Source organism: Lissotriton vulgaris, chromosome 7, assembly GCF_964263255.1.
Source record: "Lissotriton vulgaris chromosome 7, aLisVul1.2, whole genome shotgun sequence".
NCBI lineage: Eukaryota > Metazoa > Chordata > Amphibia > Caudata > Salamandridae > Lissotriton > Lissotriton vulgaris.
The window spans coordinates 1,238,501,192-1,238,645,370 of NC_141695.1; positions in this window are offsets into that span (position 1 = coordinate 1,238,501,192).

Sequence of the window (144,179 nt, forward strand, 5' to 3'; positions counted from 1 at the left end):
GCATACAATGGAAAACGAAAACCAAGCATGATCAGTTAGAAGAAATGGCTGCTGAATTAGAAATGGATTTGAGTAGGGAGAAGAATTTGCAGAAACATTACAGAGTGGATTTCTCTGAAAAAGATATTGAAAACATGAACACCACAAGAAGGATAATTCATATAAAAGAATTAATAGTGTTTCTAAAAAGATTAGGTAAATTAAGCAAATGGAGAGTGAAATGGACAAAGAAAAGAGAGGCAGACAAAAGAGAAAGAGGGGAAGTAGCAACTGAGTTTCCTATGAGAGAAATAGCTGGCGGAGGGTATGTTCATGTTCATGTTCCTCGGACAAGACAGGAAATTTTGCTGTTTACAAATGATTTTCCCTGACTGAGAGAAAAACCTGTGGCATGGTATCGTCAGGTGAAGAGAGATTTGTTAAGGTTTCAAAAGTTCTGTGGATTGCTCTTGATGGATTCTTTGACATTGTTGTCCCATCGGATCTTTGGACAGAATGTAAAATTTCTATAGATTGGCCCAAAGAAGAACCTCCTCGAGATAAAGTAACAGGTGCACCTTCACCTGATGTAATAAACCTGTATGATAAGGTAATTGTGTGGGTGAAAAACAAGATTCCCCCAAAAGAAGTAGATTAGGTTAAAATTGACAGAACAAATCAGGAACCAAAAGAATCAGTGCATTCCTTCTATGAAAGATTACTGCTGGTATTTAAACAATACAGTGGTTACGAGAAATTGAGTGAGAAGGATATGAGCCATTTCATATACAGATTTGTTTATGGCTTGAGACCTGAAATTGGTGAGATGATTAGATCAGGAATAGTTGGTTCGCAATCACTCACAGTTGATGACATTCTGAGAAAAGCAAAATACTGTGGTGATGAGATAGATGCTAAACAAAAGAAGCTAAAAGAAAAAGCTATATGGGCACAGGTTAAAGTGGCTAAACAACAAATTGCACCTTTGGAAAATAAAAATGTTCACCAGAATCAAGGGAAATTTAAGGGTAATTTTAATAACCCCAAATTGATGGGTAATATTGAAGAATTAAAGCATAAACTCCTAAGTTTTATTTGGGACGAACTGGAAGCGCGAATGTAAGAATCCGCCCAGAAATTTTAAAAATACATCATTAAATCCACAGATGCAGAATGAGATAAATCAGCAGCAAAAGCTACAGCGACAGTTAAATGAGATGTCAGCAGCAACAGCTACAGCGACAGGTAGTGAATCAGCAGAGTCAAATTCCACAACCGCCACTTCCAAATTGTGTAAATGTGCAGAGATACAATACATAAACAGGATTCTGCGAAGGTGAACAGGTAAACAGATCACCAAGAGTGACTGTGTTGAATATTTCTCAACAATATTGGTTGAAAGAAAATGAAGGGAGTGATTCTGAGGATTACTTATGACGGTGCCTGACAGAGGAGGAAGAGTGTGTGCTTGGAGCCACTCTTGAGGTAGATCAATCTGTCCGTTTGTTAGTGGTAAAGTGAATGATGTAGAAATCATTTTTCTTGTGGACACAGGTGCTACCCGTTCTACTGTTAGATCAGTGGAAATAGAAAACCTAACTCTCTCTGGAGAATCCATCCAAGTAGTGCGAGTAGCTAATCCACAGACTAAAACACATTTAACAGAACCAGTGAAAGTTGAAATTGGAAAATTCAAAGACAAACACAGATTGGTAGTCTGTGAAAGCAGTCCTGTAAACTTGTTATGAAGGGACATCCTTTGTAAAATGAATTGTAAAATATATTGCTCACCGAATGGTATTGAGCTTCAAACTCCAGAATAAGATGGCCTTTATAAATTAACAATGTTAATGGTTGAAGCAGAAGAAAATACATTATTTCCTGCTTTTGACAAAAATGATTTACCTGAAGAATTAAAAGAGACAGTCAATACTAAAATTTGGGATTTATATGGAGACAAAATGGGTTTGATGAAACATGTAGACCCAGTTAAAATGACAGTAAAACAAGGAGTAGATTATCCAAACATTCCCCAGTATAAAATGAAAGCAGAGGTTATTGAAGGTGTTATACCTGTAATTGAAAAGTTTATAAAACAAGGTGTTTTAAAAGAAATTGAGAGCAGCCCATGTAATTCACCGATTATGGGAATCAAAAAGCCAAACGGAACTTTCAGGATTGTTCAAGACCTGAGAAAGGTTAATCAAATAGTTGTTCCATGTTGCCCAGTTGTACCAAACCCAGTGGTAATTTTATATCAGATTCCGCATGATGCAGAATGGTTTACAGTTATAGACCTTTGCAATGCATTCTTTACTGTTCCATTGCATCCAGAAAGCCAACAAATTTTTGCGTTCAGATTCCAAGAGCTTATTCTAGCATGGTGTTGTATCCCTCAAGGGTATACAGAGAGTCCATCTATTTTTAATCAGTTGCTAAAGAAATCCTTGGAAAATCTAGATTTACCTGGAAAATCAACATTAGGGCAATACATTGACGATCTCCTTGTTGCTGCAAAAACACCAGACAACTGTGTGACAGTGATACCATTACTCTTTTGAATCATTTGGTAGATGAGGGATATAAAGTGTCTCCTGCAAAATTACAGTCTGCAAACAAGAAGTAAAATATCTTGGTCACAGGATTGCAAAAGGAATTGAAAGGGACAATTGAAAGAATAAAAATGATCCAATCAATGCAACCTCCAAAAACACAGAGACAGGTCAGAATGTTTCTAGGAATGGTAGGTTATTGTCGTCAATGGATTAGTGGATTTTCGGTAATTGAAAAACCATTGCAGAGACTAACAAAAGCAGACATAAAAGACCCGATAACCTTAACAGAAACGGAGTTAGAGGCTTTTGAGCAGTTAAAAAGAAGTTTGTGTGAAGCTCCAGCATTAGGAATGCCGGACTACGAAAAGGAATTTGAGCTGTATTGCAGTGAAAGGGAAGGATGTGCATTATCAGTTTTGATTCAAAGACATGGAAAATTCAGAAAGCCGATTGCATACTTCTCAGCTGTTCTTGATCCTGTTGCAAAAGCATTACCAGGTTGCTTAAAAGCAGTGGCTGCAACAAGTGTGAGTCTGGAACAAAGTGAAGGGATAATTATGGGGTTTCCTGTAAAGGTATATGTGCCCCATTCAGTTGAGATTCTTCTTACCAGAAGTAAAACGCAGCACTTAACAAGCACTAGATTGACAAAATATGAAAAAGTTATTCTGGGATCAGATAACGTTTCTATTGCAAGGTGTGTGAATGTAAATCCTTCCACATTATTGCCTGATGGTATTGTGACAGAAATCAGAAACGAAAATGACATTGATCATGAATGCTTGGATGTTTTAGAATATTGCACCAAACCTAGGCAGGACATTAAAGATGTTCCGCTAACTGAATCGGATTTTGTTTATTTTGTTGATGGTTCATGCTTGAGAACAGATGAAGGCATTCTGAGTGCAGCATATTCTGTCTGTACAGTTGCAGATGTGGTTGAAGCTTCTTGTCTTAAAGGAATTCGCTCAGCTCAAATAGCAGAATTGATTGCTTTGATTCGTGCATGTGAAAGAGCAAAAGGGTTGAAAATTACCATAGTGACTGATAGTCAGTATGGGTATGGCGTAGTCCATGACTATGGCCAGCTTTGGTCTCAAAGAGGTTATTTAACTTCTGCAGGAACCCCTATCAGGAATGCAAAATTGATCAAAAGATTGATTGATGGCATTCAGCTACCAGAGAAAATTGCTGTAGTGAAATGCACAGCACACAAGAAGGGAAACAACTATATGACGAAGGGAAATGCATATGCTGATGAAATCGCAAAGTTTTGTGCGAAGAACAATATGTCCATTAATCGGGAAAAAGACAATGAACATGTTTTGAACTCACTTATGCTAACATCTGTAGTTGAGACATGGCAAGGAGTAAAAGATCTACAAGATGAGGCAGATGATGAGGAAAAAGACACATGGTTAAAAGCAGGTTGCAGACAGCGAGAAGAAGATGAGGTTTGGGTTTACAAAGATGACAGGCCAGTAATGCCAAACTGCAAGATTGCTGACATGGCACAAATGTATCATGGTCCAGGACATTTAGGTATAGTTGCAATGATTAGATTGTTTAGGCAAACATGGTATAATCCAAAATTCAGGATAATTGCAGAATCTTTTTGTCAGAGATGTTTGATCTGCCAACAGATTAATCCGAACAGAAAAACAGTTGTAAGCTTGGGAACTAAACAACGTGAGTGTGGTCCTTTTACCAGGTTACAGATGGATTTCATTGATATGCCTCCTCATAACAGATTAAGATATGTCTTAGTGATAATCTGTCTGTTTTCAAGATGGGTGGAAGCATTCCGAACTCGTCACAATGATTCAGTTACTGTGGCAAAATTGCTTTTGAGAGAGATCATACCTAGGTACGGATTTCCAGTGATGGTCGAGACTGATCGTGGCACACATTTTGAAAACAGACTATTACAAATGATTTGTGAAGCACTTGGTATAAAACAAAAGCTACACTGTGCTTACAGACCAGACGCATCAGGTGTTGTTGAGCAAGTCAATGGTACGATCGAAAATAGGCTTGCGAAAATGTGCCTGGCTACAGGAATGAAGTGGACTGATGCACTTCCACTTGTTTTGATGTCTTTGAGAAGTACTCCAGATAGAAAAACTGGTTTAAGCCCGCACGAAATATTGATGGGCAGAGTCATGAGACAAGCATTTGTTCCAGTTGATAAAGTACTAAGTATAAATGATAGTGCAATTAGGGACTACTGCAAAAATCTTTCTGACGTGGTGACTTCTGTGTTCCATCAGGTGGGAACTCAAGTATTAACCAAAGAAAAAGAACAGGCTCATGATCTATATCCAGGAGACTGGGTGAGGACAAAGGTTCATCGAAGAAGGAATTGTCTGGTACCCAGGTGGCAGAAGGCAAGATAGGTGATTCTTGTCACAACAAATGCAGTAAAGTGTAGAGGTCTGAAGAGATGGATACATGCTGCTAGTCATACCATTCGAGTACCACCACCTGAGAATTCTGACGAAGAAGGTGATACAACAACTGATTCAGATTCTGAAGAAGAACCTGAAAGAAATCCAGATCCTGAAGATCAACAAGAAAGTCGACATCTGGAAGATTCAAATGCAAATGAGGCATTGAATGAAAAAGATTTGGAAATTGTGATACTAGACTCTGAAAATGATGAAGATCGGCTAGAAAAAGAAGCAGAAAAAGAGTCTGAACAAGAAGTGATTCAAGATCAGGAGAGTATTGAAAAGCGGATTGGAAGCTCTGAAAGCAGGAAAGAAAATTCTGAAACTGGTGGATTGGAGGTAATTGAAGAAGAAGAAGAAGACAAATTACCAAGTACCAGCTATAAGGATGAAGGGCCCGATGTAGGTCGCCCAATACCGGTCGGTAACGGCCGAAAATCGGTAATTTTGGCCGTTACCGAGCGGTAACTGGAAAATGAGATGTAGGTGTCAAAAAAATTCCGAATCGGGAAATATGAATCGGAAAAAATCCGATTCTGTATTTACCGATTCCATATTTACCAAATCGGTATTTACCAATTCCGTATTTACCGAATCGGTATTTTCCGATTCCGTATTTACTGAGTCCTTATTTACCGAATCGGTATTCAAGAAACGGTAAAAAAGGCCCATCGAGAGGTAGGAACGCCCAAAAATACAGAATTTCAGGAAATTCGGTATTTAAGAGTCGGTATTTACCATGGACTGAAAGCAGGTGGTAACCAGGTGCAGGCTATAAAAAAGGGCCCAAAATGCAACAGTGTTGCAAGAATGGCGGCATTCTATGTGATCGCGAGGCGACAAATGCTACAGGCAGCAGGAGTGAGGGTCTGGCAAAGGAAGGAGCAGGTCTACAGACAGAGGATCACCATATTTCAACTGACTGAGCCTGAGATACTGCAGACGTACAGGCTACACCCCAGAACCATCCTGGACTTAATTAGGGACCTCCACCCATACCTGGATCATCCAACACCCAGGGCCCACGCCATCCCACCCCACGTGCAGGTGCTAGCAGCCTACACCTTCTTGCCTCTGGGAGCTACCAGAGTGTGATTGCTGCAGTTGGTGGTGTATCCCAGAGCTGCCTGTCCCGTTTCTTCAGGAAGTTCCTGGATGCCATGACGCAGAGAATGGAACATTACATCCGGTTCCCTGACACACCTGCGGAACTTGCAAAAACAAAAACTGACTTCTATGGACGGGCACACTTCCCACATGTGATAGGCTGCATAGATGGCACCCACATCTCACTATGCCCACCTGCAGCCACTGAACACATCTACAGAAATCGGAAGTCGACGCACTCAATCAATGTGCAGGTGATATGCAATGCTGGCAACATCATCACAGACATAGTGGCCAAATATCCAGGGAGCACGCACGACTCCTACATATTCCAAAACAGCGGAATATACACACGTCTTGTTGCTAGAGATTTTGGTGATGGATATCTGCTAGGTAAATAAGTATAACACACCCTGATATGAATGGTAGGTGTGTGTGTCATGTGTTAGCAACTCATGGACCTCTCATTCTCTCCTAGGCGATAGTGCATATGCCCTGCGTTCCTTTGTGCTCACACCATACCTCAATCCAACTAACAGAGCCGAAAGGCGTTACAATGTGGCACACAGGTCAACTCGCAACGTAGTGGAGCGCACATTTGGACTCCTCAAGAGCAGGTTCCGCTGCCTCCACAAGAGTGGAGGAGCATGACAGTACACCCCCATCATGTGTTGCAAGATTATAGTGACCTCTGCCATGTTGCACAATCTTGCCACCAAAGAAGGCACTGAGGTGGAGGTGACACATCACGAGGCCTTTGATGATGACCAAGAACATGTAGACCCCCAAGCAGCAGGAGCAGCAGCGACAGATGGAAGATTGAGACGGACAGAGATTACACGTAGATATTTCTAGGTAATGTATGGCACACAGACAGGAATAATGTTTGACAATTGTATTTTAATATTCACTACATGTGAGTCAAAATAGGGAAGCCATTGTCCTTAAATGTCCATCTGCACGACTGCGTGTGCTCAGTTGCCGTGACTGTGAGCAGTCCTGTGCATTCCTGGCAATGTTCAATGCTTACGGCCACACACTACATTCCGGGATTGACTTGACAGGGATTCCAAATCTTGGCTATGGACTGACTCTGCATTGCTGCGCCTGCCGCTCCTGCGCACCTCTGGTACAGGTATGCTGGAGCCACTCCTGCTGGTGAACCCCTCTGTCTCCTCTACACCCGTGTCACCAGCATTAGTCAAGTCAAAATTTGTATAGCGCACTACTCACCCAGAGGGTCTCAAGGCGCTTGGGGGGGGGGGTCGCTACTTATCAAACTGCCAAGTTTTGAGTTGTTTTCTGAAGGAGAGGTGGTTCTGTGTGAGGCAGAGGTGGGCGGGGAGAGAGTTCCAGGTTTTGGCCGCTAAGTAGGAGAATGATCTTCCATCCATGGTGGCTCTTCTGATGCGTGGAATCACGGCGAGGGCTTGATTAGACAATCATAGTTTGCGGGTGGGGGTGTAAAAGGTCAAGCGCGTGTTGAGGTATTTGGGTGCCAGGTCGTAGAGGGCTTTGTGTGCGTGGGTGAGGAGGCGGAACGTTATTCTCTTGTTGACGGGGAGCCAGTGAAGGTCTCTCAGGTGACCGGAGATGTGATTGTGGCGGGGTATGTCTAGGATGAGTTGGACGGAGGCATTCTGAATGCGTTGGAGTTTTTTCTGTAATTTGGCTGTGGTTCCGGCGTAGAGGGTGTTTCCGTAGTCCAGTCGGCTTGTGACAAGTGCTTGGGTGACCGTCTTTCTTGTTTCAGTGGGGATCCATCTGAAGATCTTTTTGAGCATACGTAAGATGTTAAAGCATGATGATGAGATGGCGTTGATTTGTCTGGTCATCGAGAGGGAGGAGTCTAGAATGAATTCCAGGTTGCGAGCATGGTCCGTTGGTAAGGGTGCGCTGCCCAGGGCCGGTGGCCACCATGAGTCGTCCCATGCAGAGGGGGATGATCCTAGGATGAGGACTTCCGTCTTGTCTGAATTCAGTTTTAAGCGGCTATTCTTCATCCACTCGGCTACGCCTTTCATCCCTTTGTGTAGGTTGGTTTTGGTGGTGTTTGGGTCTTTGGTGAGGGAGAGGATCAGCTGTGTGTCGTCAGCGTAGGAGATGATGTTGAGGTTGTACTGGCGTGCGATGGATGCGAGAGGGCTCATGTAGACATTGAAGAGGGTGGGGCTGAGCGATGATCCTTGTGGTACACCGCAGATGACTTCGGTGGCCTCTGATCTGAAAGGGGGGAGGCGGACTCTCTGGGTTCTTCCGGCGAGGAACGAGATGATCCAATCCAATGCTGTTCCTTGTATCCCAACGTTGCTGAGGCGTTGTACAAGGGTGCTATGACAGACCGTGTCAAACGCTGCGGAGAGGTCCAGGAGGATGAGGGCAGCCGTTTCCCCGTTGTCGAGTAGTGTTCGGATGTCATCTGTGGCTGCGATGAGGGCGGTCTCTGTGCTGTGTTTGGCTCGGAATCCAGACTGTGAGGGGTCGAGGGAGCCGTTAGACTCGAGGAAGGCGGCAAGCTGACTGTTGACGGTCTTCTCTATGACTTTGGCAGTAAAAGGGAGGAGCGAGATGGGGCGGTAGTTCTTAAGTTCAGTGGGGTCTGCTGTAGGTTTCTTCCGGAGGGCACTGAGTTCGACATGTTTCCAGCTTTCCGGGAAGGTAGCGGAGTTGAGGGAGCAGTTGATGATATCCCTGAGATGGGGTGCGATGATGGAGTTGGCCTTGTTGAAGATGTGGTGGGGGCATGGGTCGGTTGGTGATCCAGAGTGAATGGAGTTCATCAAGCGGATGGTGTCTTCGGTGCTGATCGGGTTCCAGGTGCAAAGGGTGGTGGTGGGGGGCTTCAGTTCGGTGGTAAGGGGGGTGGACTGGTTGCCAAAGCTATTATGTATGTCAGCGATTTTGCTGTGGAAGAACGAGGCTAGAGAGTCGCAGAGGTTTTGAGAGGGAGTGATGTCGTTAGTGCCGGCGCTGGGGTTGGTAAGCTCTTTGACGATGTTGAAGAGTTCCTTGCTGTTGTGGGCGTTGTTGTCGAGTCGATTCTTGAATGCTGATTTCTTGGTGGATCGGATCAGCTGGTGATGTTTGCGCGTGGCGTCCTTGAGGGCGGTCATGTTGTCTGTGGTTGGGTTTTTTCGCCAGGCTTTCTCGAGGGTGCGGCAGTTCTTTTTGGAGATCTTGAGGTCGTCATTGAACCAGAAGGCTTTTTTGCTACCTGGCTTGTTGTGATGGTTTTTCAAGGGTGCTAGTTCTTCAGCGCAGTGGGTGATCCATTGTGCAAAATTGATGGCTGCTTGATTTGGGTCCGATGATTCGGCGGGAGGGTTTTGGTTTAGCGATGCGGTGAGCTGGTTGGTGGTAATTTTGTTCCAGTTTCTGCGGGGGACTTGTTGTGGGTGGTGGTGGGTCGGGGTCTTTTTGAAGTTGAAGTGGACACAGCTGTGGTCCGTCCAGTGGAGTCCTGTGGCATGATTGAAGGAGACGTGCTTGCTGGAGGAGAAGACTGGGTCGAGCGTGTGTCCGGCGTAGTGGGTGGGGGTGTTTACCAGTTGTTTGAGTCCGAGATTGGCGAGGTTGTCCAGAAGGGTGGTGGTGTTGCTGTTGTTGTTCTTTTCCAGGTGGAAGTTGAGGTCCCCAAGGAGAATGTAGTTCTCGGAGGGGAGGGCGTGTGGGCTGATAAAGTTAGTGATGTCTTTGCTGAATTGTGTGCGGGGTCCTGGTGGTCTGTAGATGAGGGTGCCTCTAACTGTGGGCTTGGGGTCGGTGTGTATCTGGAAGTGAAGGTGTTCGGCGGCTGTGAGGGTGTCGCCGGAGCTGGTCGTGACACGGATGGTGTTCTTGTGGATGATGGCGATGCCTCCTCCAGATTGGTTGATGCGGTCCTTTCTGATGATCTTGTAACCGTCCGGGATTGCTATGGCGATGTCGAGCGCTGATGAGGTTTCTGTAAGAAAGGCGACGTCCGGCATTGGGGTGTCTAGTAGGTTCCATAGTTCAATGGCGTGTCTGTGGACCGAGCGGGTGTTGAGCAGGATGCACTTCAGGTGGACGTAAGTGACTCATTCATAAGTGGAGAGTGGAGGGGGCAGAGCGAGGGAGGAGCAGCTGGGAGGCGCTAGCGGGGTGTCGAGGGCGGAGGTTCGCTAGAAGCTGGAGGGAGCGGGGGTGGGGCCGTGGGGCTAAGGGCACAACAAGCTGGCTAAATAATGCTGGGCGATATCAGGCACAGAGGAGGTTGCAGTCACCAGAGCAAAACAATGGCACACAATGCAGGTCGTCGGCACAAACCAGACCAATGGCGCGAATAGCTGGCACAATTTATAACCAAAGCAAAGCAGGAGACCAATGGCGCGAATAGCTGGCACAATCCACAACCAAAGCAAAGCAGAAGATAATAACGTTACCAGGCAGCAAAGCAGGGTAACAGCGATACCAGACAGCAAGGCAGGATAACAGCGATACCAGGCAGCAAGGCAGGGAGGGGTGAGCTGCGAGTGGAGCGACCGGTTCTGACCAGGTCGGGACGGTCACAGCTCCTTGACTCGCGGGTTCACTCTAGTGTATGTTTGTGGGAGGGAGGAGCAGCTGGGAGGCGTGAGCGGGGTGTCGCGGGCAGACGTTCGCGAGAAGCTGGAGGGAGCGGGGGTGGGGCCGTGGGGGAGTAGCGGCAGGGAAGGGCTAAGGGCACAACAAGCTGGCTAAATAATGCTGGGCAATATCAGGCACAGAGGAGGTCGCGGTCACCAGTGCAAAACAATGGCACACAATGCAGGTCGTCGGCACAAACCAGACCAATGGCGTGAATAGCTGGCACAATTTATAACCAAAGCAAAGCAGGAGACCAATAGCGCGAAAAGCTGGCACAATCCACAACCAAAGCAAAGCAGGAGATAATAACAATAGCAGGCAGCAAGGCAGGGTAACAGCGATTCCAGGCAGCAAGGCAGGATAACAGCGATACCAGGCAGCAAGGAAGGGAGGGGTGAGCTACGAGTGGAGCTCCATCGCAGAGGTCACTCTTCCCATGCCCCTTGTCAAGTCTGTGCAGCAGTGCAAAATTGCATCCTGCATGGAAATTGAGCGGAGGCACAGTAGGGATGTGGATGTTGCAAATCTGTTTAGTGCCTTGGACTGCTGGCGCATATACTGCCGCTTCCTGCGACGCTCAAGTTGATCCCTGTCCAACTTATCTGACAGTACACCCATGTAGGTGGAGATGTCCGACATCCCTTTGGAAATTGTCTCCAAACTACAGGCAATGTGGCCTATACCCTTATCAATGTTTGTCATTTTGTTGTTCATGCTGGGCACCTGCCTATGCACAGCCATCAGTGCCTTGGCCTGCACGTGCTGTACTTTGACCATTGTGGCCTCCAGGCTACAGAATACGCTCCCACCTTCCTGCCCATCGCCAGCCTCACGTGCCCTCCTGCCAAGGACACTGGTGCGCGCGGCACCAGCAGTGGTCTGTGATCTGGGCTTGTCAGCCACAGGTGCTAATGTCTGATCTGCAACATCCTCATCCTCCTCATCAGAGGTTTGCGGGATCCTCTGTGGGGGCACATCTGCCCTACTCATCCTTCCCTGCATGGTCGACCTGGAAGTTGGTTTGGGTGTCAGGGGTGTGCTTTCCACCTCAGTGGAGTTAAACAACAGAGGTGATAGCAGGACAGGTGTTGAGGCTCGTTCTGGTGTTGAGGCTTCCTGGGTTGTGTTGTTGCCTCCTTCTACAGCGCTGTGACCTGTGCTTTGTTCCTCCTTCTCACTTCTCTTAGTTTCTGGTGCCCTCTCCTCCCTTGGTGTTGCTGAACTGCGTGAGGACTCTCCTGTGGAATGAAATTGACATAGGGTCAATGTTGTTGCTCACCTGTGTGTACTTCTTAAATAAATACTTTACACACCTTTGCCCAGCATACACAGTGTGTTTGGAGATGTGTGTGGCATGCCTAGCTGAGTCTTGTGGTGTATGCATTGCATGTGTGTACTCATGACTACGTCTCCCATGATGCATTGCTGGCCCCAAGTATGAGCTGTTCTGCAGTGTCATGACTCTACACAGTGGGGCACGGGTTCAGGGTAGTGGTTGGGGATTAGGGTACATGCATCTTACCTTGTTTCATTGATGCTCTGGCTGTACTGTCCAGGTCTCCAATCCCATGGATGCATTCTGGCTCCAGGGTAGTTTCAACAAGCTCCTCCATCTCTGTAGGTTTTGGCGCTTTGCTCCTACCACCTCCTGTCACACAAGCATCCTTTTTTTGGGCAGCAATCTTCTTTTTGGTTATGATGCGCAGGTCATACCATCGCTTTTTAATGTCCTCGATCTCCCGGTGAGTCACACCAATGGCATTAATTATGCACTGTGTGCCAAGCCATATGTTCCTCTTCACAGACTCTGCAACATGCAGAGACTGTCTTCCAAATATTTGGTTGTAGTGACTCGCTATTTCTTCAACAGCCACCTGCAGTTCTGCTGGGCTGAACTTCATCTTCCTTTTGCGCTCCCCACCATCCTTTTGCCCTTCTTGGGACTCCATTCTGTAGCACTGCTGGGCTCTGGATGCTCAGCTCCTCTCACCTCAGCTCAATTGTTTGTTCAGTTGCTGTGCACCTGCATGGGTGTGGCCACTCCCAGGTACTGGGGAGGGGTGCTTCAATCTGATTGGTTGGATTCTCTGGGCCTTGGTTGTGGCGTGTGTAGGGTGTTCCCGATTGGTTAGCAGGCTCACATGTCGAATTTCAAACTGCCGTTTCGGTATTTACTGAATCGGTATTTTCCGAATCGGTAAATTCCAAATCTGTAAAATCCGAATCGGTAAAACCCATTCATTCCTATGGGCCTCCTGGCCCATAGGTATGAATGGGTTTTACCGATTCGGATTTTACCGATTCGGAATTAACCGATTCGGAAAATACCGAATTCAGATACTGAGTCATTCCAAATCTGTAACTTTTACCGATTTTTTACCTACATACCATTTTCCGATTCTGAATTACCGATTCGGTATGAGTCAGTATTTAAGAATCGGTAAATACAAATTACCTACATCTGGCCCGATGTTCCTAACAGAGTGAAGCTGCTGAGTAAAGAAGTGCCTGAATCTAAAGCTGATATCACAGAGAGCAAAACAGATGATGAATTCAATGTGAAAAGATCAAGAAAAAGAGCTTGGTGAGTTGAGTGCAATCAAGCTGAGCCAAAGAAGGAACTCTCAAGAAAAGGAGATAATTGGCCAAATGAGAATGAGAGTCTGAAATTCAAATTAGTGAATAAATCAAAAGAACAGGTTGATGAAAATTCAAGTCAGAAAAATGATTCAGATAAGAAAAATCAAGCAGGAAGGAAAATAGAAGTGATTAGCAGTAGAGCAAAGAGGGTGTTAAAGCCTAATCAAAAATATAAATCACCTGAATGGACCTACATTATCGTTCCACCAGTAGTGGAAGTGAGCATTAGTAGCCAAGAAGATATAGATGACACAAGTGATATTGGCTGACTTTGTTTTCATATAAGGTTGAAAATTGTAGGTGACATAAGGTCGAAGAAATTGTGTTAGGTGACACAAGGTTGAAGAAATTGTGTTAGCTGGAAAAACACATTGATGTAAGACGTAAGGTCGAAGAAAAGCTGTTAGAGGATTCTTTAAAAAAAAAAAAAAAAGGGGGGTGTATATTTAGTGATTTTTAAATTTAATTTTTTTTTTTTTTTTTGAAAGGCTCTTGTTTCAAAGTAAAAGATGCCTAATACTAATACCAATTCGAGATGCTCTATTTTAAGAAGATGTTGCAAAATGTCTTCTGTTTGTGTGATATTAATAATTTTGGTTTGGGTAATTTTAGCTGTCATTTTCCCCTTTTGGAATTGACAAAGAAATGTACAAAGCTAATATGACTAGTAAAGTTGAGGCTGAACAAGTTATTCATGATGTAGTAGGCAAGACTAATAGAGTCATTGAGCACAAACCAGAGATCCATCAAGATAGATCTGTTGGTGATTTTTCTAGTAATACCTTTTCTAGACTTTTATCTGAATATGTTAAGGTGATGAATGTGAAAGATTGTTACATCTGTGTGAAACTACCTGCTTCTGTTTCAGAGGGGGTTACGTATAATATGCTTCCTCTTACTTATGGCATCACTTGTAGTGTAATAGCTAGTTTGTTTTATCGAACAGGTCGATTGGAGTATTATTACTCTAATTATGATGAGATTTTAGCAAATTTAAAGATTGACAATAGTCTAAATAAACTGAAACATGCTAAACAGATGAGGGAATTTTTTATAGTGACTAATGAACTCACTTACGAGTATGCTTTTTGAAACAATTTAACATGCGAATTGAGAACGGAAGAAAAGTCTCTCTTAAACATGGTTTAAGAGAGAAGAGCAGTTTATAAGAGAAACAAGATGCTGAAACATCTAAGTTTTGGCAGAGTGAGGATGAAAACTTAATGGTAGAAATGAAAACGTTGCTATACACATAGATAAACCTGTTAGTGGAAAATTGTGCATTAGGAGAGATAATACTCAATTTGATAATTATTTTGTGGGTGCTAGTCAATGTGAGGATACCTATCGTATCTTAAGAGGGTGGGGATTTAAAGGAGGCAAAGACCCAATTTTCCCTGGAATTTATTTTGTTTGTGGGAACAAAGCTTACTTCAATCTCCCAGACCACTGGTATGGGACTTGTTAAATTGGTTTAGTTTTTCCAAAGATTTTTCATATAAACAGAAATTCCGAAGGTTCATTTGAAATTGGCAAACACCTGAATAGGTTCAGGAGGGAAAGTTTTTCAGAAATAATGGGAGATATATTTGGTGCAATTATACCTATGGTGGGAATAACCCTGAATGCAAATAAAATCAGAAAAGTGTCTACAACTGTGGACAGATTATCTTTTTTATTTTTTTATTTATTTTATTGGTTCACGACAAAATACATTAGTCAAATAGTTCATAAAGTATATATCATAAAATACACTATAATAATGAAAAAGGAGCTTAACAAAAAGTTCAAAGTATAACCTTGAGCCAAGAGGAACACAATAATAAATTTAGACATACATTTTTTCAAGCTTCATAAAAATCTGAAACGGTCCCCCAAATTTTCCATCCCATTTTTTCCTCCGCCTTGAGGCAGAGAGCGAGAAAAGACTCCACTCTAATTTATAAAGTTTATACAGTCGTGCTTGCCACTGTTGAAATAGTGGTGTTTTTTCTTGAAGCCACTCTGTGGCGATACATAGCCGTGCTACAAGGAAAATTTAAAAAAATGAAATAACGAAAGCGATAAAGTTCATTAATCCGATTGTCATTGGGAATCTTCCCCAGCACCAACATAGAGGGAGTAATCGTTACATTAACATTAAGCACTGAAGACAAAAAATGTTCAATGTCTTGTATAAATCTTCCTAATGCTGGGCAAGAAAAGAAAATGTGTAAACTATCTGCATTATCAGCTTTACAACGAAAGCATTTGCCATCAAAGCCTCTTCTCCATTTTAACATTTGTGCTGGTGTATAATATAGATCAAATAAAGTTTTAAAAAATTGAGCTATTAAATTAGCTGACATCAAAACCTCTTTAGAAAGCAGAATCAAATTTTCCACATCAATCTCATTATCTCCCAATAAATCCCCCCACTTTGCCCTTCTTTTCTCCAAGTCATCAGATTTCTCCTCCACAAGCATTCGATAAAGAATTCCAATCTTCACTTGTCGTGCAATCCCCTCTATTACTTGATGCTTTTTAAAACATAATTTATGTCTTGTAAGGTAATCCCTTTATTTGTAGGAATTTGAAAAAATAGCTTCTAGATAAAACAAACTCTTCGCTCATTTCAATAAATGATTTACATTTACCTTCACTCGAAAAAAAATCCCCCAAACAAGTCACCTCCTTTTTTTGCCAGTTCCTGGCTGTCCCGTCTGAAAATATCATAGGTAATAATCTAGATGAAAAATAGGGAGTATAATACGACAATTTTCTTATATCAATAGTGCGAGCCAGCCATTTCCAAGTTTTATACGCACTAATGAGGACCTTGAAACGAGTCCTTTTGTAGTAATTACCATCAATTTCATTGAAAAAAATTTGTCTTGCATGTGTTCCTATCAGAATCTCAAATATAGAAGGATGGGTATGTGCATACTCCAAAGATCCTCTTATTGTCAAAACTCTCATTTTTTACAAAAAACAAACTATATAGTATAACAAAAAAAATCAGGTACACCTAGCCCTCCCCTTTCAGTGGGTAAAGTCAGATACTTCATAGACCGCCTAGGTTTCCCAGGACTCCAGATAAATTTACCACAAAGTGATTGTAGAGCCTGTAACTTAGGTTTTGGGAATTCCAAGGGAATAGAACGAAATAAATAAAGAATTTTAGGGAGGACATTCATTTTTATAATATTGGTCCTTCCTATAATGGTCAAATATAAACGATCCCATCTGTCCAAAGAGGTCTTAATTTTCTGATAAACATTGCTCCAATTTACATTAACCAATTCAACCATATTTGTTTTAATCCGTATCCCTAAATACATAACCTCTCCGACCACCCTCTCATCCTCCCATGTTATGGCTTCTGAGCAAAGAATCTGAGTTTTGGATACATTGAGTTTGTACCCCGTTATCATTCCAAATTCTTTAGCCAGCCTTTCGATCTCCAAACTAGCTGTTTCTGGTGTGTCTGTTACTACTGCGATATCATCCGCATATGCGAATACTGAAAAAGAAAAATCAGAAACAGTAAAGGGAGGGATTAAAGGGTTCCGACTTAATTGTTCGATAAACGGGTTAATATATAATTAAAACAATAACGGGGAGCAGGGACAACCTTGACGAGTCCCTCTGGTGATGGTAACCGGTTCAGAGAGTCCTCCCAAGGCAGATATTCTTGCAATAGGTTTAACATAGAGTGTTTTTATAGCTTTAATATATTTCTGTCCAAACCCCATTTTACCCATTAACGTCCAAAGATACTCCCAAGACACTCGGTCAAACGCTTTTTCTGCATCTAACAGAAAAAGCGCTAATTTCTGTTTATTTACAGCTGCCAGATCAAACAGAGTAATAACTTTATTGATATGATCAACAGTGCTTCTTTTAGGGATGAACCCATGTTGATATCTTGAGACTAGGGATGCCACTACTCCGGATAGCCGATTGGCTAAAATCTTTGAATATATCCTGTTATCCACGTTTAATAAAGATATGGGTCTATAAGATCCTACATTATAAGGCGGCTTATCTTTTTTACAAAACACAACTATAGTTGCTTCAGACCATGTAGGGGGAGGATTACCCTCTTGTGCAGCCAGGATTACCCGGTACATCTCATCCTTTAAAATATAAAAAAAACATTTATAGACTTCGGCTGGCAATCTATCTGGTCCAGCGGCTTTGCCTACTGCGAGGCTTTTCACTGCACTCTCCACCTCTACCATAGTTATTGGTAGGTCTAATTCTATCGCCAATTGGGAATCTAGGATTTTCAAGTCTACCAGCATTCTATCATACCATTGGACGTTTGAATCCAAACTATCCTCCCTAGCATAGAGATTTGCATAGAAACTTTTGAATATTCCTAAAATACGTTCTGGATCTGAATGTGAATCGCCTTGGGAGTCTTTCATTGAAATAATATTCTGAGCTGTCTGCTTCATTCGTAACCTTATTGCCAAGGTCTTGCCTATTCTCTCACAAAATTCATAACTCATCATTTTAGATGATAAAAATTTCCTGGCAATTTCCTTATCCCAAAAACCCAAAATATTACTTCTAGCCTTAGCAACCTCGTTTTCTACCTCAAAGAGCCCTGTTTTACCTTGTGCGACTTCTCTAGTTAGGAGGGTCTCTGCTTTAACCAAATGTTCATATAGATTATCAAGTTCTTTTTTTTACTTTTTTCGTTGCCAAACTGAAAAACTAACGCATTCCTCCCTAAACCCTGCTTTAAACGTGTCCCATACTACGGAAATATTAGCTGTACCTCGATTTTCATACAAAAAAAAATTGAATCCAGTTTTGCATATGTGCGATGGATTCTGCATTTAAACCTAACTTCCGATCATATGAAAAGTTGGATTGTATTTTCCTTTTTCCTAAACTATGAATATCTATCACTATAGGGGAATGATCTGAAGATATCCTGGGGTAAATTCTGATATTGGTTCCTTCTAACAAATTTCGAGGTATAAAAAAATAATCTAATCTCACTAATTTTTTATGAGGATGAGAATAAAAAGTAAATCCATTATCCCTCTCTCTCAGAATCCCCCAAGTATCAACCAGCCCTTGATCTTGTAATAGGTTCACAAGTGCTCTAAACACCCTCGGTTTACGGCCTTTATATAATACCTGCGGATCCCCTAAGGCACTGTTGGTCAAGTTTATATTCATATCGCCACAGATCACTATCGGCTGTTGGAAGCCGGCTAACTCCAATTATCAGATTATCAACCGATACTGCAAGTGGATTTCAATTAGTTGATACAGAACTGATTGCTATGAGGTCAATGGTAATGCAGAACCGTCTTGCTCTGGACATTCTGCTTGCAAAAGAGGGAGGAGTTTGTGGAATTTTGCACGTCCAGCATTGCAGTACATATATGCCAGATAAGAGCAAGAACATAGAGATGTTTATCAAAAATATTACTGAATTACGCACTGAGATAGAACCCTTAGAAGATGAAAGTTTTTCAGAACGCTTGAACAAAAGATTTGCAGCAATCAGAAATTGGTTTCAAGAGATTGGTAGTTCAATCATTGGTAAAATACTTTATCCTGTAATAGATATAGTCATAGTGACACTTTTGTTAAAAATTAGTTGCATGATACACAAGAGAAAGAAATATGTGAGGGAAAAGAAAAGGATTTATAAACTCAGACAAGAACGTGAAAAGGAAATAGAACTAGAAGAGTTTCGTATAGCCCAATATGAGGGTTGTAGACAAACTGCTGAATCAAAAGTTTAGAAAAACTAACACAGTGAATGTTCAAAACATGTTCGTAAGATTAACATTTTGCTGAAATTTTTGAGTGTAGTTTGGTGATTATGAAATCACCAGATGAGGGAGTTGATGGAGCGAGATGTTGAATGAAATTTTGTTCAAACTCGCAAAGTTAAACTTCCATAACCAATGTAATAGTACTAATAAGCATGGGTTGAAATACTAATCAACTTAGTTTTAAAATGCATACATACCGAAAAAACACGTGGGACTAATTTTGTGCTCTATGTTGCAAATGCAAGTGTGTGAAAATAATAAACTAACCTTGTCTATTGTCTTTGTCAGTATTAAATGCGGCTGTTTAATTAATGGCATGTGCCTATTTGTGTGCTTATGTTATGTTATGTCTTTTCTGTGGCAAAAGCTTGTGGAGAATCCTTATGGACTAAAGAAGAAGGTTAATATAAATGCTGCTCTGTGTGCTTAGCTAGGTAACATAAATTAATGGGTTAACAATTAGCGAAGGAGGTGGGTAACAGAATGGGTCTCAATTCTCTAATTAATTAATGTTCTATGCTTGTTTAAATATTAGTTTTCGTATGGGCCTAAGATGTGGCTGGCAGTGCTGGAAAAAGCGAAACTTGACCAGAGTGAAGTCTTCACTCACGTGCAGAAAGAAAAAAAAAGAGCTTTTTGCTGAAACAAATAAATGGTAATTCAGAAGCAGTTTTGGTCAAGTTGTACGTGTTCTTGGAGGAAGGTCCAAGGACATGAAGCCCGTAACGCCTGCCAAGATTAGGAAGTAAAGTATTGTGCTCGGACGAAGGTTTTTTTTTTGAGGAAGCTAGAAGGAAGGAGAATCAAAGAACAATAAGGGCTTATGATGTGCCCTGGACTTGGTCAAGAGTGAATGACATAATGGTGTACTGACACGGCTCAGCCAATGACAAGTTTGGATTTGCAAAGGAAATGCAAAATTTAGTTACTTTAGCAAGATAGAAAGGTATAAAACCTGGCCACTGGGGAGGAGTGATTCGCTCCTCGCTTTCCGTTTCCTGAAAGGCGTGACGTGCTGTTGGACTATTTGGCGCACGTAAGGACAGCTGACTTTAATTATAATTCTTTTTAGGTGAAGTTAGTTTTAGACAGAGAGATAGAATTTTAGGGATGGAAACTTTTATTTTGCTTTAAATCATATTAAATGTTTCGCCTTTGAAATGTCAGTCCAATAAGTCTTTTTCTTAAAATGATGCTTTCACTTTGCTAATAAAATAAAAACTCTTGATTAAAAATGCTCTTTCTTTGAATATTAAAGTGAATAAAATTAGATTTGAAATGACAAGCTGGTCTTGTTTATTCATGGTCTAGTTATCATTAGTTGATCCATTTGCCTTTGTGACTTAAGTAAATGTCATATGTTTAAATAACCATGGTAAGAAATGATAAACTGCAGTTGTGAATAGTTCTGATTAATTAGGTCACATGATTCAGTCGCTCAAAAATTGTCTCGTTAGTTTATGGGCCTTGATAGTGTTTCATGATTAATGGTGAATTGTGGAGATAGGTAGCGTTCGTGAGACAGATTTTCATTAGGAGCGCTGGATCAATTGCATTGGTAAAATTTGAAAACTTAGGGCCCGATGTAGGTGGCAAATACTGGTCGGAAACGGCCGAATTCGGTCGTTTCCGACCAGTATTTGGCATCTTGAGATGCAGGGGGCCAGAGTTTACAGATTCTGTAAATTTACCGAATCGGTAAATTTACAGAATCTGTAAAATACCGAATCAGTATTTTTACCGATTCGGTAATACCCAGATGTAGGTGGGACTCTTCTGAGTCCCAAAGGCCATACAAATTCGGTATTTTACCACCCAATCCAATTGGGTGTTAAAACACCGAATTCAGGTGTGCATGCCCATGTGTGCATGCACACCTAGCCATGTGACAGACAGACATGCCCTTAGGGCATGTCTGTGTGCCACATGGCGCACATGCCTATTTTTGGGGTGCCAGAGGGTGTCAAAGTGACACCCCCTGCACCCTTGTGAAATTCGGTATTTACCGATTCGGTAAATACCGAATCGGTAATGCCCATTCATTCCTATGGGCTTCAAAGCCCATAGGAATGAATGGACATTACCGATTCGGTATTTACCGAATCGGTAAATACCGAAATCTTCCGATTCGGTATTCCAGCACATCTGGAATACCTACATACCCACCCCTTAGATTTACCGATTTTTAATTACCGAATCAGTAAAATTCGGTAATTAAAAATCAGTAAATCTATTCTACCTACATCTAGCCCTTAGTTGTAATGGTTGTTGCCAAGGATTTGTAAGTGCAGACCTGTTGTCTTACAGTGTCTTTTTACATTTACTTGCACCAGTCTGATACTCATGGTTTCGACAATCATCAGCCTTGAGTGTCGTTTTTTACTATACATCACCGAAGAAGTGTCTCATTATTGCCAAAACAACATGGGGACGTATGCTCAACACTCACAACCAAACAGATTTCTGCCAATGCCTAAAAAGAAACCTGGTTTTGATCTACTTTTTGCTGCCTTTCCACTGGAGCATTCATGCTTTGATTCATCGAGAGATTGAGCAGGTTGTCAAATTGATTATATTTTGGAACATATGTAAAAACTCGACTCAAAAGTCTGTCCAAGTGGGCACTTGTATCTTCAGGAAGTTGATAAATGTGCATTTCAAGGATACAATTTCTTGAAAAACATCAGAAATTTCTCTTTAAACCACCATAGAGGTAATGTTGCCTTATAAAATATAACATTAAAAAAGAATTACTTCAACACGGTTTGAAAAACAAGTAATTTACTTGTTCAAATAGGGCAATCACTTGAGGCTTAATAGTTGGGTCTCAGAAAAGATAAAACATTTGTAGGAGATATCCTGTGTCTAGAGTATACTTTGCCTAGTATGTTGTTTATTTAATGTTTTTAGCAGAACGTCACAAATTCAATTTATTAGGCAATAGTTCAAGCTTTTTAAAACAGGTAGTAACGCACTATTATATTGTTTTGCACAAATGTAATTACGTGTTGCACTTCACTAAAAGAACTGCATCAACATCAACCTATTTGTAAGCCATTTTTCTATAATTTTATTAAAACCGGCCCTTTTCCCAGTGGGGTTATTTATTGTATTAGAACCATTTGATGGTAAATTTAGAGACCATCTTTTAATTATTTTCAGCAAATGCAGAAACATATGTTAATATTGATAATGAACTATGAAATCAAAAACAAAAAAGCACCTTACATCGTTATATGTAGATTACGACTGATTACCTTCAGTATTGTGATTTGAAATTGACCCCGAAGACGTATACATATAGCATCAGGAAGCAGAGCTACTGATCCTGGAACAAAATAAGCCAGGGTAATACCTGTCTCCAGAACACGTTTTGCTCTTTGGTATTTAGGTAGTCAAGCCTGAATTGAGTAAAATGCGACCGTCACTTTAATTCTCGCCAGTTCCTCGAGCCCCTAACAATGAATATATGGTGTGGGATAGAAACCAGGGGCAGACTTACTAATACTTGGTGCAACGCAGTTAGACAACTTGCTGTGAGAGTGCTTGAATGTGGCATATCTATGAAGATATGGTGCACGCCTCCTCTCCCCCTGTTATGGTGCACTTGTGGCTGCCGAGTGCAAACACAGGCACCCTTGCTCTGTGATGCAATGGTACTCGTTGCAGCTTCACAGGCATCAATTTCTTCAGGATGACATTGCTACCACCAGGGCCGGACTGGCCGTAGTGGGCACCGGGCATTTCCCCAGTGCGCCGCACGGATGGGGTGCTGGTTTGGGGCCTCTGGGGGCCATTTTTGCTACAGGGCCGGCCCCGGCAAAGAGCTCGGCGGCACTCACAATCCCGGGAGGGGGGGGGGAGGGTATAGGGGGCCCGGCCGAGCACTTTGCCAGGGCCGGTTTTGGTTCCCAGTGCGGCCCTGGCTACCACGTGTATCGCCAGTATTGTTTTTGTGACAGCTTCCTGACAAAAGTAATCTTCAGAGGCTTTTTCCTTTTTTCTCTTTCTATGTGTTACGCCACCCCTGGAAAGGAAGTACCATTTTGATGTATTTCCAGGTTTACGAGTGCTAGCAAATCTAGGAAACTCTTTGCAGCATCACAGGCATCAATTTCTTCAGATGACATTGCTACCACGTGTATCGCCAGTATTGTTTTGTGACAGCTTCCTGACAAAAGTAATCTTCAGAGGCTTTTTCCTTTTTTTCTCTTTCTATGTGTTACGCCACCCCTGGAAAGGAAGTACCATTTTGATGAATTTCCAGGTTTACGAGTGCTAGCAAATCTAGGAAAGCACCAAAAACCATGGGTGGATGCGTGGGAACACCTTCGCTCCATCCTTGTAGCTCCATCCCAGGGCAGAGTAACACAAGGCAGAGGCTCGTGCTTCCCTGCGTTACTCCAGATTTACCATGCCACACTTAGCCATGCAAGATGGCTCTGCGCGGCATAGGAAATCTCACTTAAGGGCTCGCATTGCCCTGGCGTCACCTTGCGTGACAAAGGGGCAATCCGAGCCCTTGATAAATCTGGCTCTATGTGCCCAGTCAAACTGCTACGCGTGTTACCTATCTCATATACGCTGTTGCTGTTGTTTGCTGCACTACTGCATGTAGGTGTACAGAACTAACCTGAAGGCACTACTCTTGTTAGTCAGTACGTCCAGAATGGGCAAAAGTAGTGCTATAGCACCAGGGCTTTCTGAGGATCAGCATGCACATCATGTGTCACTTCGTTAAAAGTTGGCTGGTTGTTCTAAGAATCAATAAACAAATAAAAATGTCATATGAGCCATCTGCTGCTAAGTCCAACAAAGAGCAAACACCAATTTAAGTGTTTAAATAGTGGCTCATGACACACCAGACAACATTTGGGAGTGAAATCTCCTTGCTGAATCTGTAGCTTGAATAATTTAAAATAAATACTCATAATTATGCATTTTTGCAGATAATGTGGCAGTCAGCACTTTCAAGTATGCGTGAGAAGTTTGCTTGGGAGATCATTTCTCAGAAAGAATTACAAATTGCGTTTGAAATGGGCCTCAGGGAATAACCACCTTCAACATAACATGATATTGTCTCTCAGAATGAAGTATAGCATCTGTGTTTGGTTTTTCTAGATTGCCAAGAACAAGCCCTGACTCCACAGCACCAGCTCCAATAGGACCTTCTATTCTCTGGATCTACTTGCTGAGGATGCCCTTCCCATCCTGGATACCCACCTTCTACCTCTTGGGAGACAGAAGGTTGCCTATCAATCCCTGCACGTGTGGCCAGATGGGGGCCTACTGCAGCTAGCAGGCGGCCAAATGACACATTTCTGATATTGTGTGGATGCCCTGGTCCCTTGGGAGCACCTGTCTACTGAGAAGCAAATTACCTTTTTAACTTTTGTGCTGTAATACAGTGTGTCCTGAATCTCCTGTAACTACCAGCATATTTTTTCTTGTTTTTTCAGTTGTGATACTTCCCAGTTACCATATAGTCGAGAGTATCTTCACACTCTTACCAGTGTCTCCACACCCTCCAATTGCTCATGACTGGGCAGACGTAAAAACTGTGCATTGCCTCAGAGCCAAGTGACCAGTGACGGGAAACATCCATCACAACGCAAATTTTATGACGCACTACCATTACAACGCAGGATTTACAACGCAAGTAATTACAATGACTTGCGCATGAGGGCGCTGTAGAATAGGGAATAGTTTAATTTACTATCCAAAACCTTCCCTACTATCCACGGGGACTGGAGTTGGAATGATAAATTAAACTATTCCACTATCCAGCGCCCCCCAACACAAGTCGTTGTAAAACCTGCGTTGTAAAGGCATGTGAGGTAAAAGCATGCGTTGTGATGACATACATCCACCAGTGACAGCTCCTTCACTTTGCACGTCACTGTTCACAGTAAGTCTTCCTCTTGCTCTTTTTAACCCTCTCTCAGAATGCTTCATCAGTGAAAGCTTGGGAAGTGGATGATGGCATGTGGCACCTCTGTTACTATGGGGGAGCCTAGCTACAGGGCTATACTACCAAGGCCTTTGGGGCCCCAAGGAGAATTTCGGTTAATCTGACAGATCCCTGTGGGTTGCAGGTTCCTTCCACATGGTCCCCTATCTCTAAAAGGATATAAAAGGTCATATGCTGGATTGATTCATGAACCCAACACAAAAGAACTCACTTAACGTATATAGCAAAATTATGTTAAGATTTTTAAGTTGCCAGGGGAGCCTGGAGCCCTAAATATGTTTCAGCCATGCTCGAGTGGCTACTTCAAGATACATTTGGTTCCTGGTTGTGGGCTCCAGCAAACAGTGCCACTCTAAAGTGGCCTTCTAATCAATTTACAAATAACTCTTGAGCTTCTTGCAGCCTCCTTACAGCATCTGGCACGCCTGCTTCTTCCCCTTTAGTAGCAGCATTGCTGCAAGTTTCTGGAATTGTTCTCCTATCCAGGCCCTACGATATCCTGATTTGTGGTGATCATCAGAAGCACTCTACTCTCAGGAACCACCACTACAGACCACTCACCTTACCTACACTCCCCAGTCACAGTGGGAGGGAGGCATGTAAAAAAAAGAATAAATAAATGTACCTCCTTGCTGCTTCTCTCCACCGTCGTCGCTGCATCTCTCCTCCATCTTCTTTCCACATCTCTCCTAGCCAGGAAGCACTCCGGCTCTCCTGACTAATCACAATGCTGAAATGCTGCACTGTGATTGGTCTGAGCGCCGTGGTTCAGTGCTCAGCCAGAGAATGGGAGCCTGGGCATGTGATGGAGCAAGGATTCACATGTAACGCGACTTGCTTGTTATCAGCCCTCTCGACATGATGTTAAAATATTAATCAACTTGTTTGTTTTTTATTAATATTGCATTACACAACATCTGGGGAAAGCTTGCATATGTGCTTTTACTAATTTTAATCTGCTTGCACTAAAATGGCTGCTGCTACGCGGGATTTTCTACTGTGCATGCATCTGTCATACTCACGTGACATGACGTATCTTTCGATTGGGGGGAATCTTTCACTTCAGCGCACTAGAATTAAAATGGCTTCTTTGTGTAACCGCATGCATGAAGCTTGCACTGCTGCTTTTGCCAAGCTGTTCGTACTGCTTAATCTTAAAGCAATAGTTGAATATGAAGTAATGGGAATAGAGTAGAGATAAGTGGTATACAGTACAATCATTTATTCTGTGTTCTAAAATTGTTTCTTTTCTATTTTCTATGTAACGATAATCTTGGGCCTGGGAGGTGGTATTACTCCATCTTGAAACTCATACTGCGCATGTCAAACTCCAGAAGGAGCTGAAGTCATTTGTCATTGAAATCAAGCCAAGGACAGTCTCAGCCAAGATGTGCCTGGGAAGATCAACTAATGACCCCACGAGAGGAAGACCAACTGTACTAATGTTAAATACATTGTATTCGATATTAAATTCTCCGTTGTTGGGTGGAATAAAGATGTCTTGAGAAAATAAATTGATGGGCGGTAACAATAATTTAATATGATATACAGAAAGTTTCAAAATCGTATGGTGTGATGACCTCTCCTCATTCTTTGTCCAATCAAAATTGGGGATTCTTACACTTGCAACATTGGGGGGTGGTACACTGACCTGGAAAATAGTATAACTAGGGTAGGCTTAGTTAGTTAATTTGTCCGACTTGTCCGAAGAGTTGACCTGTCACTGACCCAACGCACTCAATAGGTGACCGAGAGCAGAGGTGCTGCGAAGCACTCTGTCAGAAGATTCGCTGACCCAATCGGGGCCTGGGAAGCTGAGGTGCTGGCGAAGCACTTTGTCGGTAAATTCGATAACCCAATCGGGGTTCTGGCTATTAGCTGCAGAGAGGGAGAAGGGCAGGAGCGGCAACTGAACTGGGGGTGCTGGCCTTAACCTTTGGTGGTCCTGTCCTGATCCAAATCTGGTTTACCCTGTCCTGATTCTGATCTGCACCTGCTGGCCTACTGGCGACTGCAACGTTTGGGGGTTTTCTGTTCTTTAACTGACCCGTGGCCAGGGTTGGTCTTCACACCATTCTAGGTACATATAAATCTGTGTGGGTTCATCATTTGTATTTGTTTTCCTTCTCTTTACTCTTCCTACTGCTAAAAGCTTGATTACATATGTTCCCTTTTTCTTACCCTCCCTATAGATAAATGCTCCTAATCATTTGATTGCATATTATGTCCTTTTATCACCCTCCCTTTTATGCTTGAAAACACTTTGATTGCATATCATGTTCCTTTTCTTACCCTCCCTTATTTCTAAATGATTGAAATCTGTTTAACATATCTTTTGCATAGTTACATTTTGATTCTGATTTTCATTATTGAGAGTCTTTTAGTGTTTAATCTTTGGATCATGACCATTTAAAGAAATTTAGATAAAAGAGTTTAAAGCTTTCCCGAGTCTGTGGTTATTATATGAGTGCAAAGGTTATTTTTCTCTACTTATCTTTAATCTAACACCTTGATCCAATAGGTTTACAGGTACCACTGACAAGGATTGGCAAGTCAATGTTATAGAACTTAGAAAGTAGAAATAACTGGTAGTAGAGCGAAGGTTACCTGATTAAGTTATGAGTTATTGATTATGGGCCCAGGTGAGTATGGTAACTTTATGGTCAGGTGACCTGCACGCTCTATCACATGTTCTCCAGTCAGGCTGTAATGGAGCCTGCATTGAGAACATGCAAATTGTGCTCACCACTTCCTCTGCTCCTCTGTCATCGGAGGAGTCCCACCCTGCAAAGCTGCGGCAGCTGGAACAAATAAAATAATATTTAACATCAAGTTATTATCATTTTATTTTTCCTTTATTTCACTGCTGCAAAGCAGTGGGGTGACGGTACTCTGCCTTAGCGGAGGCGCTTCCACTGCCCAATCACTCAGGCTTCTTTGACTTGCACAGTAACTGTTTCCATAAAAAGAATGTGCCGTAAATTCTCTTCATTCATCACAAAAGGACCATTCCAACAGAATTCCAGGGGGCCCTTCTTTAGGATCACCAGCAAGACCATCTGAAAGGATTCAGTTAAAGGAATGAAGAGATGTTTTGCCGGTAGGATAACTTTATTTTCCTTTACAAGCGTATAAGTACAACCAGCAGGGCAGCAGGATAACAGCCAACTGACGCTGCCTCACATGAAAACAATTCCACATTCGAATACCGCATTCCAGATCGCTACAATCTGAAGACCCAAACCATCCTTTACTGGACCTGAGAGGAACAAAGGCAGTTGTTGTGAGCACCCCTGGTGAGAGTCTACAAATCCAGGAGTAAACATCTGGAGTGGGATGCATCCTTTCCAGGCACCAGACAAGTGTTCTTTAACCATCCAATAAAGTGGTACCACATCTTCCCTCCCTTCTTTGAAGTTAATAAAAACAACCATCCCACTGATTTTCTCACTTGTGTACTGTTTTCTGGGTAGAATTTAAAATGTCATCCCTGACCATAATTAATAATATAGTACATGAACAATGGTTCCTAGTTGAGTGTGCGAAACATATTTGAGAAAAATACAGTCACCAATGAAAATTAATTTCAGGCTTAAATATAATCATAAGCCATACATCATAAAAAGATGAAAGAAGAAAATAATATGGTTAGTTTCATTGCTTGCAATTGGGAAAAAGAGGAAGATATTCTCAGTGCTCAATGGATCACATGTGAATTAGGTTTGAGACTACCAGAGTATGATTATATGCAGAATTGAACAATGGATCATACAATAATTAAATTATGGTAGAGGATCAATCATAATCCAAATTCTCCACAGAGTTTCAAAGAGATTTAATCAGTCTAATTTCCAATTGCATGGGCAGCGTTTGACCCTGGAGTCTTTACAGGGTCCTCATGGGGACAATAAATTATTGTGCTTGAACAGAGCTTCAAAATAGGTTAGGTTGTCCCACAGTTTCAGAAGGCTCACTAGATACGAAAAATACCAGACTGCAGCACTACCATTTCTCCAACCCAGCTGTCTTGAACAAGTGGGAGAAAACACGCAGGATCCCATTTCCTAACTGAGTGGCATTTCAACCCGCTCACACCAATCCCAGCACTTTACTCAAGGACGAGAGAACAGCATCTGGATTGAGTGGGGAGGAGAGCAGAGGAGCACCAAGGTGGCTGGAGCAGAGAAGCATCGAGGAGGTGTTTGGGAGCGGCAGGTAAGTTCTTTTTTAAATAAATATTATTTCTCCCAGTCCCCCCACTTTGCCTCACCAAGGTTTAGTGGCAGTAGCCACCACTGAACTGCAGTAAATCTTGGAATGTTGTGAGTATTTGACTATGAGTAGATTGAAGTGGCTATATGGTAACCATCTTGTTAAATCCCCAAAGTCAATCTGGATACATTCATCAGAAGGATTCTTCAAAAAACCCAAAATGCAGTGCAGCAATAGTCAGATTACATGTTGCAATCCAAAAGTGAGGCATTTCTCCCTCTGACTCCACATCTGCCCCCCTGGCATGCCTGTGCCCTTGAAAACCTTTCAAAAGGATGCCCTGCAGGGAGGCAGAGACAGACGTCTAAGCTCTGTCATTTGCTATCGCCTGGGAGCATATTTCCTCTAGACGAACAAGCAGCTACAGGATTAAATTAATTAAATCCACATTTGTAAAGTGCGAACAATCACCCGTAAGGGTCTCTAGGCGCTGGGGGTTGTCGGGAAGATTAAGCAAGCTATTGCCCAGAGTCACATGGTGTTGGGCTAATCTGCCGCCAGCGCTGGGGATCGAGCCGTGATCCCCAGATTCCAGCACCTCTCCATCCATTAGCTGTGGATTAATCTCCCTGATTAGCTGTAGAGATGTCAACCCCACCTCTCCCTCCATAACCAAATTGCTATTCTCCATGAAATTTGGACTATAATTATATATAGTTGGGCAGCAGAAGAATTAACTCACTCTACTATGTACTGGTCAGTTGAAAGGAAGAAGAATTAATTTTAAAGACAGGCCAAGAGAAACATGCTAAGAAAAATATGGCAAATTATGAAGTAGGTTAAGGAATCTTGGTATATCAAAAATAGCTTGATATTTGGACTCTAGCCCTAGGGTTACAGTTTTATCTTGCTTTAATATATGAAGTTCACAGTGAAAACATACAAGATGCACTTTCCCTCGGAGGAACGTTGCAGTTATGTTTGGTCCGTTATGTGCACGGAGGCTGCTCCTCCGCCATGGAGCAGCGTAAATGAAAGGAAAATAAAATGATAATAACTTTGAGTTATTATCCGTTTATGTTTCCTTTGCAGGATGGCGGGTAGGCGTGTGTACTCTGCTCACAGAACATTGCAGTGGTAGAGTGGTTTGCCCATTCCTAAGTGCACAATGACTGTTTGCAGCCATGCGCACTTTCCCTGTTCTCCATGCAGGCTGAATTACAGCCTGCGCGGAGCATAAGCTCAGGCCCCAATTCCCGGGTTGAGCGTCGAACCAGGATGCTCAAAACCAATCACAATGCTAAATTGCCTCAATGTGATTGTCTAGGGGAGCCAGGGTGCTTACCAAACACAAAGCTGCATTGCAGTGTTGTGTTTGCTCAAGGGAGCCTGGCTTCCTGTCCCACGAGGAGAGCAGGAGTAAGGAGAAGAGATGCGGGACCCGGCAGCAAGGTAAGTGTGTAACTTTATTTTAATTGTTTTGTTTTACATAGAGCTACCCTCTTCCCCTGCACCGGCCCCTGCCCCGCTACCGTGAGTCATGCCAGCCGCCACTCCATGTGCACAGATGCCAGACTAAGTCAGACAACTAACCATAGACGTAGTACTATGCTATGCTTGCAGAGCGTGCGTAGTTTGCGCAACTACCCGCTATGTGAATTGCAAGTAGCACAGTGCAAAAACGCGTAGCGTAGTGGGCATTTTTTGCTTGTTTGCGGTCCTCAATGTTAAGTTGGTGACCGCGAGTGATCAAAATAACATCCTGTCGAGACTTTTTCCTCGTTCGCAATCAGCAACATCAAGTTGCCGATCGCGAGCGTGGAAAATAAACCTCCTGGCAAGATTCTCAACGCAAGGAGGTCAAGTTTCTAATTGCGAGTGGTAGCATTTGCTCGTGACCGCTCACGATGAGAAACTACCAGTCCGCATTGAGAAAGCTGCCGCTTGAGTAAAAATCTACTCAAGTGACAGAAAACGACCAATTTCACTGTGCAAGATGTGGTTTGCAATGATTGCAGAGTGCGGACAAGCATCCAGCACTGTGCAATCAGTGCGAACAGCATTTTCCCTACCGCACTAAGCAGTTTGCATAGCTATGCGTAGCTTGCGTAGTGCGAAGTGCACTTTGCATAGCTACACGTAGCGCTACTACGTGAACTACACCCAGGGTTACAGACACCAGTGTTTCCTGCTTTGCCTACAGATTTGCACGTGTGCTCTAGTATCAAGCAACTTCTGCTCAGAGCTCTTTACCACAGTCATCCACACCAGCCGCCTTTGTTTTAAAAAGTACCTACTGAAGGTTACAGCTAAAAACGTTTTTATTAGTAACATTAGAGTGGATTAGACACATTAGGATTTCCCATGCCAAAGAAGAGGTTCAAAAGCAAACAAATTGCGTTCTCACAGGAAGAACACATTTTCTAACAAAATGTTATTAGCTATAAGTAGACCGGGAGACAAATAAAATATAGATAGATCAAAATCGAACACTCACCTCACCTGCAGGTGGTCTCGGTTCGGAGGGCAGGCAAAGGCTGCGTGGGTGTTTGGGGCGTTAATGGAGACATTTGTGAAGAATCTTGCAACACTGGTTTCTCACATATTCAATAGATGAACCATGTAATAGTTTATGTCTTTCTGTCCTTAATCATACTTTGCAAGTGTGTAGACATGATCCTGAAGCCTGGTGTGGAACACACAAGGGACTCATTTTCACAGAGCAGTCAGTGGTGCTGTAATGGCATTCATTCAATATTGGGCTCAGGCATGGTTTTACTAAAGCTCATATCACGCCTTAGCTCTGAAAACGTCACTCCATTTAGCAGTGAACCACCCACTGCTCCAAACCGGAAGCAGGACATTGACTCACATCCCAGCAAACTTAATGCTGTTTTCCTGAAAAAGTGGGCAATCTCATCCCTTGTCTCGGGCTGAGCAGGACTGTATTTTCTTGCTAAAACAGGGAAAGGAAGAGGTGCACAATGTGTTTCCAGTTAAAACCCCTCCTGCAGGTTCTCCTTCATGCCTCCCAAACCCAGATAAAGGGGGCATACGTTCATTTCTAGCACTCTCACCTACTTGTGCTTATGATGCCCTGCTCCGTCACCATCAGTGATATCAGTCACAGGCTTAGCAAAACTACAGTCAGGCCACATGTAATGAATGTGAGGAATGCAGGACTGCAGAAAACTGTCACAGCAAGGATCATTGTCCCAGTCTGACTCCCCAGAGCCATATGTGCCACACAGCTTTGCCTTATTTACTCACTCAATTACCTCCCTACTCACTTCAGCAAGCGGATGGGCATTGATGCCAGTGTTCACTGCATACCACACGGTCCAGAACTCAGGCAGGTGCAGGTTGTGCTTAATTTGAGCTGATAGTTGCCTGAAGGGCCACCCGCACTCAGTGGCGGCTCCTCCGCTAAGGCAGAGGAGTGTCGCCGTACTGCTTTCTGCAGTGAAACAGAGAGAAAATAAAATTATAATAGCTTGCATTATTCTCATTTTCTGTTGTCCTACTTCCGCACACAGCTTTGTGTGAGGGAGGTGGGGCAGAGGAGGAGTGGTAGCACCATCCTAAAGTAAGCAATGACCGTTTGAACGGCCCTCTCAGGCCGCCCAAAACATTATTGTGGACTTCACATGTTCTCCATGCAGGCTGCGTTACAACTGATGTGGAGAACCTGCCCAGGCCTCCAGTCGGTGTCTGAGCGCCGTAACATGGTGCTCAGATCAATCACAACACTGCTAATCTGTGGAGAAGTTTGTGCTCAACGGTTAGAGGCGGCAGACCCGGAGGCAGAGGTCGGCCCGGGACCAGGGTTCAATTCCCGACGCGGCCTGGGTGCAGGACCAATGTCAGCGGGCCCTATAAATCTCGCCTCGGTGCCACTCTAACCATGGGGTCCCACGCTGCAACTCTGGGCAATAGCTTGCTTAATCTACATTCCGTTCCAATAACCTCCGGGGATGCCTGGCTGCACCTTGGGGATGCCCAGTAGAGGGACCATCTCACAGGAAAAGCCAGGACGGGTTCCCCAGTGGTACAACACTGGGACGCTCCAGGGTAACCTCGCACTCTATAAATCCAACATTCATTCATTCATTCATCTAGTGTGATTTGCTGACTGGGAGCCTGGGTGTGTTCCCTGTGGCCAAGCGTGGAAGGACTACGGAGGAGAGGCGCTGCAAGGAAGCGGCGGGAAGATACGTTTTTAATTTAAAAAATGTATTAGCCGCTTCCACTGTGTCTTCCTCCCACCCGTGTCCTCCCCCCAACTCATGCCTCCTACCCTTCCCCTACTCACCCCCTACCTCCGAATCGTGCCAGCCATCACTGTCCACACTCATTTTTGAGGACCAACGCCTACTCTTCCTCATTACACATTTCCCGAGTGGAAGAGAAGCATAAATACACAAAGTCAAAAAAAGGAGTAAGAGAAAGTCTCACAAATCGTCACAAGGGAAGAAAGCAGGAACCTACAAGAGTGAGTTAAAGGGTCAGGAAGAGACAGCCAGTGGATTACAGGCCTGAGATGGATTCAGGACTACGCAGCCTTGGTATGTTCTGCATTGACATTTAATTGAGATGGCCTTGGGATAATGAGCAGCGCATTGAGCATCATCACTCATTCTTTTACAAATTAAATGCCTGGGGGGCATATTTTTATCAATCTTTAAACACAGCAGAGCACAGCAAGCCACTTTGCTGTGCTGCACTGCGTGAAAGGGAAAGAGCAGGAATGCACTGTATTTAACATTATATTGTGCATTTCTGTCTTTCCCAGTGCTTTTGGCTACCTAGTGCTAACACAGGCACCCTTGCATCATGTTGCAAGGGTGCATGTGCTTAGGCAAGATTAATTTTGTGCAGAAAGGGACACCTTTTGGCACAAAAACAATCCTGAGAGGCATTTTCCTCGTTCTGTGTGGGCTGCAGAATGCAAAACTCATACAAATGGAAAAACAAGAAGAAATAAAGATATTTCTACTCATTATGCCTCACCTGGGAGATGTAGCATTTGAGGCCTTCCCAGGTCTACCACTAATGGTAAATATGAAAATGTGCCAAAATTCATGGCAGCGATTTGCGATACTCCCGATTTATCAAGCCACACACGGTGGCCTTGCATGGCTTGATAAATTTCACATAGGTAATGCGTCACCCTTGCGCTCCCTTTCAAGGGCAACGCAAAACTTTTAAACTCTAGCCCCCAATGCGGGGAATTAGATGAGGACAATCGTAAGCAAGATCCACTTGTTCCCCACCCTCAAAGCCAGGGCTTTGCAATAGCTTGGCTAATCTTTCCTTTGAATACAAGTTTTGAAACCTGATAGGGATGAATTAAGTTAAGCAATAGCATCTAAAGGGCAATCAAACTTCTATCCCAGTATATCCATAGTATGTTCAGATGCAGGCGGCATACCTGTTTTCTTTGGATTGGGTATCACAGCACTTTACACGAGCACCAGTTGCGTTACATGAGGACACATCACATTTAAGTATGGGCGAATTTTGCGGATTCGCGGTCCGCAAATTCATGCGAAATGGCATAAAAATTCACGAGTTCGCAGATTTTCCCGCAAACTCGCGGAATTTTTTTGCCATTTGCACAAATATGTGACCACGTGTGTCTGTAACTTTGCCACAGCGCCGAAAGGCGCCGAGGTCCCTCGAGTGAGCTGTCCATCATAGTGAGGAAAGGGCGCGAAGACTTTGCATACCCTAGTGGGTGTAAGGGCGGGGCCAAACGGGTGGGGCTTCTATGCGAGTTCACATGCCTCTTGTTTATAAAAGGTCAGAGGCAGATCAGAGCAGCAGATGAGAAGAAAGCAGCCTCCTGGTCACAGGAAGTACGCGGGGATTGCGCTCGAGAAACTCGTGGATGCAAAGATCTCCATCAAGGATTTCATCTAATTGTAGGCGGTGGATATGGGGAGGAAGCACACCTGCCTAGCCTCGACCGTGCTCACTAGTTGTTTGGGCTGATTATAATGAGTGACTGAATTTGAGCTTCAACTCGTGCACCTGCTTTATAACTGTCAGTGCTTCCTGTTGAGGTTTAATTTTTGTGACAGGAGCATCATGCCAGAATGAATCCTGCCTGCATATTTATCCACGAAGATGCCACCGTGTTGTGCCATACCTCTACTCAACTGGAGTACTTTCTACTGGCTAATCATTAAGTGCTACCTCGTTGGGTAAATGTATAGTGCTTTTGCTACATTACAGCTGCGTAAAGGGCCAGAAGATTTGTCTCCAGTGACCACGTGTGTCTGTAATTTTTTGCCACCGCGCCGAAAGGTGCCGAGGTCCCTCGAGTGAGCTGGCCATCATAGTGAGGAAAGGGCGGGAAGACGTTGCATACCCTAGTGTGTGTGTGGTGGGGCCAAACGGGCGGGGCTTCTATGCGAGTTCACATGCCTCTTGTTTATAAAGAGTCAGAGACCGATCAGAGCAGCAGATGAGAAGAAAGCAGCCTCCTGGTCACAGGATGTACACGAGGATTGCGCTCGAGAAATTTGTGGATGCAAAGACCTCCATCAAGGATTACATCTAATTGCAGGTGGTAGATATGTGGAGGGAGCACACCTGCTTAGCCTAGACCGTGCTCACTAGTTGTTTGGGCTGATTATAAATCGTGACTGAATTTGAGCTTCAACTCGGGCATGCATGACTTAGTTGTACTTGTAATTATTCTCTGACCCTGCCTCGGGCACCCGGCTGTTTAGGCTCAGGACAGGGTCAGAGATTAGTTGCAAGTAAGCAACTTCAACTCTGGCAGCTTGCCGGAGCCATTTGCAACTATTCTCTGACCCTGCCTCGGGCACCCGGTTGTTTAGGGTCAGGACAGGGTCAGAGAATAGTTGTAACAAGTAAGCAACTTAAGTGCTTCCTGTGGAGGTTTAATTTTGGTGACAGGAGCATCCTGTCAGAATGTAAATCTGCCAGCGAGCGGATTTGCAGATTTTTCGGCAATTTTGCGAGATTTGCGAATCGTGAAATTGCAGAAAATCCGCAAATTCCGCATGCGGAACGGATTTTGCGCCCATATTTACTCACATTAATTTTTGTTAGGCATGGGGAGATTAAGTGAGTTGTCAAGAATCACAGGATGTTGCTCGTCTTTGCCGAGACTTAAACCCGGTTCCCAAGATTCAAAGTCGACTGCCCTAGTCGTTAGGCCAACTCCTCTCCTCAACAGACATCAGAAAGATGGAAGCTGAGTCTGATCCCTAGTATTCAATTGAATTAACATAATAGTTTACCAAATTAATTGTTTTCATCTCCATGTACGGTTTGGTGAGGTAGGCAGTGGAGGTTTTAAAGCTCATCCTATTCTGTAGCTGAAGTAGGAAACAATGAAATAGCATTAAGTACATAAAACTGTCAAATGGAAATATGTAAATCAAACAACAAAAGTTATGTCTTGGTGATACGCAAGAATGTATTTTAAGAAAGAGAGAGAGCTGGAGCTTCACTCAGAACAATTATTTGCAGACTAACTAAGGATGAGAGCTGCCCCACTGCAGCAGGATTCAATGTAGATCATTAAAAGGCACGGGGCTTTTCTTGCCATCAAGGGTTGAAACCAAAAGTCTGCGTTTCTATTGATAAAATAGAGTGAAATGTTTCAAGTAGTATAGCAAAGTCAATATGGGGTGGGGAGGATAAACAGTCTCCACTGAAACAAAGGGTGGCTGTGCTTCCTTGAACAAGGCATCTGTTTGGGTGTCCTTTCTAGTAATATCTTTCAAATTCTAAAATCCATTTCCTAAAATAGTCAGCTTATGCCTGGAGGAGGGTGCATTTGTGTTACAGAAGCTGGACGTGGCATGAGAAGGATGCTTTGGATACCATCAGAAGACACTCCTCTTTTGCCAGCAGTGATGTAATCACCTAGACATCAGACACAGGATAGGCATACCTGAGGTTTGTTCAAAGATGCTTTGCACCCCTTTTTAACTAGTTAATTGAGAAGAGATGTGGAATCACATTTGGCATCAGTCCAAGGCACCGAAGGTGAGTAACAGATTGTACATGTACAGCATGAGGGCAAACCCTGCAGGTTTCTTGGTGAGTAAAAAGGAGAATTGCAGGGGCTAGCAGTAGAGACACGGATATGGTTTGGTCAGAAAAAATCTGAGATAAAAGGGTGTATTATCTCACTACTTCAAGAAGAGGGCACTGGGGAGCTCAGAGAAGCATTTTCATTAGGTTCAAGTGAATTACAACAGATTGAGTGGCAAGGATGCAACCGTACCTAGCCAGCATGCAGGGACAACAGGAAAACTTGCTATAGGTCTGTGGACCAATTTTTTGAGTGGTGTTAGGAGTGTCAATTGGAGGGCCAATATCATTCAATATCACAAATACAACATTCTCATTTTCAACAAGTAAACCCCCACCAGGTGTACGTTATACTTTCAAATGAGGGCTCCTGGGGGTGGCATCTGCAGGATGTCCACCGCCAGGCAGCTTTAGGCGGGGGGTAGAACCAGACCCCTTTCAGGTGCAGTCATTGGTTGGGGTTGTGCGGGAATCGGGGCTTAGATGTTGGTTAGGGTTTCGATGTTTTTTAGTGCATCATTCTAAGGAAGTGGCCTGAGGCATGTGGTAAACAATTTAGCTTGCCCTCCCCCCTCTCTAGATTATTCATTTATTATTTATTTTTCTCTTAGGAGTTCTCCATTACTGGTGCTCTATTTGTCACTTGGACCGGTGGCAGAAATTCAGGAGCTGAAGACAGGCAGGAAGGGTTGGGGACATTGCAGAGTAGGTTCTTGCAGAGGGAACACAGGGGGGCGATAGCTGAGGCATGAGTGAAGGTCAGTGGATGAAAGAAAGGGGATGGTGAAGATTGCATGTGGACTGTATGTTGTAAGATTGGTTTGGGGATTTTATTTTTGGGAAGGTTTAAGGGTGGGGGGTTGTTAGGATATGTTATTGTATGTTATTGTATTAGTGTGGCGATTAATTTTAAATGTAAAAATTTGAACTTCATACCTGTCCTAATAAAGCAGCCTTTTACTCTCAATGGGCCTGGTTGTTGCCATCTCACCCGATTCATTCTATATAGGTATTCCCTCCTGAGTTGGTTGTCCGTACAGAAAGATCTCAACAAGATAGTATGCTGGCATGATGAGTGACCATGGGAGCTAGAAACAGAGGCTGCAGACTACGCGAACACTCCTGCCAGAGAGTGGCCGAACAAGATATTGGAACTTTGCAGGTAAAGCTGCAGGCTCTGCTATCAATGAGACGGGGCCAAGGGTTCTGTGGGACAGGCAAGGATGTTGGACCTCTGCTGTCTCTTTGTAGTTCCAGCTCCAGTGCTCCAAATACACCCAGTTGTAACTGGAGGAATCCCCAGATGAAGCAAACCCACTCTCAGCCAGAGAAATTGTAAACCCAGTAACAGTTATTCAGGCCTGCCCCTCCCTCGCGCCACATGCTGCCTCTTCATGCCATGCTTGTGCCTGTTGGGAAGAAGGACGGCAAGAGGATGCCAACCTTCATCCAGATGGGCCGGTATTTGTCTGTCCCCATGCAGGGGTCCATATAGTGTGGCGTGTCGGTGTTGACAGGTTCGGTCCTGCAACTGCTCCTGTATACAAAAAAAGGAGCTAGTTTTGGCCTGATGCACCCTCAGCCTGCAGGCAGTCCTTGCACCCTTTACGCAGTCTTCCTGCTACCGAACCTACCTCAGCTGGGAAGTCAGGGCAGGTCAGGCGTGCAGCAGAGCATGGAGCTTTAAGGGTTGTAGAGTGAATGTAGCACTTAGGCATGCTGCCCCATGTTGGGTGCATCCTCTGACTGCACAGGGGTGCAAGAGGCTTTAAAGACATCTAAAGAGGTAAACAGTCAAAATATCGAGTTTTTAATTTCGACCTACACTTATATCGAGTTGCTAATATCGATGGGACAGAATATCGATGTCCAGAATATCGATGGCCAGAATATCGACCCTAAGGTAAGTAATATCGAAATTACTAATATCGATAGCATATATATCGATGTAAGTAATTTCGATTTACTAATATGTGTTAGAAATATTAGTTAAGTATTTAAATTAATTGTTATAATATGTGTTTAATATGTTTTTATAATTTAAAAATATATAAGAGTAAATAATATGTTTTACTACCACAGCGGGTTGTGGGTTTATAGGGGAATAGGGTGGGAAGTAATTTATTTGTAATTAAATAATTATTTTTCAATGATTAATTTATTTTGCAATTAAATATTAATTGGCAATTATTTATTTTAATTGATTAATTGATTAATTAATTGATAATTTATGTATATTTTTAACTAAATTATGTTTTACTACCACAGCGGGTTGTGGGTTTATAGGGGAATAGGGTGGGAAGTAATTTATTTGTAATTAAATAATTATTTTTCAATGGTTAATTTATTTTGCAATTAAATATTAATTGGCAATGATTTATTTTAATTGATTAATTGATTAATTAATTGATAATTTATGTATATTTTTAACTAAATTATATGTTTTACTACTGGAGCGGGTTGTGGGTTTATAGGGGAATAGGGTGGGAAGTAATTTATTTGTAATATTAATTAATTTTGGGTAAAGGGGTATTTTTAGGGTTCAGGGTCAGTTTTCAGTTTTTGGGTAAAGGGGTATTTTTAGGGTTCAGGGTCAGTTTTCAGTTTTTGGGAAAAGGGGTATTTTTAGAGTTCAGGGTCAGTTTTCAGTTTTTGGGTAAAGGGGTATTTTTAGGGTTCAGGGTCAGTTTTCAGTTTTTGGGTAAAGGGGTATTTTTAGGGTTCAGGGTCAGTTTTCAGTTTTTGGGTAAAGGGGTATTTTTTGGGTTCAGGGTCAGTTTTCAGTTTTTGGGTAAAGGGGTATTTTTAGGGTTCAGGGTCAGTTTTCAGTTTTTGGGTAAAGGGGTATTTTTTGGGTTCAGGGTCAGTTTTCAGTTTTTGGGTAAAGGGGTATTTTTAGAGTTCAGGGTCAGTTTTCAGTTCATGGGTAAAGGGGTATTTTTAGGGTTCAGGGTCAGTTTTCAGTTTTTGGGTAAAGGGGTATTTTTAGGGTTCAGGGTCAGTTTTCAGTTTTTTGGGTAAAGGGGTATTTTTAGGGTTCAGGGTCAGTTTTCAGTTTTTGGGTAAAGGGGTATTTTTAGGGTTCAGGATCAGTTTTCAGTTTATGGGTAAAGGGGTATTTTTAGGGTTCAGGGTCAGTTTTCAGTTTTTGGGTAAAGGGGTATTTTTAGGGTTCAGGGTCAGTTTTCAGTTCTTTGGTAAAGGGGTATTTTTAGGGTTCAGGGTCAGTTTTCAGTTTATGGGTAAAGGGGTATTTTTAGGGTTCAGGGTCAGTTTTAGGTTTTTGGGTAAAGGGGTATTTTTAGTGTTCAGGGTCAGTTTTCCCTACTGTTGCACCCACTGGAGTGGGAATAGTAATTATTGTTAAGTAATTATATATTATATATGATTTATTATTTTTTTATTTATTAAATATGTATTATTATTTTTTTAACAATTATTACATATATTTAAATATGTTTAAGTAATTATTAAGTATTATTTACAGTTTTTTTAATGTTATTTTAAATAAAAAAAAAATCGATATATTTAACAACGATATTTTTTACATCGATATTAATTTTTCGATATTTTGGTACTTACCATGTTGTACATAGGGCGTCGATATTTTTGCTATCGATATAATTACGCCGATATTGTGTAGGTCGAAATTATGTCTGTCGAAATTCTGTCATAGATCCATCTAAAGACATTCCTTGTTAGGACAAGAGATCTGACGCCTGCTAGAATATTAACAGCAAAGTTGTGTGAAGCTTGGTAGGTGAAGCTTCCCTGAATGAAGGTGTACACGGCGGATGTGACTAAGGCGCAGAGGGAGGAGGTAAGTGGAATTCAATGTAGGAATTGATAACAATGGAGGATAATTCAATAATTTTAATAATGTACTCTGCACATTTTGTGAATTGACGTTATCGTACAAGATAACAAGGTGCAGGGGTCACTAAGGATTGATGAACTTCAATCCCTGCTCCATACTGCTTGTGATCGCTGACAAAAAGCTAATGCAAAGGGAAAAAACCCAGAGAGCTACAGGGATCACAGGGATTGTCAGCAATGGGGTGACCAAGGTATAATTGGCATAATCAGAGGAATCAAAAATACTTGATGAACTCTTTAGAAGAGGGAGAGGGGTGAGTATCAGCCTTATCACCCTACAAACATGCTAAGTATTCCCCAAGAGGGAAAGGAGACTCACCCAGTCAATCGGTCAGCCCAACTCTAGAGCTCACACCTGCTGCAAAATTAGCTGGCTCAATTAGGGAATTTGTTGGGAAACATTTTGAACAAGGAAATACAGAAAATACTTTTTCACCATTAGTCATACAAGTCCAAGATAACAACTATGTACACTCAGCTTCTTTAATTAATACAATGGATGGCTTTCAACTCTCACAAACTGACTCAACAGTGGGGGTTTAAGAGCCTCGCCTATCTTAATCCCCTTTGCTTACTGCATTCCCCTAGGCAGTTTAAAATCTCAAGACAGAATAGGTCAAGTGAACCAAGAACGTAGAGGGCAGACTGCAACCCTGCCCCCCCCCCCTCCTCAAGGTCGGCATCGATATAAGTGACCTCTGGAAAGTTGGGAGGTTTGCGAGGGTGAATGGTGCAACATTGCCGAGTTAGGAAAGTCAAAATTCAATATTAAATCTTGAAACCTCATCAGTCAATTCATCTATTTTAATTTTTTTAATTTTTTTTATTAGAACAATTTTATTGAATTAAAACAGTGCAGAGTCATCAACACAGTGATTCAGTGGTAGACAAGAATCACTAATACAGACACTGTTGGCTAGCGATGAATGTGTGTCAGTGGGCCCGGGGGTTTAGAAATATAGTTCTGACCATGGCCATATCTGCAGTTGGGGATCTACAGATTTCCTCCCTATAGGTGTTTCATTTTCCCCACTTTTTGTCCCATTTCTTAGGGCAGCCTTTAAGTTTTTAGACTTCTTTTTCAACAATCATGCATCTGTCCATTTCTGCCACCCATCCAATTGTCAATGGTTGCACACTGGCTCCCCAATGCATCTCAATTGTACGCTTCACCAGCAGGTACCCTAAAGCCACCCATTGCTGCTCTATCTCTGTGAGGTATGTGGCCCCCCAAATATTCAAGATCCCTTCTCGGGGTGACAGTGAAATAGGTTTACCTAGTGTATCAGCCATTTTTCAGATTGCCGGATATGTGGACAATCCCACAGGATGTGGTAAAAAGTACCTGTCTGGCCGCACCCTCTCAAGAACAAATCATCGGAGCGTCTTCCTATCTTGGCCAGGAGGATTCCGGACATATAGGATCTATGTAATATTTTTAGTTGTATCAGACGAAAGCGATGGCTTATTGCCGTCTCCCTGGGAGACATCAGTGCCAACTGCCAGTCCTCTCTTCCAGCTGACCTAGGTCTGATTGCCAATTTTCTCGTAGAGTTTGAAAAGAGTCTGGCAGATTGTTGCATAGTTCACGGTAAATGCAGGATATGGCCTTCGTCAGGAGTGGTTTGGAGAGCAGCCTGTCCTCTAGGGGAGATGAGTCGGGGAGGGAAGAGAGGTCAGACACTTGTGTAAGGATAGCATGCCTAATCTGCAAATAGCGGAAAATCTCACCATGTGCAAGAGGATATTTCTGTTGTAGGTCTAAAAAGGTGAGAAGATCCCCCAATTTAGTTACGCCAATTGTGTCCCACTTATCGAACCCCAATTGGAAGCAAAGGGAGCCGAGTCTCTGTGAGGACCACAGTGGTGTGGCTTTTGTGAGTTTGTTGGCCCACCCCAAATGTTTATTGGCCCTATGCCATAAGGCTACCATCTGAGCCATTGGTCCCTGGTAGCGGTTCTTCTGGATCTTACTGTAAAGTGCACCCAGATACCCCTCCCGACCCCTTTGATATTGCTCAAGGTGGAAGGCTGGATTAGTAGGGGATCCATAAAGCCATTGATTCGTGGCCACTAGCTGCGATTCCCAGTAGTAAAAGCGCATGTCTGGAAGGGCAATGCCCCCGTCGTACCACCCCTTTGTGAGCTTGTGGAGAGCAATACAAAGTGTCTTCCCATCCCAGAGTAAGAGACAAAGTTCCCCCTCTAAGGTGTTAAAATAGGAGTTTGCGATTGGGAAGGGGCAGTTTTGGAGGGCATACAGGAATCTGGGGAGCACTAACATTTTAAATAAGGCCGCTCTACCTAGGAGGGACAGGGGCAGGGATCTCCAATGTGTGACATCTTCTTGTAGTCTTTTAAGGGGGCCCAAAAGATTGAGCTCATAGAACAATTTAGGATCTGGTGTGATAAAGATGCCAAGGTATTTGAAAAATTCGGAGGCCAGGTTGCTTGTATAGCCACGGGGCAGAATGGGCGAGGGGCCATGCAGCATATATAAGACAGATTTGGACCAGTAGATAGAGTAGCCGGAATATTTCCCAAAGTTAGTGATGACGTGGAGCAAACTGTTAATGGAGGCACGAGGGTAATTTAAATAAATAAGGATGTCGTCTGCATAGAGTGAGATTTTGTCCACAGTATCTGCGCCCCATCTTAAACCTCTGATCGAGGCATTACGACCAATCCAATGGGCAAATGGTTCCAGGGTTAACGCAAACAGTAACGGGAACAGAGGGCAGCCTTGCCTTGTCCCTTTACGCAATGTGAACATGCGCGATGTGTTGTTATTAACCCTGAACTGTCTCAGCAAGTCTGCATACAACAATGCAATCCATTGTCTAAATTTTGGGCCGAGTCCGAATCTTGCTAATACTTCAAAGAGGTAGGACCACTCTATCGAATAAAACGCCATGGTGGCGTCAAGGGACAGCACTGCGGCATCCACCTGTAAATAGGGATGTCTCCCCAGTACATTATGAACCCGGCGAATATTCAGGGCCGTATTGGGGCCTGGTAGAAAGCCCGATTGATCTTCATGGACCAAAGAGGGAAGGACTGTGAGAAGTCTAGTCGCTAGTGGTTTAGCCAAGTCCTTGGCTTCTGCACTGATCAATGAGATAGGTCTATAGGAGCTACACTCAGTCGCTTGCTTTTTCGGTTTGCGAAGGACCACAATGGAAGCCAGTCTTTGTTATAGGGGTAGAACACCTTTTTCCCGGCTCTCTTCAAACATATTTTTCAGGTGGGGGGCTACTTTAAGGGCCATCCTCTTTAGGAATTCAATGGGGACCTCATTAGGTCCCATGGCTTTCCCCGAGTTAATGGCAAAGATTGGGTTGCAAATTTCCTCAGCCGTGATATCAGCATCCAAGGCCGCTACATCAGTTTCGGAAAGCGTGGGCAAAATCATCTCCTCTAGGAGCCGACAAGAGTCTTCTGAGGTGTACTGTGCTCTAGTGGTGTGTACATCCTCCTAGTTATCCGCGAGTGTTTCCGCAATGTCTTGGGGATCTGTTATGAGCGTACCAATTGACCTGATAAATAACAGGACTTACCTAGCACCCTGATCTCTCTTTTCCAGCCATGCCAGCATCTTGCCGGCTCGTTCCCCAAGTTCATAGACCCCATGGCGAGTCTGAAGCAGTCTTGCCTGGGCCTTCTCTCGTGTCATGGCTTTGTATTCCAATTGTTTGATCTTGAGTTTCCGGGCTGTATCATCTGTAGGAGCTGCATTATGTGCAGATTCAATAAGGAGCAGATCGCTTTCAATCTGGGTCAGTTGCTCATTTTGTTTGCGGATATACCCAATTTTTAATGACAGGGCCGTCCCTTAATGATTGCTTTGTATGCCTCCCATATTATAGTGGGCGACTCAACTGAACCCACATTTTCAGTAAAATAGTGTTCTGTGTGTTCAGCCAGGTCTTCTTTAATTCAGGAATTTTGAGGAGCCACGGGTTAAGGATTATTGGCCCTCTAGTAATCTGCAGATGATAGGTGAGCTCAACACTAAGATGGGAGTGGTCTGAGATGCCTCAGGGGAGTCCCTTAAGACGTTGAAAGTGACCTATATCTGTGGTGGAAGTAAAGAAATAATCGATACGGGACATGCTATTATGGGCATTCGAATAGTGTGTGAAGTGGGATATGCCTGGGTTCAATAATCGCCATAAGTCCTTCAGCCCCATTGCGTGTGTAAAGTCTGCCAGCCCTGACCCAGGATGAGGGGACTGTCTTTGAGGGTGCCTATCAGGCTCGTCATCCATCGTCATATTGAAATCGCCAACTAGGATCATTGTGCCCAGGGGAAGATCTAGTAGCACCCTACCTAAATCCCGCAGGGCCAACCCTCCTAGCGCTGGTGGGGGATAGGCCGAAATGACATTCAGTGGCCTTCCCTCCCAGATGGCCTCTAGCACCGCGAATCTTCCCTGAGGGTCGGTCCAGGTGTTGGTTGGTGTGAGAGCCACATTTTTCTTTCTGAGAATGCCCGTATCTCGGGCCCCAGAGGTGACCCAGCGTGCACCAAGAGTTTATAGCCCCAACGCTGGAGCGCTTGTTAATTATTCCCCACTAGATGTGTTTCTTGTAATAAGACTAGGTCTGGCGGGTGCCTTTTAAGGTATTGCAGGACCACCCCTCTTTTTATTTTATTACCCAGACCATTCACATTCCACGTCATGATCAATAGTGTTCTTTCAAGGGAGTCCATCATGATGGAGGTTTAGGGGGAATTGAGCTGGACATCCATGGTAGTGACCCGTGCACCCCACCGGGGGTTCCACTCGTAGCCATGGAAGTTACATAAGTCACTAGTAGGGTGGGGCACTTAGCCCTCCATCCTGGCCGGCCATTGACACCTTTACAGACTTCTCGATACTTAGGAGACCTTATTTTATGGGATGCTCTGCTTGATAAAAAGGAACAATTCAACCATCAAAACCCCAACTCCCTCCCACCCCCTCTCCAACCCCCCTTCCCCCCTTCCCTGCCCTCTGCCAGCGGACTTTAAACTATCCACTCCCCAACTAGGCAGAGTGCCCATCGCCCACCCAACCATTTGCGGGCCTTTAGCAAATAGAGAAGAGGGTCTCCGAGATTGGTTGTTTCCGTGGTCGAACAGTACATGAGGCTTGCTCTTTAGCTTTCATCTGCATAGATCAGTGTGATCCATCGTGTTCGTCACCAGAGTTCCGTTCCCTCGTCGATGGAGGGGTCCGTTGGTTGTTGTTAGAGCCACCAGTTATCCGACCTTCTGAATGCTTCCCTACGGAGCGCCACCCTTCTATCCATTCCCATGCTTCTTCCGGGCACAGGAAAAACCAGGCCTTGCCCTCGGACTCCACTGTAGTTTATCTTGGAACAGCATGGAGTATTTAATGTTCTTGTCCCTGAGGGCTTTTTTGACCTCTGTAAAGCTGCATCGACGTGCCTGAACCTTCACAGTAAAATCTGGAAAAAATGTGATTTGTGCGTCTTTCAGTGTCGTCAGTGGACCCACACGTGCAGTTTGCAAGATTACATCCCTATCACGAAAGTTAACCGCATGGCTGCTAGGCGTTTTCCCGTCCTGCGCTGAAGAACCAAAATCACCATAATTCATGACGAGCTGGCCTTGTCATCCGCGCACGGCAGGTAAGCGCCATGACGAGCCCAGCTCGTCATTAGCTTCGAAGGGGTTAAATACTCGTGCTATAATAGGGCATGGTGGAGCCCCAGGTTTTGGCCGACCCCTGGAGACTCTGTGAGCCCGTTCGATAGAAAAATAGCTGGAAAGGCGCTTGGGTTGGAGGTTCTTGAGGATCAGGTCTTCTACGAACAGATCAACTGCGGGCCCCTCCATTCTCTCCTGGACCCCAGGAATACAGATGTTATTCCGTCTTGCCCTCCCTTCGTAATCATCCAAGAGCTCCCCCATCTTCTTCTGTTGGTCTTGGAGTTGGGCCACTTGCTGTTGAAGAGTGGAGGTATCAGCTATGAGGGCTGTTGTTTTAATCTCAACGTCTTTGACCTTGGAGTCCATCTTTCTCAGGTCTTCCTGCAACAAGGTGACCTCAATATTGACTGAGTCTATGCACGTTTCTAGGAAAGTCCGCACTTCAGCAATGGCCTCCATGACGTCTTCAAGGGTGGGAGCCTTTCCCCCAGGAGGGGTTGGTGAAGACTTCGGGTCCTCTTCAGATGCCACCTCTTTGTTCTCTCCTTGTGAGTTCCGGCGAACTTGGCTAATTGTTCTTGCGTGGTTGACTTAACCCCTCTGCTTGCGGCCATCAGTGCTGGATACGGTGCAACGTTGGGAGGGAAACCCACCTGCAATGGCCACCTCCTACGTATAAGAAGAGTCACTTCTTGATTGGCCTGTTTGAGTTCTAGGTGGTTCTTTTGGGCTCCAGTAGGGAGATTGCTTCTCCGAGCAAATGATCTCCGGCCTTGTTGTGTGATTGTGTCCCTGTCGCCACCACTAGTGCTCTCTCCGCAGTCAGTTCCCAACTTTCTGCAGCGTAGAGGGGAATGGGGGTGTCCCTTTCATGGGCCTGGGGTCTTGGGTTCTTTGCCGGCAGGTGTCGTGAATATGGCTTTTGTGGCCAGTGGACCCTAGAGAGATGAACAGAGACCCAATTCTAGCCACGGGTTTCTAGGTATGAGTCCCCAATTGTCTGGTGTCCAAGGCCGTCCAAGTTAACTAGCTGCGGAAATGGTGTTGTTTCATCCCAGCTAAATAGACCGTAGTGCAGGGTTCCCACGCCAGGGAGAGCCAGCCGCTCCGCCACACTGTCCCCACGACCTCTGTTTGCGCGGCTCTGCGCTTTGCGTCTGCCCTTGTCAGCCCCTCCTCACCTGCGCTTTATGACAGCCCAGGTGAAAAGTATGGGGTCCAGTGGGTAGGTCCGAAAGCTGAGAGACTTGCGTAGAAGGACGACCCTGATGGGCCCCACCGCAGATGTGCCTCCGCTGCAATACCCCTGGGCTTCACTGCTGCTTACTCAGTCCCGCACTTCCATGTGCAGCCCCACGGGTGTCCTGGTCAGCATCGCACCCCCCCCCCCGCCGATGGGGAATCTCACTCCTGGGGCCCAGTGACAAGGACAGCAGCCCCACAGCAGGGCCAGGCTCCAGTCCGCCTCGACCTCGGGTCCGTCACGGAATGGCCATGCAGCCCACAGTTGTTGGCTCCAGGCGGATTCACCGGCACCCAGGCCACACAGCCGTCTGCATTCGGATCTTCCGGTATTGCGGGGAACACCGGCCAGCAGAGCAAGGGCACACTGCTCTCCAACCTCATCTCAGCCACACCTCCTCACCCTCAACTTGCAGCTGTCCCCTGGGGGCATCCTGGCGGTATTGAGGTAGGTCTCAATGTCGTGCTCCCCATCCAACTGTGAGAGCATCCCCTGTTGTACAGCTTGTAAATCCTTCTGGCTGTCCCAGAGTTCCTCCAAATATTAAACCAAAAAATATGTTTTGCTACTTTTCGAATTTATTTCATTCTTAAGCTTTTCAAAAGTTCATTTTTCATTCATGAATCATTGTCTTTTCGGATTATAATCACTTTCAATACATTCGTCCACTGCATTTCGGTCATAAATTACCTTCATCAGGGACAATCAGCTGAAACAAGGTATAAAAATGCCAATCAATGAATAGATAAATTAACGTTTACAAGCATCTAATCAAACAAACATGTGATCAAAATTGTGTTCAAACGTGATAACTCCAGTGCATCGGTGCTGTGTGACGTGCATATCAAAAATAATGCCAACTTGGCACTCAATTGTGCTCATGTTCCTCGATTCTTCAATAATGCATCAACTGAAAGTACGACATAACTGTAAAGTAAAATAACATCGAGCAACTCGCTTTATCTGAAGCTCTTAAAAAACAGTTTGCTGTTTGAAAAAACCACTTAATCGCAATGTTTCTAAACTTACATCTCTTACGAAGAAACGCCTATAGCTGTCTTCCTTAGCTTGATCCAAGTGATGCCGGCATTAGCGGGGCATCTGATCTATAGCGTTACATTTAATAACAATGAAGTGGCCTCAAATAGAATGATGAGTTCTAATTGGCCCGAACTCCGATCACGTGATCGGAAAACCGGCCAATGAGAAGGTTAACATATCCACTGTTTAATCTGCCACTACGCTTTGTGAACAATAAAGTTTACGTGTATCTAAGTCATTAAAAATAATAATGAAGCTTTAGCAAAAAAAATAAAGATTTAACAAAACGTAATGAGAACATGTTTCATGAGGTACTGGGTAAATGTACAGACGTCTATGTGCATAGGCAAGGCTGAAGCACCAGAGTGCCTGGATCTCGTTACAACTAAAAAGGGTAACCCATTTGCAATGTCCTAAGTTTAAAGGTAACATGTGAATTCAGTACGATCATTGAGCCCAAATTGCTTATGGGAGTTCAGAAGATACATCCAATTGTTTTCCCTTTGGAGGAGAAAACGATTGTTATCCCGTCCTTCTGTTTTATCGATTGTTTCCAAAATCAAAAATTTCAGTTGGGACACATTGTGTTTCTCTTCTTTGAAATGTGTGGCCACTGTCGATTTCACGTTGCCAGTTCTAATGTTCGACTTATGCTCATTAAGTCTTATTTTTATTTTTCGCGTGGTCTTCCCCACGTACACTTTCCCACAGGGACATTTTAACATATATATTGCATTTGCTGTATCACAGGTAGCGTTTACATGTAGCTTGATGGTGTGTCCTTTCATCGGATACGTCACTGTGTTCCCCCTGATGATGTTATTGCAGTGCCCACATTGTAGGCAAGGTCTCGTTCCTCTGAAACGCGTTTCTTTTGGACTTTTTTGTTTCAATATTTCCCCTAGATTTTTGCCCCTAGTAAAGGCAAAAATCGGTTGTTGTTCAAAGGCTTGTTCAAAATCAGGTTCCGCTCGTAGAATGTTCCAATGGTTTCTGATGATCTTTTTGAATTTATAACTCATAGTAGAGTATTTAGACACAATTGTCATCCTTTCTTCGTTCGCCTTAGGTTTTGTTTTCAGTAGATCCTTCCTAGGTATGTGACTCACTTTCTCTATGGATTGTTTTATTAAATTGTTTGGATATCCTCTGTTGCGAAATCTTTCTCCCATGGTCTCCAATGCGTTCTTTACCTTGTCTTCATTTGAGATAATTCTTTTGGCTCTCATCATCTGTGATATGGGCAGATGTGCATTTAATGGTTCCTGGTGAAAGCTATGGAAGTGAAGAGTATTGTTTCTGTCTGTTTCTTTCCGATACATTTCTGTTTCTATTTTCCCTTGATGTAAATTGACTCGAACATCCAGAAAAGTGATAGAGGTTTTTGATATCTCCCAGGTCAATTGTATTCTCTCGTTTTTGGTATTGAGGTAGGCCCACCAGTCGGGAACCTCGCGTAGTGTGAGTCCCGAGTTGGATCCACCTCCCATTCGCCACAGCCGCGGCCGTCCCTCAGGCCTCCCGTCCTGCGCTCGATGTAATATCTTCTCGCAAATGCTCCCAGGGGTCTCCGGAGCACTCAGCTGCCTCCGCTGATGAGGGTTGCTTCATTCGGATTCTGGGGACAGCGATCTCCGAGTTTCTCCATGGCTCAGGCTCTCCCCCATCCTCCGACCGCCATTTTGGGTGCAGAGGGGCCCAGCCGCGGAGGGATTTCTAACGGTTTAGGCAGTTAAGCAGGGCACATGAGTTGAAGCTTTGTGTCAGACTGGTGCTACAAAAGATCCCCGGTAAGTGGGAAACTCTCCGGTGCTTTACGCGGAGAAATGTAACGGATATATCGGCGAGGGATGCAGAGCCGCTTCAACAAGCGACCATTCCCTTCGGCTGCTAGCCATGCCCCCCCCAATTCATCTATGTTGAGTGTACTGTTTCTTTTGCAAAAAAAACTGTACAGGGTATTTTTGAAACAATAGGTCCTTGAAGCAGAAGGAAACAAAATATATTGCCAAGGCTAAAAAGAAAAAAAAATACCAACTAAGCCTAGGGCTTAGTTTAAATGTGACCCCCTGAAGAGGGGATCTGAACAAATTGCAGAGAGTGAATCTTGCATAATAAAAGATGTAAATAAAAATAACAAATACAGCTATTAATTTTTGAGATTGGGCAAGGAACATTGAAAATTGAGATCCCTAAACAGATTCAATTATTTATAGGCCTTTAATTTTTTCCCTTCCCTTCAAGCAATTGCCTCAAAGGATACTAAGCAAGTAGCGTTTGTCTCCAATGTAGAAGGGAAAGGAATTTCACCATTAGAGCTTCGCTCTCTTGTTGTAAAAACATTAATTTAAGAGATCCAGAAAATAATTAATGACCCTAGGGCTAAGATTAGTATTAGGCGAAGAGTGGTGAAAGGTAAAGAGAATTTTTTTAAAAAATAACTATGCAGGGTTTACCTATAACCGAATCATGCTGTCCCAAAGGGTGGCGTGTGAGGAAATTAAATGTGTGTGATAGGGATCAGTAGGAATAACATACAAGTAGCCATTCCACAAACTCACAAATCTATGGAAAACACAACTTTGCCTATAGAAAATCATTATGCCTGTGTAGACTCAAGTTGGGAAGATGGAAACAGAAGTATGAGTGGAATGGGATAGAATGAAAGGATAATGGACAACATAAAGGCCTCTTCATGAAATGTACACGTTGTAAATAAACTATTGGTAACTAAAGGTTTTAACAATGTGCTAAAGGCAAACATGATAATATGTTCACAGGAGACCTAGCATACAGTGTAGCTTTGAACTATGATGGCTTTGCGTAAATGAATACTATTCTAAATTGTTGGGTACTGGGCATCTGTCGGGTGGACTAAACAGCCTGATTTTGCACAAGAGATAAAACAGTGAAACACTAACAACGCTAAACGCTAAAAATGAGTGGTTGCATGCATGTTATATTAACTTGCATTCATGAATATTTAAGTATTATTAGAGGAGAAACAATAACATTAGAAAGAAATTCAATTATTTGAAGATTACCTAAGCTGTATCTGTAGTATATATGCAGAAACACTGGTAGTATTAATGGGTAATGTTATCCTTCACTTGAATCTAAATGAAGAGGATTTTGTACAGGTGGATATACTGGTGGTGCAAATAACATCCCACTGGCTGTATTTCCGAAATGTGTCAGCACAAAGATGGGCAGACAAATGCAGAAGTGCTTGTTAGTCAAAGGAGGAATATGTCTCAATGGTCATTTTGCAGAAGACTCCCAGTCTTGCAAACATTCACACAACAGAATCAGAATGGATCTATAGAATACATCTTCATACAATCTTGGAATTTTGATCTCTTTAAGAATTTTCAGGTAGCTAAGAAAAGTGGCTGTGACCATTGGTCTTTAAGAGTTGTATTTAATTTGAAAATGCTAGAAAGGAAACAGGTAAAACCAGAACAGCAAACTCAAATTGATGATAAACATCTAGGAGTGCTTACTGAGTTAAAGCAAGCATAGTAAATTGCTTGAATATCTTCTCTAATAAGGGAATTGGTATTGGGGATCGAGGACTGAAGTGGTCTAATACGTTATTAAAATGGTTTGATGATCAATGCTGGTTAGTAAAAAGGAAGATGAGACAGCTAGACAAAAAAACAGGTAAACATTGAAACTTTCTTACACACATAAATTATTGTAAAGTAAAGCCGGAATATACCGCCCAAATCAAAAGAAATCAGGAAAACTATTATAAGGGAAATTGGGAGGAAATGAATAAAGCAATATCCTCTAAAGATATGCATACATTTTGGAGGTTAGTGCAGAAAGGGAGCAGGAAAGATTCAAATGTCCACAGTTGTATGGTCCTTGAACAAAACTGGTTAAGCTTTCTGAGCAATATTTATGAGGGCAGATATATTGGTACTCAGTGGTGAGAGCACATAGTAGAGGCAGATCTGTAGACTTGTTTAATCAAAAGCTCCTTAAGAAGGTACTCTCTACTGTACTATTATCTATAGCTGCTGGCCCAGACAATTTACTTGCTATACAAATTAAAGGTAGCATTGATTGGTAGTTCAAAATGTTTTGTCTAGCGTTCAAATTCTTTACAATAACAGGAAAATATCTGGATAGCTGGAACTAGGCAATCATCAAGCCTGTATTTAAGGAAAAATATCCTACTGATCCAAAATGTTATTGTCTGAAGAGTCTGATTAATGTTGGGGCTGAAATCAATGACAAAGCTCTCCTCTAATACATGAAGGATTGGATTTATGCAAACAATCTTATTCCTGTAGAGCGGGAGTTCAAAGAAGGCCATGGGACAGTGGATCAATGCTTAAGTCTCTGGGGTATGACCAAAAAATCAGTGGGATTTATTCTGCTATGGTTTTGACTTCTGCTCAGCTGTTGATTTCATAAATAGGGAGACCTTTTGGCATAAGCTGTAAGCTATGAAAATAGCGAGTGATCTCCTAATAATTTGAAAGGCGTTACATAGAGGTAATTGGGTTAGAGTGGAGTTTAGGTGAACACGGTTCCTTTTGTGCAAACTTACAATCAAGAATGGGCTTTGTTGGACTTGGCCCTTCTGGCAGGTTCACCCCTAATCATTTTGCTTTTAATCTGTGATCTGTGTTAATGATTTTCTGGTCTCTGCGCACTTTTTCCCTGTGTCCCAGAGTAAAGTGCGTGCATGTAGTTAGGCTGGCCTGCTCTCCCATAGGGATGCGTGGGGAATGTCTGTGTCCCTGGTAGTTCCTGATGCGTGGGGAGTGCAGACTCGAATTTGGTATGTGCGAGCTCGTGAGAATGAATGCTTCTCAATGATGTATGTGGCATGAGTGTGTCTTGTGTAGAAATGCCACTTCTAGGACTTGGCATATTAATGTAAAATATGCCTGGCGTGTGATTGGCTGGAGCTGGCTGGTGAGCCTGGCTCCAGGAAGGCTGGATGGGTCTGCCCGGTGGTGAGTGTGAGATTAGCTTGTTGATAGCTGGGGAGGAGTGCACCTGGCCCCTGATGGGGCTGGACTTTCCCCACACAATGCTGGCTCCACCCCCTGTAGTGCGACTGATGACCCTAGCCCTGCCAGTGAATGAAATGGGTGGTTGGGCTATCAAGGGTGCTTCAAAACCAGCTGCGACTGGTTTCTTCCCCACCCTGCACCCACAGACAAAGTAATTTACAGTATAAGAAGGGGCTGTGTCCCCATACAATTGGTTCTGCTTTTGGATCCTTGCCAGAGGGGGCTGCTGCTGTTGCTGGGGCCAGGAGGACCGCCACTTGGATTGTCTCCCTGCCTGGAGACCCAGTGAGCTGGCTCTGGGCCCAGCCTTGCCCCCTACCTGCCTCCAGACCCTGCTGGAGCTTTTGCTTTTGCCCCTAAGCGCTTGGGAGCGCTTTTTCTTGCCTTTAGCGCTTGAAAGCGCTTCATTTTTGATTCCTAGCGCTGGGAGCGCTTGACCTTGCCTTGATAGCGCTGAGGAGCGCTTTGCCTGGCCGAGCGAGTGCCCACCTCGCTTTATATTTTTTTAATCAGAAGCCGGTGCCCACCCGGCATTGCCCTGTGTTTGATTTAATTATTTTAATCAGAAGCCGGTGCCCACCCGGCATTGCCCCTTGAGATCACAGCGGCAGTCCAGGAGTGTGTGCAGCTCCCGCCGGGCCGCCGCGCTGCCTGCAACGACCCGGAAGTGCTGGGTCAGCCGGCTAATCGCTGCGCGGCCCCCAGGAAGAGGACCGGAAGTCCCGCCCGCAGCCAGACAGCGAGGGAGAGAAGCGGCGGAGAGTGCAGGTGGGGCTCTATAACCAGAAGGAGAGCCCCGCCGCCCCCGAGAGAGAGGAGAGCCGGGAGACCGACCCCGCGACACAGCCGGTGAGTGCGGGGTGGTTCCTAGGACTTAGAGCGGCCCCGGTTGGCAGCGGGCCGCTCCCACGAGTCTCCCTAGTGCCGAGAGGGAGAGGGGGCATATCGGGGCAGACTGTCGCTGCCCGTCCAGAGGAGCCCGGGCATTTCCGTTATTCAGAGCCCACGAAGCTCAGGCGGCATTTCTTGATTCTTGAGTCGCCAGTGGTGGGACTCCCACGACCCCGCATTTTTGGATTAGGAGCTCCGAGGCTCCTGGGGGCAATTTGGGTATTTTGAGCCCCGAGAGGCTCCCGCCCTACATTGATTTTTGAGCCTAAGAGGCTCTGGGGGCATTCCCTTGCTTTGCGAGCCCAGAGAGGCTCGAGTGCCGGCACCCTTGTTCTTTGAGCCCTGAGAGAGAGGCTCACAGCCCACATTATTGTTTAGAGCGCTGAAGCTCTAAAGTGCCAGCATATTTGTTTTGCGAGCCCAGAGAGGCTCTTAGGGGACACGAGTGTGGTCAGAGCCCCGAGGCTCCCACACAGTTCTTGCCCTCACCTGTGTTCTTGAGCCCACGTGGCTCCAACGTTGGCATCATCTGTATTCACAACTGTCCAGTACTTAGTGGACAGTTGCTACGTTTAGGTTTTGTATTCTGTGCTGCCTGCGCAGCCTCCCTGACAACTTGGACTCAGGGCATTTCAGCCCTTGTGAGGCCAGTGGGCCTGGGGGACAATTCTAGTGTTGTGCTACATGCACCCTGCGCATTGTATTTACTTGCTTATGTGATTCCTGCACAAATGTTCTACCTGCACCTCTGAATGTGTTTTAATGCCTCATGTGCAATGTGTTTATGTTTTATCCCCTTTGCTAAAAGTCACCTGCTTAGGTGATTGTTTAGGTTTCCTTCCCTTTGCTAAAAGTGACCTGCTTAGGTGATGGTTTTCCTTCTATAGGTCCTGATGATAAGGTCCTAGTTCCCTGCGTGATTTTCCTGCAGTGTTTAGGGTTGCGTAGGAGGTATTTACTCTTTACCAGTGATTACTAGTTGTGTGCTACATTTACTATTTTGGTGCTACAGTCATTATATGTTTATGTGCTAAGTGTTATACCTACAAGTGCTAATTCTAAAAGTGCCTACCCCTGACAGTGGACCATGTGGCCCTGTCCTGTAGATAATCCCTTGTCAATTCTGCCCGTGCCTGTTGGCACATTGTAAAGTGTGTGTGTTATCTAATGTGTTTTTACTATAATACAAAGGCTATTTTTTATATAACCTTGTGTGGAGTTTCCTTTGTGGTGGGCCTTGGGTGTTGTTGCTGGGTGCGCGCGCAAACGCTTTTCACATCGCCTCTGAGATTAGCCTTGCTGCTCGCGCCACGTTACCTAGAGGATGAGCAGGGGTTATCTTGGTGTGTAACTCCCTTGCCCTGACTTAGACATGGTGATCTCTGACTGACTTTGGCGTGAGCCTTGGCCAGCCCGGGGTCCTGGGTCTAAGAGGCTTTTTTAAGGGTGAGTCTTGGTGCCTACTCTTGTTGCAGTATACCTTGCAGACCTCCCTGAAAAAATTCAGAGCACACATTTCTTCTCCCTCAAATTTGGGGGTCAATGTGTTTCAAGTTTACTGTACAGTGGTGGCCCAGCCCTACTAGACATGATGGAAGTAGTGCTGCAACAACAATGAAGGGCATTCTGTAACTATTGTGAGGACAATCACATAGTCATCAATATGGAAAAGACTAAAATATTGATGCTAGGGAATAAAAGCACACCCTGTACATGATCATTTGGGAACCAAGTAGTGGATGAAGTCTCCATGTATAGATAATTAGGCATGACTTTTGACAATAGGCTATCATGGATAATGCACTTTAAAAATCTGCGCATCTTCCATGATAGGAGGGCTAAAGAAATTCAAAAGGGGCACTGGGGGATCTTCATTACAACTGGTGCTGACAGCATTGAATGGAATGATCCCACCACAAATGCTTTATGTGATGGAGGTACTTTGTTTAAGGACAAAGGTTAATTGGGAAAAGGCAGAAGGGCATTGCCTCAAAAACCTACTTAGCCTTCCTAATTGTACAGTAGTCCAAGCAATAAGACTAGAAGCTACTTTTAAGCCAGGAACTATACCGCCATGAATCAGTGTATGTGATGCTGGAATAAACAATTACATTCTCAATCTCTAAAAATCTCAAGGTACTGTATTGAAGAAATAATGGGCAGTGAACTGAAATAGGCTAGGTAAGAAATGGAACAACAAGTTCTGATTGTGAGATACCTCAAATTGGAACTAAACAGCACAGTTGTGGTAGAATAAAGGGCCAGGGATACTGTGTAAGTCTTATCAAAGAAATCAGAATTTTTGGGCAGTAATCAACAGGGTTCCCCTGTTTACCGAATAATTCAATGTATACAGCTTTTCTACGGTTGTAGGATTGGGTTAAATTCATTTCATGCCTGTGGAAACACATGGAAGCAGTTGTTGTACGATGAGGGAAGATGCTCATGTGACCTTAGAGTGAGAGATTTTATTTTGCATTTATTATGTGATTGTTGCCATTTTTTTGTTTTAAGGTGACATGTTTGGAAGCCAATTTTGATTAAATATCGTATTAAGATTCGATATGAAGCAATGAGGTTTTCATACATCATGCAATTTTTCGATGGGACCTATGCAATGGGTACATTTGTAATGGTTTTATCTACTAGGGAAAAATTTAATGGATTTTAGAGGTAAATGGTTTGTATTGAGAGTGTATAAATATATTGATAGTGACGTGTAAAAGTTTTAAAGAATATAATCTAAATAAACATATTTATATACTACTATTTGCTAAAGTTCTCTGCCAGCCTCACACATGTGGATGTACATCGGCAGGTGTTTTCGTTTTTTTTCCCCTTTATTTTTCTATTTTTCTGTTAGCGCTTTTCTGTGTGACATATTCAGGGACTATAAAGTACTATCAGATGGACCAGGAATGGTGTTCACCCCTAAACTGCCGGGCCAGTCCCCCCCACCCCGCCCCAGGGCTGAGACCTTTTTGGTTATTTGGGGTAGTTAGTGTTTAGGCCTCCATAACGTTTTATCCACATAAGTTATCCACACCAAATTTGCATCATTTTTTCCAACATCCTGGGGATTCTAAAGGTACCCAAGGTTTGTGGATTCCCATGGATATGACTGAGAAAATAGGCAGCATATAGCAACATTTTGAGTTTTTGTAGAAAAATATGAAATAAGGACTCTGGATAAAAGTGTCTGGTTGTTTCTATAAAAATAGCATTAACAAACTTTTTGCTGTGCTGAAGTCACCATCTTACCAGCTTTAAGGAACATGCAGAGCTGAATCAAGAAGCCTAGAGGCATATTTATGAGAGGCTTGCGCCGGCGTTGACCCACAAATTGTGATGCAATGGGGGCGCAAGCATTAAGTCATATTTAGAAAAAAACGCATTTGTAAAAATTTTGCATGGGGCAAAAGCTGTGACGAAAGCAGCTGCATCACACAATTATTATATATACAATGTTAGCTTCCCCCGCCAAATCCAATGCAACTGTAATGCAGGGGTATTTAAGGCTGTAGCACTGCACCATGCATCGGGTGGAAGGACAACGCAAAGCATGAACTGTACGAGAATTGCTGCGCATCATCAAACTAGTCGTATGAAATGACTCAGTGGTACTGGTATAAAATCCTGAACAACACAAAACAGTTTGGGAAGCTCAACTACACCATGGACATTGTCATGCTGCAACCTGCAGTAGCTAGGAGACCACCACCACTACGACCACCACTTTGGCTGCAAAGGAGGAGGGAGTGTGTTTTCCGACAGCACATATCCCACATTGACCTCAGGGAGGGGGAGGTCATACAGTTTTACCAACTCAAGAGTGAGTCCATCATGGAATTGCTGGAGATGACTGGGCCAAGTATACAGCCACCAAGTGCAAGGCCCAATAACATACCTCCACATGCAAAACATTTGGCTGTGCTCCACATGCTGGTATCAGGTTCCTTCGAAATCACAACAGTGAGATTGGTGGGAATCTCACAGGGAGCATTTTCTGTCTTCCTACCCTCTGTTTCAAATGTCATAATTAGACTCACACCCCTGTACCGTCTCTTTCCCAAAATTGCACAAAAACTGGCTACAAAGGAAAGATTCTACGGCATAGGTAGATTTCCTCATGTCCTTGGTGTAATTGATGACACATATATGCAATGGTGTCCCCTGCTGCAACATCCCACCTCTACAGAAATCACAAGCACACATACTCCATCAATGTCCAGGTCATTGTGCACCGCTGGAGAATGTTCACAAATGTGCTGGCCAAATACCCCGGGAGTGCACATGATGGCTACATCTTCCACCACAGTATCATCAATCAGCAGTTTCAGAATGAGACATAAGGGAATGGCCTACTCATTGGTAAGGAGACCACAAATACACATAATACCAACTAAGAAGCTGTGATGTATAACATAATTTCCATCTCTGTATTTGTGCATGGATCTCATGCAAAATGCATATACTGGGATTAACTGACTCCAACAAGTAGACAATGATTTCCCATTGTGTCTTACCCTCACTAATCCTGTATTCGAAGTAGGGAAAAATCAACTAGTAGAAGTAGTGTGTCAACTCACAATGCGTGAGTTGACAGATTCACCTTTTCTGCACTTAAGTTATAGGAGTAGAAAGGAAACATATTAGCTAAGTCTGAGATGTGTAGATGTGCAGTGGTGTATCTGGGCTTGGCGACAGTTACACTAAAATTATAGGTGTTGAACAAATCATGTGTTCCTAAGGAAATGTGCCACACATGGCAGTAAACTTGTATGTTGACCGAAGTATCAGGAGCAATATTGGAAGACATAGTTATAAATTTCATTTATGTCATGCACTGTAAGTGTAGGAAGTGTAGGCTCAATTCATGAGTAAATATAAAATCCAGGTACTTATGTGATATCAAAAATAGAAATTACACATATGACTCAGCCCCTCTAACAGTATACATCCAAACTTACACACAGTAATCAATCCACATTTACATACTTCATCAATGTGATAGATTATCAATTTGGTGGCTCAAATTGCCCAAATTTCCAGCATCTCAGTCTATGAATGTAAAACAGATACAGTAAATCAATATGCTGTCAAACATGGCATACATCAATAAATAGTATAGAATGAAATGAAATCAGGGTAAGGTATCACGGTGTACTAAGAAGCCCTAACACAAGACTCTCTTGCCACATCAATGATGTCATAGTGAAGGCATATAACTACTGTATCACCTACAAGGCAAATTCACATACATGCATGTGAAATCTTAAAGTGCTGTGTATAGGTCTGTAGTAGAAAGTTACTTTTATCTACATCAGTTTGGCCCATATAAAAACGGCCTATTTTGCCATACCTATGTATCTATCTAAGTTCAGCATGAGACTGTGACATACAAAAAGCATTACCTGTTGTTTGTCAAAAAATATATGAATGCCTGTGTCACATGCTGGAAATTCACTACTTGTACTAAGCAAATAGACATGTAAATTAGGTACACAAATCAAAGGTTGTGGTAATGTCATGTAAGCAAGCAGGAACATCAGATGTGTCAAAAGGGCAAAGGTATGTGAGAGTGCCAAACCTACAAACAGCTAACAAATGTGCCTGAGAATCTGATCATGTTTGTAACTTTGTACATATAGTAAGTGCAAATAACATAGAGATATTAAGAGCATTCTAAAATACTTATCATAGTAATCTACTGCCTAAACATGACAGTCAGCACGTAATAGTGTACTATGTCTCAGGACATGGCCAATATGTGGAATGACACAGTGAACCTGAATATACATCTGTAAACCAATGGCCAGCAGTATTTGACACATAGTGGTCTAACCTGTTACAAAGGTGTATTAGTGTGCCATCCTACATAACACACACGGGCAGGTATGTCTCAGCAACAATCTGTAAAATCCTTTACTGTTGTATTTGTGTACTTTCAGTTGACTAAGTATATGGGTTGTAGCCTTGAGTCTGACACCATTCACAAATCCCCAGATGCAGGCTAAAAAAAGATATATCACAGCACTCAAGAAAGACTTGGACTGTTGTTGAGAGGAGTTTTTGGAGTGCTAAAGTCCAGGTTTAGATGCCTGGATATGTCAGGCGAAAGGCTGTTATGATCACTCCTGTGGCTTGCAAAATAATCATCATCTGTGTTATATTGCACATCTGTGTAAAAAGAAATGCCCGGAGGGCTATGGGCCACTTTATCCAGAGGAAGTGGATGAGGATGAAGACAATGAAGGAGAAGTCCAGAACACAATGGCCGTATAGCTGAGACGTGACCAGATCATGGACAATTTGTTTAGTTAATCTATATCACCTGATGGTAATTCTGAAAAAAAATATGTCAACTGATCAACCCATAAATACATTTTTGAATTAAATAATTGTGTTGAGTATATGTGAAAGTCAATGTAAAAAAGTAGTCACTCTCATCTTCTCAACAAGATGTAGGCCTCAACAGGTAGAAATCATGTTGTCGGAGCTGTTGATCAACATTGGGCCTTATCACCAAAAATTAAACTAATCAACACAGCAAGCCAATATGATGCAGCACACTGCATGAAGAGACAGGGCAGGATTAGCATATTTCTATATAGGAATGTGCTATTCCTTTCCTTACACAATTAAGCAATGCAATACAGCACATCAAGTTGTCTTTCTGTGTTCTGCAGCATCAAAGTGGGTTTCCTATGGTACTAGGTGTATGATGGATCATACATCTCACAACAAGTTAGCCCTGAGGCAAAGTCCTAATTTTAGTGTATCCCACATATGGAATAGCATGCATAATGCCAGAACTTTGCAGGAGTAAAAGTCGCAGTTGATACCATCACAGACCATGGGTGACAGTTGGCGTGGACGAAGGCCTAGTCTCAGGTATAGAGATTAAAATGGTAGTGGTCAAGAATGGAGTATCTACAAACCAGCAGACATTTCACACCTATCCTGGGCAGATTGATAGGAAAAACAGATCTGACCACAGTTGTTCAAAACAAATATGTCATGCACAGCAATGCAAGTATGAAAAAAACATAATAAACTGATGATTCAGCATGTGGCATAACCCAGAGAAATAAAACAAGGGAGATGTTTGCCAGCCATCACATCAGGAATACAGAGATGGCTATTGTGTGATGCATCCAAGTCTAAACTCTAAACTTGGGTGGCAGAGTGGGCTAAAGAACGGTGATGGATTAAACCCAGATCTGTTGACTGGGTGTGAGTCTTTGATTGGTTCAGATGCTCCGTCCATCACCACCCCCTTTTGTACTGCTTTGTTCACCATAAGTGGGTGGGGTATGCTCAGATGTGAGTCCCTTGCTCACTTTGCCACTGGATTCAAGCAAGCTGGGCTGAAGACGGCTGAAATGCCAGAAACCAGTCCTCGGAAGCTTGTTTCCGGTCCAGGGAAGGCATGGCTTGGCAGTTCGGGCTGGACTGTTCCCATGAGGCACAGGGTCAGACTGATTTGCATATGGCCATGTCTGAACTGGGGTGGCAGACTGGGCTAAAGAACGGTGATAGATTAAACCCAGATCTGTTGACTGGGTGTGAGTGTTTGATTGGTTCAGATGCTCCGTCCAACACCACCCCCTTTTGTACTGCATCCAAGTCTTCGAGCACACATAAATATATGTGTAAACATAACATTTCATTAAACATGGTGCAATAAAGGTGTTGGGTAGGAAGGGCTCCCAGCATGGTAAGTGTAGTCTACTCCTGCCATGAGTGCCCAACTGCATAGTGTGTGGCTCACTAATTCTTGTTTAATCCCAAAGAGGAACAAGGAATATGTGCGTGTGCTGTGACATAGGCCAGTTTCATGGTTTGCAGTGTGCTTGGACCAAGAGGGCCACAGAAAGACCTGCCCTCATGGCAGATGTATGCTACTGCCTTTGCCAGGAGTGAGACGGAGCTAAAGTTGGAGTGGGAGCATGCTGTGTATTGAACTGTAATAGTGAGCATGCCCAATGGACCCTGGTTTAATGCTGTGATGTCTACTGGCTCACTCACTTTTTCAAAAAATCTGATGCTGTGCGTTAGACTTACCCCGTCCCAACATCAGGTTAATCAGGAATTTTGTGCATGAGAAAACCATATACAAAATGCATGTGTGTTTGCAAAAAGACACACAGCACATATGTTCAGTGTTCACATGGTTCATGTGTGTGTGCTGGTAGTGTGTGTTCAATGTGACACACTCAAGTGTAGTTCAAAGGGAGTGTAGAAAAAAACAGTATGAGGTGACTGAGTGTGTCTGCTGCATGTCAGTATGCTGGTGGTAGCATGACACATGTGGATGATAGTACTGGTAACCAAATGCCCTGTGAATGTACACTGAGGGGTATTTTTTGAGTATGGTCACAGAGTACGGAACAGCAAGTCACCTAATTGCACTGCTATGTTGAGAAATCGAAAGTGCAGGGACGTGTGGTATGTAATTATATCAATGCATTCCTGCTTGGTCACCTGCACCAGTGTCGTTTAGGCTCCCTAACGCCAATGCAGGAACCCTTGCACCATGGTGGAAGGGTGCTTATGTAGGATGCAGGACTTTTTTGTGCATGAAGGGGCTCCTTCATGCACAAGGGGTTCCTCAAGGCTTATCGCTAAGCCCCACCCTCTTTAATACTTACGTGACCCCTCTTGCTGAGTTGGTGAGATCATTTGGGTTCCAGGTGATTTCCTATGTGTACGACACACAAATAATTGTTTCCATCTCTAATGATTTGAAATTGGTCGCAGAAAAATTTAACCACTGCATGGCAAGCACTATCGGCTGGATGAAAAACAATTCCCTTAAGATTAATGCAGATAAAACTGAGATTCTAGTCTTCGGTCTGCAGAATTCTATTTGGTTGAACGCCTGGTTGCCGGCAGACTGTGGTCTTCTCCCCATCTCGGCTAGTACAATAACAAACCTGGGGGTAATTTTTGACGAGGATCTATCCTTTGGAGCTTAGGTCAGCCTCATTGTTAGCACCTGTTTCTACATCTTGAAAACCCTCAGAAAGGTGCTTCCTTATATTCCATCTGAACTGTATCGGCCCACCTTCATTGCACTAGTCACTTCCCGGCTTGATTACTGCAATGCATTATACCTCAACATCAATATGGCATCCCTGAACAGGCTTCAGGTTGTCCAGAACTCGGCAGCCAGGCTGATCCTCAATATTCCTAAGTATCAATCAGCTAGGCAGGGGATCAGGCTCTGCATTGGCTCCCCATTACGAAGCACATCTTCTTCAAAGTCCTTAGTATGTTCTATAAGGCCTTGCACAGCAAAGGCTCACCGCAGCTGAAAGTCATGTTCCTATGGTACAGCCTCGGGAGGACCCTGACATCCTCTTCCCAGAGAAAACTGATCTCTACTAAATTCTGCAGGATCAGATGGAGCAGACACTCCTTCTCTGTGGCGGCCACCAAACTCTGGAATATCATTCCCGCCTCTATCTCTAATGCGAAATCTTTTCCGGTGTTTAGAAAGCTGCTGAAGACAAGGCTTTTTTCAACATAGTTGGCAGATCTGTGCCTTTCTTTTGCTCTCTATCCACCTAGCGCCTTGACAATCATAGGTATTAGTGCCTTTATACCTTTGTATTCTATCCTATCCTATCCTGATAGCCATATTCCTCCATCTACATGTGCTGCTGAATGCAGCGCACATTGAAAGAGGAAGTTACATACATTTTAAAATCCTTGTAACGCCTCACCTGGGAAGGTGTGTCAGTCTGGTGCATTCCCAGGCTTAAAAGGTCTGGTAAGTCTGGAAATGTGTCTTAAACCATGGGAGATGAATGGGTATTGAACATCTCTCTGGTGCAGATTAAGGCTATACAGCGAGTCATGATGCATTGCTTCACTCGAGAGACATGGCGTCACTAAGGGCTTGTGAAGCCACTTTGGGTGGCTTCACAAATATATTATTACACCATCTCACAACTAAAACATCAGAGGGCTGACATAGTGGTAAATGAGGCTGAACTGGTGGACCTGCTGGGACTGGAGATCGGAAGGCCCATAGGTATGTATGTATGTACTATCTGCATGTAGTAATGTTGCTATAGTAGCCATGCAAAACCTAAACATTGCAGAGGCATTTTTTTTAATGTGGTAGTTAGAAATTGCACAATGTAACTCGCTTCATGTACATTGCAATAATTTAAGTGATATTTTTTAAGCACCACAAGGCAAATTCATGTGCCTCATGGTGGCTAAATAAAGCTATTATGATGCAATGCAGGGCCAATTGCTGATTTGCTATATCCAGCCCCAGGGATCTGTTCAATTGGTTGTCGTTGGTTGTTCACATTGAACAGGCATGGAGTTAAAAGCATTTCCTGATTTAACATATGTGATTGACTAGGGAATGCACCAATAATGGCAGACCTCCATCAGGAAAGGGTAAGGATGAAATCTCCATTTATGTTGAATGGTCTATGTGTGCTGTATTGTGCAGCACACATAGACAGATAAAAATGCCTCGGGCAATTGGTATTGTGCAGGTAGGTGGCCCTTATAAGACAAAACAATACAAACCTGCTTACATGGCATGCTCCCTTGCACCGTGTTGTAAGGTAGCATTCATTGTCTATAGTCAGCATGCTGTGCACCAGGGCCATGAAAAGTTTGATATGGCCTTTACAATGTCACATATGGTGTGGAGGAGATGTAGAGCAGCGGCCAGAGCTTCAGACTCAGAGCTGGGGATCTGGGATCCAGTCTTGACGTCTGCGCAACATCCTGTGATTCTGGGCAAATCACTTAATCTTCTCTTGCCCATGTACAGTACCTGGATATTCTCATGGGTGATGAGCCACGCTATAAAAATCCACAAAATTAAACCTTACCTTTGCAGCACTACTTTGGTCTGCCTAGGGCCAATGGTTTCATTCTTGTGTCATGGTACAACGGGCCTGAGATGATGCTGACCAGTTGTACTGAAGACATCACATGCCTGAGGCAAGCTTCAGGCATGTAATATTAGATACCTCTGAGTTTCAACATCCAGGCAGTTCAGCCCCAAAAGGTGACTTGCTGCATCCTATATTCATACAATGTATGCATATGTGTGCCAAGAGTGTTGAATAATATTATAAATACTGGGATGGCATAGTATTTATAATGGAATTTGGAGCAGGTGTAGCTGCACTATTTACAAATCCCTGTTCAAATCCGTGTCTTGTAGGAGGATGTGTCCCATTCAACCAGGGTGGGGTAAACACATTCTTGGACTCCAGTGCAACCAGTAAGTGAAATGAGTACATGGATGTAGCTTAGTGAAGTCTGTGTAAAATCAATGTGAGTTGTAACATTGTGCTGTACATGGGGAGGTATCAATCACCTGTAACCAAATTACAGTCAGTATGTCAACACAACAGAACTTTGCTGATGGTTCATAGCAAATTGACGAGGATGCATGTTATTGTGAATGTAGGGCCAATGTAGGCATGTCCACAAGATATATGCATTTTTACATCTGGGGTGGTGTTAACATGTCTATAGTCTTGATGCATTTGGGACATGAGTCAACATCAAGTGCATAATCTGCCGATGTTGAATGCCATCAAATTTGTTCGTACCACAAATGGCACAAACGTAATAAACCATGTTTCAACAGAGGTAGCAGTGAAATTGAATGGCCATCCCTAAGCTTTTCTGCGCATGCTTGTGTTGCCTATACCCATATTTGAATATAAAACAGGTCAGGTACTGATGAGGTGCAAAAAACATACCCAGACACTGTTACCAAGCGTTAACATGAAGGTATAATGAAATCAGAATAATGCAAAATGTGTGTCAATATACCACATATATTGCTTCATCCTGCAGCAAACTAATCTTATACATGCTGCATACGTTTAGCCTCTCCTGCTACAGAATTCCAATGTGACTGACTATAAGTGTGTCTATAGATTCCTGTTGATCAACATTTAAATTGTTTGGTGAGACCTACCTGTCCCGGTCTGTGTGTATCAATTCAAAAACCGAATTTTTGAAACATGGAGGACAGAAGCATCAGGGTAGTCATCACAGTCTAACCATTTTGCCAATGATAGATGCTGGAAATGTGGTACTGATATCCCAAAGTGCATCCACATCATGATTCTAAGCAATGTAAGTGGAAAAAGACATCCCAACAAGTGTTCCAGTAAGGGTGGTTGTTTATTTTCATTATTATGGATAAATAAGATATTATCTACATTGTCCTGAGGTATGGCTATTGTAATCCAGCACCAGGGGTGCCTCAGCATCCCTCAGAGTAATCCATGTCATAACTACGTGAAATGGAGTGACAGAGGTATAATGACACTGATGTTGAGGATGCTGTTGGAATGTAGACCTGCTACTCTATTGATCCATGGTGCTGTTCAAATCATTACCAGACTTCTTGACGGTTGCACTTTGTTAGTGTAGATGTGCACATGACAGGGTCCTGGTCATATGTATTTGTAAATGTAAATTGGATGTCAGACTTCAGATCTCAGTGCAATGTGGTTCTCTGGAGAACAGTGTGCAAATGTCACTGGTGGTATGCCTATGGAGCCCCAGTAGGCCTCAATTCATGGATACAATGTCATTGGTATGGTGTGGCCAGCTGGACAAACAAACTAGTCAGCACATGTGTTGGCAATGACATGCCAGACTCATGCCTCGTGTATCCCCTGAATACCATTTCTGTGAGTAATTCATACAATGCAAGGTATAAAGTCATGTTGCACAATTGTCTATAAGTGCACATGCAGCAATACACAATGTTTTATTTTTACATGACTAATTTTAAAAACATGACAAATGTATCACAAGAAATCAGCATTGTGATATTCAAGAAGAAGTCCTTAACACCCTCCACCGTACCTCCCTGTTAGGCTCTACTAGGGCACATCTCTTTGTCAAAGATTTCCCAAAGCAACTGCCACATTGCTAAAGGCTATTCGGTGATTCTGTATCAAGCATACATACTGGTCATCTTCCAGAACAGGGGCATGCATGACCAATGGCAGCCTCCTTAAGTTACATAGGGTGTGCCTGTGAGGTGCAAAGCAACATTGGTCTTCATGTACCAGATGTGGCAGGTGCTCCAGCACATGAGATACTAAGATTTTATTGAGGATATGTACATCTACGCTGAGGTTCGAAAGGGGGGGTAGCATGTCACCTCTGTAGCATCCTTTTCTGGTTTATGCAACATGACAATGAGACCTTTCTTATCGAGCCTGGTAGCAGCCCTCTCAGTAGGCCTCATTGCATCCCTCTAATAGTCGGTCCGCAACCCTCCTGTCCTACGCTGGTACAGCTCAGCCATCAGGCCATCCCCTCCTGGGGCCTTAGCTCTCTTCAGAGCCCATATCGCTACCAATATTTCCTCTCTGGATATGGGTGAGTCCAAACTATCCTAATACCCCTCGAAAAGGAGGCCATTTGCAGACCAGCTAGGTATGTATCTCCCGCCAGCGGCATGCAGTCGGACAGCGCCGTGTAAACCTTCTGAATATGCACTTTGAATATCTCTATTATACCCTGCTGTGCAAATATCACCTGCACAAGCATGCCCAATTCCCACCACGGGGGCACCATGTTTCCCTGTGAAAGAGCATGGTAAGCATCCTGCTAGCCTTATCCCTTTCCATGTGGAGGCATTGTCTATAACTGGTGAGGACACACTTATCCAGTCGAATCCAAGTTTCTAACAAATCTCATTTACACTCCTTTCACTCTCCCAACCGCTGCAGCTGCTCAACTATACACTCCTGCAGGACACTAAGTTTCTTTTCCAGGTGATCTAGTGACCTGGATAGCTGTTGCTTCACACCATATGACACCTCCAGACACTCCCCACATAAAACCACCTTCATAGCATTCCATTCTGTGGCTCTCACCACAGTACTTCCCCAGTTCTCATCAAAATAATGATCTAGTACCTCAGCCAACGAATGTGAAAAGATTAGGTCTGACATCTCCTCGACCCTCAGCCTCCATTGCGGCACTCTGGGTGCTTCTCTGCCCACCCGAAATTAAAGCAAGAGGGAGGAATGATCATATAGATGGTGCACCACATAAGAAACATCAATTGCAAACTGGATCAGGGAACCAGACAGCAAGCAGTAGCCTAAGCGGCAATACATACCTGTTGCAGGCACAAAGCGATAATATGTTTTGCGCTGAGGAAAATAAACCCTCCACACATCTTGCAACCCCAGCCTTCCCATAAACTCCCACAGTGCATGCATCATTGTGGGATTGGTGTTGAACAGTGGGGAGAGTCCACGTTACCATCCAGCACACAATTCAGATCACCAGCCAATTGTACCTCAGGACCAATGTGGTCCACGGCCGCACCCAAATACTGACCCAAAGAAGTCAGCGTCATACATGCTAGGGACATACACATTCACAAAACATATGTCTCTAGCACCTAGCACACCAGAGACAATCACATACCTCCCATCGGAATCTAGTTTCACACCTTGAGCCACATAGGAGGTTCCAGCCGCGACCTAAATCCGCGCCCCTCTAGCAGTGCAGAAGGTGGAGGTCCTAAAAATGTGCCCCTGCCACTTCTGTCTCAACTGTTTGATACAATCACCCCATGTGTGCGTTTCCTGCAAGAATGCCACGGAAACCCCATAGCACCTAAGGTAGGAATGAACTCTGTGTATTTTGATGGATTGTCCAAAACCCTGAATGTTCCATGTTAAAAACTTCCAGGAAGTGGTCATAGAGCCAGTTGAAAATGCATGCCCAGGTCCACACCTACCACTCATAAACTCCCTCATTAATGCAGCGTACCATTCACCTTATTCGTGTATTATATGGCCAACTCCATTCAGTAACACACCCAATATCCCTCATCAAGAATGGCCCTGGTCAACACTTAACACCCACCGCCCCAACCCCACTTTGAGGTCTTGGCCTCAACTTCTCTAACAGCATCTATCCGAGAGTCTAGCATCACACCAGGATGGACAGACCAGAGGCGCTCAAACCAGCCGAACAGCACTGCAACCCACCATGGTCTCCTGCTAGTGAAAATCCTGTGAATCACATAAATGAAGCAAAGAAAGCATAACAATAAAAAAATCAGTGAACATTGACTAACACCCCCACACCAGAATATTTAAGAAATTAGGGGCAAGGTGAACTCCTCAATACAATCTCAATAAACACAAGAAACAGGGCTGCAAAGAGAAATATGTGTTAAAGGACAGAAAAATACAAAAAACTAATAACAACAGGTCCATCTCTTCCCAATAATCACTCTAGCCCAGATAAGTACAATTGAACGGATAGTCACGGACCCCACTGTGGGCCTTAACTGATTCACAAGTGTCCGGAACAGAATCGGAGTCCTCCAAAGTTCCACCGGGATCATCCTAGTTGTTGAGCACCAGACTGTAAACAAGGAATCTGCTGCATGTCTGCATCATCTTGTTGTCCGTTGGCTAGCACCACTAGCAACTGTCTTGGGGTTCGAGGGTGGCCTCTGTGGAACTCTACCCAGCATATCAAGCCAGTCATTTCTTTCCTCAGTGGTGAGAAAGAAATACATTGTATCCTCATATTGTACTTCCAGCTTCACAGGGAACATGAGGCTGTAGCGGAGGTCACGCTTGCACAGACGGTTTTTAGTTGGCATAAAGTCTGTGTGGAGTTCCTGCAACTTTTGGGAGTAGGCTGGAAAAATCGTGATATTCCTACCTTTAAACAGGGGCGCCACATGGACTTAGATCTGCCGCAATATCATGTCTCGATCCCTGAAGTTATATAGTCGGGCAAAAATGGCACAAGGCACCTCTAGCCCCGGAGCAGGCACCAACATGTGATGGGCATGCTCTATAGTGAAGTCTTTAGAGAGGTCTAGGAACACCTCTGCAGATTGCCCCTCCTCTCGTTCATGCAAGCCCTTGAAACTGAGGCTGTTTCTTCTGGAGTGCCTCTCTGCATCTTCGATCCTGTCCTCCATTCATATTGAGAGCGATTGGAGCTCAGCTACTGTTTTTTTCAGTGGCTCTTTCCTGCTGGAGTTCTGTGAAATGCCCTTCAGCCTCAGAGACCCTCTCTGATATGGTACAAAAGTCTGCACGGAGCAGGCCCACCTCAATGGCCACTGTGTCAATTTTCATCAGCTTGGAATAATGGGAACCTTTTATTTGTGCCAAGATGTCAGCGATGGTCAGTGCCCCCGGTTCCACAGGAGGGGCCTGCTTGGTTTCCTCCCCCGTGGCACCTTCTAAAGGCAGTGAGGATATAATTGTCATATTGTGGTGACCTGCACAAACTTGACACGCTTATCTTTTACCATCTGTGCTCATCAATAATGTGCTCCTGCAGAACCTAACTCAGGGCCCATTCGCCCCACTTCAGCGGAAGCCCACTCCAGAGCCCTAATGATAGGAATTAACCACTGCCCAGACCCCTGAGTTTACTGAGTTAATGACCAACAGTCAGTACCCAGTACATCAAATTGGGACGCACACTTTCCTGCTCCCCATTGACAAAGCACTATCCAGCAGCTGGTGCACAACGCACAACTCAGTCTCACCTGGGACACCCCTCTACCCCGATGGCAGAAGGGGGTATTTCTTACCCCTCCACAATAATGCAGGCAATTACCTCACCCAGCTCTGCCCTCCTTCTGGGGCCTCTCTTGATAGTGGGTGGCCTGGAGACCCCCAGGCAGCACAGTCCACCGTGCAGGGCAATCCAGCAGGTGCCACCCTCTTGTAGCCTCTACCTACTGCAAGACCCATTCAAAACATCAGTTGCCAATGTCTGGGACTTCAGTCACAACCCTGTCCTCAGAGATGATGGAGCCACCTTGGCTGATGTGGTGCAAGTACGGAGTCTGAAGCAGCGCCCACTGAGCCATGTTATAAACAATTACATACTCCCCCCAGGCCCACCAATCTTTTACCTTTAGGAGCGTGGCCCAGTGGGATCAGCAGCATTCCTGGTGCCTTCACCTTGGGCTGTCATCAGCAGTTGTGTCATAGCACTACTCTGCCGCAGGCCCAAAACACCTTAGGAAAGAAACTGAAGGCTTTTGGTGAGCAATGAACACTGAGTGCACAACCAACAGTGAACACACTCGATAATTGTTATTATATATTGCGGTGCAACCGGGTGAGTGGAAGGCCCTAGAACCACTCAATGTTCGGTAGTAAAACTATCAAAAACTAAGAATTACAAGAACACCCAATGCACTCAAGAGTAAAACATATGCAAGGTAACAATCAGGAACATATACAGAAAACAAAATGACAGATAGATGTAGGAATCTCCAATGGGAGAGTGGTTTGACCACTCTCCCATTGGAGATTCCTACATCTATCTGTCATTTTGTTTTCTGTATATGTTCCTGATTGTTACCTTGCATATGTTATACTCTTGAGTGCATTGGGTGTTCTTGTAATCCAAAACACCTTAGGCCTGATCGTCCACATGAGAGCTGCACCGTAGCTGCCCCTCATCTCAATCCAGTCAGGGGCCGCATTGATGTCAGTGCATGGGGGAGACCACAGACCTCAGGCACCCCACGCCCATGAGTCCACCGTGTCACATGGACCAGCAACTCCCAGAGCGCGGCCCGACACCACTGTCTCCTCCGAGGGCCCCCGCAACTCCAGGGTACGGGTGCCAAAATCACCACATGATGGTCAGGGTGATTGCCTAGAGTGCCAGTATTGGTCACAGGATTATGACAAATGTGGATATAGTCGGCAGGGGCTCAGGGAAGTGAGCCAAGGTGGCCATCTTGCTTGGACCCCCCGCCCCCCCCCCGAATGCACAGTGTTAGCAGGATCCAGGGTATTACACTCCTCATCTACTGGTGCGGTGAGTTAGACTGGCTAGCGCCAATGCAGCCTTGCATCATGGTGCCCTGTTTTGTATCCAACAAAGTTCTTGTACAGATGTGTACTCCTGCATGCATACACACACTCCTGAGATCCCTTTATATGTTATATATGCACTGATGAATGCAGCCCAGGGATAATTAGTGTGCATAAAAATGAATATATTTAGCTGATCATGGTATTATTACAACTGTATACCAGATGTCTAATGTCAGATTACAATGTATTTGCCTGAGGCAAAATTGTTTAAAGTGTTTCACATCAAAGTCTCGCAGAAGAGAGCCACCTACCCTTCATATATGGAATGTTTACCTGAGGCAGAGCAAGTCATCAGCAATTTGTACTGCGTTGTGTAACTTCAGATGTGTAATGCAATGCAGAGGCACACTAGCTGTACTTGCTTACCTTCTCACCGCTCACATATGCTTGTGGCCAACTTTGACCCACCCTTGCATGATGTTAAATGAACACCAAAAGTGTACAAATTTGGCCCATGTCTAAAATTGCCTATTGACACATCATCAGCAGGGGCATCTCCTCTGCTATGGCAGAGGAGCGTCACGCCACTGCTTTCGCGCAGTCTGAGAAGCAGAAACTATTAAATGGTAAAAACTTTGTTATTACCATTTTATGTTTGAGTTTTGGGTGGGTGGGTGGGTGTTGCTGCACTGCTCTCCGAGCAGGGCAGGGTAGGAGTGGTGTGCCCACTCCTGAGTACGCAAAGACTGTTTGGTAGGCCCTCTCGGGCCACCCAAACCAGTCATGCTCAGCCTGCATGGAGAACTTGTCCACCCAATAAGCCCCTGTCTGGGCGCAGTCCCAACCAGCGTTGTGATTTACTTAGGGGAGGGAACCTGGCTGTCTGCTTCCTGCTTCTGTCAGAGGCTGGAGAGCAGGTGCTGATAAGACGTGGGACCCGGTCTCAAGGTAAGTTTACATTATTATTCTTTTTGTAATTCCCCTCCGGCGTGACCTCCCCCACAATCCACCCACCTCGTACAACCCCCCCTCCCGTGAGACATGCCAGACACTACTAATTATCAGGATTGAGATTTACTGTTATAACTGATATAGTTGATACCATATTGTAACAAACTTCACATATTGTATCATACACAGTCCTCATTTGAGTTAGTTTCACATGCTGTGTTAGGAGATGTATTTGGAATGCTGGTGTATTATCCATACCATTATCTCAATTTTTGGTGTTGGTTTGGACTTCTGGAGTTATGATAGTATGACGATGTCAGCCAACTTTTGGAAACAGCATATACATTTGTAAGTTCATTTAATATCAGTTTACTTTCACTTTCTAGACAAGATGACACTGGGTGAAGTCAGACGTGACAGCTTTAGGCACATAAGAAAAATCGCAAAGGCCTACAAAAGAATGGCTGTCAAATACCAACAGGAAAAGGCCAGTGGTAACTGGAGGAGTGGGAGCAGGTCCCAAATCACAACATCAGCAGCCCCACCAGTATCACGGGGTGCCAGACAGGCACATCCAGTTACCCAGGCCACAGCAGGACCCTCACATTTCTCAACGATTCTACAATATACAACCCAGGCCACAGTGAGACCGTCTACTGGCCAGCCCTTTCGAAGCTTGCCAGGCAGGAACAAAGTACTCCCTACATTACAGGATGGTGTGACAGATGAGGAGGCCCAACACCAGGATGGCTGGCATTGAGAGGGTGCAGGCCAGCTTAGGAGAAATGTTACTAACTATACAGGAGGCCATGAAGCAGATTGCTCTGCAAATCTGAGACTCTCTCTCTCTCTTCCCCTTTGACTTTCCCCGTTTTTTTGGTAGTACTGATTAAAGTTGTTTAGCATGGTGATAGCTAGGGATGATTAGTATAGGTATAGTGTATGTAAGTGTTCGTTTTAAAATCTTTTAATAGGTAGTTTGTAGGTCTCTTTTTATAATGTTAGGTTTTTGAGTGGGTAGGGGTTTGACGTTTAGTGGGTTTAAAAAAAAATATATAGATATATATAAACTACCAATAACCAATATAAATATATATATATATATATATATATATATATATATATATATATATATATATATATATATATATATATATATATATATATATATATATATATATATATATATATATATATTTATATATATTCACTGAAAAAACCATAGGTTATAGACCATATATAGTTAGGGATTAGCATTTACAAAACCTTAATTTACTCGCACAAAACCATTGAAATTCGCATATATAGTTAGTTGCACTAACTATATATCGCGCACCCGCAATCCACTGCTGATGATGTCACATATTACATCATTCATGACATGGTCAGTGACATCACTGATGACATCATTGATGACATCTCAAATGACATCACTGATGACATCACTGATGACAACATCCAGTGACTGTATGTTTCTGTAAAGTTAAAATATGTCTTACATATTGAACAATGAGTGGATGTATAAGTGTCTGGATGAAGGATTTAGTAGGTGCATGACTGACTGTATGAGTGAGTGATTAAATGTGTCTCACTGAGTGCATGGGTTAGTGACTAAACTGTCTTAATTTGTGCATCATTATGTCTGTTGTTCTGTAAACTGCTGATTGTGTTGATCAGTAGCTATATGAGTAACTATATGGGTTATTGATTGGTTGCCCAAGTATTTGTATGGGAGACTGAGTGTGTGTGTGGGTGGCTGGGAGGTGTATGACTCTGTACATAGATGTGTGAGCAGTTGATTCACTAGATGTATGGGTTCAAAAGTGCATGTGGAAACAGCTGTATGGGCAGTTGACTGTCTGCATGAGTGTATTGGTGAGTGAATGGATTTCTCAGTGCTACATGTCAAAGTAAGTACATATGTAAAACACAGTACATGTGAGAGTTGACATATATAAATAACTGTGCGTAAGAGCCAGTGAATGTGTGAGTGGCTGTATGGATCATTGTGAACTTGTATCAGTGATTGTATAGGAGAGTAAATATGTGTTAGAATATGTTTGAATAAGTAAGGTGTGTATAACTGTATAGTTGAGGAAATGGAGGTGTGATTGATTCTTTGCATGACTGACTAGGTGTGTGAGTAACTCCATGGATGAGTGACAATCTGTGAGTGTCTGTTTACACTGAGTGTATCTAATGTTATATTAGAGTCGGAAGAGGTTCATCGTATTATCACATGAATGATATCATCAGTGATATGATCAGTAATGTCAAATGAGATGTCATCAGTGATGTCATCAGTGATGTCATTTGAGATGTCATCAGTGATGTTATCAGTGATGTCATTTGAGATGTCATCAGTGATGTCATCAGTGATGTCATTTGAGATGTCATCAGTGATGTCATCAGTGATGTCACTGACCATGTCATGAATGATGTAATATGTGACATCATCAGCAGTGGATTGCGGGTGCGCGATATATAGTTAGTGCAACTAACTATATATGCGAATTTCAATGGTTTTGTGCGAGTAAATTAAGGTTTTGTAAATGCTAATCCCTAACTATATATGGTCTATAACCTATGGTTTTTTCAGTGAATTTTCAAGGTTTTTTAAATGCTAATTCCTAACTATATATGGTCTATAACCTATGGTTTTTTCAGTGAATTTCAATGGTTTTTTAATAGCAAATATCAAAAGCTGTAAAATGTCAAGTACGTGGTAGGTAAAAACATTTTCGTATTTATGCACGCTGATGTGCTTTGAACGCTGCCCCCCCCCCTCCTCTTTTCTTTTAGGAGTATTCTCTCTTTGCAGATGGTGAAGGGTAGGTAACACAGGCCTTTGCCCCCGTTGTAATCCGTCGTGCCTGCTTCCCTCTCCATTTGATTGATTGTTATCCTAGCATTTATTGTTTTGGAATTGGTTCTCTTTGGTTCATTCTCTATTTACAAACAAGCACAAAGTCGCAATACTCTGTTTAGTCTTTGCAGATAGTGAAAAATCGTTAAAAAACAAAAGGAATCAAGCAAAATCAGTAGGCCACTAATGGGATCTCTTTTTGACCTCGCTAAAATAGAAACATTATGAACAACCCCTCATGACAAATACGAAACTAGTGAGAGGAACTGAGCTCGACACCGTGATGGCTGCAAGACAGCTCGGCTCCGCCGCCCACCCCACCCATAATAACGACAAACAGTATGCAAATATTATAAATATATACAACACACCAGCAAAGTAACAGGATAAAACGTTTTATTAAATAACTATTTACATGGCAGCCTGCTGCAACATCGATTCAAACAAGCCTTTGTATTTTGGGCTCAAAAAAAACAATCAATAGTAAGATTTTTATAGGTGAGTGTAGGTTCATGGTTTTCCATCCACCGACTAAAAGCCTGGAGTGGGAGTGCAAGAGCAATAACTAGGTAAGAAGGAAGGCAGAGGTTGTGGGAAGGACTCTGGATATGGTATGTTGCTTGGTCCCTGAGATGCTTCGATGTCACTGCCTTGCACAAATGGCATAATTCCTGGATGTTGGGTGCCATAGTTGAGGGTTCGGAGCAGCGCTTGTAACACTGTCTGAAGCTTATTTGCACCTGCTGCAGCTTCACTATTCTCAAAGTAAGTGGGGGCTGTTTGTGGACCTGACTACCAATTCGATCAGTTCCGGTGGAGCCCCAACGTGACCCGGTAGAGAAGAACTTGCCCTCCCCTCTTTGATTGATGGTTCTTGTTGCCTGTCCCTTCTCTTGCCATTTAACAGAACTTTTTGGACTGCTGAAAGGGGTTGTGTTTCGACCGCTGGTTGGTGTAGACATTTTGACTATATTCTGGACCTGCGTTGTCGCGTAATGCGTCATATGACGCGCCGCGTTAGCGCACCCGGAAGTGGTCCGGAGCGCGAGGCGCAGCTTCCCGGAAACGATCCAGAGTGCGGCGCGCAGCGCGTAACGTAAGCATAACAGATCATGTGACTTGTAATAAAACTTTTCATTGGTTCATTTTACTTTGTTATTCTAATGATGAAAGGCTTGGTCATATGACCTAAAAATAACTTTTCATTGCTTTCGAATATTTTTTTTTCCCAAATGATGAAAGCCCCACCTTTTTTTTTCTCACTCTGACTTGTAAAGCAAAGGACCCAGATGCATTTACAGTTTATCACTAACAATGTTCCAGGCTAATGTATTTTCCTGGGAAATTTACAACTGTCCTGCAAGTAAAATATTCCTATTTCGAGAAAAAGGGTGTTTCTTCGTCGCATGAGGGAGCCGTTGAACAAAAGAGGCTTGGCCTGCTGCCTTAGTCGCTGATAGGCATGAATATCAGATTCTTATTGATCACTTTATGTTGCAGGAGTGGAAAACACAACAGCCCTTGACCATTTATCCTTACTGCGTTCCTGCGTATTATACCTTTTAACCGTCATGTAATTGGACTGCTTTATTTCACTTGCCTTTTACTGATTCGAAAACAGTGGCTATTATTCAAAACTTTACCAATGTAGGTACTACTACCATGTTTTGTTTTAAAAACCTTTATTGTGAAAATGTCAGTATACAAATACGGGCCTATAACCACGTGGGCCGGCCACGGAGCAAACTGGAATCGTATATGATGAGGGGACATTTACACTGTAGAAGAACGTAACGGGCGACCCATTAGGTTGCAAGAACTAAGGTGTCTAACATTTGCGGAATCGGTGGACGTACATTTTATAATTAAAGTACGACAGGGCCAGTTACAATAAAATTATCTAGATATACATTTGCGGGCAAGTACCATGGGTGACGTTAATTCGAACTTTCAATAGTACAGTAATCACTAACACATCAGAACTTACTATCAATAGGGTTGTCCAAATGTTCATTCAATTCTCGTCCCCGTTCGCCATGTGCTTCAAAACTGCATACGTATCTCGTGATATCAAGGTTGGGCAACCAGTACACAACAAGGAGTTACAAGTCCCATTTATACCGGTGCCATTTTGGGCGAGGCCGGGAAGGTCAAGGATATAGTCAAAATGTCTCCACCAACCAGCTGTCGGACCAGAACCCTTTTCGGCAGTCCAAAAAGGTTCTGTTAAATGACAACAGAAGAAATAGACAACAAGAACAATCAGTCAAAAGAGGGGACGCTTTCGTGAATGGGGCCCATGCCCTAGCAGGCAAGCGTCCGAGTTCCAAGGTGTCCCAGGGCCATTTTAGTGGACCAGGCCCAAATCCAAAGAGCTGGCCACCATTTTGAGAGTCCTGTTGCATCCGGCTACCGCGGCACCACAAGAGTAGCTGCAATTCAGCTAGATGGCGGGTGAGTCACTGTACCGCAAAAGCGGGAGGAACTCAGCTGGAAGGCGAGTGAAACGCTAAGAGGCGCCCCACTGCAGATGAGGTGCCTCCACCTGGGAGGAGGGAGAGGCCCATTTGCGATGCCTCCCCCCCCCCCCCCGGGGCACCCCACGTCGTCTTTCGGCGCAGCATTGTAGGATGGCCACACCAGTGAAACTTGCTGGACACCACCTCGGTGCCATCCGGATCTCGGCGCGTTCGAGTCACTGTACCGCAAGAGCGGGAGAAACTCAGCTGGATGGCGGGCGAGACGCTGTACCGCAAGAGCGGGCGGAACTCAGCTGGATGGAGGGTGAGGCACTGTGCCGCAAGAGCGGGCGCAATTCAGCTGAATGGCGACTGAAACGCTAAGGGGCGCCCCACTGCAGCAGAGGAGCCTTCACCTGGGGAGGAGGGAGAGGGTCGTTTGCGCCGCCTCCCCCCCCCCCCCCGGGCACCCCACGCCGTCTTTCGGCGCAGCATTGTAGGATGGCCACACCAGTGAAACTTGCTGGACATCACCTCGGTGCCATCCGGATCTCGGCGCGTTGTGCTGCCTTTGGCCTATTCGCACATTGGTCCGCTACTGATGCCGCCTCACAGGCCAACGGATTTTGTAGGCTTTTTATAGCCCAAAGCCGCATAACAGGTCATATGATTTCTTTATAAAACTTTTCATTGGTTCATTTTACTTTTGGTTTCCTAATGCTGAAATGCTTGATCATATGACCTAAAAATAACACTTTTCATTGGATTAAAACATTTTTTTTTCCCAAACGATGAAAGCCCCACCTTTTTTTTTCTCACTCGGCAATCCAAAAAGGTTCCGTTAGATGGCAACAGAGGGGACAGGCAACAAGAACCATCAGTCAAAAGAGGGGAAGGCAAGTTCTTCCCTACCGGGTCACGTTGAGGCTCCACCGGAAGTCATCGAATTGATAGTCTTCAGTGTTTCTGGATGTTTCAGAGTGAAGCTGGCATCAGCATGAGAGAACCATTCCGCAAGCAATCATGGCAGCCGCTCCCCACCGGAAGCCTGTGGGAGTCGGGGGCCTCTATGACTTTTGTAGAATCTTCAAGGCTGAGGGGACGCTTTCGAGAATGGGGCCCAAGCCCTATCAGGCAAGCGTCCGAGGTCCAAGGTGTCCCAGGGCCATTTTAGTGGACCAGGCCCAAATCCGAAGAGCCGGCCGCCATTTTAAGAGTCCTGTGGCAGCCACCTATCGCTGCACCGCAAGAGTGGGCGCAATTCAACTAGATGGTGGGCGAGACGCTGTAGCCGCAAGAGCGGGCGGTAAACAGCTGAATGGCGGATGAGGCACAGTGCAGCAAAAGCGGGCGGAAAACCGCTGAAAGGCAACTGAAACGCTAAAGGGGCACCCCATTGCAGCAGAGGAGCATCCACCTGGGGAGGCCCGTTCACGCCGCCTCCCCCCCCCCCTCCCCGGGGCGCCCCACGCCGTTTTTCGGCGCAGCATTGTAGGATGCCAAGACCAGTGCGGCAAGTAAAGGACATCACCTGGGTGCCATCCAGATCTCAACGCGTTGTGCTGCCTTCGGACTATTCGCACAACAGACCGCTAATGACGAGGCACAGTGCAGCAAAAGCGGGCGGAAAACCGCTGAATGGCAAATGAAACGCTAAAGGGGCGCCCCACTACAGCAGACGAGCCTCCACCTGGAGAGGCCCCCTCACGCCGCCTCCCCCCCCCCCCACCGGGGTGCCCCATGCCGTTTTTCGGCGCAGCGTTGTAGGATGCCAAGACCAGTGCGGCAAGTAAAGGACATCACCTGAGTGCCGTCCAGATCTCAGCGAATTGCGCTGCCTTCGGACTATTTGCACAACCGACCGCTACTGACGCCACCTCACAGAAGACCATTGTTGCTTTGTTTTAAATGGTTTTTTTTAACGTGTTTACTTTGTTGGAGCGTTGTATATATTTATAAGTTATTAAAGTGTTATAATCCTACTACTTTGTTGGAGTGCTATATATTTTTAATGTGACACATAATTGTGAAGACTTTGATGTACAAAAAGGCATCCCTGGAATCTTCCGCTTCAGGCTCGGTCCCACACACCCTCACAGTGAAAATCCCCTCCCCAATCACAATACAGGATCGTTATCAGATAGTAGGAACGCGTGTGGTGTGAAGGATCTCATGGGGTGGGGGCCTTGATCTACTGTAACTCCTTTGAAGAGGGGTGATTCTTTACAGTTGGGGCCATAAACTACTTCCGCAGGGCTAGGTGATAGCCTGGGACCGGCCTGGACAATCGGACACAGAGGAAGAGGAGTGTCAGAGGGTGCAGTAGTGAATAAGGTGAAAGGGAGGTGTCGGGCGGGCACGGGGTGTGATTCTCAGGGAAAAGCAGCGCAGATGGGCGGAGGTTTATGGCCCATGCATGAGAGAGAGAGCAGGGGTGACCAGTGCTTGGGGGAGATGCTTGCGAGGGTGGGGAGCCATGCTGAGGATCGGCGGCGTGCAGAGAGTGGGTCTGGTCAAGGCATCTAAAATGGCTGCCGTGCACGACAAAAGTGTGGCATTGGAAAAAAAGCAAGATGGCGCAGACAATGTTTATCAGTACAGATTAATTTATAACAATTATTTTTAACAATATATTTACTCGCAGTGACAAAATGGCGGTCAACACTTCCTGATTTCCTTTGAATCGAATGTTAACAGACGTCACGCAGCAAAAAAAAAAAACGCTCACGCGCAGCCGCTGGAAGACAAGTATCAACATATATGAGCATCCTCAGCCACCCTCAGAAAACATAGGGGTCAGGATACGTCTCCCGTACCCCCTTATACCCACTTCTCACATGGTTTTTCCTCCATCTTGTAATTTAATTAAAACGAAACACAAAATGGCGAATTCCCGTTTCGCTACCCGGTTCGCGAACCGGGAAGCGCTTCTACCGTAAAAAATCCCATTTTTTTTATTTGCCCCACGGGACCCTTTAATAACCCCAACATCATTCCTAGGAGGTCAGATAGGGTCTACATTGCCCCCTTTCATTAAATTCCCCCTTTGTTTTTCTCCTCCTCTTGTCTCTCGATCCTACCGAGAGACAAGATGGCGGCCGTTCGGGACTGTTTAGAATGTTGACAGACACCGGAGAGCCAATCAGCTTCGCTTCGCAAAGCTCCGTTACGCGAAAAGTACGCGAACCGGAGCGCTACCCGGGACGCTGTCACAGATATATCTGTTTTTTTAAACGTTAATTTCTCAAAATCCACTGGAGCGCATATATTGAGACCCAGCAAAGGCACATCGGGCTAACAGTCCCTACAATTTTGCCAAGTTTCGTGCAAATCCATTCAGCCGTTCGAGCTAAAAGTGAGGCCAAACGCCCTATTGAAAACTCAATGTTAAAAACGCGTTTTGGGACCCCCCTTTTTTCTCAGCCCCCCCTTGACGAAACCCCCCCCCCAGGAGCTGCTCAGAAACAAAATGTGCCATTTTCCTGAAAATTTCAGCCGATTCTGTCCACAAACGCCAAAGTTATTAGACATAGAATTTTCAAAAGTCCCATAGAGAAAAAATCCTAACTATATATACCTACTGGCGACCAGCAGTAGGTAATATATATATATATATATATATATATATAAATATATATATATATATATATATATATATATATATATATATATATATATATAAAACCTACTGGCGGTTGCCAGTAGGTACTTATAGTTAGGAATTTTTTGTATAGGGAATCCGCAACATTCTATTGGGAATATATTGGGTTGAGGGATCTGCCTGAAATTTTTGTCAAATTTGCCTCGCGGCGCTCCGCTCCTTCCCTGAAAGTTTGGGGGGGATTCGTCAAGCGGGGGCCGAGATAAAAGGGTGGTCCCAAAACGTGTTTTCCCCATGTTAATTTTCATAGGGCGGTTGGACTCACTTGTTGGACTCACTTTTAGCCCGAACGGCTGAATGGTTTTCCACCAAACTTGGCAAAATTATAGGGACTGGTAGCCCGATGTGCCTTTGCTATGTCTCAAGATATGTGCTCAAGTGGATTTTGAGTAATTTAGGTTTTAAAAAATATATATATCTATAAGTGCGCCCCGGTACTCGCACCGGGGCGCGTACCAGCGCGCTACGCGAGTTCGCGAGCGGAAAGCTGTTTGGCTTTTGGGTGTCTGTCAACATTCCAAACAGTCCGGAGCGGCCGCCATCTTGTGTCTCGGTAGGATCGAGACACAAGAGGTAGCAAAAACAAAGGGGGAAATTACGAAAAGGGGGCAGGATAGACCCCCCTGACCCCCTAGGTTTGATGTGGGGGCATAAAAGGGGGGGAGTGCCCGGTACGCGCACCGGGGAGTGTACCGGGGAGCGTACCATAAGGAATAAAGAATGACAGATTTTTTTTAAAAAGTAGCATTTTTTTATAAATTGGAGGTAGTTCTAAAAAGAACTGTTTTTTTTCTTTTTGTTGTTTTATATTTTTTTTATTGTTTTTTTGAACATTTTGTACTTTTTTTGGCTTTTATGAACAATTTTATATTTTTTTTGTTATTTCTATGGGGTCAAACAAAAACCAGGGAATTGTAAACGGCTCAACTGGAGCAAAATAAATCAGGAAAAAATAAGGTGTTTTTGGGCAATTGTGGTTGTCACCAGCACGTTTGATGAGTTTAATGCTTTGCTCACCATAAGTAATTGTTTTTCCACAAAATATACAAACGATTTTGTATTGTCCAAACTGGGTTTGTATGTTTGGGACCATCTCCCTTGTCTCTGGACCCGATGGACTTTTGGAGGTGCTGGGAGAAGATTGGGGAGGGTTTCGGGTCAGTTCTCGGACCTCTGCCACAGCATAGTTGTTAGGGTGCCGGCGTTGCATGTGGCGAATCATGGTGTTATTGCCAAAAGAGTACTTTTTGTTAGGGTTCCCCCTGGAAAGTAAAGTGCCACAGATTAAACAAGTAACCCTTGGCGCATTTACTTTCTTGAGGTCCTTTGGGATTGAAAAAAACTCCCAGATAATGTGCTCCTTTGGCTTATATGGGGTAGTATCTTCAGGAAGGAACGTCCTTCTCTCCTCCTCGTCCTCCTCCTCCTCCTCTTCTTCATCTCCACCACTGTAGTGTTGTGGTGGTCCTCTTGGTGGTGGTGGTGGTGGTGGTGATGGTTGAGATGCTCCTGCTGCTGCTGCTACTGTAGCCAATTCTCAGTACAAATAGGTACTAATAGGTTTGGAAACAGGTCTTCCTCACTCAAAGTACAAAGTGAGAATGAGGAAAAAAGGTGGGGGCTTTCATCATTGGGAAAACAAAACTGTCCTGAACCAATGAAAAGTGTTATTTTCAGGTCACATGACCCGGGCTTTCATCATTTGGAAACCAAAACTGTCTTGAACCAATGAAAAGTGTTATTTTTAGGTCACATGACCCGACACGCTTACGTTACGACGCGCTTACGCTACGCGCCCCGGGGCGCTCCCCAGGGCGCTTACGTAGCGCGATCGTATGCGCTCGAGTGCTTCCGGGTGCGCTTACGCCGTGCGTATCACACGGACGCGGCTACCCGATACGTCACGATGATGTTTTCATTCGCGGCATTAGCGCTAACGGGACGCTCACCGGTACACGCACCGGGGCGCGCCGCAATACTGCGCTTTCCGGTGCGCTCACTGGTACGCGCACCGGGAGCGCTCCTGGACAAAAAAAATAATTTAAAAAAACCATGTACAATATACATAAAGAAAATAGTATTATATAAATATACAATACAGGATTCATTATAAAAAATATTACATTTCATAGTTATTGTAATTTGCTATTGAAAACCTTTGAAATTCACTGAAAAAACATAGGTTTGAGGCCCTATATATAGTTAGGAATTAGCATTTAAAAAACTTATGAAATTCACTGAAAAAAACATAGGTTTCACACCAGTTATAGTTAGGAATTAGCATTTAAAAAACCTTTGAAATTCACTGAAAAAGCCATAGGTTTCACACCAGTTATAGATAGGAATTAGCATTTAAAAAACCTATTAAATTCACTGAAAAAACCATAGGTTTCACACCAGTTATAGTTAGGAATTAGCATTTAAAAAACCTTTGAAATTCACTGAAAAAAACATAGGTTTCACACCAGTTATAGTTAGGAATTAGCATTTAAAAAACCTATTAAATTCACTGAAAAAAACATAGGTTTCACACCAGTTATAGTTTGCTGGAAATTTTACTGACATAAAACCATTGAAATTCCCACGTTATAGTTAGTTGGACTCACTATAACTTGCGCGCCTGCAATGCACTGCTGATGACGTCACATATTACATCACTCATGACATGGTCAGTGACATCACTCATGATATCACTGATGACACCATCCTTGTGACAGTGACAGACCTCCTTTCAGTGTAATGTAACCCTTGAAACACATATTCAAAAATAGAAACTAACATTTAAAAAAAAATGGAGATACCCATACCAGTTACAACAACCAATTCAGTAATTCCACCATCTATATACACATCCACTCATTCACCACCAGTTCTATATAGTCACTCATACATATACTCACTCATCATATGTAGTGATACACCTATACATCCTGTTACACACCGACAGTCATCCAAAAGTTACTCAAACACATACTCACACATGCAAATACACTATTGAACATCCATTTTTTTGCATATACAACTAAACACACACTACCAGCTTACTTCTAAGGAAACTTACACATACTTACTCTCTTAAACAATCACTTATAGAAACACATACTTATTTAAACAGGAACTCTTACAATCTCTCACTCTCACATTTACTCACTTATATACATCAATACTCACATATACTAGATTAAAAACATATGTCGTTACTAATAAAGACAATAGTGAGACAGTCATTCACTCACTAATACAGACATATACACACTCATCCACCCATACAGTCCTGCACATATGCTGTCTTCAAAACACATATACATACATACAATACAGTCACGACTGGACTCTAACAACGCCCTCTATCTGGGTGCTCCAGAGTACACACTAAACAGATTGCAACTGGTACAAAACTGCGCTGCCCGCACTCTAGTGCAGATCCCACGCAGAACGCCAGTCAGAGAGGCACTGACCAGCCTACACTGGCTCCCAGTTCGTAAGAGAGTCACTTTCAAGGCAATGTGTATTGCTCACCAGGCCTTCTGGGACTCGGGGCCCCAAACCACGCGCAGCCTAGTTAGTCAATATCGTCCAGGCAGAGACCGGCGCTCTAGCCAGGCTTTTATGGCAACAGTCCCTAGAATTAAAAGGACAAGATCAGGTGGAAGGATGTTTGCCTTCAACGCCGCTAAGATCTGGAACTCCCTTCCTTTTCATTTGTGATCCAACCCTGACCTCGCCTCTTTCCGCAAACAATTAAAAACACACCTGTTCAAATCTCTTTAATAAACTCAGCTGTACTTCCCTCCCCCCGGTCTGCAATCCACACTCATACTTCCATCAGGTTCCTCTAGCGCTTAGACGCTTCAGGGCAGCAATTCGCGCTCTAAAAATCCATTTTCATTCATTCATTCATTTTCATTCACATACAAACAGTGAGTCAGTCACCAACGCATGCAGCCACTTATACACAAAGTGAAACACTGTTACATATATTTAAATATTTAAACATTACTCGCTAATATATGTATTCACTAAGATACACTTAATAAGCCAGTTAACCAATCATTTTTTTTTTTAAACATCCATTTAGACACTTATTTAAACATTTATTCTTCCATCGACCTTTACATATACATATATAAAACATATTTATTTTTCAGAAAAAAACACATTCACTGGATGGTGTCATCAGTGATGTCACTGACCATGTCATGAGTGATGTAATATGTGACGTCATCAGCAGTGCATTGCAGGCGCGCAAGTTATAGTGAGTCCAACTAACTATAACGTGGGAATTTCAATGGTTTTATGTCAGTAAAATTTCCAGCTAACTATAACTGGTGTGAAACCTATGGTTTTTTCAGTGAATATATATATGTTTAGAATTACATGTATAGGTAGTATATGTTTAGGATGTAGTTGCTGTTTGTATTGTACCAATCTATGTGTATTATGGGGGCTGGGGGGCTGATGTTTACATTTTCATGTGTGTATGATACTTACGATAGTTTAAAATAAGTTAAGATATCTCAGGTTAGTGTTAGGTTAGCTAGAGTAGGCTAGGTAGGTGTAGGTAGTTTAAATAGTTTACATATTTTAAATAATTTCCTACTTTAATTAGTTAATCATCAATCCATATGTAAGAGTTTGTACCATTGTGTAAGCTGAGTTGAGCATATGATGTAGCAAATGGCGTGCGGTCTTTGAAGGCATATGTAGCTTTGTCAGAAGTCTTCGGACAACTGTAAGTCTGCTTCATATTTGAATAATGTGTGGACGCATTTCTGTACTTTAGATACTCTACATGGGGCTCAGTTGGATGATTTTACACACAGCACAACACATGTAGTCTTCTACTGTTGGACCCTGTGTGAAAGTGATACGGTACATATAGTTAGGATAGTTTTGTCACTACAGAATGCAGCTCTCTGGCTGCGCTGGAACACACATTGGTGCCTTGCACTACCACACACACACATGCACCATTGAGCAAATCACACTTGTCTGGAGAATATCCATCATCATTGGCATTGACTACTTGCTAAGTGTGGCACATCATGCAGCTCACTTTGGTTGCACATATATCTCCCATTTGCTCTTCCACTTTGGAGGAGTTGTGTTGTTTCTGGTTCCGTGGTCTGGCACTTCTACTAAAAATGTATGTACAATAGATGTAATGTATGGATACACTCAGGCTAAACACATATTAGGCCTCTCAGGGGCAGAACAACACATTTTCCCTACTCATCCCAGAGTAGTTCTTTTGACCATCTATCAGTTGACACACATTTCTTGGTTACTGACATTCAAGGTATTGGAATGTCCTTGTGCATCCTTGTGTGGCACAAGTACAATGCTAACTCCTGAGGAATGTGTATATGAGTATCTACCTTTTATTTTTACGACCATGCGGAATTCTGTACTTTAGAATCTCATCACTGTGAGCAGTGAGGTGCTCATATATGGATTATAACATTGTCATGTTCACCGAATGATATATATATGAGTGCGTGGAACCACACATTCCACACCCATCTCATGTAAAGGTGGTAGATATGTGTGATTAGAAACCGATGATTCTTATTAGGTCATTCAAGTTACTGCAGCTTTTTGTTACACTTTGATGGTCCAATGGGAGATAACACATTGTTTATAACGCCAGTGCAGTGGATGTACTTGGTGTTGGTGCATTGCCAAAGAGAGCATGGGCAATTGACTTTACCACACTCTTCTTGAGGTGCAAACAAGTGGGCTAGGGTTTTACACTTCAACCATGGTATATTTAGTCCTTTCAGCAAAAAATATACAATACTCTTTCTGGTTTACAAAAAAAATGGTATATAAGGGTTATTTTTTATTCAAGATTATAGGTCCTTCACAATGTTTCTTTGGGAGTCCAATTGTAGATTTGTGGCTAACACCAACAGTTATTGAAAGCTTAGATGACCAGTCAGATTTCATTTGGGAGACGTCATGTGACATGTGAAGGTGAGGAGTACTTCAGTGAGGAGGTACAAATTGCCATTAGAGATGGTAGGGTTGTTTCAGAGTCCACAAGTAGATAAGATCAACTTGTGCACAAACAAATAGTACAGGTCTGGATGAGAAAGGAGGTGGCATGATGATACACACAATATCACTAAGAAATTGGCCAGGAGGCACTGGCACATTTTATCTGGCTCCTCTGATGGTTACTGTGCTTCCCCTTCAGTTGGTGGTATTTTTATTTGAGACATCTGAGGCACACACAAATGTCTCCCCTGTCCCCACCAGAATTTGTCTGTACCAGTAAGTCAGCCTAAAAATCCCTGGCAGTGGTCTGGTGGATGGCCAACAAAGCAACAACATCACTATTGAGGGCACCCATTGTCATCATGTGGGAGTCTTACTGTCGCTCCAGGGGTTCCATGATGTTACGGATGGTGCACAGCTGCATGTCAACTTCACTGATGTCAGGTGTAGAGGGCTGTGGCTGGGTCCTCTGAATCACAACACCAGTGATGTCAACTAGGGACTCATCAATCCTATTGAGCCAAGGGTAGGTATCTGCATTAGACTTTTCTATAGCTTTGTTAGGGCTCAGACACCTAAGCACTCCTTTTAGGGTGCCCACTATGGTCTCCATCCCCGCCTGCATCTCATCAATAATTCCTTGCTGGACCCCTTCCACCCGCTGTTGAAATTTAACCTGGGGGTCATCAGTGTCCTCAGCTGGGATTGTACAGTTAGATGGAGCATGTCCTGTGGGCGTTGGTTCCTCTGGAGACCCTGCAACATCATCTACCTATGCCACAACTGGAGAAGATTCAAAGAAGTTCAAGAGTTTTTGGGCGGTGTCACTATCCATGGGGGGCGGGATGGCATCACCAATAGGTTGGTCATCAAGGACAGCCTGCTCCACAGGAGGTGTTTGTCTCTCTAGACAGAGATAGAAATATGTCAATCATGATCCATGATAGATGATTTGGTGTCAATCAGACTGATTTTGTATTCACTTTCAAGTACACAGGGATATGTGAAAGATTTGTTAATGCAAGTAAATGAAGCCATGTAACACTATTGTTGCTTTCACATGGCATTACCTTTACATTGTTCACATAACCTCTGTATAAACAAGAGGGCCTATTTGTGTAATGACACACATTGCAAAGCAGATAGGCATCTTGCAGGCCTGCCCTGCATGAGAGAGTGAGTGCAGGTAAGGGCCCCATTTGACATGATACATTGCTTCTCTGGTTTATGCCTACATGGATGTGACATTAGCATCTTGAAACCACTGTTGAGACCATTGCACTATGTCTCCTGGATGGCTGCATTCCCTTTAGCAATCAGTAAGTGCCCCAGCACTGACCAAGTAATGTTAATATGTTATGCATTACAAGTAACCCTGCACTGTGCATTTCACACTGTACAACACGCCAATCTGGCAGGCTCTACTGTCTCGCATTTCATTTGTGCAATATTGTGGCCTAGATGTCATACTTGACACACACCCACACAACTCCACATAGCAAGCAACCCTGATACACTTCAGGAATGTGTTTCAGCATGTATCTACCATACATTGCTTATTTGTGTGGAATCCACTACTTTCCTAGCACATACACAGCAATTTCCAGAGTCCACACCAGCAAACCAAGAGAAGCATCTCAAGCTCACTCCATTTCCTCAAAATCCAAGATGGTAATCAGTAGAGCCCTGCAAAGGTCTTCACTCAGCATAACTCACTTGTACTTGCACATGACTTTTCTGGGACTCCCCATTCAGACCGAGGGACTCAACTTCATCTCATACGCTGATGACACCCAGATCATACATTGACTCTCAGGAGACACCAACACCCCCAATTGTTACATTATGCCACTAAGCAACATGCCTACCTGAATGTGAAAGTAATAGATCATACTGAACCTCACCAGGTAATGATGAGGATATTCAGAAACATGTACCTACCCTGGTTTCCCACATGACTAGGCCCAAACACTTCACTCTCCGACCCTCCCAGAAACCTGCCCCTCATCCTGGACACCTATCCCTCCCTGAGGTGTCGCAGTTACCTGTTTCACGTCCACCTGCTTCCAGATATCTTGCATAGTTAGTATTTTCTTCTTATGGCTTTCCCCAGACACCTGTGAGATCATCACCCAGGATGACATATAGACTGTAGTACACTAATGCCCTCTACCATGGCATCACTGCACAGCTGCTACACAAGGGACAAACTATCAAACACAACAGTGTGAGACTATAACTCAACCTACCTTGCGCAACATACATCATAATTCACCCATTTAAGATACAATGTCTCTCCATTCAGACCTACTGCCAGTTCAATATGCTCAGCCATACCTGCAAGGCACTACGGGTCAGATGCAGGAACCCAAATAGCGTTCGCAAATGCCGAAATTCGCAGAATTTCCACATTTACGATCACAATCCAGCCATGCAACATGTAGGGACAGAAATACTGAATCACTAAATGAAGAATCGCAAAAAAATAGGGAAATCAGTTCGCGATTTGTTACATTGCAAATTTGCCACACCGACTCCCTATTTAGCGAATCGCTAAGTAAGGAATCGCTAAATAAATCGAAAATCAATGTACATACATTTGCAAATAGCTAATATTTGAAAAATCGCTATTTAGGAGTCGCAAATTAACACTGATTTAAAGAAAGTGGTAACCCGGTGCACAGCATATAAACAGCCCCAGAATGCATCTGAGTGAACACAGTGGTGGCCCTCTATGTCATTGCAAGGCAGATGCAGATGCAAGCAGCAGCACAGAGGATCTGGAGACGAGAGAAACCCATATACAGAGTGCGCATTACACTATTCCAACTCACAGAGGCAGAAATCCATGACAGGTACAGGCTTCACCCAACCACCATCCTAGACCTAATACGTGAAATGCACCCAATCCTGGAGCACCAGACACTAAGGGAGCAAGCAATACCTCCACATGTACAGGTCCTCTGTTGCCTGCACCTACTAGCATCCGGCAGTTACCAGGGGGTAATAGCTGTGGCTGGTGGTGTCTCACAGAGTTGCCTGTCACACTTTATCAACACATTCCTGGATGCCATAATGTAAAAAATGCACCACTACATCCGGTTCCCCAGCACGCAGGCGGAACTGCATAAGACAATGATGGACTTTTATCGAAAGGCCCAGTTCCCACATATGATAGGGTGCATTGACGGGACACATACATCAATCTGCCCCCCTCTACTACTGAGTTCATCTACCATAACAGCAAATCAACACAGTCAATCACCTTACAGGTCATATGCGATGCGTCTCACATCATCACCAACATCGTTGCTAAATTTCCTGGGAGCACGCATGATTCCTACATCTTCAGGAACAGTGGGATCTACACCAGTCTTGCTGGGGTGAATTTGGAAAAGGATACCTCCTAGGTAAATCTATATGATACACCCTGATGTATACCTTTGATGTATCTATTGCGGACTGTGAATAATCTTTCTTCCTGTAACACTTAGGTGATAGCACATATGCGGTGTGTGCATTTATCCTGACTCCATACCTCAACCCATCTACCCCAAGTGAAAGGAGATTTAATGTTGCCCATAAATCTACGCGGAATGTGTTGAAGCGTACATTCGGACTCCTGAAAAGCAGGTTCCGCTGCCTCCACAAAAGTGGAGGTGCACTGCAGCACTGGCTTCTGATCTGCTGCAAAGTAATAGCTACATGAGCCATGCTGCATAACCTAGCCACAAAAAAGGGAACACCTGTGAAACTCACTGAATCAGAGGGTGAGGATTGTCCGCAGCCACAGCACAGCACTGCAGGTGCTGCAGCAGCACCGGATGGGAGACACAGAAGGGCTGAGATCATACAAAACTTTTTCTGAGTAAGTAATGAGACAAAGTGAGTAACTGCAGTTGTGGTACGGTGTTTTATCAACCTTCAGTCAGGCAATAGGGCAGCACACCATCGCACCATGGAGGGCTCACAGTGCCTCAACAACCCCAGCATGGCATAGATACTCTCCATGCAAATTTCCAAATCCCATAATTTGGTCAAATGGGTTACTTCACCCATCTCCCAATGCCAGGTGTGCCTGGGATAAATTTCTGCACCCATGTGCAGCACTGCTGCGTTCACTAGGCACACTGTCCTCCCTAGAGGTCTGTCCTTCGGCTGGTCCATGCCTTCCACTGCTCCTCCTGGACTCTTGTATTAGGGGAGTGATACTTCTGCAGCTTATTGCCTCCTCACTTTCCCCCCATCCCCCAATCCTGTTGCAGAGATTTGTGTGGTCTGGAGCACTTCCAAGGCACTGGTTACTGTGACCAACCCCCTTGCGATGTCATGGCTGCAGTGGGCCACCTCTAACTGCATGGCCACCGAGCGCCTGCTAAGGACAGAGGTGCTATTGCATAGCCGGTTCACCGCCTTCGTGTACCCATCCATTTTCTGTCTGCCCCTGTGCCTTGCCCCACGTTCATTGTGCATTTTGCTGCACAACAGTTTAACAGCCTCTGCCATGTCCTGCATGCCCTCAACCATGGTGTTGCTAAGGCAGTGCATGCCCTCCTTCATGTCCCGCATGTTTTCGTTAATGGCCACCATCTGGCATTCATTGGCTGCATTGTTTTACCTTGCAGTCACTGCACCTTCAACATCTTCCCCTCCAGAGATGCAAAAACACTGGACTCCTTTCCCTGTGCATCAGGATTGTGTGCCCTTGGTCGGCGTCATCGGGCATCTGTGTGGCCACGCTCCATGGGGAACTGGGTTCCTGGTGTCTCGTCAGCCTCTTCCTACATGGACTGCTGGGCTCCCAAGCTCTACTCCTCTGACCCCTCCATCTCCTGGAAGCTAGCCACTGTATACCTTCTGGTCTCGGTGGTGGCGGTGTCACCTCAGCAGGTGACAGGGCCTCCTCATCCTGGATGTTGGGCTCCCTGGGTGCCGCTTCTGTCTTTCCTTCTGCAGCCTGGCGCGCTGGGTCGCCTGTGGATACAGAATTTCCATTTACTCACTTGTATAGCAGCATTAGCGTTTCTATAAATTTCATGACTGCCAATCAAACTGACTGTCCCCAGCTTGCTTATTTACTGATGTGTGTGATATGCATTTGGGTTCAGTGGACCAACTGTTATGCTATGTGTTAATTGGAATTACATATCACATGATGCATTGCTGGTTTTTGACAAATCATGGACTGGAGTAGGATTCATACTGGGTCATTGGAGTTTGGGAATTGGGGTTAGGGGGGCACAGCATGCTGTGCATGTATCTTACCTGGTCTGTTGTCTCCTCTGGCTGAACTGTCTGTGTCTCCGATGCCAATGACACTCTCCGGCTGGAGGGTCGACTCCACCATTTGTCCAAGGGAGTTGGTACAGGCACACTAGATGTCCCACCACCAGTTTAGTTGGCTTGTTTGAGCCTGTCAGCCACCCTCTCCTTGGCACGTTTGCACTTCTTAAGTTCGTCTATCGAGCGCTGGGTGACACCAATGGAATTGATTTTTACCTGGATCACAAGCCATATTTTTCTTTTTTGTGATTCTGGAACGTGCAGGGATTTTTTGCCGAAGAGCTGATCGTGATCTTTCACCACCTCCTCAATTAGTACCTCCAACTCCCTCTCACTAAATTTGTGTTTTCTCTTCCTCTCTCTGGCCTCCTTTCCCTTCTCCTGTGTGTTCATGATTGCTTTGGGTGTCTGCAAGGTGGTTGCTGTGCAGCTCCTGGGTTTATGGTTCTGCTCCCTGCCTCTCTCACAGCGTAAGGCTCAGTGTAACAGCATGTGTCAGGCCACTTCCTGGTTGTGAGGACACCAGGATGCACCGGATTGGCAAATTCACTAATTAGATAATTTTTGAAATAGTGAATTCGCTAATACCGATTCGGTAATGCGAAATCTCTAATACCGATTCGGAAATGCGATTATTACCAAATCGCTATCTTTTAGCAATTTTTTTTATCTACATCGGACTTTGAGAGTTCTTAATAGAGATTCTGCAAAAATCGCTATTAATAACTCGCAATTTAGGTTTTACCTACATCTGGCCCTACACTACCAGGGGCCCACCTGGCTCACACACCATTCAGACCCACACCCAGTTCAATGTGCTCAGTTACGCCTGCAATGCACTACACTACCAGGGCCCACCTAGCTCACACACCAGCTATGCCTCTAACAAAACAATAATGGACTTCAGCTGTGGATCTTTTGCATTCACCCCTCACTCACTTTATCCATTTTAGCAAAACTGAAGGAAGGGTGGTCTCTTATATGGCAGCCAACACCTGTAAAAACTTACCCAGTAAATCAGGACAGCTATGTGCAATATGATTAGGTGCTACTGACTGTACACCTAACTCTTCATGTGATCCTACTTGGAGACCCTGCACATACTCAGCAAATGGGGACCCTCTTCGGTGAGAAGTTAATCCTCAGGGAAACCACAATACTTTATATCAAATTACATTCCACTTTTGGCTGCCTAGCCCCAATACAATCACACTTGCTTCATGGTGCAAGGGGCCTGCATTGGTACTTACACATCTGCAAAGATTCCAAGGTCTATGGATGATGTGCTACTCCAGTCCAGGTTTTTTCCTATGCATTATGGGTTTGAAGTCCTGGTCAATCATATTGTGGATTGCATTAAAACCCCAGGATTCAGAGGACATCCTAGACTGGAGCAACAAATCGCACATAGGCCAGATACATTTGGCAAGGATTTACAGCAATAAATGTGACTGGACAATAACATCACAGTTATGCTGGTGGGAGTTAATATGTGAGACATACCAGTCACTTGCACACAGCACAGAACTGTGCATCAAAAAGTCTTGCTGTGCTACATGACAGTTTTACCCATATGTTCCCATGTCTTCCTGGTCCCCAACCGCAGCACTGTCCTGTCCGGCAACTCCTGCCCCCAACTCTGTTGGGATGAGTGACGCCACCTGCCCCTTCCAATGGGTCCCACTACTCCAGGACATAAGTGTAGGAAGGTGGATATCTGACGCTGGTTACCCCCAAACTTTTTGCCTGGTGTTTAGCTGGTTTTTGACTTAGTTGGCCTGGGGTCCTGCTATTCAGGGCCCCAGGCTGATTGCTCTCTCCTTAAAATGGACTCCATGTACCTTAGGTGCATAACACAATTGGAATTGGTTCACCTTATAGGCCCCTGTAACAGTGTACCATAGGTACCCAGGGCATAGGTGTAGCCAAGGCCTACCAGGGGCTGCAGCATGAATTGTGCCACCCCTGGCCTGGCCTCCATATTTGACACAACTGGCTGATCACTCAGCTAGGGTAAGTTGGTGTAATCACCTCTTGCTTAGATATAGTATCCCTATATCTAACCCTAAACTGGACACATATGTTCCTATCAGCCACTCCTATGGAAGGCCTCATCAATCCTGGAGGCAGAGTGCTTGGAAATATGTGAGATGGTGCTCTAGCGTGAGCTGAGCCTGTCTGCAGCTGTCGGGAACCACTCCCTAAGCTGTTCCGGGATATTGCCATACCATATACTCTTAAGTGCATTATAATCCTCGCGGTTATATGCTATCTTTGGTTTGGCTTTATCAAAACATGTCGAGTAAGGTGTCATACGAATTCGAATACTATCCCCTCGACAGTTCTGTCGACGGGGATAGCATTCCACCCTTCTAGAGGGACACGACATGTGTGTAGCCTTAACCCCGGTTAAAGTTAACCAGAGCCTCAGCATCACAAAATGGATGCTGCCACCACAGACACATGTCTGACCTCCTGCTGCTGGGAGTCCTTCCAGCGAGGAGGGCCTGGACAAAGGGTTTCCTGCCTGGGGAGGTGCGAGCACCACCCCAGACAGGGTTTTGTGTATTGGGTAGGACAGGGCTGAATAGATTGAGACATGCCTGGGGCACACAAGGTGTCCCTGTGCATAAGCCAGCCCAAACCGGTTCTGGGGCTTTCCAGCCCCAGTCCTGGCGAGGAGCTGGACAAAGGAGAGGGGGTGTAACCACTCCCCTTCCTGGTCCCACCCAGAGGAGGGACCTAGTAGGTGATCCACCCCTCAGATTGGGAATAAGAGTGGGAGCAGTGCCATTGCACAGCAGATCATCCTGAATCAACTTTACACGAAGAAGAAGACTGGACTTCGACATTCTGCTGCACAGAAGACTGAAGAGAATCTCCCTTGTGGCCTAGGAGTGGCCACCCTGTGAACACAGGTACCAACCAGCAACTCGACGTCTGCTTTGCCGCCGCCTCCCGCCGGAGCCCGAGCCCAGAGCCTGACAAGAACCAGACTCCCAGACCTCTCAGAGCCCGATCCACAGTCCCTGCAAAGAAGGGACCCGTGGAGGCACCGAGTGACGTGGGACCGGACCTCTTGGAAGACACTCGAAAAGCTGACTGCGCAGCTTCTGAGGCATCCTCGACGTTGTGCTTTGGGGACTGAGAACCCCCACCACCGAGCAGCCCTTGCACCGAAGAGCAGCCCTCCAGCATCTCCACGATCTGCGTGGGGCCCTTTTGCATTGTGCCACTCGACGCGCCATCCCGGCCACTAGCCACGTGGTCAGCGGCCATCTTGGCGACGAAACCGACGATTTACACAGCAGGTCTGGTTGCTCCAGACCTACCCGAGCTCCTGTAAAAAGGAGCATCCGCTCTGACCTTGCTGGTCCGAGTGTTAAGCATCTTTCTACTTCTGCGTGGCTTGCATTTGCCAAGGCCTGTTTGCTCCGATCAGGTCGCCGACACCGCCAACAGCGAGAAGCCTACGTGGGACAGCTCGTGACCGACTCCTGGACGTCCTCGACCCCGGGTATCCACGTGGCTGCAGAAAGAAGCTACCCGACAACGCCTGTTTGCACCCGACATCGCCTGGTTCCAATCTGGTTCCACGGTAGTCACTGGCTAGTGACTTTGAACACTGTCCCCTCTGCTTTCAGGTCTTCACATCTTCAGATCCACCCTTGGATCCACCGGAACTCTTCATATCGAGCCGCCTGCAGCATCTCCAGCTCCAAGCACTATCGACCGGCGTGACGAAACCCGACACTACTTCGACCCTGTGCACCCGCTTCCTGTGGGTGAGGTAACTCAGCTCCGCCAGTGCTCCTGCATTGGTACACATCTCAAGGGCCTGTGTCTTAAGTTTTAACTCCGTAGGTCACTCGGAAGGTTCCTAACTTTCTAACTTTGTACTTTTTACGCACCATAGACTTTACATTGGAAAGTGCGTGCACTTTGAACACTGCACCCGAGTCCCGTGGGCCTCTCCCGACTTAGTCACTGCTAATCTCGAATAGCTCCAGCGATTCCCAAGGCCCTAGGCCTCTTCACTTTCCTATTGGTATCTCTTATACCACTTTCTTAGTATATGGTTTAGGTGGCCCCTAGGGCTCATCCATATTGTGCAACTTTTGTGTATTTTAAACTGTCTTGTGATTTAACGCTTGTGCTTCTGTGCTCATAAAGAGTCCAGGGGATTTTATAGTTAATAAATCAATATATATTTTCAATATATATCTGTGTGGTGTCCCTTTCATTTGGTATTCAAGGGGGTTGTGTATGGTATAACAGCTGGCTTCACATGCCTTTCAGAGTTTAGCCTAAGACTGCTTTGTCCACGTTACCACAAGGATAACTGGTCTACAAGGTTGAATTACAACCATCATCATAAGGGTTGCTTGGCATGGTACAAAGTGATCACTAAGAATTAGTGAGCATTATATACCAGGCCAACTTCTCACATTGGTGAGCAGCGGATTGGGATCTGAGCTTGCTGTTGTTTTACCATTACAATCTTTGAGATTATCATTTGAAAGATCATACAGGTACCTGCTAGGTACATATAAAACAAGACTAGTATACTTAAGTTCTACTGAACTTAGTTGTTGTAGAGCAAAGGGAGTAGCACACCCTAGCTACAACTACTAGATAGGTTTAGTAGGTAAACACCAGTGTAGGTAGATTGCAACACATCCACCCACACTAGAGCAATGTCTGGAGCAGAGGGGTCCAGTGGACTTACTCCTGTTGAGAGTGACCCTCCAAGGGCACCATCCAAATTTGCTATTTTTTCCTTTAAGGAATTAAGACAGCTTTGTGTCTTAAGGGGTCTGAAGACAGGGCCTTCCCCTACTACAGACCACCTAAGAGAGCTCTTAGACCAGTCTGAGACTCTAAAGCCCTCTAAGGAAGACCCCACAGGGAATGCTGAAGGAGTCCATCCTTCAGAGGATGACACCCCTGGTCCTATCATCCTGGTAGATGAGGAAGCCTCCACCACTGGAGCTCCTCAAGTAGATGAAGAAGAAGAGGAGGTGGAAAGCAGTGAGTCAGATGATGACAGAAATAGTCAGGTGCTGGTCAGCAGACTGAACCAGGCTAACTTAAGCCAACTTGGGAATGAATCTGGTAACAACCCATTCAGACCCCCAGGTGGACTTAACCAGAAGCCTAGTAGGCATGGGCGGAAAATCCGTCCCGCTCGCGGATTTTGCGGATTTTCGGGAAATCCGCAATCCGCGAGATTTGCGAATTTCCTGCAAAATCCGCAAATCCGCGAGCAGCGGATTTTGCTCGCACTGCTCGCACTGTTCGCGTGAGTTCGCGCCCCGCGAATAAGTGCGAAATTGCAGAAATATGATCTAAGCAAAACTGAAAGTAACTACTTACCAGGTTCAAAAGTTCAGGCACATCATTAGTAGCCATTTCCTGTAGTGCTTCCTGAGGGGCCCCTCCAGAGTTCAGTTGCCAGTTGAAACTATTATGTGACCCTGCTCTGAACCTCAGAATAGTTACACATATGCCACAAAGGTCATGAATTACAGCTAAGGGAGACAAGCAGGAGCCAGGCTGGAAGTTAAAATCCATTAATCAGCCCCTAATTCATTATTGTCAGTTGGGGCAGGGCAGGTGTTGTAACTAATTTTGCAACAATGAAAGCACTTAGCAAGTGCAAAAGATCACTAATCAGGGCGCACTAAGGAAGCAGGTGCCAGCTAAAAAAATATTCTGTGACACATTAATCAGCCCCAAATTAATTCAGGTCACTTGAGGCAGGGAAGGTGTGCTTTGCTTTGCCGAAAATAATGTACACTGGACAACCAGAGGGTGTGGTGATGAAACAGAGGGTGGCATGGGTGGGCCAGAGGGTGGCATGAGTAGTCAGAGAGTGGCAGTGGTGACAGAGAGTGGCAGTGATGAAGAAGAGTGTCCCAAACAGGTTGGACACGTAGAAACAACAAGTTCGCAAAACTTGCGACCCGACAGGTAAGTTCGCAAATTGCGAAATTGTAAAAACCCTCGCGAACTGGCAGAAACACGGGCGAACACAAAAAAAAAAAAAATCCGCAAATTCGCGGGAATTCGCGGATTTTGCGGATTGCGAGTTCGCAAATCCGCAAATTCGCGGATTGCCAATCCGCAAAATCCGCTCATGCCTAAAGCCTAGGAGGAGAAGGACTCACTCAGGTGACTCTGACAAATCCCATGCTTCTAGAGGCTCTCATGGTCACTCCAGAAGGGAGATGACTAGCCCTCAGAGAATGGAACATGAGGCCAAAATGAGAGAGGCTGAGCTTAGGATCCAGAAGCGAGAATTAGAGGTTGCCCTGGTCAAAGAGAGACTTGCTAGAGCAAGACAGCCTAGAGAGAGTGGATTAGGATCCACTGGTGGCAGCACTATCCAGAAGGATAAAGACAGGTCCTTTGATACAAGAAACCTGAGTAAGATTGTGCCCCCCTACAAAGCTGGGGATGATATCCACAAATGGATGACTGCACTTGAGAGAGCCTGCATGGTACAGCAGATCCCTCAGGAGCAGTGGGCAGCAATCTTGTGGCTCTCCTTTGAAGGTAGAGGCCGAGACAGACTCCTCACAGTTAGTGATGGGGATTATAGAAACTACCTGGTCCTGAAGAGTGCTCTGATTGATGGGTTAGGCTTAACCACTGAACAATACAGGTTAATGTTCAGAGATACCCAGAAGACACAGACTCAGGACTGGTCTGAATTTGTTGAATGTGCCACTAAGGCTCTGGAGGGCTGGTTGCTGGGAAGTAAGGTTACTGACTATACAGGATTGTATAATTTAATTATGAGAGAGCAAATCTTAAGTAATTGTCAAAATCAGCTTCTACATCAGCACCTGGTTGACTCTGATCTGACCTCCCCACAAGAATTGGGTAGGAGGGCAGACAAATGGGTCAGAACCAGGATCAGGCCTAAGAACCAGGGTGGCGACCAAAAGAAAGAGACTACCAAGCCTCAAGAGAAGGGTGGGGATAAAAGTAAGGAAAAGACTTCCCCAGGGCCCCAAAACTCCAAGAATGGGGGTGGGTCCCAAGACACTTCTACAACCCAGAAAAAGCCTTATTGTCATACCTGTAAACAGGTGGGGCATTACAAAACAGATAGCTGTTGTCCCAAGAATGGCAATAAAGAGAATATACCTCCAGGTAAGGCTCCAACACCTCCTGTCACTGTTAGCAGTGGTCCCCCAGGTGGTGGGAGCACCCCCAAGAATTTGGGTGGGTTTACTTTTGGAGGACAGGTGGACTCTGGCCTATCCAGGTCCCCTAACTCAGATACTCTTGTCTATGAGACTGGCATGGGGTTTGCCAATTTCACTGCTTGCCCAAACACTTTGAGCAAGTATAGACAGGAGCCCCTCATCAATGGTTTGAAAGTTGAGGCCTTCAGAGACACAGGGGCTAGCATCACCATGGTGGCTGAATGTCTAGTCCCCTCAAGGCAACTTTTACCTGATGCCAGATATCAGGTGACAAACATTGATGGCATAGAAACCAATCATCCCATGGCAGTAGTCAATCTTAGCTGGGGAGGTGTCACTGGCCCAAAGAGAGTGGCAGTGTCAGCCAACTTGCCTGTAGATTGCCTACTGGGTAATGATTTGGAAATCTCAGCCTGGGCTGAGGTTGAACAGCAAACCCATTCTAGAATGGTAAATCTCCATGGAAAGGTTAGTGGGGCTGTGGTGGCTACAGCCCCAATCCAAGATGTCCTTCCTGAAAAGGTTGGGAGGGCTGAGCAAACCTCAGCCCCATCTTTAGATAACCTCCCTCCTGAAAAGAGTAGCAGGGCTGTACTAGTAACAGCCCATACCCAAACTGAGTCTCCTCCTGAAAAGGTTGGTGGGGCTGTGATGGCCACAGCCCAAACTCAAACTGATACATGGGTAGTGAAGCCTGAAATGATGGATCACTCCACCCAAACAGAGAGCATGGAGGAGGAAGAGAAATCTCCCCCTCACCAGACTTTAGGAAAGGATCAGCCTCCTCAGGGAACTGATCTTACCCCTGATGAAGGAACTGTCCCAGAGGTTGTTAGGCCTGGCCTGACAGAGCCTCTGATGGCAGTGGACCCTTCTCAGGTGGGACCCAGTCTGGAGCAGGTAACCTGCCCCTCTCTACCTTGCCTTACTCAGCCCAGGGCTGCAGAGGACAAGAAGGACAGTGAGACCCAAAGGGCCCCCCGTCAAATAAAGCACCCCCATCAGCAGATTAGGGGCACCGAAACTAGTAGCCCTAGTGTGGTGCAAGCTTTAAAAACTCCTGAGGGATCCCCCTTAAAAGTAGTTAGGGACCTCCCCCAGATGGATATTGTTGGGCACAGCCAAACCTGGGACCCTAAGGGCCCAAACCTGAACTGTCCCTCCAGTAAGCCAAACAGAAGGACTCAGCCTCCAGCTCTAGGTAGCCAGAGGTTGACCCTGAGAGCACAGTGCAACTCAGTCAGAGAAAGAAAGGCACACATGGTGGAGAGTGATTGGAGGAAGCTGAGCCCTACAGAGGAAACTCACTTCAGTACTCCATCCCAACACCAGCCTTTGACTTTGCAAAGACACACCACAGGTAGAGATTCCCTATGGTGGAGACCCTCAGATGCCCTTAGGGTGAGGGATTGCTTAGTGGACCATGAGACAGGGGGTTACCAAGCCAGAGCTGGTACTTCCTTATATGGCCACTTAGGCAATATAGGCTTACCTGGTCAAGGATAGCCTTATCTCCTTTCGTTTGGGGGGGGGGGTTATGTAGGAAGGTGGATATCTGACTATGGTTACCCCCAAACTTTTTGCCTGGTGTTTAGCTGGTTTTTGACTTAGTTGGCCTGGGGTCCTGCTATTCAGGGCCCCAGGCTGATTGCTCTCTCCTTAAAATGGACTCCATGTACCTTAGGTGCATAACACAATTGGAATTGGTTCACCTTATAGGCCCCTGTAACAGTGTACCATAGGTACCCAGGGCATAGGTGTAGCCAAGGCCTACCAGGGGCTGCAGCATGAATTGTGCCACCCCTGGCCTGGCCTCCATATTTGACACAACTGGCTGATCACTCAGCTGGGGTAGTTGGTGTAATCACCTCTTGCTTAGATATAGTATCCCTATATCTAACCCTAAACTGGACACATATGTTCCTTTCAGCCACTCCTATGGAAGGCCTCATCAATCCTGGAGGCAGAGTGCTTGGAAATATGTGAGATGGTGCTCTAGCGTGAGCTGAGCCTGTCTGCAGCTGTCGGGAACCACTCCCTAAGCTGTTCCGGGATATTGCCATACCATATACTCTTAAGTGCATTATAATCCTCACGGTTATATGCTATCTTTGGTTTGGCTTTATCAAAACATGTCGAGTAAGGTGTCATACGAATTGGAATACTATCCCCTCGACAGTTCTGTCGACGGGGATAGCATTCCACCCTTCTAGAGGGACACGACATGTGTGTAGCCTTAACCCCGGTTAAAGTTAACCAGAGCCTCAGCATCACAAAATGGATGCTGCCACCACAGACACATGTCTGACCTCCTGCTGCTGGGAGTCCTTCCAGCGAGGAGGGCCTGGACAAAGGGTTTCCTGCCTGGGGAGGTGCGAGCACCACCCCAGACAGGGTTTTGTGTATTGGGTAGGACAGGGCTGAATAGATTGAGACATGCCTGGGGCACACAAGGTGTCCCTGTGCATAAGCCAGCCCAAACCGGTTCTGGGGCTTTCCAGCCCCAGTCCTGGCGAGGAGCTGGACAAAGGAGAGGGGGTGTAACCACTCCCCTTCCTGGTCCCACCCAGAGGAGGGACCTAGTAGGTGATCCACCCCTCAGATTGGGAATAAGAGTGGGAGCAGTGCCATTGCACAGCAGATCGTCCTGAATCAACTTTACACGAAGAAGAAGACTGGACTTCGACATTCTGCTGCACAGAAGACTGAAGAGAATCTCCCTTGTGGCCTAGGAGTGGCCACCCTGTGAACACAGGTACCAACCAGCAACTCGACGTCTGCTTTGCCGCCGCCTCCCGCCGGAGCCCGAGCCCAGAGCCCGACAAGAACCAGACTCCCAGACCTCTCAGAGCCCGATCCACAGTCCCTGCAAAGAAGGGACCCGTGGAGGCACCGAGTGACGTGGGACCGGACCTCTTGGAAGACACTTGAAAAGCTGACTGCGCAGCTTCTGAGGCATCCTCGACGTTGTGCTTTGGGGACTGAGAACCCCCATCACCGAGCATCACTTGCACCGAAGAGCAGCCCTCCAGCATCTCCACGATCTGCGTGGGGCCCTTTTGCATTGTGCCACTCGACGCGCCATCCCGGCCACTAGCCACGTGGTCAGCGGCCATCTTGGCGACGAAACCGACGATTTACACAGCAGGTCTGGTTGCTCCAGACCTACCCAAGATCCTGTAAAAAGGAGCATCCGCTCTGACCTTGCTGGTCCGAGTGTTAAGCATCTTTCTACTTCTGCGTGGCTTGCATTTGCCAAGGCCTGTTTGCTCCGATCAGGTCGCCGACACCGCCAACAGCGAGAAGCCTTTGTGGGACAGCTCGTGACCGACTCCTGGATGTCCTCGACCCCGGGTATCCACGTGGCTGCAGAAAGAAGCTACCTGACAACGCCTGTTTGCACCCGACATCGCCTGGTTCCAATCTGGTTCCACGGTAGTCACTGGCTAGTGACTTTGAACTCTGTCCCCTCTGCTTTCAGGTCTTCACATCTTCAGATCCACCCTTGGATCCACCGGAACTCTTCACATCGAGCCGCCTGCAGCATCTCCAGCTCCAAGCACCATCGACCGGCGTGACGAAACCCGACACTACTTCGACCCTGTGCACCCGCTTCCTGTGGGTGAGGTAACTCAGCTCCGCCAGTGCTCCTGCATTGGTACACATCTCAAGGGCCTGTGTCTTAAGTTTTAACTCCGTAGGTCACTCGGAAGGTTCCTAACTTTCTAATTTTGTACTTTTTGCGCACCATAGACTTTACATTGGAAAGTGCGTGCACTTTGAACACTGCACCCGAGTCCCGTGGGCCTCTCCCGACTTAGTCACTGCTAGTCTCGAATAGCTCCAGCGATTCCCAAGGCCCTAGGCCTCTTCACTTTCCTATTGGTATCTCTTATACTACTTTCTTAGTATATGGTTTAGGTGGCCCCTAGGGCTCATCCATATTGTGCAACTTTTGTGTATTTTAAACTGTCTTGTGATTTAACGCTTGTGCTTCTGTGCTCATAAAGAGTCCAGGGGATTTTATAGTTAATAAATCAATATATATTTTCAATATATATCTGTGTGGTGTCCCTTTCATTTGGTATTCAAGGGGGTTGTGTATGGTATAACAGCTGGCTTCACATGCCTTTCAGAGTTTAGCCTAAGACTGCTTTGTCCACGTTACCACAAGGATAACTGGTCTACAAGGTTGAATTACAACCATCATCATAAGGGTTGCTTGGCATGGTACAAAGTGATCACTAAGAATTAGTGAGCATTATATACCAGGCCAACTTCTCACAATAAGGTCCTTGTCTAGTACCCTGGCTGCCGTAAGGTTCCTGGCCAGTTTGTCATTGGTCCTGCCCTTATAGGCATGCCACCATTCTTCTTGCACTCCAGTACTGTCCTTTTTGTTGGCTTACACTGGTGATTTTATCCACTATGGCTTACTAAATGGCTTCTTTCTTTCCTAATGGTCATTTGGAAGTGACAAAGAGAAGTTGTTCATTCTTTGTCACCCAAATAATTAATATTTGGTTCTCCTCCTCACTGAAATTGGTCTTCCCCTAACTATTTCCCTGAGTTGCTGTCTGGTCATCTTGACTGGAGTTGGTGCTGTAGATTCAATGCATCATTTTCTTAAACTTCTCACCATGCAATGCACTCCTGTGTGACACAAAGCTGATTTGCGGTATGTAAAGGTGTTTTACAACATAAAAATCAGCCTTGCATCACATTGGGAACAATTATTGTACACCGCTTTGCGTCATTCTTCTCATTGATTGGTCTGGTATTTTTGACGCACCCTAGGTACTTGCGACATCGTGCACCCTATCATAGAAAATATATATTTATGAGAACTGATGAAACGCTGCATTGCGGAAGAAAAACTTGCCCCTTGGGCAAGGGTTGCTTCCAAGGGGGCAACATTTTGTTTATGTTTTTCTGCCACTCCTGGGGACAGATCTGCCCCTTTATTTTGCCTTTCTGTCCTAGATGGGAGGGGGAAAGACAGAAAACCCTACTATGCACGAGGGATCTATTTATTTTGCAAGGGGGCAAATTTCTGTCTGCTGTTTTCTGCCCCACGTGGGGGCCAGATTGGCCTGGCAGAAAACCCCACCAGATATCTTGGGCAAGATCATCCCCCCTTTTTCTCGCCCTATTTGAAGGCCCTTCTGGTATATTGACCATTTATATAGTCACATAGCGTGTTATAATGTTAATTGTTTGATTTCTTGTGAATTGCAATTGTAATGTTGTATTTCTCCTTTTTATCTGTTTTAGGCTGCGGTTTCATTATTGGTGGTTCTGTAGTTTTTGTAGTTGCATGTTTTTGGTAAGAGAATTTGTTTTGTACTATTTACTTTAAATGAGTTTCATTTCCCTGCATGAATGTGTTTTTTTGCAAATGGGGTATTATTAACAGTATGTTTGGCATCTGTTTTTAGAGTGTCAAAATCTTTTTGCATTTGTGCTCGATGTGTATTTTGGTGTCTTGTGGGTAATTGGTTTTGTTTTTTCCTTCTAGTGGGAAATCATTGCTTTTTGCTATGTCTCTGCAGAGTAGGTGCTGGTGAGTATAGCTATCTTTGACAAGTGAGTCATATTGTTTTTGAGTGTATTGATCTTTGTGCAAAAGCCACACTTTGTTTATTACTTATTTTGCACAGTGTTTGTTGTTGTTGACTTGTTTGTGAAGTCGCCTTTCTTTGTAAGGACTATGGCTAGTCACAGGATTACTGATCAGCAGACTGTTGATATGCTTTTTGAATCTTCCTCTGACCATGGTTCAGAGACTGACTCTGCATCTGAGGCAGAGGAGGCAGTGGAAGATTCTGGCAGTGAGATTTCTGTCCACGAGGAATTATCGGATGATGAAGCCACTCTTAGTACAGATGCAATGCCTGTCTTAGAGGAGGACATTGATGTGCCGATAGTGCAGCAAGAGGTATCTGGGTTGAAGCCTGGGGCTGCAAGGCCTCCCATTGGAAGTGCTGACTTCTGGGTTGCCCCAGGCATGGTGCAGCCAACATTGCCAGACTTTGCTGGTGTTCCAGGGTGTAGAGTGGATACTTAAAACTTTTTGCCTATAAATTTGTTTCAGTTGTTTATGGACGATGTATTTTTGGCAGTGATTGCTGAGCAGACTAACTAGTATGCTGAACAGTTTTTGAGGGACAACAGTACCAGCCTTAGGCCCCACTCTAGAGCTACCCGGTGGACTCCCACAAATCTGGAAGAGATGAAGAAGTTCTTGGGTTTCACTTTTTTGATGGGCTTGCTAAGGAAGCCATCAATGTCTTCATATTGGTCTACTAGTCCCTTTATGGCAACGGCTTCACTGTGAGCTTTGCGTCTTTAGAAACCTGTGCTATGTGGGGTGGTGGGGATAGCAATTTGCTGTTAGTTATATCAATTTGTTTAGTGCTTACTACATCTGTATCATAGATATATGTTTAAGTTGTCTTTTTTTCTGTTTTAGTATGCCACTGGTAGAAACACCATGAGGAAGGTTAAACAACGAAACGTGTTGGTGACAATCATGTCTTTTAATCAGTGTTTCCCATAAAATATTTGGAATTGACATCTAGTCTTTTTGCTGTATTCACCATCTCATTGCAGTTTCTAATATACTGTTGTTTTGGTCAGGCTGCATAGAGGTAACCCAAAGCATAGCTCGACTTGCTGGAGAGGGTGCAGCGAAGTGGGCACACTAACACATCTTGTTTGGGACTGCAGAGAGGTCACATCCTAATGGACATCTGTCCTTAACGATTTCGACAGCCACTTTGATACCGAAATCCCTTGATTCCCTGCATACACACTATTGGGGCTTCCAAACACTCACATTCCCATTGAAATCGCATAGAGGATTGCAAATGGCTCTGGTCATAGGCACTGCGGCTCAGCACATCTTAACTCTTTGGGGTACAACCACTAGACCCACCCACACTGGTTGGCTCCATAAACTATGGTACACGCTGGGTATGGAGCGCATCCAGGCCACACTTACGCAATCCACAACATCCTTCCACACGACCTGGCAACCTATTTTATCTGTCACGAATGAGGTTATCACTAACCTGTTCAGCCGGATACAGCAGGAGCGATGAGAAGCTAGTTCACTCCCTCCCCTATATGGAACCACCTAGGAGTATTACAAACACCCACCAGATGCTACCATATTTGGGAAAGGGGTAAAAAGGGACAAAGGAAACAATAAAGTTGCAGCAGCCAAATGACGTGGTACGAGTACTGTTTTGGAGTTGTGTAGACCTCTCTCCCTGCAGTGACTCAGTGTATCCTGTATAAAGATATATTCATCTACACATAAATATATAGACAACACTGGCAGTGCTCTATCAATGTAACTAATATGTGTCTGTGATACACTTACAATTATAACTGCTGCCAGCACCTCATAACAAAAAGGCACAAAAGGAAAAATAAAGAAAAGAAAGCAAATAGTGTTCTTATCACTTCAATAGCAGTGATAATTCTAAGGCATAATAGGTAATTAGATACTTCTTAACTACTATGCACTTATCTGTCACCAGTCTGTCCTCTGGTACTCTTGTAGTAAAAATATATGAACGTTTCCTTTCAAGATCCGCAGTGTAGACCAATCCAATGCTGCATGCACAACTAATCCAAGCCCTCAACAGCTCAAAGGGCTAGGAGATCCATTACCTTGTAGCAGAGGCTTGAAGGTCACGTACTTCCTGCGAAGGAGATTGCTCCTTTCTGCTCAGGAGACCACGTTGAGGCCAAATGCCCCGGCGTCCAGCGCACAACAAACAAAGGCTCTCGCGCTTCCTGGTGCGGGAGAATGAAAGTGCCCCCAGCCCGAAGAGTTCGGAAATACTTAGCGCCGTTCGGCGCTCCAGGAAATAACAAGGCGCCACAGGCGCGAAGAGCAATCAGGGTTTCAGGCCTTGGTGAGCGAGGAAAATCACATGGCACCCCTGATGCAAGGTGACAATGAAGAATCTAGCGCTGTCCGGCGCTCGAAGGAACAAAGCGCCCCAGGCGGACTATAGGATTGCAAGTCGGCTTCTTCTTTCAGGTGACAAGCACCGTTCCCCTGGCAGGAAGCGATTAAAAGAAAAGAAGAAAGGAAGATAGGACTAACACCATCCCTAGATTTCTGGGAGATGTAGTTCATACATTCAACCATGTTTCCCACTTTCTAGCCCTTCCTCGGGTATGAATCGTGACATTATCACTCCTATCAACGGAATTTAACGAAATAACATGTCCTAAGTATCTCCGCCTACTGCGCCTTACCAAGGGTCCACCGCCAGAAGACGCTCTGGAAAATAGGCACCAAACTCTCTCCTTGGGCAACGACTTACAAAAACAGCTGCACAGAACACTGGTTGGGGTGGGGTGGGTTTCCAGGGGGGGGGGGTGGGCTCTGTTCTTGTTGTTGGTTCTTGGGTTGGGCATGAGTCCAGAAGCAAGAGCCTAGACCGAGATAACATCCAAAGACACTCGCTACGTCCACAAGCCTATGCGGAACTGTGTTACCGAGCAAGAGACAGGCGGGTATCATGTCCTATGTTCACTGTAATCTGGTGGCCATCTATGCGCAATGTACTGTACTTGCCGTATGTCAAACTTAATAAAACAAAGTTAAACAAAAAAAGAATAACCTACAATGTTGTGGCATATTAGAAACCCCAGGGTCTCCCCTAGGTGTCCCAGGGGTGGGAGGTCAGGTATTTTATAAGGTAGACCCTTATAAAATTACTTTTATATGCCCAGGAATAAGTGAAATTTTACATTTCACTCCCCACATTGTGATAAAGTGCTTCACAAATTCGACTTTGATGCTAGGACCACTGTGAAGAAATGATCTGCAAAATTTCAACAGATTCAGAACCTCTACAGTCCCCCCTAGCTGTCCCATGGGGCGGGGGTCCTGTAGATATAAAATACTCATAAAATATGTTTTAGTAAGTCCTGGTGCTGGAAAAATGGACCAAGTCATTTTTCACATTGCAAATCCCCTGCCACATAGGTTAACATAGCAGGAAGGTATTAACTAATAACTCTCGAGAGGAGAAGGCTAGAAGTGCAATTCAAACATTTACCAGAATGGTATTAATAAATTCAAGAGTATGATATAGTTGAATTTCTCCTAAAGTGTACATACAAGAAGTTATAAGACTTTCTTGTTTGTATGTCCAGATTCAGCCTTCCAGTGGCCTGTCCTGATTGGTCAGAGTTAAGTGGATTAGCAAGGCTGCCTTGAAGAGGTGATAACGAGTCCCTGGGGTTAACCAGCTCTGCTGGGAGGGCAGTGTGCTGCTACACAGGAATGCCAGAGCAGGGGGAGGAGTCGTAAATCATGGTCTTCAGAGAGAAGAGGAGGCCTTAGTGTCATTTGCAACTCTAAACCTTTCAACTCAGCCAGAGCTAGGCTTACAGAAGGAATGCACAGATGCAAGGGGGGGGGGAGTTTATGAAAAATAGCCATCCTAGGGGTGTGTTTAGCCAGCTCTTACCTCCCTGTTGGAAAATCAGCCATTATGAATTTGGAGGATGTGGTGCACTCTTGGACAAAATAATGCCACACTCTGCAGGATGTGGTCATATTCTTGAGGAGTTGATCTGCTACCATTGGTCAACAGTGATCTCCTGTTTTACCCAGAGAACTTGGAATAAGTATCTGAGAGGGGCAAAGACTCTCAGATCTGCTGCTTGAAACTTAAGGAAGCAAGACATTGCCATGCTGAGAAGTTGGGGTGCAAAGTTATAAGCCCTGTCCTCTGAAGACTGCACCAGCTGAAAATACAACCCTCTGGATTACCTTGCTGAAAAAAAAATAAAGAGTGGACCCCCTGCAAGCTACAGGTTAACAGAGCTTACCTGGACCATCACCACTAAGGATCCTCAATCTGGAGAACACCAGTGGATTTGTAAGGATTCTGTCCAAGTGGATTGTGGGATCTGAAGTTCTCAACTTTCAAGGACCATCTTGGAGCTTCCTTGGAGTGAGTTTGAGACACTTTGGGACCCCTTGAGGAACTTCAGGAATTAGTTCAAGAAGTTTGGAGAACTTTGGAGGAACTTTGAAAAAAGGCTCCATAGAGGGTCCGACTCAACCTGGCCAGCAAAGCCGCCTGCCTTCAACCGCGAGCAAGCCAAGCCATCCAGGTTTGTCCCGCTAAAAGCTCCGTAGGTCCAACTTCCAGAGTTTGACCGGAAGTAGAAGAAATCCAAGGCGGATGAACACTCCCTGAATCCGGCTTGGTGAAGAGCATCGAGGGACCCTGCGAGAAAAAGCTCTGTGAACGTTTCTAAGTCCAAACAAAGGTAAGGTGACCAGGAGCAACAGCAAAAGCCAAGCCGCCTGCCTTCAACAGCTGTCGGACTGGCTCCTGGGTTTTCCCTGCTGAAATGCTCCGGAGATCGAACTTCCATAAGTTTGACTGGGAGCTCATCGCAAGGCTATTCGGCAAACCCTCACCGAATCCGGACTGGCTGAGAGCTTCGAGGGACCCCGGAAAGAAAAGATCCAGAAAAGTTTTGAGTGTGAAGGTAAAAACTGTGACCGGGACCTACCGTGAGTGGGAGCCGCAAAGGACTCCATCGCGGTTGGCATGAAACTTTGACTTAGAGCCAGTCTATCGCGACCAGAAATCCCAATAAGGTGCTATATGTGTCCAAGTGCTATATAATGCTAAATCTTTGAGAATTCATATCTCCGTTTCCCTACATTTTGATGTCATTTTAAAGATACAAATATTTCCTATTTTTATAAATGGGTGCTGGATTTTTATTATGTGTGGTGTATTAATTATTTGCTGAATTGGTGTTTTTAAATGCTTTACATGCCTGTCTTTGAAGTTAAGCCTGCCTTCTCGCAGCCAAGCTACCAAGGGGTGAGCTTAGGAATAATTTTCTAAGACCTATGCTGAGTACTATCATGTGTTAGTGGCCTTATTGCCAGTGGCAGACCCACATTGCCCCTACCAATAATCCACCATCCAACAGTTAACAATGGTCTGGTGTTTTGTTCGAGGACTGGCACTTGTCTGGCGATGTGCGTGCACTGGTGCTTGACTGGCGGTGTGCGTGGACTAGTGCTTGGCAGGCAGTGTGCATGGACTGGTGCTTGGCTGGCGGTGTGTGTGAACTGGCACAAAATTACCTATTATTAAGCAAAATGGTTTTGCAAGGGGGGTCACCTGTATTTTTGGCCGGGGCTGGGTGGCCATTGATTTTAAACCTATCAAACCCACACATTTCTGAAACCTAGATACCCGGGGGAGTGCAGGGAGGTATGGCTTGCATGGACACCCCAACGTTTTCCTACCTAGAATCTCCTGCAAACCTCAAATTTACCTGAAATAAAAATGACATTTCTGCGTGAGAACGTTTTGGAATCTGCATGGATCAACTAAATTTCCTACCACCCAACATTCCCCCAGGTCTCCTGATAAAAATGGTACCTCACTCACGTGGGTGGGTCAAGAACCAGCAACAGGCAATGCATCAAAACGTAATGAGGAGACATCAAAATGACCTATCACAAAACAACCTGGTTTTGCAAGGGGCGGGGTCACCTGGGTTTTTGGCCCCAGGCTCTGTGGCTATCTTGGGAAACTACCAAACCTATATATTTCTGAAAACTAGATACCCAGCGGAGTCCACCGAGGTATGGCTTGCATGGATCCCCCAATGTTTCCTGCCCAGAATCCCCTGCAAGCCTCAGCTGGGGAAGCACCATAGACCCATTTCCAAGGGTCCAGGACTGGGATGGCACCACTCGGCAGGGCAGACTCTCGGATGGCACAGTTTAGGTACAGAAGCAGGTTGGTTGGAAGTGTTTATGTCCCTAAGACTTCAGATCAGGAGGCCAGCCGGCTAGTCCTTGGAGTAAGACTTCCAACCCTCGCTCTAGGTCCACTCTCTCCCCGCAGCTCTGCTGTGCTGTCTCTTGCCTTCAGACCCCAACCTCCTCCTTGGGAGGTTGGAGGCTGCTGCCCGCTCCTGCGCCTGCTGCCCGCTCCAACTGGAACTAGACTACCTGCAACCACGGTAACCTCTCTCAGCCTTTTTTTTCCTTAATTTTTTCCCTGTTGTGCCACTGTTATGGTGCCCATATGTGTCTTGCACTAATCCCACCACTGTTTTTATTTTCTTGTGCCTGCCTGTTCCTTTCGCCTTTCGCCGCTGCTGCCCTTGTGCGGCCCCTGCCCCCAGGAATTCCCCCCCGGAAATCCCCTGCTCCCGCCTCTCAGCCTCTCCTCCCTCCCACCTCCCCTACTTAATGGTGGCCGCTGCGCAGCGTACGTGCGCAACGGATCAGCAACGGGTACGCTGCTTGCACGCTAAAGGTGCGCTAAAGGCAAGCTCGTCTGCGACCCAACCATGGGCAGTGCCAGGAACCCTAGACCCCCTGCTACCCATCGCTCCGACACCACCTTCCCTCCTCGTACTCAACCCTGGAAGACGTAGAGAATGCCAACATGGTTCACCGAACATGACCCACGGCCAGTTCTCTTGCCTCCACTGCTGCCAGACCCTCACTGCCACACCGGCCTCCAACACTGCCGACGCCAGCGCAGGCGACGCCCTAAAATGCATCCTCCTCAATGTACGCTCCATACACAAACACGCCATGGAAATCTGAAACCTACTCAACTTTCTCTCGCCCGTCATTGCCTTCTCCGCAAAGCCCTGGACTAGGGCATCCTCCACCCCCGACATCAGCACCGCCATCCCAGACGGATGCTAGATCCAGAGGAAAGACCGCCCCAACCACCCAGGAGGGGGCCTCGCCATCGCCCACAAGAGCACCCTCAGCCTCACCACCTCCAGCAAAACCTTCCCCTCCGTCAAACACCTGCACTTCCAGACCTAGACCACCCCCAAAGCCACACTCTGAGGAATCCTCGTCTACAGACCCCCTTCACCACCACCATCACCGACTTTATTGCACCCCACGCCATCGCCTCAACAAACTATATACTCATTGGAGACCTGAACTTCCACCTCGACAACCCCAGCGACCCCAACTCCACTATCCATCGTGACAACCTCACCAGCATCGGACTTAAACAGCTCGTCAACACACCGAACCACAGAGCAGGAGACACCCTCGACCCCTTATTCGCAGCAGAAAACAGCGTCCAATTCAGCCACACAATGCAGACGCATGGACCGACCACCACTGCATACACTTTGCAATCAACAAACCCAAGGCACCCAAAACAGCTCCACTGCCACCACGAAGAAACTGGAGTAACATTACCGATGAGCAACTTAACTCCAACTTTAACCCGAGACAACCACACCTGGGCACCCGACGCAGCCAGAGAACTCCACACCAGGATCTCCAACAGAGCAGACAAGCTCGCCCGCTATGCAGCCACGACAGACAATGCCACAGGAAAGCTGACTTGTTTACCACCGCTCTCCAAGAAGCCAGACACACCTGCAGATGCCTGGAGAAGAACTGGAGAAACACCAAGACAACAAAAACCACACCACCTACAAGGACGCCATGAAAGACTACCACAACCAGATCAGAGCCACCAAGAGGAACTTCATCCACAGCAAAATCCTGGCCAACTCCACCAACTCCAAGGAACTTTTCAGTGTCATTCAAGAATACACCAAGCCATGCAGCGAAGCCACAGACATCAACTGTTAGACCTGAGATCCCTGGTTGGCGGAGGTAGGTACCTTAGGCCAAATAGGAACCAGCATTTCCATGTCAAGGAAAGGAATGTCACCTTCTGAGATAGACCCGCTCACCCCCTTGGTAGCTTAGCACGAGCAGCCAGGCTTATCTTCAAGGCAAATGCGTAAAGTATTTGCAACCACGCTCATAGCAACCCAATGATGACACCACAAATAGACTCCACACGAGTTTTATAAAAACAAGTATACATTTTATATAGAAAGATATAAGATAAGACCACACAATATAAATCAAACACATGAGTATGTGTACTATTTCTCCTGGCCGGTTGTTAGGCCAGCCAGCCCATGTAAGTTCTGGCGATATTAATGAGCACTTCTAAACATTCCACTGTAATCCTAATACTATGTTATGCAGTTCGTAATGCTAGAATCAGGCACATTTGCAATGTAAAAATAATGCAATGTGTAACACAACAATCAGGCACTTTGCAATGTAAAAATCAGGCAATGCATAACGCAACAATCAGGCACTTTGCAATGTAAAAATAATGCAATGCGTAATACAACAACCAGGTACCTTTTTTATGCAGAAATAAAGCAATGCATAATACACTAATCAGGTAGTTCGTTATGCAGGAATAATTCAATGCGTAATACGCTAGTCAGGTAGATCGTTATGCAGAAACAATGCAATGCGTCATACGACAATCATGTAGTTCGTTATGTAGAAACAATGCCATGCTTCATACACTAATCAGGTAATTCGTTATGCAGGAATAATGCAATGCCTAATACACTCCGGCACTGATTAGGTGCTTTAGGTGGTCTCTCCGCCACTCCTTCTGATTCACAGTCAGTCTCTGTCAACAGATGCCCCCAGCACGGCTATACAAAAAGTACAGCTCCGCACTACGGCCTCGGTACTACCACTCCCTTGGCAAAGCGGCGCGCGATACAAGCCAAAGCAGAGGCTTGCACTGCCGTATGAGAGAGAGGCCGAGAGCGTCTCCCATTCGATCCCACACCCCTCCGCAGGAGTGGACACACATTACCTGGGGGGATCAAACTCACTCTCCTCTCCACATCCAGCGGCTTGGGCCTCCGATGCAATCTTTGTGAATTGGCAACGGCGGGCTCGGGCTGGCGGCTCAGCTCCCCCGGGGCTGCCGGTCTGGGCCACTACTGCTATGAAGATCTCATGCTGCCACAGGGAACATGATGCACTGGGCCAGGGACAGACTAATTTGCATATAGCCAGGTTCTGAGCTGGGATGGGGCAGTGAGATAAATAACGGTGATGGATCAAGCCCTGATCTTTGGACTGGGTAAGAGTGGTCTGCTTAATTCAGACACTCTGTTCATCACCACCCCCTTTTCTAAATCGTTTTTGGCCACTATAAGTGTGGCAGGGTATACTCAGACATGAGTCCCTTTCTCACTGCTCCATCAGGATTCAAGCAAGCCGGGCCGAAGAGGCTGAAATGCCAGAAACCGGTCCCCGGTAGCTTGTCTCCTTTCTGGTGAAGAATTGGCTTGGTAGTTTGGTCTGCCCTGTTCCCATGATGCACTGGGCCAGGGACAGACTAATTTGCATATAGCCAGGTTCTGAGCTGGGATGGGGCAGTGAGATAAATAACGGTGATGGATCAAGCCCTGATCTTTGGACTGGGTAAGAGTGGTCTGCTTAATTCAGACACTCTGTTCATCACCACCCCCTTTTCTAAATCGTTTTTGGCCACTATAAGTGTGGCAGGGTATACTCAGACATGAGTCCCTTTCTCACTGCTCCATCAGGATTCAAGCAAGCCGGGCCGAAGAGGCTGAAATGCCAGAAACCGGTCCCCGGTAGCTTGTCTCCTTTCTGGTGAAGAATTGGCTTGGTAGTTTGGTCTGCCCTGTTCCCATGATGCACTGGGCCAGGGACAGACTAATTTGCATATAGCCAGGTTCTGAGCTGGGATGGGGCAGTGAGATAAATAACGGTGATGGATCAAGCCCTGATCTTTGGACTGGGTAAGAGTGGTCTGCTTAATTCAGACACTCTGTTCATCACCACCCCCTTTTCTAAATCGTTTTTGGCCACTATAAGTGTGGCAGGGTATACTCAGACATGAGTCCCTTTCTCACTGCTCCATCAGGATTCAAGCAAGCCGGGCCGAAGAGGCTGAAATGCCAGAAACCGGTCCCCGGTAGCTTGTCTCCTTTCTGGTGAAGAATTGGCTTGGTAGTTTGGTCTGCCCTGTTCCCATGATGCACTGGGCCAGGGACAGACTAATTTGCATATAGCCAGGTTCTGAGCTGGGATGGGGCAGTGAGATAAATAACGGTGATGGATCAAGCCCTGATCTTTGGACTGGGTAAGAGTGGTCTGCTTAATTCAGACACTCTGTTCATCACCACCCCCTTTTCTAAATCGTTTTTGGCCACTATAAGTGTGGCAGGGTATACTCAGACATGAGTCCCTTTCTCACTGCTCCATCAGGATTCAAGCAAGCCGGGCCGAAGAGGCTGAAATGCCAGAAACCGGTCCCCGGTAGCTTGTCTCCTTTCTGGTGAAGAATTGGCTTGGTAGTTTGGTCTGCCCTGTTCCCATGATGCACTGGGCCAGGGACAGACTAATTTGCATATAGCCAGGTTCTGAGCTGGGATGGGGCAGTGAGATAAATAACGGTGATGGATCAAGCCCTGATCTTTGGACTGGGTAAGAGTGGTCTGCTTAATTCAGACACTCTGTTCATCACCACCCCCTTTTCTAAATCGCCACAGGGAACATGCACACAGCGTCGCTGAGACTCCCTTGAGCTTTGGGTGCACGATCAGCCGGCACTCCACACGAAGGTCTAAGGCTGTATGAAGAACATGCTCATATTGTCGCTGACTCTCACTTTAATTCTGGGTGCACGTTAACAAGGCAATCCTCACAAAGGTCTCAGGCTGCACAAAGCACACGCACACAGCGTCGATGAGACTCACTTGGATTCCGGATGTGCACGATAACAAGGCAATCCTCACGAAGGTCTCACGCTGCACAAAGCACATTAACACTAACCCTGGGCGTAGTTCCCGTAGTTTTGCTTCGCGTAGCTATGCAAAGTGCACTTCGCAGTACATGAGATACGCGTAGCGCTAAGCGAACTGCGTAGTACGCTGTTCGCGATGATTGCACAATGCCGGATGCTTGTCCGCACTGTGCAATCATTGAAAACGGCATCTCGTACAGTGCGAGCTGTCGTTTTCTGCAGCTCGAGTAGATTTTTACTCGAGCAGCAGCTTTCTCAACGCGGACTGGTAGTTTCTCATCGCGAGCGGTCGCAAGCATATTTGACCACTTGCAATGAGAAACCTGACCTCCCCGCAGTTTATTTTCCTCTTTTGGGAACAAGGCAAAAGTCTCGGAGGATGTCATTTTGATCTCTCGCGGTCGCCATCTTGACATTGAGGACCGCGAGCGAGCATAAAATGCCAACTACGCTACGCGATTTTGCACTGTGCTACGTGCAATTCACGTACCATGAAGTAGCACAGACTACGCAAACTTCGCGAGCGTAGTTGGCCGCCCAGGGTTCATTAACACACAGCGTCGATGAGACTCACTTGGATTCCCGTGCACACAATAACGGGACAATCCTCACAAAGGGTTCAGGGTGCAAAAAGCACACGCACACAGCGTCGCTGATCCTTGCTTGGACTCCAGGTGCCCACGATCACAGTGCATGGCTTATGAGGGACTCATGCTACAAAACGCACACAGCCCGCACACAGCGCCGCTGAGACTCTCCTGGAAACTTTTGTTTCCTGAGTTTACGCAACAGGGAACCAGCTCACCTCAGACCCTTGGGGATAAGTTACTTCAGGACACAGCACAGCAAAGTCCTTTCAATCAGGGAGACACAGCACACAGCAAAGTCCCTTTAGCCTTTCCTTGGTTAAAACAGCAAACTGCAGGCCAGCCCCTGAACACACTGCAAGGGTCAGTCCTTTCCTTCAGTCTCTTCGGTTGTTTTCTCCTTGGCAAAGGTTCCTCTTGACCATGAAGTAGCTCAAGGCTTGTTCAATCTTGATCAAGCCATGCTCCAAAGTTCGGGGGCTTCAGCTCTCTTAGTTATACCCCTCAATGGCATTGAAGTCTTTGTGTTCAGGGGGACACAGGCTCCTGTTCAAAACAGTTCTGGGTGCCTCCCTGCCAGTGACACCTTCTTCCTTTGATTAGTGGGGTCTGGATTCTCGATCACTCAGCAGGAGATGGGACCATTTTTTTATAGCCGCAATGCAGGCCTCTTCACCTCTCGGGGCTACTCCTCCCCCTACACTCCAGATGCAGGTCAGCCTGTTGCTGTCTCACCTCCTTCCCTGGGTCAAGACATTCCCCATATCCTATCACTTTCAAATGCAGTCAATCCACAACCAGGCAAAGACACACAGGAATGTTAGAGCACAAAAATCCACCCACTTCGAAAAGAGTGGCTCCTAAGCAAACAATGCAAAAACCATCTTCGCAAAAAGATGTGTTATTACATTGTGAGTTCAGGCACACTAAACTTCACCTCTCCATCTTAAGCCTTTGGGAAGATAGGCTGGAAAACATATTACACAGCCTTCCGATTCTATCCTATGGGCAAGATGGCCTTTCAACAGTGAAAAACGAAATGGAGATTATTTCACTGTCAGGACATGGTACACACCTTAGTACATGTCCTACCTTTCACATGCACTGCACCCTGCCCAGGGGATACCCTGGACCTACCACAGAGGTGTTTGATGTGCATAGAAAGGGAAGGGTAAGGTCTGGCAAGTGGGTACACTTGGCAGTTTAACAAACTGTTCTCAGGCATTGCAATGGAAGAAATGAGTTTCCCTTTTTAAGACTACTTGTGTGGGTGGCACGATTAGTGCTGCAGGCCCACTAGTAGCATTTGCATTACCAGCCCTGGTACACACAGTCCACTTTACTAGTAAGACAAACATACCAATCATGGACAACCAATTACTATTACACTTTAAACAGGGAGCACTTGTACTTTCACGTTGACACTGTTTAGCAATGGCAAAGTGTCCAAAACCTCTAAGTGGGCCAAACAAAATCTATCACAGCACCAAAAATAGAGGAGGTAGAGGCAAAAAGTCAGGGGTAATCACGCCAAGAAATGTAAGGGCTATCATCACCCCATCCCAAGACTTCTGCGACAAGCTTGGAAACTATTTCTACCTCAAGATCAAAAACCACTACAACAACTTCACAAACCTTCCACCAGGTGTCAAAGACGGCCCCAGCCCCCAGAAAGACCAGCCAGCCCACCATCTCAAAATGGACACCAATCACAGCCGAAGACACCGCCTCGACCATGAAAAGCATCCACTCGGGGACCTCCACCAACCTCTGACACCCTCACATCTACAACAGAGCCACGGCCACCATGAACACCACCTTTAAAACAGGCACCTTCCCAGATGACTGGAAGTGCGTAAAAGTCAGACCCCTGTTCAAGAAGCCCACAGCTGACCCCACCGACCTCAAGAACTATCGGCCCATAACGCTCCTCTCCTTCGCAGGTAAAGTTGCAGAGAAAACAGTCAACAGGAAACTAACCTGATTTATTGAAGAGAACGCCATCCTCGACCCATCCCAATCCGGATTCCGAAGCAACCACAGCACAGAGACCGCCCTACTCGCCGCCACAGATGACATCCGCATCCTCTTGACTAAGGCCACTCCGCAGCCCTCATTGTACTCGACCAAAAAGCGGCCTTCAACACCGTCTCCCACCGCACTCTAGTCACCAGACTACACAATGCAAGCATACAAGGAACAATCCTGGACTGAATTTGATCATTCCTCACCGGAAGAAGCCAAAGGATCAGACTCCCACCCTTCCTCTCCGACCCCACGAAAATCACCTGCGGAGTCCTGAGGGTTCATTACTGAGCCCCACCCTCTTCAACATCTACATGGCCCCCCTCGCAGCCATCGTCCGACAACACAGCTTAAACATTGTATCCTATGCCAACGACATGCAGCTCATCGTCTCCCTTACCAAAGACCCCACCACTGCCAAACTCAACTTCCAGAAAGGAATGCAAGACGTTGCAGTCTGGATGACCAACAGCTGTCTGAAGCTCAACACTGAGAAGACAGAAGTCCTCGCCCTTGGTTCCACCCCTTCTACATGAGACAGCACCTGGTGGCCGTCTGCCATCAGAAGCCCATTTACCCCCTCAGACCACGCCAACAACCTCGGCATCATACTTGACTCATCACTCACCATGAACCAGCAGGTCAATGTCATCACCTCCAGTTGCTTTAACACCCTCCGCATCTTGCGTAAGACCTTCAAATGGATCCCCCCTGAGTCAAGGAAGACAGTCACCCAAGCACTCATCACCAGCAGTCTGGACTATGGAAATGCACCCTACGCCGGCATCAACAAGTACCTACTCCGCAAACTCCAGACAATACCGAACACCGCCGTCAGACTCGTCCTCAGCATCCCCCAACACAAACACATCAGCCAACATCTACGAAGTCTCCACTTGCTCCGTGTGGAGAAAAGAGTCACTTTCAAAATCCTCACTCATGCCTACAAATGGCTACGCAACATCGGACCCAAATAACTCACAACAGAATCAACTTCTACGTACCTAGAAGAAACCTTTGATCTTCCAACCTCGCACTGGCTGAAACCCCACACATCCACAGACCCAGAGCAGGCAGAAGATCCTTCTCTACCATTGCAGCCAAGACCTTGAACGAGCTACCGGCAGACATCAGATGCGCCCCTTCCCTGAACACCTTCAGGAAAACCCTAAAGACCTGGCTCTTTGGCTAAACAGATATGAAGTCCCCCCCTCAGCGCCTTGAGACCCTCACGGGTGAGGAGCGCACTTACAATTCCCTGTTTGAATGATTGAGTCACTCTGGGTTCAAGTGATGCAGGTCTAGTTCCCTCACCCAGACAAGAGGACAGTGGACAGTAGGACAACTCAGCAAGGCAGGAGTTCAGCAAAACCAGCAGGCCAGAAGGTCAACTGGAGTCCTCAAGTAAAGGCTCTTGCTGACCTTGGGCCATTAGGCCCAGCCACACAAGCTGGGCAGGATTTCCATTGGCACAAGTGGGTTAGTGTTGGGTGTGGTAGGTGTTTAGTGGACTTCTGTGGGTCCAGAAGCTTCCAGCAGAGGAAAATGTGTGATTTCAGGCAAACTTTGAGGTTTGCAGGCCACTGTTGCAAAAAAAACCATGAGATCCATATAAGTCATGCCATCCTGGATTCTAGTTTTTAAAAATATGCAGGTTTGCTAGTTGCTGGCTGAGCTAGGACCCAAAATCCACAGCACTCCATTTTGCAAAAAATTGGTTAGGGTTGAGTGGAAAAATATGATGTATCCATGTTGCGGTTGGGGCCATTTCCAGCTATGAGCGCTAGGCCTTCCCACACGAGTGAGGTGCCATCGAAAACGTAGGTGAATATTTACATTTAAGAAGTTTGTGGCTCCTTGCAGATTCCAGGACTGTCCATCACAGAAATGTGAGGAAATGTTTTTTTACCCAAAGTTTGAGGTTTACAAGGGATTCTGAGTGAAACACCTTGGTGAGATCCCCTCAAGTCCCACATCCTGTATTCTCAGCAGTGTCTAATTTTAAAAAATATACAGGTTTGCTAGGTTTTTCTAGGTGCTGGCTGAGCCAAGACCCAAAATCGATAGCTACCAAGTTTGCAAAAAACTGGTCATTTTTAAGTGTAAAAATTAGATGTTTCCATGTTGCGTTTTGGGTCATTTCCTTTCGGAAGCACTAGGCATACGGACACAAGTGAGGTATCATTTTTATCAGAAGACACGTGGGAGCATAGAATAGTAGGATATTTGTTATTCCCATTTGGATTTTGCTCCATTTGTGCCTTACAATGGTAAAAATACTGAGGATATATGTATTATAGTTTAACACAAGTCTGACAAACGCTATCTTCTCTCCTTAAAGACCTATGAGATCTGGGATCCACATAATAGAAAATTGGAAGTCGATACAGCTACAGAACACTTTTAATATTGAATGGTATTGAAAGCTTTTACAGATCAGTGACTGGGGAAGTTTTTGTCATACTCACATGGAGCCGTGTTGCAAGACATCCATGTCTTTGCATGGTCTTAATCCTCCACTTCTCTCACTTTGACCTAATTTTTGGGTGACTCATCTATTTTGGTGTTGGTTGATGCTTGCATCATTATACACCACTAACATATATGTCATATGGTTTGGTACACAAAGGTTTTTTACTATTAGTTCTAATTTTATTGTTATCACTACCTTATGCCACTTTGAAACATTACCATAGAAGGGTTCCAGGCGACGTTGAGTAATGCTTGTAGAGTGATCAAATTAATCCACAAGACATCTAGGGATCTCTCTTTTGAATACTCTGGGATGAAATGTTGCGTGTTGTGAACTTGTTGTACAAACTGGTATTAATCAGGTTTCTAAATTAATTAACCCCTTCACTGCTAGGCCTTCCCCCTCTTTGCTAAGCCTTCTTTTGGCTACTTCCGGTAGTTCGCACATAAGCCCCTGTAACTTTTTGACCACATAAGGTATCCATGCCTAATTTGCATCCTTTTCTTCCAACATTATGGGGATTTTAAAGGTACCCAGGGTTTGTGGATTCCCCTAGAGGCGACCTATAAATTTGCCAAAATACAGTGAATTTTCTTTTTTGGGGGAAAAAAGGGCTACAGATGAAAGTGTCTGTTTTTTCCCTGCAAATGGTGTCAACAAAGAATTTGTAGTGCTGAAATCACCATCTTCCCTGCTTTCAGGGACAAGCAGACTTTTGTCAGAAAACCAAACATTTGTTCACAGTTTTTGCATTTTACTGGGACATAGCCTATAGTTGCTATTTTGTGTGCTTTCAACCTCCTTCCAGTTAATGTTAAAAATGAGTATGAAAGCAATGATGGATCCTGGAAATCTATACATTTCTGAAAAGTAGACAACATTCTGAATTCATAAAGGGGTAATGTGTGTAGATCTGTCAAGGTTTTGTTATAGAAACTAGCAGTTGAATATAGGAAAAATGTTAAATATGTTAAAAAAACAGCCATTTGTGCCAAAGTTTTCACCTGTAACTTCTTATACGTATGACATGTTTTTGAAAGCAATATACCGTTACATCCGCTAGACCCTTCTGGTTGTGGGGATATATAGGACTTGTAGGTTCACCAAGAACCCGAGGAACCCAGAGTCAATAACTGAGCAGCATCTTGCAATGGTTTGTTATTGTGTACCGAGTATAGAGCAAATAATTTGGGGTAATATATAGAGGGAAAAATCAGTATAAAAGACACCTATGTATTTATCAAATGGGAAGAAAATATAGAGCTTAGATCAGTAGCTATTTTCACATCTCCGAAATTGTGGGTACCTATACCAGCATGTGAATTAAAGGACATTTTTCAAAGTGACTTCTTTCTTACACATTGTCTCACATTTGGAAGGCAGAAATGCATTGAAAGTCAACAGGTAATACAGTTGCTCTACAATTCTGTATTCCCCTAAGTCTCCTGATAAAAATCGTACCTCACTTGTGTGGGTAGGTGTAGTGCCCGACACAGTAAATGCAACGTGGACACATCACATTTTCACAGTGAAAACTGACCCTTTTTTTGCAAAGTGCCTAGCTATAGATTTCAAACCCTAGCTCTGCCGGCATCTAGGAAAACCTGGCAAACCTGTACATTTTGGAAAACTAGACACCCAGGGGTATCTAAGATGGGGTGACTTGTCTTGCTCTCCCCAGCTTGTTTTACCCAAAATCCCTTGCAAACCACAAACTTTGAAAAAAAAAAACATTTTCCTCACATTTCTGCGGTGGAAAGTTCTGGAATCTGCATGAATCCACAAAATTCCACCCATCACGCATTTCCAAATATCTTCATATAAAACCGTACCTCACTTGTTTGGGTAGGCCTAGTGCCCACGACAGGAATCTGCCCAAAACGCAACGTGGACACACCACATTTTCACACTGAATACTGACCCTTTTTTTGCAAAGTGCCTAGCTGTAGATTTTGAACCCTAGCTTTGCCGGCACCTATGGAAACCTAGCAAGCCTGTACATTTTGGAAAACTACAACCCCAGGCAAATTCAGGATGGGGTGACTTGTCTGGCTCTCACCAGGTTCTGTTACACAGAATCCCTTGCAAACCTCAAACTTTGTTAAAAAAAACAAATTTTCCTCACATTTCTGTAATGGAAAGTTCTGGCATAATGCAAGGATCCACAAAATTCTACCCACCCCACATTCCCGAAAGTCTTCCAAGAAAAATGGTTCCTCACTTGTGTGGGTAGGCCTAGTGCCTACCACAGGAAACAGTCCAAAAAACTACATGGACACATCACGTTGTCGCAGTGAAAACTGACCCTTTGTTTGCAAAGTGCTTAGCTGAAGATTTTGAACCCTAGCTCTGCCGGCACCTAGGGAAACCTAGCAAACCTATACATTTTTGAAAACTAGACACCCAGGGGAATACAGGATTGGGTGATTTGTCAAGCTCTCACCAGGTTCTGTTAAACAGAATCAGTTGTAAACCTCAAACTTTGTATAAAACAAAAACACATTTTCCTCACATATCTGTGATGGAAAGTTCTGGAATCTGTGTGGATCCACAAATTTCCTACCACCCAGCATTCCCCCAGGTCTCCAGATATAAATGGTACCTCACTCACATGGGTGGGTCAAGTACCCGCAACAGGCAAGGGCCCAAAACGTATAGAAAATTAGACACCTGGGGGAGTCAAGCGAGGTATGGCTTTCGTGGGCCCCCAACGTTTTCCTACCCATAATCCCCTACAAACATCAACTTTAGCTGAAAAAAATCACTTCAGTGATATGTCCCCAAACAGAACCGATGCATCTCCATAGCTGAGCGGAGCATCTTCAAGCAAAATTGCTTCAACGCAGCCTCCAACATGTAGGTACTAAGCATTGCCTTCGGAACCGCCGCTGTGCAGCGCTTTACGCAGTGCAAGCCCTTTGTATTTCTCGTTGACAGCAGGCTTGCCGGCGATGCTGGATCTCTGCATCACAGCTTCATTGTTGATCAGAACCAATGCTTCGCCCTTGTTGCCCCTCGCATCCTTGACACCAGACTCGCATCACAAGCTCTGTTAACTGGATCCTCAATGGCGATGCAGCGTATTCTCGCCTTTTATTGTTTTGATCTTGTTTTATTTATTAAAGTAAGCTCTGTTTTTCTACCCCGGAGTGAAAACTTTTTGTGTGGTGTTTTCACTGTTTTACTGTTTGAAGTGTTGCACACATGGTTTACATATTGCCTCTAAGCTGAGCCTTACTTCTCTGTGCCAAGCTAACAGAAAGTGAACACGGGTTAATTTAGGGTTTGCCTCTTTCTTACCCTGAGTAGGACTGCAGTTGCTTTTTGACTAGGGTTCATACCCCAGTCAACCCAATTTCTAACAATATGAGAACGAGGCACAAAGAACATTTGGTTTGACATTTAGAATTCTAGCTTGCTGAGAAATGGAATGTTTTTGTTACAAATCAAAGGTGGCAACCAAAGTTAATCATTTTAAAATTCAGGACTTCATTAGCTGTAGGCACTCTAAATGTGAATAATTTATCTCTACAAATAGCATTTGCATGTCTATGTGCTAATATTATGTTAATGCACATGTTTAATATCTAAAAACTGCTACATCCTTAGGGCAGAGGCACAATGATTTGCTAAAGCTGCCACCTCTGCCAGTGACTTGTAATGTCACCCCTACTTATTGCTGAATTCTAGATTGCAATCCCTGTGGGGGAAAACATATTACTATTTTCAGTAGTACATTGTAATGCTTTTGAATACGGGAGTGTTGATCGAACACCATTCTTCAATTGACCCAATGACTCAGATGGTATGTTTTCTTATTAGCAAACTCCCACACCACCTTTCATCTAATAGTCAAACTTTGGCAACAAGCCTTATTACCAAGTTTCTGGATAAATTCTATTTTCTCTCATTGGACAGTAGCCACCTTCTATAACATATTCAAAACACATCCCCAAATAACCAATATGAATCATAAAGCTAAGGGAACATTTAAACATGTATCACAATGGACTGCCGTTTCTCTAGCCCTACGTTTGCATCCAAAACAATCCCCTTACACAACAAAAGGGCAATCATCGAAAGCTTGCTAGAAGAGGAAGAGAAAAAACGGTCTTTGCCCATGCAAAATTGAATACCAATCAATGTACCCCTGCAAAACTAGGTAAGGCAAACGTTGCCTGTTCTGATAAACTTTAAAAGAAAGAAAGAAGTTTTGTTCACTTCAAATAACTTTGTAAACTACTTCACATATTCTGAAAACATTACCCCGTCAAAAAATACAATAATAAACCACATACTTCAAACAAGACCACACAAAACAAATACCTTTCCCAAAATACCACATACAGAAGTACACTCAAAAATACCAGATACAGTTAGTCACAATAACACACGGGTTTGTGTTTTTCTCAATTAATCTGTCTGTAACTTCTAATGGCATTAGTATTCTCAGTAACTGTTTCATCTTGGTCCGTTCACATTATACCTCTTTCAACATCAGTGCTTGGTTAATGTGTGTGTCAGAAAGGGCAGGGCAGTGTTTAATTTGAGCCGGTGGTCTCAGGGGGTCAGAACCAGCACTTAATTGTCAACACAGGTGCTTGTAACAGTCTGTCAAAACGAAGGTGGCACTGCCTGGCTAATTTAGAGATGCCCACAACAACAGCCAATTATTAATTCAATATACATCAGAAATTACTTTTACTTGCCGCCTTAGCCATTCTAATAGCTTTTGGGGCCTGGAATAGTCTAAATTGTTGTAACACTTGTGGGAGTGTGATGGTTAATAGTTGTTTTTTTACTATCATTGGCAGTATGGCAGGGGCAATGTGTGATGTAAGCTATAGTGGCCTGCTTACAAGAGCCCTGGCACTTATTTGTTTACAAATTAGGCACTCAGGCAGGGCATTGTCTTGGAGTTAGGTATTCTTCTCTCCTTAGTTCATAAAAGGCAGCGCTTGCTTCACCATTTGCTCACGACTTCCACAGGAGACAATAAGCCTAGTCACCTGTCTATATCAGAGCACCGGTCTCTGTTTGGAAAAGGACTGACTGTGCTCCAGCGAGAGGAATTCATTTGTGAAAATGAGCAGCCGGGAAGTGATTATATTTCCATCCTCCCCCTTCCCCAGATCCCACCTGTGAGAAATTGGCCTGGTATATGATGTCCACTATTCTAGTGTGCACCTTGCACCAGTCCAAATGAACCTTATTGATGGTAGGTTTAAAGTCAACCTTTATAGAAAGCTATCCTAGTGGTAGCTGTGAAGAGCAGCCTTCAAGCTAAGACTTAGAGGCAAGTTAAGCTAGTTGTTTTACCAATTATAATCTCTTGAATGATCAAATGAAAGCACACCACACAAGGTATATATGAAATATATATGTATTTGTTCTAAACACAACCCCTCTGGACTCTTTATGAGGTCAGAGGTAAAAGTACAATACAAGGAATTTAATTAGCATACGATACGTTGCACAGTATACATTATGCCCTAGGGGCCTCACAAACCATATACTAAAATAGGGGTATAAGAACCATGTGAGAGTTAGAAAGCAGGCCTAGGAGCCTGTAGAACTGCTGGGGATACCTATAACCACCTAAGGCTCGAAGGCAGGAGGTCCACGGGGGACGCGTGCAGTGTCTAAATACAGCCGTGGATCATCATTGACATTCTATGGAGAATGAACAAGTTAAAATTTTAAAGATTAAGGGCACTTCTAGGTGAAATACGATGGAACCCTTTTAGACTAGGACACTTCGCGAATCAAGACTTACAGGAGCACTGGAGTACTCGTCTTACCTCACCCAGGGAAGCCGGGTGCATAGGTGTCTTTTGGTGTTGGGTTTCGTCGTCGATTCCAATGGAGAGATGCGAAGGAATGCTGTAGGCGACCAGAGGAAAAGGTTCCAGGTGGAACTAAGGGTGGATCGGAGATGTGAAGAACCTGAAAGCAGTGGAGACAGAGTCTGGGTCACTAGTCAATGACCAGGATGGTGAGGAGAAGATGCCAGCCGATGTTGGGTGATTTCAGGTGAAAGAGGTGAAGATTGACTCTTCAGCCACGAGGACCAGGAGGTGTCGACGACTAACAGGAGCTGGATTCAAGCTGACCCACAAAAGATCTAGTTAACTGCAGTGTCGTAATCCGGATTAGACCCAACAAGCCTTGGCAACAGCAATCCATGCAAGATGAACAGATTGGCTTTGGTGCAGACCAGCAAGATCTGAGGGACTCCTCCTTTGGAGAGGAGTGAGAGCACCACTGGAGCAACCAGGAAAGCTCACCAAATCAAAGATGGCCCTTCATGGGGGATTTCTAGCCAACAGACTAGGAACCACAAAGGGGCCTCTAGCGGAAATGCACAAAGCGGGCCCATGGGACACCCGTGGAGTGTAGGCCTCTGAGCTTTGATGCAAAAGGTGCTCATGGCAGGGACTTCAAATACCCCAATGCACAACTTCAGGATACCTCGGGAAGTAGGTACAGTTGCAAAGATGCAGGATGTCCAGGAGTTCTGGTCTCACGTCTCTCTTGTCCGCTACAGGTCTCAGCTTTGCTGGGAGCGCAGGTCAGCATAAGAGATATATGTAAGTCCATGTCCTGTGTCACATATTCTTCGGGATCTGGCGAGAGCCTTGAAAATATAGACTGGCAAAGATGCAGATTGTGCCTGTTTGAACAGGGTGGTCACTCCTTGACGACAAGGGAGATTTCTTCCATCTTCCAGTCGATATGGAATGTGGAAGATCCAAGATATATGTTGCAGAGTTTTGTCCAGGGTAATCTAAGGTCCTAGGGACTGGGGTTCTATACTTATAGTAAGTTTAGGGGTTGGACTAACTCTAAGGTCCCTCCTATGGGTGGACCTGGGGAGGGGGTGGTTACACCCCATCCCCGTTGTCCAGTTTTGTGCCAGAGCTGGGGCTGAGTGCCCCAGCAACCGGTTTGAACTGGGAAATGCATGGAGCACCTTGTGTGCCCCAGACAGTGTCTGAAAAGCATTCACCGAATGCAACCCACCCTGCCCCAATACACTAAAACCTGTCTGGGGAGGTGCCAGCACCTCCCTGGACAGGAAACCTATTGTACAGGCCTCACCTGCCGGAGTTTTGGCCAGCAGCAGGAGGGCAGACTCGTGTCTGTGGCAGCAGCATCCATTTTGTGATGCTGGGGCTCTGTTTAACTTTAACCAGGTTTACCAGTAACTACATGTCTTCTCCCTCTAGAAGGGTGGAATGCTACCCCCACCGCCAGAACTGGTGGGGGGTAGTATTCCAAAGTGTTTGACACCTTACACAACATGTTTTGATAAAGCCAAACCAAAGTTAGAATTAACCGCCAGGAATATAATGCACTTAAGAGTATATGGTATGGCTATATCATAGTACAGCTTTAAGGAGATGGTTCTGAAAGCTGCAGAGGGGCTCAGCTCATGCTAGGGCACCCTCTCACACAAAACCAAGCACTCTGCTTCCAGGATTGTAAAGGCTTGCCATAGGAGTGATGTATAGATTACTATGTGTCTATATATAAGGTATATATAGGTATACTTTATCTAAGTAAGGGGTGGTTGCACCATCTTACCCAGGCTGTAAGTACAGACCTGTGGTGTCAGTTTGGAAGGCTACCCAGGGGTGGCACAATACATGCTGCAGCCCCTGGTAGACCTCTGGGGTCCCTCTGCCTTGGGTACCTAAGGTACCATATACAGGGGCTTACAAGGGTGCCTCAGTAACGAATATGGTATGTACCTAAAGTACATGGTATCAATTTAGAGAGAGTACAGCTAGGCTGTGGGCCTGGTTAGCAGAACCAAAGCCATGCTAAAGTCGAGAAACCAGTGAAGCACAGCAAAAAGGGGGGGGGTAACCATAGGAAGCAGATGCTACTCTCCTACACCACCCACGGCTCTTTACCAATAAATTCACGCCTGTATTTCTGGGTAAAAATGTTCCAATCCTTCAGATACCTGCAAGAATTTATACCAAGTGGTTACACACGTAGTGAGGGGGGTCCTCACAGGTGGGACTGCGATAAACATTTAGTCCCCTATTCACATTTTTTTGTACTCACTGCTCTCACATCCGACATTGTAGACTCATAGGGCTTCCTCTGGCCTGTTCTATCCAGTCTCCTACAGTAGTGGCTGATTCCACGTACAATGAGAGGGGAATGACCCCCTGATTCTGCCCACTGTTAGAAGTGTGCATAGCATGATGATGGGTGGGGAGAGCACTGCTCTACAGTTGCCTAATAACCATTTAAAAACTAACGAATACAATATACCCTTTCTCTGATTAAATCAAGTAAAACATATCTAAACTGGATGCCCTTAAATATTTGGGGTGCTAGGTCATAGGAGAGAAAGGGTCTCTCTTTGTCAGCTACCTCAGTCGGGAGAGATTCAAAAATCCTGGCTTCTATATAACACAAGTAAAAGAAATTAGCATTTTGTAATTTAGATAGCATATGAATGTATGAGTTTGTTAGTGATTATAGAATTGGAGGAGCCATCTAGACAGGGGTTTCCATGAATTTGCCAAAAATGCATTGTACTTAGGAGAGAAATAGTTTCAGGCAGAGAGACACAAAATAGAAAGTACTGTTTAACAGAGGCTATGTTACTGTTATTGATATATTTCACAAGCTTTTCCATTGCTTTTCTTGGAGCCTTCTTCTCACCTCTCAGAACATTGTGGGCTGTTTCTTCAAGTACAACCCTGGTCAATGAAGTGTTTTACCAGCCTGTGAGGAAAAAGGGGTTACAACAGCCTAAATCTCCATGTACAGTGTGATCATTAAGCCCACACAATAAAGGTCTGAGTCGGTAATTTGAAGTGTACAACAAACTCAAAGCCAGACTAATATATATCAATCTCAAAAACATACTATAGAAATACAACATTATAAAAGGAAGACCAAAGCATCTAACAATAATGGTCCTCAACAGCATAGAGCAGATATAAATCTTAAATGCAGAAATACAAAATATAAGGAAAAGGACTTGATGACTGTTCAGTTCAGTTCAGTTCTTTATTAATTTCGAAGGTTAAAAACCATCATAAAAATACATATTAATACATGATCACATAAAAACATACTGAACATCATAATTTTGTAAAAAGAGACGAATTAAAAAGAGTTTTTGTAGATAGTATAAACAGAGTGTAGGTGTGACAAAGGGCCCCACATGTCCTTTTAATTTCATCCCATTTCAAACAACTTTATCAACCCCTTGTGTTTCTTAGTTTAAACACAATTTAAAAAAAACTCATAATAGCAAACAAAGTACGCATTTCAGTTGCACTTTGCAAAAACAATAAGGCAGATTTGGCATGGATAATGTTTGAGTCCTTTAAAATGTCCACCAGGAATCTTTGACGCGGTGTTTTATAAAAGGGACACAGTAATACAAAATGAAGGGTGTCCTGCGGAGACCTATTGTCGCAGCCGCAGGCACCCTTCTGCTCAATTGTTTGCGTAAATCCAGACGGATAAGCTAAAGTATTGTGCAACAAATTGAGCCTAAAACGAGTCATTAAAAACCTCTCGTGTTGGCTATACATTAAGAAGAGATATGGTTCCATGCCCACTTCATTACAAACATGCGAATGAGCAACTACCGAGGGTTTAATAGAGTCAAGCTCCCTCCTCCTACAATCATATTTTTCCAGTAGTTGCTTTTGTACAAAATGTCTGCTATATATGTCCACAGTTGAGGGGTCCAGAAATAACCTTTGCTGACCAATATCCCTTAATGTATCTTTGATGTATTTCAGCCAGGGGATTTGGAGCCATCTATCTTTCCGTAGACAATCCTGGATAATCTGTCTGGATAATTCCGCATTGGGGTTTGACCAAATTTTAAGCCAGGACAGTATTGGTCTCAGTCTGATCAGATCAGATGGGGTACCCAACTCTTTGTGTGTTATTGCTGCTGGGATGCTCCACGGAAGCTTTAACAGTTTTTTTTTTTAATTTGTCTTCCTCTCTTTGTATCTGTCGTGCAGCCCTAAAACCCCACACTTCAGCTCCATAGATGGTCTTTGAAATGCTAACCGATCTATACAATGTCATCACCTGCTCTGGGGACCAGCGTCCCATTCGTCGGGCAAAGTTTAGTATGGCCCCATTTGCTGAGACTAGTCTCCTAGACCTCTCCTCTATCAGAGGGGCAAACTTGATCTTTTCGTCAAATAGAAGACCCAAATACGGAAAAGAGTTAACAGTGTCCAAGACATGATCCCCTAGTTTGAATATAAATTTCTTATGTGGTTTCTTCCCAACTACCATAATAAAGGATTTTGTCAGGTTGACGGAGAGGTCCAAATTCCTCATAAAATCAGAGAAACCTTTAATTAGGAGCTGGAGACCGACTGCTGTTCGCGCAAGGAGGACCGCGTCATCAGCGTACAAAAGTACCGGCAGATGACGCGAGCCTACCTTTGGACAGTCAGTCCCCAGTGCTATCAGGGCACTCTCCAGGCCGTTTATGTAGAGGGAGAACAAGAACGGCGCCAGGATACACCCCTGCCTCACCCCGCCAGAGCGCGGGAAGGGATCGGTACTCACCCCCCGCGCTATAGCAGACCTTGGCAGTGGTGTTCCAGTGCAGCTCCCTAAGAATGTTAATAAGGTCTGGGTCAATTCCCAAGTTATACATGAGTGTCCATAGTTTGGCTCTATTGACGTTATCAAAAGCCGCTGCTAAGTCCATGAATCCCATGTACATGGTCCCATCAGTCATCTTGGTGTATTTAGCCGTAAGGAGGTATAGGTTGAGGCATTGGTCACTAGTTGACCTGCCTTTTCGGAACCCGTACTGGGTATCCACCAGGATGTTATGAGTGTCAGTCCAATCTATTAAACGGTTGAGCAGTGCCCTCCCGAGTACTTTGGCAGAGACATCAATCAACGAGATAGGTCTGTAACACTGCGGGCTGTCCCTACAGCCTTTCTTATATATAGGGACAATCACCGCAGTGGACCATGATCTCAGAAGGCCCGATTTGGTTGCTGCATTAAGTACTCTCGTTACCACTGGTGCCTATAAATCGGTGTTACTAAGAAATAGATCTGGTGGGGTGCCATCCGGGCCTGGGGCTTTGTTTCGTGTCAGCCCTAGGATTGCTTTTAGGACTTCCTCCAAAGATAATTCTAGTTGTTCTGCCCTTGGCCCCATCCATATTCCATCTCCAATGTCTACCTCCTGCTTGTTATACAAGGATTTAAAATGGGTGATCCATTGTTCTGGTAGTATGTTAGAACTAATGACTGGGGAGCTTGAGTCATGGAAGCATGGTCTGTTTATGATTCTCCAAAACTGTGCATAGTCCCTATTTTCACCTGCCTCCCTCAGGTCTGCCCAAACTTCTTTTTGGAGAGCACTCTTTCTTGTCTTTACCTGGGTTTTATAGTTCAGTCTGCAACGGGCAATTTCAGTCTTATCCCTCGGGCCTTTTTTAAACTCTGCTTTAGTTCTCTTAGAGCCCTTGAGCAGTTTGTATCAAACCATCTTGGAGAAGATGATTGTTTAGCAGGCTTCTTGGTTTTCAATAACCCTTCAACAATTTTGGTTAAAGATTCGAAAGCCACAACCACTCCTCTGTCCTCTATAGAGAGATCTAAGCAGGTCTCTATATGACTTGATGACTGGACAAATGATTTTGGAGCTTCTCCCCATACATGGAAAAGAATTTCAGCATCTCACAACCCAACACTAACCTAAGTATAGGGGATACCCTATTAAATCAAGGAAGCAAGAAAGGTGTCAGCATCAGACCTCAGCTGAAGTTGTTTCGGTAAAGAATTATGTATAGCATAAAGCTTCACAATCAGAGATATCAAGAGAGGTTTGTACCTCTCCAAGCCTAAAGGAATGCTTGCTAACCCCAAGGTGAGTTCACCAATTATTATACACGAAGAACATTCGAGAAAACATGACCTCATACACTTCTCAATACCTTTCAGTTCCCAGAAAATTACTTGGCTCTTTAAACACTACTCTCATATTTCAGTGTCTTCTTCCAAAGTATCTGTGAGTTCCTTCCTTCATCCGATTGTACCAACTGGTAACAGTACCATTTCCTTTGATGTTTATTAAAATTGAAGTAGGCCTTGCCAGTTCTTCTTCCCCTCACTATCTCAGAAATGCAATGTACTAATGAACACCTTTGGTCTGCACCTGCAGAGGAGAAAATATACAGAAAAACAACTTTAACGCTAGTATTAAATATCACAACTGTAAACTTAAGGCCCACTTAACATTTCTCTTGTGGATTTATATTAGTTCTACAATATACATGCATCCCAATAAATAAAGACTTCAATATAAAACAAACCATGTTATACTGTACTCTTATATGGTGCACTATAATTAATACATGTAGTATTAAACATAAACGGCAACTGCTTACTATTCAGTAAGCGTTTAACACACCTATGATTTATTTTCACTAATTCCTGGCAAATGCACTGCATTAAATGCATTTTAGTGCACCACCTTACAATCTAAACTTTTAGAAGACATTTCTGAAAAGAAAAACATTGATGAGCATACACATATGAAGAAAAAACACACGATACATGCACTTGCCATATATTTAGTGCACCTCATCTTATTGGTATTATTACTTCACACAAGTACATAAGGCCAAATGTAAATATATGTGGCCTAACCAAACATTGAAGGATGGAGCCAAAATTATACTAAGTTCATGCCTATCCCGCTATTGCCCAGAGACACTTTTGGCAGAGGCAATGATGGGCCTAGGTATTTTCTCTGACATAATATTTTGAGATGATGTCACAATGCTCACATAAGACATTGGGAATGCTCTCCCTTTGAAACTCCGGACCCTTGGTGACCTGCTTTCCTTCCGCAAGGCAGTTAAAACCCACTTATTTTCTGAGCTTTGTTAAATCCTTTACTCCCCTATTTTTAATAATAATTTCTGTCCCCCTGTTGTGTTGTGTTCGCCACCTTGTCGGTGCGCCGGGACGCTCCTTCGCTGGAGCAGCCGTGCGCAATACAAATAGCACTAACATAACATAACATAACATAACAAGATCTTGCTTTGGAGAAATTAAAGCACAGCATCAATATACAGAAACAGTAATTCATGAACATGACCTGTTAAGAATCCGTGTTGCTATGGTGTATTCACTGTGTCTGAATTCTATTGATTATTTTGAAAATGGTGTATATTTGAACTACAGTGTCAGGATAAAATTGCGCAGCTGAGCTCTCTTACATGTATTTCAAGCAGCTTGGATCCGCTGGTGGGAGGTTCATGATAGAGTTTATTAAAGGAGGGGTGCTTTATACAAACCTTTCCTACATTCACTTAAGTAAATGTGGAAACAAATACTTGTTTGGAGCAAAAGTGTAAGAAAAGATGGTGGAAAAGTTGAGAAATTACTCATAATAGGAATTTCAACAAAAAAATAGCTCAGGACAATTGTCATTCTGCCCTGCCCTGTCCAAGGCCTCCACAAAAAGTTTTTAATTCTAAAAATCTTATGTCATTTTGAAATTGCATTTTCCGATTTTTGGCAATGATTTTCAAAGTTTACATGTATTTTTCATGTTGGTATGTGCAATGTCAAAATCGGTGATATTTTGATGGAATCAGCTAGTTGCTCTGCACCACTGTAGTGTGACGAACAATTGTAACAATGGTTTGACTATTTGCCACACCACTGATTGCAGCCTAAGGTACTTCTCCATGTGCTTCAAAAGTGTCTGTCACACTTGCTACTCTCTGTGAATGAAGTGTAACGGGTGCATGTATACAAGAAGAGTCACTCCATCAAATCAAGCATGAAAGTGTTAGACAAGCAGAACAATTAGGCCTCTGCAGCAATGCCACAGTAGCAGATCTAGGCAGCAAAATCAAATTCAGCTAGAAAAGCAACCATCACTGTGCAAATTCAGACTCATTTTCCACACAACAGCACCCTCAAATTAAGTGCGCAAAACTACAACTTAGGGCCTCATTATCTGGCGGAGGAAACATCGTCCTAGTCAAGGTACCATCGGACACCTTGTTGGCGGTCCCGACCAACTAATTAGATTGCAACTGAGCACTGTTCGGTCTCACTCCTATACTTTACAATGGGAGCATGCATTCCGGCCGGAATGCATGCTCCCATTGTAGATTGCAAGGTGCAGTTCATCCCTGCACCCCGTGGCAGGAATCTCAAAGTGCCTGCTACAAGGTGCAGGGACCAATCTCAGCCACCAACCAGAGGCAGCACACCAAAGGGGACCCTGCTGGGGACCCCAAAGTCGAGTTCCGACAGCCTTTCAGTGTTGGAAAAGCCCTCACAGAAAGTCTGTGTAAACTCGACTTCGTAATCCCTCGGGCAGACAGAGTCGCCCTGCAAATTAATGGATGCATTTCGACTGGCGGACAGACTCTCTGAGCCCGTCTGAAGCCAGTCAGAATGACCGTTCACATTTCTTTACTACCGACTCCATCATAATGGGTCAGTCAGAAGGGAATCCGACCAGCATATTAGGATGCGGTTGGAGCCGTTTCTGACCGCATTGTAATTAGGCCCTAAAAAGCTAAGTTTATCAGTCAATACGTTTTCAATTCACACTTCAAATGCCACAGAGAAAACAAGTCATGAAGCACAGAAATGCATTTTATCAAAAATGTTTTAAGTTTTCCATGAACACTGTATCCAATTTGGAGACAGGCTGACATTTGTTGAATTAGGGGTTATTAATAATTTACAGGGTTAAGAGTGTTCTACGTAACCAATAGCTAAACCCATCTAAGAAGAGTTTGGTGGAATTTGTGACATTTTTTTTGGCCTCTGTTTAGTACTCTTTCTCTGTAGTCATTTGTAGGAGGGCTTCTGAATCACAAAAAGTAACCATAATTGGTCACACCCACAAAAAGCTGGTCTGAAAAAAATCAACGATTCTTCCTGAGAGTCTGCACAGAACAACCAGTGGGTAGACTTTTAAGGCCATATGCATAGGTAAGAAAAGTTCAGAAAAGTGAGCCAAGGAAGCAGGCAGAGTTTCATGATTTTCTTCCAACTGTGACATAGGTCTTTAAAAGGGTCAGCGATGCTTCCCTCTAGGGGTCATATGTAGGAATCCTAAATGTGCTCGCAAATGCTGAAATTTGCAGAATTTCAGCATTTGCAATCACAATTAGGGCAATGTGCTATGTAGCACACAAAAACCCATATGCAAAATAAGGAATTAGCGATTCCTTATTTTGCTATTGCATTTAAGGAATCGCAAATTGCGATTCCTTAAATGCAATGTAGGAAGCACCCAAGTTGTGCAAATTTTGGCTTAAAGAATCGCAAAATACCACCAACTTCAGGTTGGTGGTATTTTTCGATTTCTTTGAAAAATGCACTTTTTGGCATTTTTCAAAGTGCCATGTGGGTCACATACATGCCCTTAGGGCATGTATGAGGACCACATGTGCATACATGTTTATGTCAGGGGTGCAAAAGGGTGTCCTATTGACACCCTTACAACCCTGAAATTGCATTCTCAATTTGCGATTCTCTAATTGAGAATCGCAAATTGAGAATGTCTTCCCATTCATTCCTATGGGCCTTCTAGCCCATAGGAATGAATGAGAAGGTATTACTTATTTGCAAATCTCAATTTGTGATTCGCAAATAAGAAATACATGGGATTCGCTTAAAATGTTGCTAATCCTACCTACATTGCGTTTTGCGATTCTCTAATTGCGATTCCCAAAAAATCACAATTTGAGAATCGCAACACACAAATTACCTACATATGGCCCTTAGCCACCTACGACAGGACAGTACAGGCATTTCTTTCCACAGATCATTTTGCAATGCATTTTGTCGGAGGCTGGTTTTGAAAGTCCAGGACCGCACCTGGTGCCTCTGTCACTTTACCCAGCTCCCCGAGGATAATTGCAGCTGGCACGAGCGAAAGCTGCTTCAAAAGAGAAAGAGAGGGAAGGGGATTTGTAGAGGGCAAACAATTAAAGGGGGAGCAAAGAGAAGGACTATACGAGGAGTATTTTGACCGGGCTGTTTTTGATTCCCCACTCTGGTCCTGACCTACAGGTGTTCATAGTAGTGTCACATGGGAGACTATAGCCTGAATACACACCAGAAACATGGCAGTAGCCAAAGCACTACATGTAATTGAAGAGTATCAGGGCAAGTGAGACAATATTGAAAAAAATGGAAAGAAAAGCATTATCCACAGAGTCATAACATGCCTCATCAGATGCAATTCCATCCATCCATTGGTGATATATTGCCAACAAGGTGGTCTCAACCTCGAGTTGAGGGAGATTGAAGAATGTTTTCCAGATAAGTATAGGATCTAGGTCGTACAATAAAACTACCTAGTTGTGACCCAAAGAGTAAATAGTGGGTACTTGGATAGGCTTAAAAACAAAAGTGGGATGTGTCCGGAGATATCATGCCTCAGTCATCGTTCCTTCCAACATGTTTTGGCCCCTTTCATAGCCCAAACATAAAATAGTAGAATCACAGTTTCAGCCAACACGTTTTGTTTGAACATCAAACTTCATCAGGGCTTTTAAAGCAATCTATTCTTGTCCTCCATTTAATACAACAGGTGGCATAGAGGTTCTAATATGTTCAAATTTCATATTCACATTAAATCCAGTTATAAGGTCTCATATTCAGATTCCATAGTCTTCAATATATTATCTATATGTATTGGATTTGAGAAACATAATGGGATGACACCAATGACACCAGAATCTGTGTCAATAACAGGCTCATCCACTGAGGCTGTGAGTGTGCTACTTTGTGTAGAATCAAGAACTTTTGGAAAAGAAAAGTAAAGAAAATCTCTTGAAATATTGTTTCAGGACTGATTTAATCTGGATGCACCTCTATGTTTGAAAATGCATGTTAGTTTGCTTTACAGTAGTATCTATTAGCAGTCAGTTCTAGATCGGGTGTGCACCATGCTTATTGTTAAGAACTGAGCGGGAGGTGCGAGTAAAAACTACCTGCCCACATCAAATTTGCTTGTACAATAAAATACGAATATTGTTGGTTGAAGTACCTAATGAGGTTGCATGTAATGATGATGGCAACATGATGCTTTATGTGGTAGAAATTTTAAAGAGTGAGTGTGAAAAGGTGGGAGCTGCTGGCAGTGTGTGTGAAAGTGAGTAACACATCAGCTCTTTCGAATAATGGATCTTGTTGGAGTTGTTCAAAATTAGCTCGTATTAATAAGAATGCTTGTCCTGAAATTGTTGATTTGTCTAGCCCCAATTTAACTAATGAGTCAAGTGAGATTCACAAGATGATCAATAATGATAATTGTTTTTAATTTTGTACTGATGCCGTTGGAGATGGCTATTTGGCAAATGACTCTGACATGTCTTCATTTTTAACTTTAGGCACTCTTCATAATTTTGAAGTTATCAGTATAAATTCTTCTTGGGGAGTGAAGAGGCTGAAAAAAGCCAATGATTTTGTCATGTGTTAGTTTTAATCTTAATGTTGATGTTATTCCATTCTTTGTGTTTAGCTTGTCAAATTGAATAAAGAAGGGTGTGTGTACTAAAGTATGCTCATTAGAATTCTGTTGTTGGGTGTTCTATGATGGTCATTGGTTGCTTGTACTATTGTTTAAAACAGATTCCACCTTCTAAAGGAGTTAGAAACAGACTGGTGACTCCTGTGTGTGTGTGTGTGGGAGCGCTAATAAACTCTTTCTTGAAAGCTTACCTGAGTGAAATAATTACCACAACTTGTATACAAAAGGGAACCACCCTAATTCCAAATTAAGGGGCATATTTCGTTAAAAATTGTGCTGCGCAGTGAAGCACGCCAACTTGCTGCGCTGCATGATAGGGAAAGGGCAGGAATGCACCGTATTTAATAATATACAGGTCATTCCTGGCTTTTCCCTATGCTGGCGCACCAGGTGTGGCCTAGTGCAAATGTCTGCTCTCTCGCACCATTGGTCAAGGGTGCTTGCGTTGTACTTATCATTTTCCTCTTTCTATGTGTCCTGCAGAATGCACCACACATAGAAAGACTTAAATACGAGGAGAAATAAAGAAAGGTCTTCTCATTACACTTCCACTGGGGATGCGTTTTATTATAATGGATTCCAAGGTCTACGAGTGGTGGTAAATCTGGGAATGAATAATAGCAACGGGTCAGAAAAGGGTATAACTATCTATAGAAACCGTGTAGTCTCAACAGGGTACAATCACGAAATCCAAGCAAAGTAATTCGTGGTGAAAATTGTGTTCCCATCAGATACCCATCCTGTGCCGCCCTACATCATTTGGGATCCTTCACCCGAAGGAAGTGGTAAAACATCCACTATGGATTAGGTAGATTGTAGCCTAACCTATTCGAAGGGTACACAAATGTGATGAAGAAATTATGGTATCAGGGGGTAATCTGACTAGCAGTGCAAAAAAAGGAGTGAAAGTGCTGTGTGCAAAATATGTGAATCAGTTAAGATTGGGTTGTGGAAATGGAAGGGAAATTTTAATGAGATCCTATCCACACCCAAGGATAAAAACAGTGCAGAGTAGTATGTAACAAATGACTACTCAGATGGAATCGAGGTTGACATGTTTCTGCAGTTGGTTGGGGTCAAAGGATCCCCTCCTGCTTCATCAGGACCCTAACAAAATGCTACTGCTAATGTGTGAAATGAAGTAAGACGAAAAAATAAACAAGAATCATATCACCTGGAAGGCGCCCATGCAGATGATCCAGATGGTCACATAATCACATTGGACAAACAAACACAAAGAGAGTACACAGTTAATGACGATAGTTTAGAGAAGTACACATTTTTTGTGATAGATTACATTTGCCAATAATTTACTGGTCAGTGGTTTCTTATTAGTCAACCCACTTATTTGAACCAACATATTTATGTCAACGAACAATGGATAGCACTGTATCCACTCACCCACTTTATGGGGAATTCACTCTCCACCTCACCCGGCTACAGCTCAGGTAAAAATGGAGCACCGCTCTATTGGAAGAGAAAAAGGGAGAGCGCAGATAAAGGAAGAACTAGAGAGCTGCACTAGTCACACTATGTTTCAACAGTATTTTTTATATAATAAACAAAAATATGTAACAATGCAGCGTGGCATTCTGTAATGTTCGTATGCGCTGGCCGTTCGCTGGCGCACCTCGAATGTTTGGTTTCTTACATGTCAGCTGCTAATAACAATTAAGGCCAGCTTGATAATAGAGAGACAGTGTTTTCCATTCATAACAGTCACCTCGCGACTGCCGGTATTGCTAGTATTCCCAGGTAGTCATCAGACTTGCAGTTTCACTTCGCATTTGATTTAATTTCCGAAGAAACTATCCCGAAGTGTTTCGAGTTATTTTAGTCATAAACACATTTAACAGCGCCAGGGCACCGAAGTTGGAAGCCCGGGCCTTTTATCAAGAGTGTTATAACTCTTCTGAATATCGCGTTCCGTATAGAGAGTCTGAGCTGCGATATCACAAGAGAAGTACGAGAAGCCTTATTCTCAAAAATGCCTCGAGCCAAGTATTTTTTCGGAGCTTCCGCTTGAAGTCCTCTTACGCCAATGCACAGTTTCCCCGTATTGCCCTGGCCCGCTTACCTGTCCGTCGGTACTCCGGACATCCGTCTTGGCTGTCTCTGTGGGAGGTACCTGGACGGACAGGAAGCGACCATATAAATCACGTGATCGCCCATAAGCTTGTCGTCAAAAAACGTGCGGGGCTGATGGGAGTCGTAGTGTCTATGCGCTTTATGACTACATCTGTCGATGTAACGGAAGATAGACTGCTTTCATATTCCGTGCGTTCAATCTATCAGGTGTAAGATTGTGACCATATCTGTTAAAAAGACTCAGCTGTGTCAATTAAAAGTTTATGACAAAAGATTTTTTTCATAGAATCCTCTATTGTAGTTTCAATAGGATTTAGAAAACGCGAGTGAATCTGGTGTTGTGTTGATGACTGGAACTAGATCTGGAGAGCGCTTGAAGTTATTGCTCATTAGATCGGGTTTCCTCTGAGTTTGACCGATTGTCAAGCATAAGGGCTCAAGAGATATTATGTATAGCCCGATAGGAGGCTAAAAACGATATAACTTTGTTCCTCCCCCAGAGAGACTAATTTGATACTTTTAACCCATCTGGAGTCGTATTAAAACGCGGATGCTCTTCTCTTCAAGATCTTATCAATGATAGTCTTAAGTGAACCGGAGCACCTTGGTGTTATATCAGATGCCCCAATTTCATGATGCTAAGTCACATCCAATTGCTAGTATTTCTCCCATGACCAAGAACAACAGGTAGCTAAAAGGATACAATGCCTTTGTATTGATAAAGAACTACAGTGACATCCACGGGATATCTTCGTTTAAGCCCGTTTTGTCAGTCTGTAGTTTATACACCCATTTCTGTTCTCTTCTATGAAGAAATGTACTGATATCAGAAATATGCTTGGGGATCACTGGTTGTTCTAACACAGTCCAGCGTAGATTCGTCGGAGAATGGTGGGCTGATAGGAAGTGGTTGGTAAGTCTCGTAGCTTGTTTGTTGCAACGTATCGAGCTCTTATGTTCTGATATTCTTATCTTCACTTTCCTAGTGGTCATACCGCATATCTTTTTTCACATGGGCAACTGATTAAATAAATTAGGTTCACACTATTATAGTTTGTGAACCTACGTTGCTCCCATGCTCGTTCTGTACCAATGTCAATCCTGGTAGATTTTGAGGTTTGGGGACATGCTGCACATTGTCCACAAGGATGGTGGCCAGTGACTGCAGGCATCTCCCATAAGGTGCCTATAGCTCTTGGGATTTCTACTCTTGGTCTTGTATGGACTAGCTTATCCTTTAAATTTTGTCCCCTTTTGAAAGCAAAAAGGGGAGGAGGCAGTATGTCCTTGCCAGTGTTGAGAATGCCCCAGTGTTTTTTAACAATTTTGGTAATGCGATTAGAAAGCATACCAAACGTTGTAACACATGTCATGCATTCCACTTTTTCTTTGG